The 144179-nt window shown below is 44.1% G+C and overlaps 1 protein-coding gene and 20 non-coding genes across 21 annotated transcripts; 16 read left to right on the top strand and 5 right to left on the bottom strand.

Annotated features, from left to right (window-relative positions):
- The first annotated feature begins 4834 nt into the window (after positions 1–4834).
- trnac-gca (transfer RNA cysteine (anticodon GCA)) lies at positions 4835–4906 on the top strand. The gene has a single exon. It is a non-coding gene; the product is annotated as a tRNA-Cys (tRNA).
- A 3731-nt stretch (positions 4907–8637) lies between these two features.
- trnac-gca (transfer RNA cysteine (anticodon GCA)) lies at positions 8638–8709 on the top strand. The gene has a single exon. It is a non-coding gene; the product is annotated as a tRNA-Cys (tRNA).
- Positions 8710–13322: 4613 nt separating this feature from the next.
- trnac-gca (transfer RNA cysteine (anticodon GCA)) lies at positions 13323–13394 on the top strand. Its single transcript has one exon. It is a non-coding gene; the product is annotated as a tRNA-Cys (tRNA).
- A 2273-nt stretch (positions 13395–15667) lies between these two features.
- Positions 15668–15739, top strand: trnac-gca (transfer RNA cysteine (anticodon GCA)). Its single transcript has one exon. It is a non-coding gene; the product is annotated as a tRNA-Cys (tRNA).
- Positions 15740–18012: 2273 nt separating this feature from the next.
- On the top strand, positions 18013–18084 carry trnay-gua (transfer RNA tyrosine (anticodon GUA)). The gene has a single exon. It is a non-coding gene; the product is annotated as a tRNA-Tyr (tRNA).
- Positions 18085–20370: 2286 nt separating this feature from the next.
- Positions 20371–20442, top strand: trnac-gca (transfer RNA cysteine (anticodon GCA)). The gene has a single exon. It is a non-coding gene; the product is annotated as a tRNA-Cys (tRNA).
- Positions 20443–29697: 9255 nt separating this feature from the next.
- On the top strand, positions 29698–29786 carry trnap-agg (transfer RNA proline (anticodon AGG)). Its single transcript is given in 2 exon segments — positions 29698–29733; positions 29751–29786. It is a non-coding gene; the product is annotated as a tRNA-Pro (tRNA).
- A 6496-nt stretch (positions 29787–36282) lies between these two features.
- trnas-gcu (transfer RNA serine (anticodon GCU)) lies at positions 36283–36364 on the bottom strand. Its single transcript has one exon. It is a non-coding gene; the product is annotated as a tRNA-Ser (tRNA).
- An 8764-nt stretch (positions 36365–45128) lies between these two features.
- On the top strand, positions 45129–45199 carry trnag-gcc (transfer RNA glycine (anticodon GCC)). The gene has a single exon. It is a non-coding gene; the product is annotated as a tRNA-Gly (tRNA).
- Positions 45200–51905: 6706 nt separating this feature from the next.
- On the top strand, positions 51906–51995 carry trnap-ugg (transfer RNA proline (anticodon UGG)). The gene is given in 2 exon segments: positions 51906–51941; positions 51960–51995. It is a non-coding gene; the product is annotated as a tRNA-Pro (tRNA).
- Positions 51996–52521: 526 nt separating this feature from the next.
- Positions 52522–52595, bottom strand: trnai-aau (transfer RNA isoleucine (anticodon AAU)). Its single transcript has one exon. It is a non-coding gene; the product is annotated as a tRNA-Ile (tRNA).
- Positions 52596–56877: 4282 nt separating this feature from the next.
- trnap-cgg (transfer RNA proline (anticodon CGG)) lies at positions 56878–56968 on the top strand. The gene is given in 2 exon segments: positions 56878–56913; positions 56933–56968. It is a non-coding gene; the product is annotated as a tRNA-Pro (tRNA).
- Positions 56969–63126: 6158 nt separating this feature from the next.
- trnaw-cca (transfer RNA tryptophan (anticodon CCA)) lies at positions 63127–63198 on the top strand. Its single transcript has one exon. It is a non-coding gene; the product is annotated as a tRNA-Trp (tRNA).
- Positions 63199–65285: 2087 nt separating this feature from the next.
- trnag-gcc (transfer RNA glycine (anticodon GCC)) lies at positions 65286–65356 on the top strand. The gene has a single exon. It is a non-coding gene; the product is annotated as a tRNA-Gly (tRNA).
- Positions 65357–68165: 2809 nt separating this feature from the next.
- trnak-uuu (transfer RNA lysine (anticodon UUU)) lies at positions 68166–68250 on the bottom strand. The gene is given in 2 exon segments: positions 68166–68201; positions 68214–68250. It is a non-coding gene; the product is annotated as a tRNA-Lys (tRNA).
- A 1013-nt stretch (positions 68251–69263) lies between these two features.
- On the bottom strand, positions 69264–131113 carry LOC137335935 (zinc finger protein 271-like). Its single transcript, XM_068001446.1, has 11 exons — positions 130157–131113; positions 129490–129558; positions 128495–128709; positions 106601–106686; positions 101080–101148; positions 92776–93383; positions 78179–78234; positions 73156–73212; positions 72908–73043; positions 71547–71636; positions 69264–69344 (listed from the first exon to the last, which is right to left on the bottom strand). The coding sequence occupies exons 1-11, from the start codon at positions 131000–131002 to the stop codon at positions 69264–69266; spliced, it is 2313 nt and encodes a 770-aa protein (XP_067857547.1). The 5' UTR covers positions 131003–131113.
- Positions 80420–80493, top strand: trnat-ugu (transfer RNA threonine (anticodon UGU)). Its single transcript has one exon. It is a non-coding gene; the product is annotated as a tRNA-Thr (tRNA).
- On the top strand, positions 83977–84058 carry trnan-guu (transfer RNA asparagine (anticodon GUU)). The gene has a single exon. It is a non-coding gene; the product is annotated as a tRNA-Asn (tRNA).
- Positions 87514–87584, top strand: trnag-gcc (transfer RNA glycine (anticodon GCC)). Its single transcript has one exon. It is a non-coding gene; the product is annotated as a tRNA-Gly (tRNA).
- On the top strand, positions 104350–104435 carry trnak-uuu (transfer RNA lysine (anticodon UUU)). The gene is given in 2 exon segments: positions 104350–104386; positions 104400–104435. It is a non-coding gene; the product is annotated as a tRNA-Lys (tRNA).
- Positions 131114–140065: 8952 nt separating the features above from the next.
- Positions 140066–140150, bottom strand: trnak-uuu (transfer RNA lysine (anticodon UUU)). Its single transcript is given in 2 exon segments — positions 140066–140101; positions 140114–140150. It is a non-coding gene; the product is annotated as a tRNA-Lys (tRNA).
- Positions 140151–144179: the final 4029 nt, after the last annotated feature.

Here is a 144179-nt window from a genome sequence, read left to right as displayed (position 1 = left end):
TCTAGTTTCCCCTTAAATGCATCGAAGTTATTTAACTCAACTATTCCATGTGGAAGCCTTTTTAACATTCTTGCAACCCTTTGGGTAAGAACGTTTCTCCTGAATTCCTTATTGGATTCATTAGTGATTATCTGATATTGATAACCTCCAGTAATGGACTCTCCACAAGTGGAGACATTTTCTCTACCTTTACCCTATCTTATGTACCCCCGAGTGGTCCTAATAATCTGGCAAGTATACTTTTGTTATTGATGTGTCTGTAGAATAATTTACTATTTCCTTTTATATTCCTTAAGAATTAATTTCCTAGTTTCTCATCGCTTTCTGAATTGTTTTTTGACATCCTTCCAAACCTCTTCCTATACCCTTTTACCCCAAACCACTTCCTATTCCCTTTTACCCCAAACCTCTTCCTATTCCCTTTTGCCTGACCAATCCCCCAGAGTCTGACCCCGCCCTCGGCGTCTGACTCCTAACGCAGAGACTGGACTGCTAACCAAGAGTCGGACCCCGCTCCTAGCGTCTGACGCCTGCCCCAGAGTCTAACCCCTCCATAGAGTCTGACTCCACCCACAGAGTCGAACTCCTCCACCAGAGCCTGAAAACTCATCCAGAGCCTGAGTCCTCCTCCAGACACTGACTCTTCCCCCAGAGTCTGACTCCTCCCAATGCCTCAGTTTCTTTGACTTTGATCAGTCACTGTGCAGACGTAGAATTATAGAATCAACGATTGGTTACAGCACAGAAGGAAGCCATTTGGCCCATCGAGCCCGTGCCGGCTCTTTGTAAGGGCAATGCAGTTAGTCCCATTCCCCCGCTCTTTCCCCGTCACCCTGCAATTTTAATCCCTTCAAGTGTTTATCCAATTACCTTTCTGAAAGCTGCAATTGAATCTGCATCCACTGTCCGAATGAGGCAGCGCATTCCAGATCATAAACACTTTCCTTAAAATAAATAATGGCTTTAATATGGCGGACAGGGATGGAAGAAATGTTTCCATCATGTGGGGAAGACCAGAACGAGAGGTCATCGCTATAAGATGGTCACCAGTGTGGTGAGAATGTGGAACTCGCCACCAGGAGGAGAAGTCGGAGCAAACAGGACAGATGGGTGAAAGGGAAGATGGATGAGCACAGGTTGGGGGACAGTGACGGAAGGGGAGTGTGATTGGGTGAGATGAAGTGTGGAGGGAGGATGCTCGTGTGGAGCATCAACAGCGGCATTGACCAAAGGAGATGAGTGGCCTGCTTCCCTGCTGTAGACTCGATAAAAACATCAATTCTGTTGTTGCAGGGAAGGACGGACTGAGTGTCTGATTCCCGAGATAAGAATTTAAAAGGAGGAAAATGGATTTGAACCAGAGACCTCTTTATCTGCAGTTAAATGCTCGGTGATGATTTCATGCACACACAAGGTAACGGAGCTCAGTATCTGGCAGTCACCAATGTTGATATAACCAACCTGAACAGAAGCTTCATAAGTTATTCTGGGAGACAAATAACTATGACAATCAGAATGTTTCCTGAATGGGGTGAGTCACACTATTGTGTATAGGTGCGATGCACAACCCAACATGGAAAACCTTGTGACTAAGCTTCAGTGAACCCATCCTTACCACAGAACGCGGAACAAGAAGCACCAGCCAAACGAAACCTGAATTTCAACCAGAGGTTTCTCCAGCTGCAGTCAAATGCAATCTCACTGTGCTCTGCCCCAGCGGCCAACACAAGAAACAGCAGGTTCAATGTGCAGTTTCACCATATCATGCTCTGTCTGCCATATATGGAAGTGTACTGAATATTGCATCAATGTAATAAATAATCGTCCAGCAGGTATTAGGCAAGTGTGGACAGGATGAGATAGTGTGTGAAGTGACTGTAAGTTGTTTGAAGTCAATACATTCGATTGCAGGTTGCGGAACAGAAGTGGGCCTCAATGAATGGAAAAGTGTGTAACATGCAGAATTCACAACCTGGCCATGAAATAGGAGGCTGTGAGTGTCCAAAGTGTGAATCCTCCAGGAAAAGAAAGTGGAAATTTCTGAAAAGTCTGATTTTTTCCGTCAGATGGAGGCAAAAATTGGTGGCGACAGGCTTGTGGCCGTCTTTCTCAATCATTATTCGAAACTTTGTTATGTTATGATCGCTATTGCCTAGATGTTCCCCGAAACTGACATTTCTTATCTCCTCCGTTTCACTTCCCATTACTAGATGCAGCAGTGATTCCTCTCTTGTCTGCCTGTCTCTGTTTTATCATTTCATCGCTTCAGCCTGCTCTCCCTGCCTCCCTCTCGCAGTCAATCACTCAAACACTCACTCATTCACACACTAACTCATTCATTCTCTCACTCCCACAATCCCTCTACCCGAAGAGATTGAGAAAGTCATTAGTAAGACAAAGTAATAGATTGGAACAAAGCTAATTTTCAGCGGATGAGATTGGAACTACGTTAAATAAACTGTAAAACATTTTGACAGACAAAGAGATAGAACAGCAGAGGCAAATATTGAAAACGGAGATCAATAGAGTTTAGCAGAAATATATTCCTCAAAAAACAAACTAGTCAATATTGAAACACCATTTGCTTGCCCATCCCCATCTGTAGACAATACATAAAATAATAAAATTACACAATATTATAAAAAGGATATCGAGCCATTGGAGAAGGTGCGTAAAATATTTACTGGGATGATACCAGAACTGAGATGAGACATCTATCAGGAAAGATTGAACAGGCTGGGGCTCCTTTCTCTAGAAAAGAGAAGGCTTAGGGGTGACCTGATCGAGGTCTTTAAGATTATAAACATTTTAGACACAGAGAAAATGTTTCCACTTGTTGGGGAGTCCAAAAGCATAGGTCATCAATATAAGATCGTCACTGATAAATCCAATAGGGAATTCAGGAGAAACTTATTTTCCCAGCGAGCGGTGAGAATGTGGAACTCGCTACCACAAGGAATAGTTGAGGGGAATATTGTAGATGCATTTTAGTGGAAGCTGGATTATCATATGGGGGAGAAATGAATCGAAGGTTATGATGATAGGGTCAGATGAAGTAGGGAGGGAGGAGGCTATTGTGGAGCATCAATGTCAGCATAGACCAGTTGGGCCGAGTGGCCTGTTTCTCTGCTGTCGACTCAATTTTGCTCAACATATACAACAAACCTGCAGCTGCAGGGAAGGTAGACCGACGGAATGACTCCCAACAGGATGCAGTTAAAAAAGGGAGAGCGGATATCTGGATTTGCACCAACGACATCACGATTTGTAGTTAAATGCTCTGCCACTGAGCTACACCCCCACATCTGTGATGATTTCTTGCTCACAAAACGTAACGGAGCTCAGTACCTGGCAGTCAGCAATGTTAATATAACCAACCTGAAAAGAAGCTTCATCAGTTTGTAAGTACAAATCATCACAGATGTCAAGGTGTGGCTCAGTGTTAGAGCATATAACTGCAGATTACAAGATTTTCGGTTCAAATCCAAACGCCTCCTTGCACCTTTTACTTCTTACCTTGGGAACCGTGCACTCAGTCTGCCTTCACTGCAGCAGTAAAATTGTTGTTTACATCGAGTCGACAGCAGGGAAACAGGCCGACTCGTTTGGTTTCTGCCATCGTTGATGCTCCACACAAGCATCCTCCCACCCGACTTCATCTCACGCGATCTCCCTCGTCTGCTGCTCCGGCGAAGAAACATAGAAAATAGGAGCATATTCGGCCCTTCGAGCCTGCTCTGCCACTCAATGTGACCATGGCTGATCCTCTATCTCAATATCATATTCCCGCTCTCTCCACATACCCCTTGATGCCTTCAGTGTCTTGAAATCGATCTCTCTCATTCTTCAATATATTCAGTGATTTGGCCTCCACAGCCTGCTGTGGTAGAGAATTCCACAGGTTCACCACAGTCTGAGTGAAGAAATTTCTCCTCATCTCAGTCCTAAATGTCCTACCCCATACCTGTGACCCCTTGTTCTGGACCCCTCGGTCAGCGGAAAAATCGAGTGAATACAGGCCGAGTCAACCCAATCTCTCCTCTTCAGGGTCAGGCCCTGAGGGCGGAGTCAGATACAGGGGCGGGTTCACTTTCTGGGGGAAGAGTCAGATTATCGGGTCGGGGTGGGTGTCTGGCTCTGAGGCAGGATTCAAGCTCTGGGGAAGAGTCAGGCTCTGGGGGAGGAGTCAGTCTCTGGAGGCGGAATCAGGCTCTGGGGGAACAGTCAGACTCGGGGGAGGGGACCGACTCTGAGGGAGGAGTAAGGCTCTGAGGAGGAGTTAGACTCTGAGGGAGGAGGAAGGCTCTGGGGAGGAGTTAGACTCTGATGGAGGAGGAAGGCTCTGAGGGAGGACTCAGACGCTGTGGAGGTGTCCAGCTCTTAGGGCGGAGTCAGTCATTGAGGTTGGAGTCAGTCATTGGGGGAGGAGTCAGTCATTGGGGGAGGAGTCAGGCTCTGGGACAGTGGTCAGACTCGGTGTCGGGTCAGACTCTGGGGGAGGTGTCAGACTCTGGGGCAAGGTTCAGACTCTGGGGGAGGAGTCCGACTCTGGAGGTAGGGTCAGACTCTGGGGGAAGGGTCAGACTCTGGGGCAGAGGTCAAAGGCTGGGGGAGGGGATCCGACACTGAGTGCCGTGTCAGATTCTGAGGGCGGAGGCAGACTCGAAGGGAAGAGTTAGATTCTGAGGGACGGGTCAGGCTCTGGAGGTGGAGTCATATTCTTGCCTATCAGAATAACTCATGAAGGTTCTTTTCAGAATGGTGCGATCAATGTTGATGATGGCCAGGTGCTAGACTCCATTGACTTGTGTGTGCTAACGCTTCATGCAGATGTGGGGGTGTCGCTCAGCGGTAGAGCATTTGACTGCAGATCAAGAGGTCTTTGGTTCAAATCCAAGCGCCCCCTCTATCGTTTAATTGTTCCCTGTCGGAAGTCATGCAGTCAGTCTGTTCCTGCAGCTGCAGGATTGTTATTGACATTGAGTCCACAGTCGGCCATTTTGCCCACTTGTTCGATGCCAGCGTCCATTCTCCACACAGGCCCTCTTCCTCCCTCGTTCATCTCACCCTTCCATTCCCGTCCCCTCTCGACTTTGAGGGAGTGCCAGAGAGAGATTAATCACCTTCTTAAATATTTCCCACTCCTGTTCTATCTCTTTGTCAATTTTTTTCAACTTCCCCAGTTCTATTCTAATCCGTTCAAAATTAGTTTGTTTCAAATCAATTACTTTGTTATTTGTCTTACTTAAGTATTTCTAAATATTTTACTACGGAGGGATTGAGGGAGGGAGTGAGTGTGTGAGTGAGCGTTTGAGTGAATGAATGAGTGAAAGCGAGAGGGTGACGGACAGAGCAGGCAGGAACGATGTAATGATAAAAGGGAGACAGGTGGGCAAGAGAGGAATCACTGCTTGATCCAATAATGGAAAATGAAACGGTGCAGGTAAGAGAAGTAAGTATAGGAGAATAGCCAGGCATAAACGGCAAGATTTAAAATAATGATTGATAAACACGGCCACAAGCCTGTGGCCAGCAATTTCTATTCGAATCCGGAGGGTCAAACAGAGGCTTTTGAGCATTGTCCACTTTGGACATTCACGGTCTCTTATTTCATGGTTAGGATGTGAATTCTGCAATTGAGACACTTTTCCATTTGATAAACCAACTTCTCTTCCGTAACCTGTAACTGAATATTTTGACTTAACACATGTTACAGTCGCTTCACACACTATCTCCTCCTGTCCACACTTGCCTAATACCTGCTGGAAGCTTATTTATTAAACTGATGCGATATTCTGTACACTTTCATATATGGCACTGAGAGCATGATCTTGTGAAACTGCACATTGAACCTGTTGTTTCTTGTGTTGACTGTAACAATCTACAGAGCTAGGGGCAGAGCAGAGTGTGAGAGCACTTGACAGCTGCTGGAGAAAAATCTGGTTGAAATTCAGGTGTCCTTTGTCTGGTGCGTCCAGACCAACGTTCTGTGGTAAGGATGTGTTCACTGAAGTCTGAGGCAGAGAGTGAGTGTGTGAGTGAGTGAGGGAGGGAGGGAGGGAGTGAGGGAAGGAGGTAATGAGAGATGGAAAGAGTGAGTGAATTAGCGTGTTCGTGAGTGTGCGAGTGACTGAATGAGTGAGAGCGAGAGGGAGGCAGGGAGAGCAGGCAGGAGTGATAAAACTACAAAAGAGAGACAGGCAGACAAGAGAGGAATCACTGCTGGATCTAGTAATGGGAAATGAAACGGAGGAGATCGGAGAAGTAAGTGTAGGCGAATATCGAGGCACTAGTGATAAGGTTTAAAATAATAATTGAGAAAGACGGCCACAAGCCTATTGCCAGCACTCTCTGCGAGCATCCGAGGGCCAAGTGGAGGCTTTCAGCATTTTCCACATTTATTTCCTGGCGACGTCACACTTTCGACACTCACAGCTTCTTATTTCATGGCCAGGATGCAATTTACACACTTTCCCTTTCTTTAAGTCCCACTTCTGTTCCGTAACCTGTAAATGAATCTATTGACTTAACAAATATTACAGTCACTTAACACACTATCTCCTCCTGTCCGCTCTTGCCAAATGCCTGCTGGATGTTTATTTATTACATTGATTCGATATTCTGTACACTTACATATATGGCACTGAGAGCATGATCTTGTGAATCTGCACATTGAACCTGTTGTTTCTTGTGTTGACTGTAACGATCTACAGAATTGGGGCAGAGCACAGTGAGAAAGCACTTGACAGCTGCTGGAGAAATATCTGGTTGAAATGCAGGTGTCGTTTTTCTGGTGCTTCCAGTTCCGCCTTCTGTGGTGAGGATGTGTTCACTGAAGTTTAGTGACAAGGCTTTCCATGTTGGGTTGTGCATCGCATCTGTGCACAATATTGTGACTCACTCCGATCATGAATCATTTCTGATTGCTGTAATTATTTGTCTCCCAGAATAACTGATGAAGCTTCTTTTCAGATTGGTTCTCACTTCAGTGATGACTGCCAGGGACTGAACTCCGTTGCATTACTTCATCCGTGGACGATATCAGTGGGTGCATTGCTTAATTGCATTGTTTCATTGTAAATCAAGAGATCGCTCGTTTAAATCCCGATACTCCCTCTTCTTTCTAAATGATTTTGTGATTCATACAGTAAGTCTGAATTCCCTGTAGCAGCAGGATTGTTGTTTACATTGAAGCTTCAGCAGAGAAAGAGGTTAGCTATCTCGATTGGTCAATTCCGGTATTTATGCACCACATGAGTCACCTCCTGCCCTATTTCATCTCGTTCTATCAGCTACACATTCCTTTCTCTTTCATCTCTTCATCGAGCTTCCCTTTTAAAGCATCTATGCCATTTGCCTCAATTATTCCTTTTGGTGGCGAGTTCCACATTCTTACCGCCCTTTGGGTAAAGAAGATTCTCCTGAATTCCCTCACAAATGGAAACGTTTTTTCTGCGTCTACCCTATCGAGCCCTTTCATAATCTTAAAGACCTCTATCAGGTCACCCCTCAGTCTTCCCTTTTCCAGAGAAAAGAGCTCCAACCTGTTTAGTCCTCCTGAGAAGTATATGCTCCGAGTTCTATTATCATCCTTGTGAATCTTTGTTTCAGCTTTGCCAATTCCTCTTTATTCTTCTTAAAATCTGGAGACCAGAATTGTTCACGTTACTCCAAGTGTGGTTTCCTTTTTCACTTCACCTCTGAACTTTCCATTCTCAGCCTGGTTCTCACTTGTATTATCAACCTGACATCTGCCATACGGCCACTTCCTCTGCTTCATTTTATTCTCTATCTCCTTCGTCATCCAGAGAGCTCTGGCTTTAGTTGCCCTACCTTTTCCTCTTGTGGGAATGTACACAGACTGTACCCGAACAATCTCCTCTTCAAAAGCCGCTCTTTGCTCGATTACAGTTTTGATTCCATTTTACCAGGGCCGGATCAGTTCTCAATCCTCTGTAATTGACCCTCTTCCAATTAAGTATTTTTACTCTAGATTAATCCTTCTCCTTTTCCATTGTTATTCTAATCCTTATGATACTCTGTTCGCTGTTCCCGAAATGCTCCCCCAAGGACACTTGCTCCACATTAACTATCTCAATCACTGGAACCAGGTTCAGCATTGCCTCCTAACTAATAGGTTACAGTTGCTTCACACACTAGCTCCTCCTGCCACACTTGCCAAATGCCTGCTGGATGCATCTTTATTATATTCTGTACACTTACATATATGACACTGATAGCATGAACTTGGAAAACCACGCATTGAACCTGGCACTGCATTTGTTGACTGCAAGTATCTAAAGAGCTGGGGGCAGAGCACAGTGACAGAGGATTTAAAGCAGCTGAAGACCTCTGCTTGAAATTCTGATGTTGTTTGGCTGGTGCTTCGAGTTCCGCGTTCTGTGGTGAGGATATATTCAATGAAGCCGAGAGACAAGGCGTTCCAAGTTGGGTTGTGCATCGCATCTGTACACAATAGTGTGACTCACTCCGTTCATGATTAATTTCTGATTGGTGTCATTATTTGTCTCCCAGAATAACTGATGAAGCTTCTTTTCATGTTGGTGATATCAACATTTGTGACTGCCAGCTACTGAGCTCCATTACATTGTGCGTGCAAGAATGGTCAACAGATGTGGGGGTGTAGCTCAGTGGTAGAGCATTTGACTGCAGATCAAGAGGTCTCTGGTACAAATCCAGGCGCCCCCTTTGCACATTCTCAGAGCTTCTTTTGGGGACTCAGAAAATCAGTAATCTGTCGCTGTCGTTGTTCATATTGACCCTCCGGAGGGTCGCTGCCCTCAGCTGGACATGTATGCTCAAGCTGTCAGGAAATGCGTCAATGCCAGATTCATCAGCCGCACTCAGAAGACAGTCCAGAATGTCACCCGAGCACAACGCAACGCCATCAACGCTCTCAAGACCAACCGCAACATCGTCATCAAACCAGCGGACAAAGGAGGAGCCATAGTCATACAGAACAGAACAGACTATTGCAAAGAAGCATACCGACAACTGGACAACCAGGAACACGACAGACGGTTACCCGCAGATCCGACCAAAGAACACACCCACCAGCTCAACAAACTGATCAAGACCTTCGATCCAGACCTTCAAAGCATCCTCCTCACTCTCATCCCACGTGCTCCCCGCGTGGGAGACTTCTACTGCCTCCCAAAGATACACAAAGCCAACACACCCGGACGATCATCGTATCAGGCAACGGAACCCTGTGTGAGAACCTCTCTGGATACATCGAGGGCATCCTGAAACCCATCGTGCAGGGAACCCCCAGCTTCTGTCGCGACACAACAGACTTCCTACAAAAACTCAGTACCCACGGATCAGTTGAACCAGGAACACATCTCACCACGATGGACGTCTCGGCACGATACACCAGTATCCCCCACGATGACGGCATCGCTGCGACAGCATCAATACTCAACACCAACAACAGCCAATCTCCGGAAGCCATCCTACAACTCATCCGCTTCATCCTGGATCACAATGTCTTCACCTTCGATAACCAGTTCTTTACCCAAACACACGGAACAGCCATGGGGACCAAATTCGCACCCCAATACGCCAACATTTTCATGCACAAGATCGAGCAGGACTTCTTCACTGCACAAGACCTCCAACCAACACTATACACCTGATACATCGACGACATTTTCTTTCTATGGACCCACGGCAAGGAATCACTAAAGAGACTACACGATAACATCAACAAGTTCCATCCCACCATCAAGCTCACCATGGACTACTCCTCAGAATCAGTTTCTTTCTTGGACACACGAATCTCCATCAAAGACGGGCACCTCAGCACCTCACTCTACCGCAAGCCCACGGACAACCTCACGATGCTCCACTTTTCCAGCTTCCACCCTAACCACGTCAAAGAGGCCATCCCCTATGGACAGGCCCTGCGAATACACAGGGTCTGCTCAGACGAGGAGGAACGCGATGGACACCTACAGACGCTGAAAGACGCCCTAGTAAGAACGGGATATGACGCTCGACTCATCGATCGACAGTTCCGACGGGCCACAGCAAAAAATCGCATAGACCTCCTCAGGAGACGAACACGGGACGCAACCAACAGAGTACCCTTTGTCGTCCAGTCCTTCCCCGGAGCGGAGAAACTACGCCATGTTCTCCGCAGCCTTCAACATGTCATCAATGAGGACAAACACCTCGCTATGGCCATCCCCACACCTCCACTACTCGCCTTTAAACAGCCACCCAACCTCAAACAGACCATCGTTCGCAGCAAATTACCCAGCTTTCAAGAGAACAGCGTCCACGACGCCACACAACCCTGCCACGGTAACCTCTGCAAGACATGCCAGATCATCGACACAGATACCACCATCACACGAGAGGACACCACCCACCAGGTGCATGGTTCATACTCCTGTGACTCGGCCAACGTTGTCTACCTCATACGTTGCAGGAAAGGATGCCCCAGAGCATGGTACATTGGCGAGACCATGCAGACGCTGCGACAACGGATGAACGGACACCGGGCAACAATCGCCAAACAGGAGGGTTCCCTCCCAGTCGGGGAACACTTCAGCAGTCATGGACATTCATCCACCGACCTTCGGGTAAGCGTTCTCCAAGGCGGCCTTCGAGACACACGACAACGCAAAATCGTCGAGCAGAAATTGATAGCCAAGTTCCGCACCCATGAGGACGGCCTCAACCGGGATCTTGGGTTCATGTCACGCTACACGTTACCCCACCAGCGAACAAATGTTATCTGTTTTTAATATAATGGGTCATTTGCTGGCTTTCTCTGCCTTCCGGATGTTTCTGCCTCTCTCTGTTTTTTTTTCCTGTTTGTTTTTTTGTTGAATGTGTATTCGGGGGTTCTGCAGGTGACACCTCTCTGTCTGAACACGGTGATTGCCTTGGCAACGGGCAGTTGCAGGGGCATTCTGTAAACACCATGTAGTGTTCTATATGTATAAATGCGTAGGCTTCGAGGAGCTCCTGAACATTTACCTGAGGAAGGAGGAAGCCTCCGAAAGCTTGTGAATTTAAAATTAAATTGCTGGACTATAACTTGGTGTTGTAAAATTGTTTACAGTTGTTCATATTGAGTTTGCAGCACAGATTCAGGCCTTTTGACCCAACGGGACTGTGCCAGCCTTTATGCTTCACACAAGACACATCCCTCCCTACTTCATTTGCCCCCATCCGCACACTCTTCCATTCCTTTCGCCCCGTGTGTTTATATAGTTTGCCATTTCATGTATCGATGTTATTTGCCTCAACTGCTCCTTAAGGTAGCGAATTCCACATTCTTGCAACTCTTTGGTAAAGAAGTTTCCCATGAATTCTCTATTGGATTTATCAGTGACTATCTTATATTGATAACCGATAGATTTAGAGTCCCCTACGAGTGGAAACATTTTCTCTCCGTCGACCCAATCAAACCCTTTCATTATCCAAAGACCTCCATCATTTCAGCCATCAGCCTGTTAAATCTATCCTGACAGGTATTATCTTTCAGTTCTGGCATCATCATTATTTTCACCTTCGCCAATTCCTCGATATCCTTTTGATATTAGGGAGACCAGAAGTGTTCACAGTGCTCCAAGTGTGGTTTAACCAAGGATCTCGGACTACAGGTACACAAATCACTAAAAGTAGTGACGACATAAAAAAAACAAGCCAAGCACTGGGGTTCATTTCCAGGGGGATAGAATTGAAAAGCGGAGAAGTTATGTTAAGCATGTATAGTCTCCCTGATAAATACTGAGACAAAGTAACTATTCAATATTCCAGCCATTTCACTGTTATTACCTCTGAGGATATCTTGTGTATCCCTTGTTGGCCCTATCCCTATCCTGATGTTATTGACATTTCAGTGCAATAATTGACTATTTCTTGATAATTTAATTTTGTATTTCCTTTCTTCTTTCCTGATTGCTTGTTGGCATCCTTCCTAACGTCTTCATTTTCCCCTTTATCATCATTTCATTTATTGTCCATTTAGTTAGAATATGCATTTGTTCAATTTCAATTTTACCCTTATCTCTTTATTCATCCACAATGTTTCATTATTGACTATTTGTTGTTTTTTTCTTAGAGGAATGTGTTTCTCTTGAACTCCATTGATCACCGTTTTAAATATTTCCCAAAACCTGTTCTATATCTTTGTCAAGATTTTTTCCAAGTTCACCTTACCAGGTTGCAATCTCATCCCCTCAAAAATAGTTTGTTTCCAATCTATTAATTTGGTCTTTGTCTTACTGATGTCTCTCTCAATCTTTACGGTGGAGGGATTGAGGTAGTGAGTGATGTGTGAGTGAGTGAGGGAGGGAGTGAGGGAAGGAGGAAATGAGGGATGGATAGAGTGAGTGAATTAGCGTGTTCGTGAGTGTGCGAGTGACTGAATGAGTGAGAGCGAGAGGGAGGCAGGGAGAGCAGGCAGGAGCGATAAAATTACAAATGAGAGACAGGCAGACAAGAGAGGAATCACTGCTGGATCTAGTAATGGGGAATGAAACGGAGGAGATCGGAGAAGTAAGTGTAGGCGAATATCGAGGCACGAGTGATAAGGTTTAAAATAATAATTGAGAAAGACGGCCACACGCCTATTGCCAGCACTCTCTGCGAGCATCCGCGGGTCAAATAGAGGCTTTCAGCATTTTCCACTTTTATTTCCTGGCGACGTCACAATTTCGACACTCACAGCTTCTTATTTCATGGCCAGGATGCAATTTACACACTTTCCCTTTCGTTAAGTCCCACTTCAGTTCCGTAACCTGTAAATGAATCTATTGACTTAACAAATATTACAGTCACTTCACACACTATCTCCTCCTGTCCACTCTTGCCAAATGCCTGCTGGATGTTAATTTATTACATTGATTCGATATTCTGTACACTTACATATATGGCACTGAGAGCATGATCTTGTGAAACTGCACATTGAACCTGTTGTTTCTTGTGTTGACTGTAACGATCTACAGAATTGGGGCAGAGCACAGTTAGATAGCACTTGACAGCTGCTGGAGAAACATCTGGTTGAAATTCAGGTGTCGTTTGTCTGGTGCTTCCAGTTCCGTGTTCTGTGGTAAGGATGTGCTCACTGAAGTTTAGTGACAAGGCTTTCCATGTCGGGTTGTGCATCGCATCTGTACAGAATAGTGTGACTCATGCCGTTCATGATTCATTTCTGATTGCTGTATTTATTTGTCTCCCAGAATAACTGATGAAGCTTCTTTTCATGTTGGTAATATCAACATTGGTGACTGCAAGCTACTGAGCTCCATTACATTGTGCGTGCAAGAATGGTCAACAGATGTGGGGGTGTAGCTCAGTGGTAGAGCATTTGACTGCAGATCAAGAGGTCTGTGGTTCGAATCCAGGCGCCCCCTTGCACATTCTAAGTGCTTCTTTTGGGGACTCAGAAAATCAGGAATCTGTCGCTGTCGTTGTTCATATTGAGTTTGCCGCACAGATCCAGGCCTTTTGACCCAACGGGTCTGTGCCAGACTTTATGCTTCACACAAGACACCTCCCTCCCGACTTCATTTGCCCCCATCCGCACACTCTTCCATTCCTTACGCCCCCGTGTGTTTATCTAGTTTGCCATTTCATGTATCGATGTTATTTGCCTCAACTGCTCCTTAAGGTATCGAATTCCACATTGTTGCAACTCTTTGGTGAAGACGTTTCCCATGAATTCTCCATTGGATTTATCAGTGACTATCTTATATTGATAACCGATAGTTTTAGAGTCCCCTACGAGTGGAATCATTTTCTCTACGTCGACCCAATCAAACCCTTTCATTATCCAAAGACCTCCATCATGTCAGCCTGTTAAATCTATCCTGACAGGTATTATCTTTCAGTTCTGGCATCATCATTATTTTCACCTTCGCCAATTCCTCGATATCCTTTTGATATTAGGGAGACCAGAAGTGTTCACAGTGCTCGAGTGTGGTTTAACCAAGGATCTCGGACTACAGGTACACAAATCACTAAAAGTAGTGACGACAAAAAAAAAACAAGCCAAGCACTGGGGTTCATTTCCAGGGGGATAGAATTGAAAAGCGGAGAAGTTATGTTAAGCATGTATAGTCTCCCTGATAAATACTGAGACAAAGTAACTATTCAATATTCCAGCCATTTCACTGTTATTACCACTGAGGATATCTTGTGCATCCCTTGTTGGCCCTATCCCTATCCTGATGTTATTGACATTTCAGTGCAATAATTGACTATTTCTTGATAATTTAATTTTGTATTTCCTTTCTTCTTTCCTGATTGCTTGTTGGCATCCTTCCTAACGTCTTCATTTTCCCCTTTATCATCATTTCATTTATTGTCCATTTAGTTAGAATATGCATTTGTTCAATTTCAATTTTACCCTTATCTCTTTATTCATCCACAATGTTTCATTATTGACTATTTGTTGTTTTTTTCTTAGAGGAATGTGTTTCTCTTGAACTCTATTGATCACCGTTTCAAATATTTCCCAAAACCTGTTCTATATCTTTGTCAAGATTTTTTCCAAGTTCACCTTCCCAGGTTCCAATCTCACCACCTCAAAAATAGTTTGTTTCCAATCTATTAATTTGGTCTTTGTCTTACTGATGTCTCTCTCAATCTTTACGGTGGAGGGATTGAGGTAGGGAGTGATGTGTGAGTGAGGGAGGGAGTGAGGGAAGGAGGGAATGAGGGATGGATAGAGTGAGTGAATTAGCGTGTTCGTGAGTGTGCGAGTGACTGAATGAGTGAGAGCGAGAGGGAGGCAGGGAGAGCAGGCAGGAGCGATAAAATTACAAATGAGAGATAGGCAGACAAGAGAGGAATCACTGCTGGATCTAGTAATGGGGAATGAAACGGAGGAGATAGGAAAAGTGAGTGTTGGCGAATATCGAGGCACCAGTGATAAGGTTTAAAATAATAATTGAGAAAGACGGCCACAAGCCTATTGCCAGCACTCTCTGCGAGCATCCGCGTGTCAAATAGAGGCTTTCAGCATTTTCCAATTTGATTTCCTGGCGACGTCACAATTTCGACACTCACAGCTTCTGATTTCATGGCCAGGATGCAATTTACACACTTTCCCTTTCGTTGAGTCCCACTTCAGTTCCGTAACCTGTAAATGAATCTATTGACTTAACAAATATTAAAGTCACTTCACACACTATCTCCTCCTGTCCGCTCTTGCCAAATGCTTGCTGGATGTTTATTTATTACATTGATTCCATATTCTGTAAACTTACATATATGGCACTGAGAGCATGATCTTGTGAATCTGCACATTGAACCTGTTGTTTCTTGTGTTGACTGTAACGATCTACAGAATTGGGGCAGAGCACAGTTAGAGAGCACTTGACAGCTGCTGGAGAAACATCTGGTTGAAATTCAGGTGTCGTTTGTCTGGTGCTTCCAGTTCCGTGTTCTGTGGTAAGGATGTGCTCACTGAAGTTTAGTGACAAGGCTTTCCATGTCGGGTTGTGCATCGCATCTGTACAGAATAGTGTGACTCATGCCGTTCATGATTCATTTCTGATTGCTGTATTTATTTGTCTCCCAGAATAACTGATGAAGCTTCTTTTCATGTTGGTAATATCAACATTGGTGACTGCCTGCAACTGAGCTCCATTACATTGTGCGTGCAAGAATGGTTAACAGATGTGGGGGTGTAGCTCAGTGGTAGAGCATTTGACTGCAGATCAAGAGGTCTCTGGTTCGAATCCAGGCGCCCCCTTGCACATTCTAAGTGTTTCTTTTGGGGACTCAGAAAATCAGTAATCTGTCGTTGTTTGCATTGAGTTTGCCGCACAGATCCAGGCCTTTTGACCCAACGGGTCTGTGCCAGCCTTTATGCTTCACACAAGACACCTCCCTCCCTACTTCATTTGCCCCCATCCGCACACTCTTCCATTCCTTTCGCCCCCGTGTGTTTATCTAGTTTGCCATTTCATGTATCGATGTTATTTGCCTCAACGACTCCTGACGGTAGCGAATTCCACATTCTTGCAACTCTTTGGTAAAGAAGTTTCCCATGAATTCTCTATTGGATTTATCAGTGACTATCTTATATTGATAACCGATAGTTTTAGAGTCCCCTACGAGTGGAAACATTTTCTCTACGTCGATCCAATCAAACCCTTTCATTATCCAAAGACCTCCATCATGTCAGCCTGTTAAATCTATCCTGACAGGTATTATCTTTCAGTTCTGGCATCATCATTATTTTCACCTTCGCCAATTCCTCGATATCCTTTTGATATTAGGGAGACCAGAAGTGTTCACAGTGCTCCAAGTGTGGTTTAACCAAGGATCTCGGACTGCAAGCACACAAATCACTAAAAGAAGTGACGACATAGAAAAAAACAAGCCAAGCACTGGGGTTCATTTCCAGGGGGATTGAATTGAAAAGCGGAGAAGTTATGTTGAGCATGTATAGTCTCCCTGATAAATACTGAGACAAAGTAACTATTCAATATTCCATGCATTTCACTGTTATTACCTCTGAGGATATCTTGTGTATCCCTTGTTGGCCCTATCCCTATCCTGATGTTATTGACATTTCAGTGCAATAATTGACTATTTCTTGATAATTTAATTTTGTATTTCCTTTCTTCTTTCCTGATTGCTTGTTGGCATCCTTCCGAACGTCTTCATTTTCCCCTTCATCATCATTTCATTTATTGTCCATTTAGTTAGAATATGCATTTGTTCAATTTCAATTTTACCCTTATCTCTTTATTCATCCACAATGTTTCATTATTGACTATGTGTTGTTTTTTTCTTAGAGGAATGTATTTCTCTTGAACTCTATTGATCACCGTTTCAAATATTTCCCAAAACCTGTTCTATATCTTTGTCAAGATTTTTTCCAAGTTCACCTTCCCAGGTTCCAATCTCATCCCCTCAAAAATAGTTTGTTTCCAATCTATTAATTTGGTCTTTGTCTTACTGATGTCTCTCTCAATCTTTACGGTGGAGAGATTGAGGTAGGGAGTGATGTGTGAGTGAGTGAGGGAGGGAGTGAGGGAAGGAGGAAATGAGGGATGGATAGAGTGAGTGAATTAGCGTGTTCGTGAGTGTGCGAGTGACTGAATGAGTGAGAGCGAGAGGGAGGCAGGGAGAGCAGGCAGGAGCGATAAAATTACAAATGAGAGACAGGCAGACAAGAGAGGAATCACTGCTGGATCTAGTAATGGGGAATGAAACGGAGGAGATAGGAGAAGTAAGTGTCGGCGAATATCGAGGCACTAGTGATCAGGTTTAAAATAATAATTGAGAAAGACGGCCACACGCCTATTGCCAGCACTCTCTGCGAGCATCCGCGGGTCAAATAGAGGCTTTCAGCATTTTCCACTTTTATTTCCTGGCGACGTCACACTTTCGACACTCACAGCTGCTTATTTCATGGCCAGGATGCAATTTACACACTTTCCCTTTCGTTAAGTCCCACTTCAGTTCCGTAACCTGTAAATGAATCTATTGACTTCACAAATATTACAGTCACTTCAAACAATATCTCCTCCTGTCCACTCTTGCCAAATGCCTGCTGGATGTTTATTTATTACATTGATTCGATATTCTGTACACTTACATTTCTGGCACTGAGAGCATGATCATGTGAAACTGCACATTGAACCTGTTGTTTCTTGTGTTGACTGTAACGATCTACAGAATTGGGGCAGAGCACAGTTAGAGAGCACTTGACAGCTGCTGGAGAAACATCTGGTTGAAATTCAGGTGTCGTTTGTCTGGTGCTTCCAGTTCCGTGTTCTGTGGTAAGGATGTGCTCACTGAAGTTTAGTGACAAGGCTTTCCATGTCGGGTTGTGCATCGCATCTGTACACAATAGTGTGACTCATTCCGTTGATGATTCATTTCCGATTGCTGTATTTATTTGTCTCCCAGATTAACTGATGAAGCTTCTTTTCATTTTGGTAATATCAACATTGGTGACTGCCAGCTACTGAGCTCCATTACATTGTGCGTGCAAGAGTGGTCAACAGATGTGGGGGTGTAGCTCAGTGGTAGAGCATTTGACTGTAGATCAAGCGGTCTCTGGTTTGAATCCAGGTGCCCCCTTGCACATTCTAAGTGCTTCTTTTGGGGACTCAGAAAATCAGTAATCTGTCGCTGTCGTTGTTCATATTGAGTTTGCCGCACAGATCCAGGCCTTTTGACCCAACGGGTCTGTGCCAGCCTTTATGCTTCACACAAGACACCTCCCTCCCTACTTCATTTGCCCCCATCCGCACACTCTTCCATTCCTTTCGCCCCCGTGTGTTTACCTAGTTTGCCATTTCATGTATCGATGTTATTTGCCTCAAGTACTCCTTAAGGTAGCGAATTCCACATTCTTGCAACTCTTTGGTGAAGACGTTTCCCATGAATTCTCCATTGGATTTATCAGTGACTATCTTAAATTGATAACCGATAGTTTTAGAGTCCCCTACGAGTGGAATCATTTTCTCTACGTCGACCCAATCAAACCCTTTCATTATCCAAAGACCTCCATCATGTCAGCCATCAGCCTGTTAAATCTATCCTGACAGGTATTATCTTTCAGTTCTGGCATCATCATTATTTTCACCTTCGCCAATTCCTCGATATCCTTTTGATATTAGGGAGACCAGAAGTGTTCACAGTGCGCCAAGTGTGGTTTAACCAAGGATCTCGGACTACAGGTACACAAATCACTAAAAGTAGTGACGACATAACAAAAAACAAGCCAAGCACTGGGGTTCATTTCCAGGGGGATAGAATTGAAAAGCGGAGAAGTTATGTTAAGCATGTATAGTCTCCCTGATAAATACTGAGACAAAGTAACTATTCAATATTCCAGCCATTTCACTGTTATTACCTCTGAGGATATCTTGTGCATCCCTTGTTGGCCCTATCCCTATCCTGATGTTATTGACATTTCAGTGCAATAATTGACTATTTCTTGATAATTTAATTTTGTATTTCCTTTCTTCTTTCCTGATTGCTTGTTGGCATCCTTCCTAACGTCTTCATTTTCCCCTTTATCATCATTTCATTTATTGTCCATTTAGTTAGAATATGCATTTGTTCAATTTCAATTTTACCCTTATCTCTTTATTCATCCACAATGTTTCATTATTGACTATTTGTTGTTTTTTTCTTAGAGGAATGTATTTCTCTTGAACTCTATTGATCACCGTTTCAAATATTTCCCAAAACCTGTTCTATATCTTTGTCAAGATTTTTTCCGAGTTCACCTTCCCAGGTTCCAATCTCATCCCCTCAAAAATAGTTTGTTTCCAATCTATTAATTTGGTCTTTGTCTTACTGATGTCTCTCTCAATCTTTACGGTGGAGGGATTGAGGTAGGGAGTGATGTGTGAGTGAGTGAGGGAGGGAGTGAGGGAAGGAGGGAATGAGGGATGGATAGAGTAAGTGTATTAGCGTGTTCGTGAGTGTGCGAGTGACTGAATGAGTGAGAGCGAGAGGGAGGCAGGGAGAGCAGGCAGGAGCGATAAAATTACAAATGAGAGACAGGCAGACAAGAGAGGAATCACTGCTGGATCTAGTAATGGGGAATGAAACGGAGGAGATCGGAGAAGTAAGTGTAGGCGAATATCGAGGCACTAGTGATAAGGATTAAAATAATAATTGAGAAAGACGGTCACACGCCTATTGCCAGCACTCTCTGAGAGCATCCGCGGGTCAAATAGAGGCTTTCAGCATTTTCCACTTTTATTTCCTGGCGACGTCACAATTTCGACACTCACAGCTTCTTATTTCATGGCCAGGATGCAATTTACACACTTTCCCTTTCGTTAAGTCCCACTTCAGTTCCGTAACCTGTAAATGAATCTATTGACTTAACAAATATTACAGTCACTTCACACACTATCTCCTCCTGTCCACTCTTGCCAAATGCCTGCTGGATGTTTATTTATTACATTGATTCGATATTCTGTACACTTACATATATGGCACTGAGAGCATGATCTTGTAAAACTGCACATTGAACCTGTTGTTTCTTGTGTTGACTGTAACGATCTACAGAATTGGGGCAGAGCACAGTTGGAGAGCACTTGTCAGCTGCTGGAGAAACATCTGGTTGAAATTCAGGTGTCGTTTGTCTGGTGCTTCCAGTTCCGTGTTCTGTGGTAAGGATGTGCTCACTGAAGTTTAGTGACAAGGCTTTCCATGTCGGGTTGTGCATCGCATCTGTACACAATAGTGTGACTCATTCCGTTCATGATTCATTTCTGATTGCTGTATTTATTTGTCTCCCAGAATAACTGATGAAGCTTCTTTTCATGTTGGTAACATCAACATTGGTGACTGCCAGCTACTGAGCTCCATTACATTGTGCGTGCAAGAATGGTCAACAGATGTGGGGGTGTAGCTCAGTGGTAGAGCATTTGACTGCAGATCAAGAGGTCGCTGGTTCGAATCCAGGCGCCGCCTTGCACATTCTAAGTGTTTCTTTTGGGGACTCAGAAAATCAGTAATCTGTCGCTGTCGTTGTTTGCATTGAGTTTGCCGCACAGATCCAGGCCTTTTGACCCAACGGGTCTGTGCCAGCCTTTATGCTTCACACAAGACTCCTCCCTCCCTACTTCATTTGCCCCCATCCGCACACTCTTCCATTCCTTTCGCCCCCGTGTATTTATCTAGTTTGCCATTTCATGTATCGATGTTATTTGCCTCAACTACTCCTTAAGGGAGCGAATTCCACATTCTTGCAACTCTTTGGTAAAGAAGTTTCCCATGAATTCTCCATTGGATTTATCAGTGACTATCTTATATTGATAACCGATAGTTTTAGAGTCCCCTACGAGTGGAATCATTTTCTCTCCGTCGACCCAATCAAACCCTTTCATTATCCAAAGACCTCCATCATGTCAGCCATCAGCCTGTTAAATCTATCCGGACAGGTATTATCTTTCAGTTCTGGCATCATCATTATTTTCACCTTCGCCAATTCCTCGATATCCTTTTGATATTAGAGAGACCAGAAGTGTTCACAGTGCTCCAAGTGTGGTTTAACCAAGGATCTCGGACTACAGGTCCACAAATCACTAAAAGTGTTGACGACATTAAAAAATACAAGCCAAGCACTGGGGTTCATTTCCAGGGGGATAGAATTGAAAAGCGGAGAAGTTATGTTAAGCATGTATAGTCTCCCTGATAAATACTGAGACAAAGTAACTATTCAATATTCCAGCCATTTCACTGTTATTACCTCTGAGTATATCTTGTGTATCCCTTCTTGGCCCTATCCCCATCCTGATGTTATTGACATTTCAGTGCAATAATTGACTATTTCTTGATAATTTAATTTTGTATTTCCTTTCTGCATTCCTGATTGCTTGTTGACATCCTTCCTAACGTCTTCATTTTCCCCTTTATCATCCTTTCCTTTATTGTCCATGTAGTTAGAATATGCATTTGTTCAATTTCAATTTTACCCTTATCTCTTTATTCATCCACAATGTTTTATTATTGAATATTTGTTGTTTTTTTTAGAGGAATGTATTTCTCTTGAACTGTATTCATCACCGTTTCAAATATTTCCCAAAACCTGTTCTATATCTTTGTCAAGATTTTTTCCAAGTTCACCTTCCCAGGTTCCAATCTCACCCCCTCAAAAATAGTTTGTTTCCAATCTATTAATTTGGTCTTTGTCTTACTGATGTCTCTCTCAATCTTTTACGGTGGAGGGATTGAGGTTGGGAGTGATGTGTGAGTGAGTGAGGGAGGGAGTGAGGGAAGGAGGGAAGGAGGGCTGAATAGAGTGAGATAATTAGCATGTTCGTGAGTGTGCGAGTGACTGAATAATTGAGAGCGAGTGGGAGGTGTGGAGAGCAGGCAGGAGTGATAAAATTACAAAAGAGAGACAGGCAGACAAGAGAGGAATCACTGCTGGATCTAGTAATGGGGAATGAAACGGAGGAGATAGGAGAAGTAAGTGTAGGTGAATATCGAGGCACTAGTGATAAGGTTTAAAATAATAATTGAGAAAGACGGCCACACGCCTATTGCCAGCACTCTCTGCGAGCATCCGCGGGTCAAATAGAGGCTTTCAGCATTTTCCACTTTTATTTCCTGGCGACGTCACACTTTCGACACTCACAGCTTCTGATTTCATGGCCAGGATGCAATTTACACACTTTCCCTTTCGTTGAGTCCCACTTCAGTTCTGTAACCTGTAAATGAATCTGTTGACTTAACAAATATTACAGTCACTTCACACACTATCTCCTGCTGTCCGCTCTTGCCAAATGCCTGCTGGATGTTTATTTGTTACATTGATTCGATATTCTGTACACTTACATATCTGGCACTGAGAGCATGATCTTGTGAATCTGCACATTGAACCTATTGTTTCTTGTGTTGACTATAACGATCTACAGAATTGGGGCAGAGCACAGTGAGAGAGCACTTGATCGCTGCTGGAGAAACATCTGGTTGAAATTCAGGTGTCGTTTGTCTGGTGCTTCCAGTTGCACGTTCTGTGGTTAGGATGTGTTCACTGAAGTTTAGTGACAAGGCTTTCCATGTTGGGTTGTGCATCGCATCTGTGTACAATAGTGTGACTCAATCCGTTCATGAATCATTTCTGATTGCTGTAATTATTTGTCTCCCAGAATAACTGATGAAGCTTCTTTTCAGATTGGTTCTTTCAACAGTGATGACTGCCAGGTACTGAACTCTGTTGCATTCCCTTGTCTGTGGACGATGTCAGTGGGTGAATTGCTTAATTGCAGTGTTTAATTATCAATCAAGCGATCGCTGGTTTAAATCCCGATACTCCCTCTTCTTTCGAAATGATTTTGTGATTCATACAGTAAGTCTGAATTCCCTGTAGCAGCAGGATTGTTGTTTGCTTTGAAGCTTCAGCAGAGAAACAGGTTTGCTATCTCGATTGGTCACTTCCGGTATTTATGCACCACATGAGTCTCCTCCTGCCATATTTCATCTCGTTCTATCAGCCATACATTCCTTTCTCTTTCATCTCTTCATCGAGCTTCCCCTTGAAAGCATCTATGCAATTTGCCTCAACGATTCCTTTTGGTGGCGAGTTCCACATTCTTACCGCCCTTTGGGTCAAGAAGATTCTCCTGAATTCCCTCACAAATGGAAACGTTTTTTTCTCCGTCACCCAATCGAATCCTTTCAAAATCTTAAAGACCTCTATCAGGTCACTCCTCAGTCTTCCCTTTTCTAGAGAAAAGAGCTTCAACCTGTTTAGTCCTCCTGAGAAGTATATGCTCCGAGTTCTATTATCATCCTTGTGAATCTTTTTTTCAGCTTTGCCAATTCCTCTTTATTCTTCTTATAATCTGTCGACCAGAATTGTTCACGTTACTCCAAGTGTGGTTTCCTTTTTCACTTCACCTCTGAACTTTCCATTCTCAGCCTGGTTCTGACTTGTATTATCAACCTGACATCTGCCATACGGCCACTTCCTCTGCTTCATTTTATACTCTATCTCTTTCGTCATCCAGAGATCTCTGGCTTTAGTTGCTTCTTGTGGGAATGTACACAGACTGTACCCGAACAACCTCCTCTTCAAAAGTGCCCATTGCTCGATTACAGTTTTGATTCCATTTTACCAGGGCCGGATCAGTTCTCAACCCTCTGTAATTGACCCTCTTCCAATTAAGTGTTTTTACTCTAGATTACTCCTTCTCCTTTTCCATTGCTATTCTAAACCTGATGATACTCTGTTCGCTATTCCCTAAATGCTCCCCCAAGGACACTTGCTCCACATTAACTATCTCATTCCCTAGAACCAGATCCACCATTGCCTCCTAACTACAGTTGCTTCACACACTCGCTCCTCCTGCCACACTTGCCTAATGCCTGCTGGATGCATCTTTATTATATTCTGTGCACTTACATATATGGCACAGAGAGCATGATCTTGTGAATCTGCACATTGAACCTGTTGTTTCTTGTGTTAACTTTAACGATCTACAGAACTAGGGGCAGAGCACAGTGAGAGAGCACTTGATAGCTGCTGGAGAAACATCTGGTTGAAATTCAGGTGTCGTTTGTCTGGTGCTTCCAGTTCCACGTTCTGTGGTTAGGATGTGTTCACTGAAGTTTAGTGACAAGGCTTTCCATGTTGGGTTGTGCATCGCATCTGTGTACAATAGTGTGACTCAATCCGTTCATGAATCATTTCTGATTGCTGTAATTATTTGTCTCCCAGAATAACTGATGAAGCTTCTTTTCAGATTGGTTCTTTCAACAGTGATGACTGCCAGGTACTGAACTCTGTTGCATTCCCTTGTCTGTGGACGATGTCAGTGGGTGCATTGCTTAATTGCAGTGTTTAATTATAAATCAAGCGATCGCTGGTTTAAATCCCGATACTCCCTCTTCTTTCTAAATGATTTTGTGATTCATACAGTAAGTCTGAATTCCCTGTAGCAGCAGGATTGTTGTTTACATTGAAGCTTCAGCAGAGAAACAGGTTAGCTATCTCGATTGGTCACTTCCGGTATTTATGCACCACATGAGTCTCCTCCTGCCATATTTCATCTCGTTCGATCAGCCATACATTCCTTTCTCTTTCATCTCTTCATCGAGCTTCCCCTTTAAAGCATCTATGCAATTTGCCTCAACGATTCCTTTTGGTGGCGAGTTCCACATTCTTACCGCCCTTTGGGTCAAGAAGATTCTCCTGAATTCCCTCACAAATGGAAACGTTTTTTTCTCCGTCACCCAATCGAATCCTTTCAAAATCTTAAAGACGTCTATCAGGTCACCCCTCAGTCTTCCCTTTTCTAGAGAAAAGAGCTTCAACCTGTTTAGTCCTCCTGAGAAGTATCTGCTCCGAGTTCCATGCCTGCTGGATGTTTATTTATTACATTGATTCGATATTCTGTACACTTGAATATATGGCACTGAGAGCATGATCTTGTGAAACTGCACATTGAACCTGTTGTTTCTTGTGTTGACTGTAACGATGTAAAGAGCGGGGGGCAGAGCAGAGTGAGAGAGCATTTGACTGCAGCTGGGCAAAAGTCTGGTTGAAATTCAGGTGTCGTTTGTCTGGTGCTTCATGTTCCGTGTTCTGTGGTAAGGATGTGTTCACTGAAGCTTAGTGACATTGCTTTCCATATTGGGTTGTGCATCGCATCTGTACACAATTGTGTCACTCACTCTATTCCTGAAACATTACTGATTGCCCAAGTGATTTGTCTCCCTGAATAACTGATAAAGCTTCTTTTCATGTTGGTTTTTCAACATTGATCACTGCCAAGTACTGAGCTCCGTCACCTTGTGTGTGTAAGAAGCGGGGCTGGTTGTGGGGGTGTCGTTCAGTGGCAGAGCATTTGACTTCAGATTAAGAGGTATTTGGTTCAAATCCAGGTACCCCTTTGCATTGTAATTGCTTATCGTGTGATGCGTAGGGTAAGTGTACCCTCCCTGCAGAAGCAGGATTGTTGCTGATGTTCTGTTACGTTCTGCCGACAGCAGTTGAGAAGTCCACTCATCTCGATTGTTCCATCCTGATGTTTACGCTCCACATGAGTCTCCTCCCTCCCTCCTTCATCTCACCCGATCACCCTGCCCTTTACTTCATCTGCTTATCCTGCTTCCCCTTTAAAGCATCTATGCCATTCGCCTGAACTATTCCTTTTGCTGGGAGTTTCACATTCTTACCAAACTTTCGGTAAAGATGTTTCTCTTCAATTCCGATTGGATTTATTAGTGACTAGCTCATGTTTATGACCTCTCGTTTTGGTCTCCCTCACAAATGGAAACATTCTGACGACGTCTACCCTACCAAACCCTTTAATTATCTTAAAGATCTCTATCAGGTCATCCCCCAGTCTTCTCTTTTCGAGAGAAAAGAGCTCCAACCTGTTGAGCCTTTCCTGATAATATTTCTTGATAAGTCCGAGTTCTATTATCATCCTTGTGAATCTTTTTTGCTGCTTTGCCAATTCCTCTCTAATCTTCTTATAATCTGGAGACCAGAACTTTTCACATTACTTCAAGTGTGGTCCAACCAAGGTTCTATTCCTGCTTATCATCTGGTTTTCAAATGTATCCCTTAGTGGTCTCAGCCCGGATCCCTGTGGAATACCACTTCTCATCTTTTGTCAGTCTGGGTAACTGCCCTTACCCTTACTCTCTGTTTTCTGTTTTGTAGCCAGCTTGCTATCCATTCTGATACTTGTCCACTGACTCCACATCCTCAGACCTTAGATATGAGTTTATAATGCTGAACCTTATCGAAGGCTTTTTGAAAATCCAAATTTATTACGACTGCTACATCAGCCATATCTATTCTTTCTGTTACTTCTTCAAAGAATTCAATAAGATTGCTCAAGCATGACCTTCCTTTCTGAAATCCGTGCTGTCTATTATTTATTATAATTTAGTTTTCTAGATATTTTTTCTGTTGCATCATAGAGTAATCATTCCATTATCTACACTAACACCGATTATAAACTCACTGTTTTTTTGCTCCCTGGGCTTGTTCTATCTCCCTTGTTTTATTTTAGGAATAGGATTGCTGTCCATCAGACCTCTAACAATATTCCTTTTTCTAATGAATGTTTACACATATGAAAGAATATCTCTGCTGTCTCTTCCCTAATGTCTATTAACATGCGCGGCTGCAATCGATCCTGACTGGGGGTCCTTTCCTCTCTTAGTTTGATTAGTTTATCAATTATCTTTTATGTTTTGTAGTGAAATTGCAGTTAAGGAGGAGGAGTGTGAAACATTGGATGGAATAAACATGTTGAGAGAAGAAGTATTAAGGAGATTAGCATCTTTGAATGTAGATAAATCCCCAGGGCCGGATGAAATGTATCCCAGGCTGTTAAAAGAAGCAAGGGAGGAAATAACGGAGACTCTGAACATCATCTTCCAATCCTCCCTGGATAAGGCGTGGTGCTGGAGAATTGGAGGACTGCTAGTGTCTTACCGTTATTTAAAAAGGGAGATAAGGATAGACCGAGTTATTATCGGCCAATCAGTTTTACCTCGGTGGTGGGCAAATTTTTGGAATCAATTCTGAGTGACACGTTAAACCATCACGTAGAAAGGAACGGGTTAATGAAGGACAGTCAAGATGGATTTATAAGGGAAGGTCGTGACTGAATGACTTGATTGAATTTTTTGAGGAGGGAACAAGGATTGTCAATGACGGCAGTGCATTTGATGTCGTCCACAAGGATTCGAGCAATGGTCGACGGGAGTTTTTATGACTGGAAGGCTATTTGCAGTCAGGTTCCGCATGGCTCACTATTAGGTCCCTTGCTTTTCCTGGTATATATTAATGATTTTAACTTAAATGTACGGGCATGATAAAGAAGTTTGCTGAGGATACAAAAATTGACGGTCAACTTTTGTATTCTCTGCAAACTTCTTTATCATGCCCCCTAAATTTAAGTTAAAATCATGAATATATAGTGAGGAGGAAACCTGTAGACTGCAGGAAGATATCAACGGACTGATCAGGTGGGCAGAAAATTGACAAATTTAATTCAATCCGGACAGGTGTGAGGTGATGCATTTGGGGAGGGCAAACAAGGCAATGGAATACAAAATAAAAGGAATGATACTGAGAGGTAGAGGACGTGAGGGACCTTGGAGTGCATTTGCTTTCTTCGCCGAGGCATAGAATATAAGAGCAGGGACGTTATGCTCGAGCGGTATAAAACACTGGTTATATCACAGCTTAAGTACTGCATACAGTTCTGATCACCATATTACAGGAAACAATGTAATTGTACTGGAGAGGATACAAAGGAGAATGGACGAATGAGTGAATGAGTGAGTTAATGAGTGAGTGAGTGATTGAGTGAGTGAGCGAATGAGTGCGTGAGTAAGTGAGTGAGTGAGTGAATGAGTGAGTGAGTGATTGAGTGAGTGAGCGAATGAGTGCGTGAGTAAGTGAGTGAGTGAGTGATTGAGTGAGTGAATGGGTGAGTGAGTGAGTGAATAAGTGAGTGAGTGGATGAATGAGTGATTGCGAGAGGGAAGCAGGGAGAGAAGACAGGCGCGATGAAATGACAAAAGGGAGACAGGCAGACAAGAGAGGAATTACTGCTGGATCTCGTAATGGGAAGTGAAATGGAACAGATAAGAGAAGTAAACGTTGGGGAACATCTAGGCACGAGCGATCACAACATAATAAGGTTTATAAATATCATTGCGAAAGACGGTCACAGTTCTGTCGCCTGCACTTTCTGACTGCATTTGACGGCCAAAAGTAGTTTATGGAGAATTTTCCACTTTTGTTTCCCGGAAATTACACACTTTGGGCACTCACAGCCTCTTATTTCATGGCTCGGATGTAAATTCTGTAATTTACAAAGTTTTCCATTCGTAAAAACCCATTTCTGTTCCGTAACCAGCAATTGGATGTATTGACTTAACATATAGAATCATAGAAAGGTTACAGCACAGAAGGAGACCATTCGGCCCATCGGGCGCGGGCCGGCTCCCTGCAAGTGCAACCCAGTGACACTCCCCCATCCTATCCCCGTAGCCCTGCAATTTTTTCCCTTCAAGTACTTATCCAGTTCCCTTTTGAAGGCCATTATTGAATCTGCCTCCACGACCTCCTCGAGCAATGCATTCCAGATTCTAACAACTCAATGCGTAAAACAGTTTCTCTCTATCTACTCTGCAAGAAACCTCATGGTTTTGAAGACCTCCATCAAATTTCGTCTCAACCTTCTCTGCTCTGAGGAGAACAACCTCAGCTTCTCCAGTCTATGCACGTAACTGAAGTCCCACATCCCTGAAATCATTCCAGTAAATATTTTCTGCACCCTCTCTAAGGCCTTCACATCCTTCCCAAAGCGTGGTGCCCAGAATTTGACACAATACTCCAGTTGAGGCCAAACCACTGTTTTACAAAGGTGAAGCCCTGAGAGGGGGTGCAGAAAAAAATTACTAGCATAATTCCAGGAATGAGGGACTTTAGTTACATGGATCGACTGGAGAATATGGGGTTGCTCTCCTTGGAACAGAGACGGTTTTGTCGAGTTTTGATAGAGGTATTCAAATCATGAAGGATCTCGACATGGAAGAAGGAGAGAAACTGTTCACATTGGCGGAAGGGTTAAGAACCAGAGGACATAGATTTAAGGTGATTGGCAAAATAACCAAAGGTGACATGAGGAAAAACTTTTTCACGCAGTGAGAGGTTCGGATTTGGAATGCACTGCCCGAGGATGTGATGGAGGCAGATTCAATCACGGCCTTGAAAGGGGAGCTGGATAAGTACTTGAAAGGGAAATAAATGCAGGGCTTCGGGGAAAGGCAAGGGAGTGTTTCTAGCTGGATCGCTCTTGCAGAGAGCCAGCACGGACTCGATGGGCCAAATGGCCTCTTTCCGTGCTGTAAACTTTCGATGATTCAACTTTATGTGTTGGAGGCGATTCAAAGGGAACAGAGCGTGCCGTAAATCGACACACCTCTCAGTATCCTCGCAAGCAATGTAGTTTAAGAGCAATTAATCCTGAAACGTCTTACTTGATAACTCAAGTCGTACACTCGAAACCAATTTGGTAAAGGAAGACTAATATTGGGGACTGGAAATAGTTGGTGTACAACTTGATATTGCTGTACACTGGAATAGAAAACGAGATTGGATGGACAGAAGTGGTCTGAAAGGATGGCCGATCGGCTGTGGGACGCAATGAACTTTTACACTGGCTGCACAATTGAGCAAACAGCGGCTCGTTGGTCTAGGGGTATGATTCTTGCTTAGGGCGTTTCATTGAATAATATGCAAGAGGTCCCGGGTTCAAATCCCGGACGAGCCCTCCTGTGTTGCTCATTTTAGTGAAAAGTCACCAATTGGCTTCTGACATCTTTTCAGTGTTGCTGTTGGTGGAACTGAATTCTTTCCAGACCATGTTTGAGCTCCAGTGGACTGAATGCCGAAGATTCATCGGCGCAACACACAGAAAGCAAATAAAATGTCTCAAGATGATGAGGAGATTGAAACTGAATTTGCATTTTTCCCAATTCAGGCGGATATTGGATGGCGGGATAGAAAGCCAAGTTTGCCGATGACGCCAAGATAGGCAGCATTGTTAGCAGTGCAGATGAAAGCATAAAATTACAGAGATGCATTAATACAATGAATGACTGGGTAAAATTGTGTCAAATCGATATCTGTTTAGTCAAGTGTGAGGTCATCCACTTTGGACCTAGAAGGATAAATCAGAGTATTTTCGAAATGGTGAAAAGCTCGAAAAAGTGAAGGTCCAAAAAGACTTCGGGGTCCATGTACATACATCATTAAAATGTCATGGACAGGTAAAAAAAATAATAAAAGGTTAATGGAATGTTGGTCTTTATATCTAGACGACTAGAATACAAGGGGATTGGCATTATGATACAGTTATACAAAGCTCTGGTTAGACCACACCTGAAGTATTGTATTCAGTTCTGGGCAACGCACCTTCGGAAGGATATATTGGCTGTGGAGTGAGTGCAGCGTCGATTTACTAGAATGTTACCTGGACACCAAGGGTTAAATTAGGCGGAAAGTTTACACAAACTGGGGTTTACCTCGAATTTAGTCGATTAAGGGCTGATTTGATCGAACTTTTCAAGATATTAAGGGGAACTGATGGAGTAGATCGAGAAAAACTATTTCCGCCGGCTGGGATGTCTAAGACTGGGGGACATAGCCTAAATATTAGGGTCAGGACTTTCAGGAGTGAAGTTGGGAAACACTTCTACAAAGCAAAGGGAGGTAGAAGTTTGGAACTCTCTTCCGCAAACGGCAGTTGATGCGAGCTGAATTGTTAATTTTAAACCTGAGATTGATCGATTTTTGTTAACTGAAGTTATGAAGCGATACGGGGCTAAGGCGATTATATGGAGTTCGGTCACATATCAGCCATGATCTGTTTGAATTGCGGAACAGGCTCGAGGGGCGAAATGGCATACTTATATTCCTCAGCTCCTCATTGGTGAGAATGAATCTGCATTAGCCGGAAATCGAACCAAAGTCTCTCGCATAAGAGGTGAGAATTCGACCCCTGAACAACCAATGCGCGCGTTCTTAATAGCGGCAAGTGTCCATTTGGAATCCTATCTGAATGAACATGCCGTTTACAGCTGCGGTGGCCGAGTGTTTAAAGCGTTGGACTCAAAATTCAATTGAGGTTTTCCTGCGCAGGTTTGCATTCTGCTCGCAGAGATACTGTTTAAAGATCACTTCTGTGCTGAAGTAGATTAATTGGAGTTAATTGACCGCATTTATCTCTCTCCCAGAATGAGAGATTCTCCAGCGTGGCCGGTGCTTTTAATTACTATCAGATCTTCTCTTGCAAGATTTCAAGACCCGAGAAGGAATCTCTCCCAGTCCAGAATCATCGAATCATAGAAATTTACAACATGGAAATAGCCCTTCGGCCCAACATGTCCATGTCGCCCAGTTTATACCACTTAGCTAGTCCCAATTGCCTGCACTTGGCCCATATCCCTCTATACCCATCTTACCCATGTAACTGTCCAAATGCTTTTTAAAATACAAAATTGTACCCGCCTCTACGACTGCCTCTGGCAGCTCTTTCCAGACACTCACCACCCTTTGAGTGAAAAAATTGCCCCTCTGGACCCTTTTGCATCTCTCCCCTCTCACCTTAAATCTATGCCCCCTCGTTATAGACTCCCCTACCTTTGGGAAAAGATTTTGACTATCTACCTTATCTATGCCCCTCATTATTTTATAGGCTTCTATAAGATCCCCCCGAAACCTCCTACTCTCCAGGGAAAAAAGTCTCAGCCTATCCAACCTCTCCCTAAAAGTCAAACCATCAAGTCCCGGTAGCATCCTGGTAAACCTTTTCTGCACTCTTTCTAGTTTAATAATATCCTTTCTATAATAGGGTGACCAGAACTGTACACAGTATTCCAAGTGTGGCCTAACTAATGTCTTGTACAACTTCAAGAAGACATCCCAACTCCTGTATTCAATCTGTAACTTAAATTCTGTTAGTTTGCAAAACCTGACATTTACACTCTTTATTTTCTTTACCTGCATCTCTCTGTCTTTCACTGTCTCTGTCTCTTTTCTCTCTGTGTTGTCCCCGATGGACTTCTCAGTCTTCCTTGAACGGCGACAGCTGATCTAACCGGCAGCAATAGCAGAGAATGTGAAAGACAAAAAAGACTGAGACAGTAGGAAAAGGAAAGGTGCAACGCAGCTAATAAATTCGTAGCTAATGTATCCACATTTATGGATCTTTGCTATCCGAGTGAATGAAAGCAGCAATTTGAGTAAAGTATACTTATGGTCGAGTGTAAACGACAATGTCGTTTTAGAGCAATTCATTCTGTAAAGTGTTACTTGATAATACAAGTCGTACATTCAAAAGGAACTTGATATTGTTGATATGATATAATTAGTGTGGAACCTGACATTGTTCCACATTGTGTATCGTACAAGAAAGCGGGATTGCATGAACAGAGCGTTCTGAAAGGATGGCGGATCGGCTGCGTTGCAGCAAATTTTTACAGTGGCTGCACGGCTCTGTTGCCAGTTGGTCTTTGGGTCTGATTCCTCGGTCAGGGATTTTCACTGGTTCAAATCACGGGTGAGCCCCGTTGTGTCCCCATTTTTAGTCAAAGATCACCAATTGGCTTCTCATTTCCTTTCAGCGGTGCAGAAGGCAGGTTTGACTTCTCTCCAGCAGATCATGTTTGAGCACTGGAGGACAGAATGCAGAGCGTTTGTGCACGCAACACACGGAGACGAAATGAAGATAATCTTTCAAGAAGTTGGACAGATTGAAGTCATCACATGAATTTATCCAAATTCAGGCGATCTCATGGGCACAGAATACAAAAGGTAAAGGAAGCTGCATTGCCCGGGAAACAAACTCATGGTTTAACGCCGGCAGGCAAGGGTCCCACACTGAACCGCCAATGAACACACGGCTGCAGACTGCACGTGTAACGTTGGATACATGTCCAGAACATGCAGTCTGGTAGAGTTCCCGGATGTCCACCTCGAAGATTTCACGAATTGCCTTTAAGCTGTACCTTAAATTCTGCTCAATCACAGAATTTGGAGATTTATACTATTTTTCTTTGCATGTATCTCTCGATCTCTGTCTGCGTTTCTTCTCTCTCTGTGTTTCCCCCTGATGGACTTATCCGGCTTCTTTGAACGGCCAGGTCTCGAAACCCGGGCGTTCCAGACTGTCGGATCTTCAGTCCAATTGTTGTATTTCGACGGAATGAGCTTTGCGATTTTCGTCTCCGTTTTTGGAAAATATAAACCCAGATGGGTTTTCACCTCCTCGGGTCCCGTCAACTTCGGGTAATGGGAATGAACCCAATCTATCATTCGGTCTTAATATCTGTATTCTCATTGCTTAAGAATAAAATTACGGGGTTACAGTTAGTTTGAGGACACATTTTAGAAATTAACACATAACAGACTTATTCGAAAACTATAAGCACATGGGATTAAAGGACCGATGGTAACGTGAGCACGTAGTTAGCTAAAGGATCGGAGGCAGAGAGTAGTGGTGAACGGATGTTTTTTTCTGACTGGAGAGAAATATGCAGTGGGATCCCCCAGGTGTCGGTATTAGGACTATTGCTTTTCTTGTTCTTTCTACATGACTTGGATGTACGAATAGGGAGTACAGTTTCGAAATTTGCGGATGATATAAAACTTGGCAACGTAGAAAATAGTGAGGAAGATAGTAGCAGACTTCAGGAGAACATAGACAGACTGGTGAAATGGGCAGTCACTTGACAGATTTAACGCCGATCAGTGTGAAGTGATGCACTTTTGGAAGAAGAACAAGAAGAGGCAGTATAATCTAAATGGAACAATTTATGGGGGGTTCCAAGAGCAGAGGGACCTGGGGGAGCATATTCACAAAACAGGGCAAGTTGATAAGTTAGCTAAAAAACGTATGGGATATTTGGCTTTGTAAATGGGGGCATTGAATTTAAATGCAAGGAAGTCACACTAAACCTTTACAAATCACTGGTTAGGCCTCAGCTGGAATGTATTGTACACTTCTGGGCACCATATTATACGAAGGATGAAAAGGGATTGAAGAGGATTCAGAGCAGGTTGGCCTGGATGATACCAGGGATGAGGGACTTCAGTTATTTGGAGAGATTGGAGAAGCTGGGATTATTCTCCTTAACGGGAGATCAAATAGAGGTATTCAAAATAATGAGGGGTTTTGAAATAGCAAGTAGAGAGAAACTGTTTCCTCTGGCAAGTGGGTCGGTAACCAAAGGTCACAGATTTAAATTTTTGGCAAAATAACTAGAGAGGAATCTAAGAGATTTTTTTTCACACAGAGGGTTTGTTAAGACCAGGAACGCACTTCCTGAAAGGGTGGTGGAAGCAGATTCCACTGGACCATTCAAAAGGCATTTGGACATGGACTTGAAGAGGACTAATTTGCAGGGTTATGGGGAAAATCTGGATTTTGGGTCTAATTTGGACAGGTCTTCGAAAAATAGCCGGCACAGGTACGATGGCCGAATGGCCTCCTTCTATGCTGTAAGATTCTCTGATTCTATGATTACCTTCTGAATCGATGGAATTGATAATATTCAGTGTTGTGGAGCCAAGAAAATTATAACCGTGATATTCGGCTTCTCCATTCCCTTGTGAATATCGCAGATTATAATGTCCAGGCGGGGTGGGACTGAATGGGGGATAGAGTGCGGAGATTGGAATGGAATCTCAGCAGAATGAATTTGATCTCAACAGCAGGCGGTGAACCTTCTTCTCCAGAGAGGATCGTCATTTCAGTTCAGAAGGAAAAAGGTATCAAGAAAATCGGGTGAAACAGATACGGAATGATCCGGGACTTACAGCACATCCCTTTTAAACAGAAACAGACACGGAATGATCCGGGACTGACAGCACATCCCTTTTAAACAGACAGAGACACGGAATGATCCGGGACTTACAGCACATCGCTTTTAAACAGACACAGACACGGAATGATCCGGGACTTACAGCACATCCCTTTTAAACAGACACAGACTGATCCGGGACTTACAGCACATCCCTTTTAAACTGACACAGACACGGAATGATCCGGGACTTACAGCACATCCATTTTAAACAGACACAGACACGGAATGATCCGGGACTTACAACATATCCCTTTTAAACAGACACAGACACGGAATGATCCGGGACTTACAACACATCCCTTTCAAACAGACACAGAATAAACCGGGACTTACAGCACATCCCTTTTAAACAGATACAGACACGGAATGATCCGGGACTTACAGCACATCCCTATTAAACAGACACAGAATAAACCGGGACATACAGCACATCCCTTTTAAACGGAAACAGACGCGGAATGATCCGGGACATACAGCACATCCCTTTTAAACAGATACCGACACGGAATGATCCGGGACTTACAGCACATCCCTTTTAAACATACACAGACACGGAATGATCCGGGACTGACAGCACATCCCTTTTAAACAGACACAGACACAGAATGATCCGGAACTTACAGCACATCCCTTTTAAACAGACACAGACACAGAATAAACCGGGACTTACAGCACATCCCTTTTAAACATATACAGACACGGAATGATCCGGGACTAACAGCACATCCCTTTTAAACAGACACAGACACGGAGTGATCCGGGACTTACAGCACATCCCTTTTAAACAGACAGAGGCACGGAATGATCCGGGACTGACAGCACATTGATTTAAACAGACACAGACACGGAATGATCCGGGACATACAGCACATCCCTTTGACACAGACACAGACACGGAATGATCCGCGACTTACAACACATCCCTTTTCAACAGACACAGACGCGGAATGATCCGGGACATACAGCACATCCCTTTTAAACATATGCTGACATGGAATGATCAGGGACTAACAGCACATCCATTTTAAACAGACACAGACACGGAGTGATCCGGGACTTGCAACAGATCCCTTTCAAACAGACACAGACGCGGATTGATACGGGACTTACAGCACATCCATTTTGAACAGATAGAGACATGGAATGATGCGGGTCTTACAGCACATCCCTTTTAAACAGACACTGACACGGAATGATCCGGACATACATCATAAATATGCTACATGAGTTTCTCTTCCGTTGACCAGAAGGTTTACTCGTTTTGCAATCTCAACACTTTTGTGGTTGGAACTGTTGCTGATTTCAGCAAAGAATGCATAAACCTCCGTCTGCAGTTTCGAGAAGGAAGGAACCGAACTTCTGGATGGACTGAATTAAAGAAACAAGACTATAGCACAATATCGACGAGGATGGGATTCGAACCCACGCGTGTAGAGCACAATGGATTAGCAGTCCATCGCCTGAACCACTCGGCCTCCTCATCGCATGCGCAAACTTGTGAAAGCTCTTTTATTCAAAATGAAAATACTGCCTATGTTGCTAAACTGAAATAAAAACAGTAAATGCTGGACATCCTCAGCAGGTCAGGCAGAATCTTTAGATATAGAAACAGAGTTAACATTTCATGTAGATGACCATCACATGAGTATTCTGTTACAATCATGACTTGCGCCTTGTGGATGGTGAGACGGCTTTGGGGAGTCAGGAGGTGAGTTACTCGGCGCAGAATATCCAGCCTCTGACCTGCTCTTGTCGCCACAGTATTTTTGTGGCTGGTCCAGTTCACTTTCTGGTTCATGGTCACCACCTGGATGTTGATGGTGGGGGATTCCTGGAAAGATTCCAGGAATGAGGGGCTTTAGTTCCATGGATACACTGGAGAAGCTGGGGTTGTTCTCCTTGGAATAGAGACAGTTGCGAGGAGATTTAATCGAGGTATTCAAAATCATGAATGATCTGGACAGAGTAGATAGAGAGAAACTGTTCCCATTGGCGGAAGGGTCAAGGACCAGAAGACACAGATTTAAGGTGTTTTGCAAAAGAGCCAAAGGTGACATGAGGAAAAACTTTTTTACACAGCGAGTGTTTCGGATCTGGAATGCACTGCCCGAGGGGGTGGTGGAGGCAGATTCAATCATGGCCTTCAACAGGGAACTGAATAAGTATATGAAATGAAAAAAAATACAGGGCGACAGGGAAAGGGAGGGGTGGGGCGGGGTGGGGTCTTGCTGGATTGCTCTTGCAGAGAGCCGGTACGGACTCGATGTGCCGAATGGCCTCTTTCCATGCTGTAACCTTTCTATGATTCTATTCTGTGTGTCGGGGGCGATGCAAAGCGACCGGAGCATGACGTAAATCGACCTGCTCATGTCCATTCCCTGATAATAAATCCTCGTGTGATGCAAAGAAGAAATATATAATAATGGTAAATATCTTTCATCTTATGCTCACCATAAGAGATACTTCGTTTACCAGGGGACCATTGCGCACTTTGATTGATACTTCACCTGGATCACCCCTTACACTCCCAACACCTCCGTGCAAGAAACATTTTGGGTGGCAATTCAGACTTTGCTGATTTGTGCAAACAGATGTTAAGCCAGCAATGCGGAAACGCACTTCTTTGAAAAGAAGATTTTTAGGTGAGGCAGCCAAAATAAACAGCTCTATCAATTGTAGCAGAGAGGGATTTGAACCCACTTAATCGAAACATCAACTCCAGCATCTTTGACAGCTCAGCTACTCTCCTCCATACCAGTCTGTCCATTCCTGATGAAAAAGTTCCGAGGGCTGAAACCTCTCCTCTGGTTCTTTCGCCACAGGCGCTGCCTGACCTGCTGAGTGTTTCCAGCATTTTCTGTTTTCATTTTTGTGATTTCACAATGGCTGTTTTCCTGAAAACACCCAATTTGACCCAAGGACAAAGCTCGCACTTCACTTTCCCCACGCGCTTTAAAGTCTGTCGTTTCTGAACAAAATCCCCTCCGCGCCGGACATTCAAAGGACCTTTCGCTCACGGCCAACCTCCTGTAATCGACACTTTTTCACCATTGCCGCTCTTCTCATTTCTCCTCATTCCTTTTCAATCGGACATTTCCACAGACCTATTAAGATCAAGCGGAACATTTCCGACTTTCCTGCACCGCCCAGATTGCCAAAAGTGCACCTTTCAGCCGTCATTCGCAGCTATGTCGCACCGCCCGTCTCTCCCGCACATCAACTGCTCGGGGAAAAGCGCCATCGACCATGAAAACAAAACCCAGTTCTTCAGTTAACATCCCCCGTGTCGCAAGATACCCCATGGAAATTTCACGGGAAAGTCTGCCGCTGTCCTTCCGAATGCCAGCCCTGCTTTCTTCGTGCTTGTCTCTGGAACGGTCACGCAGATCGAAATGTATCGATTGGTTTCAAGCCAGAAATGAACATTGGTGCGAACGGGACATGTGCCCCCGAGAAACAGCGGTCGATGTCGAGCAAACTGAAAGGCGTAAGAATGTGAAAGTGAATGTTAGAGTAGGAAAGGCCGCAGGAAAGTCTCAATGAAATGGACAATGATTGTGGAAGGAAGGAAAAGCTGGAAGAAGCGGCGGGTCTGAATTTTGCAGAGACATGAGAGAACAAAAACAGGATCCTGACAACGGTGCTGGGGCAGAAAGAAAAATAACGAAATCAGAGGAATGAAAAGAGAGTGACTTATTTGAGATCGAAGAGACATTAATGTGTAGACATTAGCTGCAGCAGCTGGATTGCACCTTTACTATTCCTACAGTCTCAGTCTTTCTTTAACATTCTCTGCTGGTGTTGCAGGTTCGACCAGCCGTCGCCGTTCAAGGAAGCCTGAGAAGTCCATCAGGGGACAACACAAGAGACAGAGACAGGGAGGAATAGAGAAATGCATGCAAAGAAAATAAAGAGTTTCAATAGAATCATACAATCATAACATGGTTACAGCACAGAAGGAAGCTATTCGGTCCTTCGAACCCGTGCCGGCTCATTGTAAGAGCGATCCAGTTGGTTCCACTCCCGCGCCGCTTCCCGGTAGCCCTGCCTTAATTTCCCTCCAAGCATTTATCCAATTCCTTTTTGAAAGTCACGATTGAATTTGCTTCCACCACCCTTTCAGGCAGCGCATTCCAGATTATAAATACTCGCTGGGTAAAAAAAGTGTTTCCTCATGTCGCCTTTGGTTCTTTTGCCAATCACCTCAAATCTGTGTCCTCTGGTTCTCGACCCTTCCGCCAATGGGAACAGTTTCTCTTTATTTACTTTATCCAAACCCTTCATGATTTTGAACACTTCTATCAAATCTCCTCTTAACGTTCTGTGCTCGAAGGAGAACTACCCGACCACGGGATAAATGCGGTCAATTAGCTTCAATTCATATATTTGTGCATTAAACATGTCTTTAAACGTTACTGTGAAATAATGGTAGCGTGGCCTCGCGGTCTAAGGTGTTACATTTAATTTCTATGGAGGCGTGGGTTTGAATCCCACTGCTGTTAGAATTTCTGCCAATTTTATTTTGACCTGTTCACAGAAAACCCGATTGTAGTGCGATGGAGCAGCGGATGTGAATGAAGCTGAAAATGAAAGTGCAGATATTATTTTCATCACGGGGACAGGATACGTTCCCACAGGAGAGGGCCTCTCTCTTTAATATTCCTTCCAGCAGAGTGGGACAGGTGATCAAAGTGACCGGGCTCTTGCGGCGCGATCAGTCAGTGGGCGGTCCTTATATGACAGTACAGGGTCGGGAAATGCCGAGGTTGTTAGTTGAGTCTCATCGAGATCAACCAATCCTTTTCTTTGTGAACATTTCGAACGGAGTAGAATGTTCAATTGGTGTGTTACAAAATGCATCCAGTTATTTGTTCAGCCATGTGGTTCCTCCGGCCTACGCTGTTGTAAAAACAGATGAGATGTTTAGTTTTATTAGTTTACAGGAAGGAGGCTGCGGAATTGGAGCCACAAACCGTGATTTTGATCCATCAACAAATTATGGGATTTAACTGGAGCTTTAAACCAGCGGGTTAGACCGCTCAGTCACGATACTTTAATTCTTGCGATTTTCAGGAGCTGCAAGAGGGTTGTTTCCCTTCTTTGATGAACATTCGTGATCCTGTTGTGGTTTTGCTGCAAAGTTCTAATTCCCACCACCAAAATTGAGCCCTGAACTTCAACGGTAGTGAAATTGGAATCCACAACTTTAGAACTGCTAATTAGAAGTCCAACTTGCTACCCATTGCGCCACAAATCGGCTATCGATTATGTGATTTCACATTACCGATATGCTGCTTATGATTTTTTGCTGCGGTGGAGCAAGTGGTTCGAAAGCTCAGTGGGGATTCACAGCAGCTCCTGAGAAATCTACACAGCGACGGTTTCTCCAATGCCTAGTGATCTGTCTGTCTGTCTGTCTCTATTCGTCTTGCTCGCTCTCGCTTTCTCTCTTGAACTCTCACTCTCCCCGTTTATTTCAAGAAGGCTGGAATACAAAGGGGCGGAAGTTATGTTACAGCTGAACAGAGCTCTGGTGAGACCCCATCTGGAGGACATCATTCAGTTCTGGGCACCCCACCTCAGGAAGGGTGTGTTAACCTGGAGGCTCGAGGGGCTGAATGGCCTATTCCTGTTCCTATGCTCCAATAAATGAAACAATAATTCAAGTATAGAGACCCTAATGTATAAGGGTATCCGTTCACCACGACTTTCTGCCTCCGATCCCTGAGCCAATTAGGTGCCCACGTTACCACTGGTCCTTTAATTCCACGTGCTTCTAGTTTTCGCATAAGTCTGTTACGTGTTAATTTCTAAAATGCGTCCTGAAAATAGCTGTAACCCCGTAATTTTATTCTTAAGCAATAAGAATACGGATGTTCCGACCGAGTGACAGATCGGGTTTATTCCCATTACCCGAAGGTGGAGGGACCGAGGAGGGGAAATCCCATCTGGGTTTATATTTTCCGAAAACGGAGGCGGAAAATAGCAAAGCTCATCCCGCCGAAATCCAACAATTGGACGGAAGATCCGACAGTCTTTTCCATCCCCGGTTTCCAGACCTGGCCGTTCAAGGAAGCCTGATCAGTCCATCAGGGTTAAACACCGAGAGAGAAGAAACGCAGACAGCGATAGAGAGATGCATGCAAAGAAATAAAATAGTATAAATCTCCAAATTCCATGATTGAGCAGAATTTATGGTACAGCTTTTTTGAAATTCTGTCTCAAGTCTTGAAATCTCATAGGTGAACATTGGGCTGGATTATCCCTTAACCTCTGAGAGAAGTAAACACTGCCTGGTAATTACAGCTCTTATTTATTTGACTGTTTCACAATCGTCGTGTAAGTTGGTTTCGAGCCCCCAGTGAATTTCACGACCATGCTTGATCCATAATTTAACACAAAGGGCACCGCGCAACTGTAGAGTCGATTGCGTAGGGTAATCACAGGAACTCTGCCAGATTGCATGTTCCAGACATGTATCCAAAGCTACATGTGCTGCCTGCAGCCGTGTGTCCATTGGTGGTTCAGTGTTGGAACCCTCGCCTGCCGGCGGGAAACCAGAGGTTTGGTTCCAGGCCAATGCAGCATCCTTTACCTTTTTTGTTCTGTACCCATGAGATTGTCTGAATTGGGATAAATTCATGTGCCGGCTTCAATCTACAACTTCTTGAAAGATTATCTTCATTTCGTCTACTTGTGTTGCGTGGACAAACCCTCTGCATTCTGTCCTCTGGTGCTCAAACATGCTCTGCTGGAGATAAGTCAAAACTGCCTTCTGCACTGCTGAAAAGATGTAAGAAGCCAATTGGTGATTTTTGACTAAAAATGGGGACATAACAGGGCTCATTCGGAATTTTGAACGATTCGAACTTCCTGAGCGACATTCAGACCCAAAGACCAACAAGCAACAGAGCCGTGCAGCCGCTGTAAAATTTCGCTGCCATGCAGCCGTTCCGCCATCCTTTCAGAAGGCTCTGTCCATACAATCCCGCTTTCTTCTACGATGCACGATGTAGAGCAATATCAGGTTCTACACGGATCATTTCATATCAACAATATTTCTCGCTCTTTATCAAAATTGCTTTGAATGTAAGACTTGCATAATCAAGTAACACTATGCAGAATGAATTGCTCTCAAGAACATAATCGTCTGTCTCGACATCGGCATAGTATACATTCTACCATAAGTATAGTTTACTCAAATTGCAGCTTTCAATCACTATGAGAGTAACATAAATGGACATATGCAGTGCGTGTACGTACGAGTATTGGTGGCTCTGGGATGGATTTCTCGCCTCTGACACGGATTCGATTCGTGGACAATGCATGAACGTTTCGTGTTTTGCACCATATGAGGAAGATGAGTAAGCCATTGAGCTACTCGAGCCCGTTCCGCAATTCAGTGAGATCATGGCTGATCTGTGACCTAATTCCATATAACCGCCTTCGCTCCGTATCCCTCAATACCACTGGTTTACGAAAAAAATCTATCAGTCTCAGGATTAAAATTAACAATTAAGCTAACACTGTCGCTTGCAGAAGAGAGTTCCAAACTTCTACCCCCCTTTGCTTGTTGAAGTGTTAACTAATTTCACTCCTGAAATTCCTGACTCTAATTTTTAGGCCAGGTTCCCGAGTCCTGGACATCCGAACGAGCGAGAAGAGTTTCTCTCCATCAACACCAACAGTTCCCCGTAATATCTTGAAAACGTCAATCAAATCAGCCCTTATTCTACTAAATTCCAGGGAATACAACCCTAGTTTGTGTAATCTCCCCTCGTAATTTAACCCTTGGATTCCAGGTATCAATCTAGAAAAATTACACTGCACTACCTCCACGGCCAAAATATCCTTCCTAAGGTGCGGTGCCCAGAATTGAACACAGTACTCCAGGTGTGGTCCAACCAGAGCTTTGTGGAGCTGTAGCATAATGTCTATCACCTTGTATTCTGGTCCTTTAGATATAAAAGCTAGTTTTCCATTAGCCTTTTTGATTATTTTCTGTACCTGTCCATGACATTTTAATGATCTATGTATATGGACCGGAAGACCCTTTGGAACTCCACGGTTTCGAGCATTTCACCAGTTAGAGCGTATTCTGATCAATGCTCTATAGGTCCAAGTTGGATGACCTCACACTTACCTAAATTGAAATCCATTTGCCACAGTTTTGCCCATTCATTTATTATATTAAATACTCTCTGTAATGTTCTGCTTCCATCTACTTTGCTTGCAGTGCTGCCCATCTTGGCGTCATCTGCACATGTCGCTCTCTATCCCGTCATCTTATATCAATGAGACCGACTGCACTGGGGTAAATTCACATTCAGCTTCAATCTCCTCATCATATTGAGACATTTATTTTTTCACCTGTGTTGTGCCTTGGAAATTTCCGCACTCTGTCCTCTGGAGCTCAAACATTCTCTGGATATAATTCAATTCTACCAACAGCAACACTGAAAAGATATCGGAAGCACATGGGTGACTTTTCACGAAAAGCACAGAAACAGGAGGGGTCATGCGGGATTTGAAGCTGAGATCGCGCGCATATCACATAACACAACCCTCGAAGCGAAAATCATACCCCGAGACCAACAAACCACTGATGCTGAAGTCGTGGAGTCAGTTGAAAGGTGCGCTGCCTCCCACAGCCGATCGGCCATCCTTTCAGACCTCTTCTGTCCATCCAATCTCGTTTTCTGTTCCGGTGCACAGCAATATCAAGTTGTACATTAACTACTTCCAGTCACCAATATTAGTCTCCCTTTAACAAATTGGTTTCGACTGTACGACTTGAATTATGAAGTAAGACGTTTCAGAATTAGTTGCTCTGAAACTACATTGCTTGGGAGGAGACTGAGAGATGTAGATGAACAGCAAAACCTTGGAGTGTATGTCCACAGATCCCAGAAGGTAGCAGAACAGCTAGATAAGGTGGTTAAGAAGCCATAAAGAATATTCTCCTTTATTAGCCGAGGCATAGAATATAAGAGCAGGGGAGGTTCTGGTAGAAATTTATAAAACAATAGTTAGGCCACAGCAAGAATACTGCATACAGTTGTGGTCACCACATTACAGGAAAGATGTGATTGCACGAGAAAGGGTACAAAGGAGATTTAAGACAATGTTGCCAGAACTGGAGAATTTTAGCTATGAGATTAGATTGGATAAGCTGGGGTTGTTTGCTTTGGAACTGAGGAGGCTGTTGGGAGATTTAATTGATGTGTATAACATTATGACGGGCCTCGATCGAGTGTATAGTAAGGACCTATTTCCCTTCGTAGGGAGGTCAATAATCAGGATACATCAATCTTAGGTAATCGGTAGAATGATTCGAGGGGAGTGATTTTTTTTTTCCATCCAGAGGGTGGTGGGTGTGGGGGTCGGAAAATCACTGCCAGAAAGGGTAGGAGAGGCGGAAACCCTCATCGCATTGAAAAATAAAAACTTCAATATGCACGTGAAGATCCATAACCGACAAGGTTAGGGACTAAACGCTGGAAAGTGAGATGAGGCTCGGTACCGATTTTTCGGCCGGCACAGGCACGATGTGCAGAATGGCTTCCTTCTTTGGCATAACTTTCTCGGATTCTATGATATTATTGCCGTCACCTCGGCATCGCGATAATATACACTCGACCAGAAGTATACTTTAATCAAATTGATGCTTTGTTTCACTGTGAGAGTGAAGAGACATAAGTGTGTAGATATTAGCTGCAGCAGCTGGGTTGCACCTTTACTTTTCCAACCGTCTCAGTGCCTTTTTTTTTACCTTTCTCTGCTGGTGTTGCAGGTGAGATCAGCCTTCGCCGTTCAAGGAAGCCTGAGAAGCCCGTCGGGCACCACAGAGAGAGAAGAGACAGAGACAGGGAAAGATAGAGAGATGCATGCAAAGAAAATAAAGAGTATAAATGTCAGGTTTTGCAAACGACCAGAATTTAAGTCACAGATTGGGAGAGATTCCTTCTCGGGTCTTGAAATCTTGCAAGAGAAGATTGGACGCTCAATTAAAAGTATCTCTGATGCTGGGAGAGAGGTATATGCGGTCAATTAACTCCAATTAATCTATTTGAGCATTGAAGAGATCTTTCAACATTTGGGGGTTGCGAGCAGAATTCAAACCTCGGCAGGAAAACCCAAATGGGGTTTTGAGACCAACGCTTGAACCACTCGGCCATCGCAGCTGTGAACGGCATGTTCGTTTAGACAGCATTCCATATAGGAGCATGTAACTTCTACAAAAGCAAGCATTGGTGGTTCAGGGGTAGAATTCTCGCCTGCCACGCGGGAGACCCGGGTTCGATTCCCGGCCAATGCAAGATCGTTTTGCATTCTGCACCAATGAGGAACTTCGGAACAGGATTGTGGTATTTGGTCCGTCGAGCCTGTTCCGCAAAACAATACGATCATTGCTGAGTTGTGACCGAAATCCCTGTACCCGCCTTCGTCCCATATCTCTAAATATCTTTGGTTAACAAAAATCGATAAATCACGGGTTTGAAATTAACAATTGAGCTCGTATCAACTGCAGTTTATGGAAGAGAGTTCCAAACTTCTCCAACACTTTGCTTGCAGAAGTGTTTCCTAACTTCACTCCTGAAAGTCTGACTCGAATGTTTAGCCTATGTCCCCAAGTCCGAGACACCCCAACGAGCGGAAATAGTTTCTATCCATCTACCACATCAGTTCCTCTTAATATCTTGAACATTTCGATCACATCAACCCTTAATCTACTAAATTGAAGGGAATACAACGATAGTTTGTGTCATCTCTCCTCGTAATTTATCGCTTAGAGTCCAGTTATCTTTCTAGTAAATCACACTGCACTCCCTCCAAGGCCAATATATCCTTCCTAAGGTGCCCAAAACTGAACACAGTACTCCAAGTGTGGTCCAACCAGAGCTTTGTGTAGCTGTAGCATAATGTCTATTCTCGTCCTCTAAACATATAGGCCACCATTCCATTAGCCTTTTTGATTATATTCTGTTCCTGTCCATGACATGTTATTGATCTATGTACATGGACACCGAAGTTCCTTTGGAACTCCACAGTTTCGAATTTTTCACCTTTTAGAAAGTATTCTGATCTATCCTTTTGAGGTCCAAAGTGGATGACCTCACACTTGCCTAAATTGAAATCCATTTGCCACAGTTTTGCCCATTCATTCATTCTATTAATGTCTCTCTGGAATTTACCAGAATGATACCCGGACTTCAAGGGTTAAGTTACGAAGAGAGATTACGCAAATTGGGGTTGCATTCTCCAGAGTTTCGAAGGTTAAGGGGTGATCTGATCGAAGTTTATAAGATATTAAGGGGAACAGATAGGGTGGATAGAGAGAAACTATTTCCGCTGGTTGGGGGTTTTGGAAGTAGGGGGCACTGTCTAAAAATTAGAGCCAGACCTTTCAGGAGCGAGATTAGAAAACATTTCTGCACACAAAAGGTTGTAGAAGTTTGGAACTCTCTTCCGCAAATGGCAATTGATACTAGCTCAATTTATAAATTTAAATCTGAGATAGATAGCTTTTTGGCAACCAAAGGTATTAAGGGATATGGGCCAAAAGCAGGTATATGGAGTTAGATCACAGATCAGCCATGATCTTATCAAATGGCGGAGCAGGCACGAGGGGCTGAATGGTCTACTCCTGTTCCTGTGTTCCTATTCCTATATAATCTGCACTGCTTATAACGCTGCCCATTTTGGTGTCATCGGCAAACTTCCATATGTCGTTCCCTGTCCCGTCATCCAATATCAATGAGACCACCTGAATAGGGGGAGATTCACATTCAGCATCAATCTCTGCATCATCTTGAGACATTTTATTTACTTCACATGTGTTGCACTTTGGAAACTTCAGCACTCTGTCCTCTGGAGCTCAAACATGCACTTTAATCCGACCAACAGGAACACTGAAAAGATGTCAGAAGACAATTGGTGAATTTTACACTCAACGTAGCTGAACAGCAAGAGCTTATTGGGGATTTTACACCGGGACTCTCAGATATTAATCAACCAAAGCCACCGAAACAAGAATCATACATCAAGACCAACCAGACGCTGTTACTTACGTCATGCAGCTAGTTTAAAGTTTTGCTGTCTCCCATAGCCGATCGGCTACCCTTTCAGACCTCTTCTGTCCATCCAATCTCGTTTTCTATTCCGGTACACAGCAATATCAAGTTGTACACTAACTATTTCCAGTCACCAATATTAGTTTCCCTTTACTAAATTGGTTTCGTCTCTACGACTTATATTGTCAAGCAAGACGTTTCAGAATTAGTTGCTCGGAAACTACATTGCTTTGGAGGATACTGAGAGGTGTCGTTAAAAAGAGAGACCTTGGAGTGCATGTCCACAGATCCCTGAAGGGAAGAGGAGAGGTGGTTAAGGTGGTTAAAAAGGTATAAAGGATACTTTGCTTTATTAGCCGAGGCATAGAATGTAAGAGCAGGGAGGTTATTCTGGAACTGAATAAAACACAAGTTCGGCTGCAGCTGGAGTATTGCGTACAGTTTTGATCACCACATTACAGGAAAGATGGGACTACACTCGAAATGGTACAGAGATTTACGACGATGTTGCGAAGAGTGGAGAATTTTGGCTGTGAGGATAGATTGGATAGGCTGAGGTTGTTTTCTCTGGAACCGACGAGGCTGAGGGGAGATTTAATTGAGGTGTATAAAATTATCACGGGCCTCGATAGAGTGGATAGGAAGGACCTGATTCACGTAGCAGAGAGTTCAATAAAAAGGGTCATAGATTTAAGGTAATTGGTAGAAGGATTAGAGTGGAGCAGAGGGGAATTTTGATCCACCCAGCGGGTGGTGGGGGTCTGGAACTCACTGCCTGAGAGGGTGAGAGAAGCAGAAACCCTCATCGGGTTTAAAAAGGACTTCAATATGCACTTGAAGAGCCGTAACCGACAAGACTACGGACTAAACGCTGGTAAGTCGGGTGATGCTGGATATCTCTTTTCCGGCCGGTACAAACATGATGGGCCGAATGGCCTCCGCTAACGTAAATTTTAATGATTCTATGATATGTTTTGCCGTCTGTCTCGGCATGGTGATAACATACACTCTCCCATAAGTATACTTTAATCAAATTGGTGCTTTGTTTTACTGTGAGAGCGAAGAGATCTTAATGTTTAGACATTGACTGCAGCAGCTGGGTTGCACCTTTACTTTTCCTACCGTCTCAACCTTTCGTTAACCTTCTCTGCTGGTGTTGCAGGATCGATCAGCCGTCGCCGTTCACGGAAGCCTGAGAAGTCCATTAGAGGACAACACAAGAGACAGAGACAGGGAGAGATAGAGAAATGCATGCAAAGAAAATAAAGAGTATAAACAGAATCATAGAATCATAAAATGGTTACAGCAGAGAGGGAGGCCATTCGGCCCATCGAGCTCGTGCCGGCTCGTTGTTAAAGCAGTCAAGATAGTCCCATTCCCCCGCTCCTTCCCGTTAGCCCCGAATTTATTTCCCTTCAAGTATTTATCGAATTGCTTTTTGAAAGCCACCTTTCAATCAGCGCATTCCAGATTATAACTACTCGCTGGGTAAAGAACTGTTTCCTCATATCGCCTTTGGTTCTTTTGCCAATCACCTTAAGTCTGTGTCCTCTGGTTCTCGACCCTTCCGCCAATGGGAACAGTTTCTCTTTATTTATTTATCTCAACCCTTCATGATTTTGAACACTTCGATCAAATCTCCTCTTAACGTTCTCTGCTCGAAGGAGAACAACCCCAGCACCGGCTAAATGCGGTCAATTAGCTTCAATTCATTTATTGGAGCATTAAACAGCTCTTTAAACATTACTGTGACATTATGGTAGCGCGGCCTCGCTGTCGAAGGTGTTAAATTTAATTTCTATAGAGGCGTGGGTTTGAATCCCACTGCTGTTAGAATTTCTGCCAGTGTTTATTTTGACCTGTTCACAGAAAACCCGATTGTAGTGCGATGGAGCAGAGGATGTGAAAGAAGTTGAAAGTGAACGTGCAGATATTATTTTCATCACGGGGACAGGACACGTTGCCACAGGTGAGGGCCGCTCACCTTAATATTCCATCCAGCAGAGTGGGACAGGTGATCAAAGTGACCGGGCTCTAGCAGCGCAATCAGTCAGTGCGCGGTCCTTATATGAACGTACAAGGTCGGGAAATGGCGAGGTTGTTAGTCGAGTCTCACCTAGATCAACGAATCCTTTTCCTTGTGAACATTTCGAACGGAGCTGAACGTATAATTGAGTGTTCCAAAATGCATCAATTATTTGTATCGCCACGTGGTTCCTCTTGTTGCAATATCAGATGAGATATTTCGTGTTATCAGTTTACAGGAGGGAGGCTGCGGTATTGGAGCCGCAAACTATGATTTTGATCCATCTACAAATTATGGAATTTAGCCTGAGCTTTAACCCTGCGCGTTCGACCGCTCAGTCACGATACTTTCCATCTTGCGATCTTCAGGAGCTACTTTCACAGGAATAGAATTACTGCAAGCAAGAATTCTACCCCTCAAGCACCAATGCTCGCAGGCAGCAGGATGCATGTGTCCAGTTGGAAACCTGACTGAAGGAACATGCAGTCTGACAGAGCCGGAGGTCCAGCAGATTGACTTTTGCGGTGAGCAGATGATGTGCCTCCATCTTGAGAGTGTTTCGCCAATCCAGCTCAGAGAGGATTAAGCATTATAAATTCGGGTGGGACTGGAGCCACTTGTATAAGATGAAGTGCAGGAGGTTGTACCCCTTCCTTTACCAACATGAATGATCCTGTTGCTGTTTTGCTGCAAAATTTCACTTCCCAGCGCCGAAATCACCGAACCCTGAACTAAAATTCAACGATGGTGAGATTCGGACACACAACCTTTGCAGTGATTTGAAGAAGTCCCGCGTGCTATCCATGGCACCACAAATCGGCTATCGATTAGGTTATTTCACGTTACCCATATGCTGCTTTGGAACTTTTGCTGCGGTGCAGCAACTGATTGAAAAGCTCAGTGGGGATTCACAGCGCTCCTGAGAAAGCGACACAGGGACGGTTTGTGCAATGCATAGTCCTCTCTCTCGCTCCCATTTGCTCACTCTCGCTTTCTCTCTTGAGCTCTGACTCTCCCCGTTTATCTCAAGAAGGCTGGAAAACAAGGGGTGGATGTTATGTTACAGCTGCACAGAGCTCTGGTGAGACCCCATCTGGAGGATTGCATTCAGTTCCGGGCACCCACCTCAGGAAGGATGCTCGAGGGGCTGAATGGCCTACTCATGTTCCCAAGTTCCAATGAATGGAACAATAATTCAAGTATAGAGACCCTAATGTCTCAGGATGAGTGAGTGAAGAATGTTTTCTGTTTGAAGTACTGATTTCATTCATTGAATACTCCCAGTGTCCTACCTCATTGCAGCCCAGGCCGGACAAACTGCTCGCACAAAGTGGCATTTTCTGATTCGATCACGCTGCGTTTTGACGTTGAGTCAGATGTCTGTCTGTCTATCTGTCTGTCTGTTTATCCGTCTGATTGGGTCTCGGCCTTATTCTCAGGCCAGGCTTTTTGTTTGCTGGCTGCAGGCCTCGCTCCCCGACTGACTGAACAACTGCCGGGCCGTGTGTCAGAATCAATGACTGTGACTGACTGTCTGCCCATTTATGGCCACATTTCTGAGTTCCTGCCTTCGCTCTGTGTCGCAGGCCTGTCTCTGTCCCTTAGGATCACAACACACCCACAAGCTTCACGACTGAACGCAGGTTTGGTCAGTCTGTCCTCGCAGGTCCTTCGGAAGCTAATGATTTTGAACTGAATTATTTTTCCTGAGTGACTTGTGAAGTTTTGTTCAGTGATATGTTTGCGAAAGAGAACGGAGGTAATAGTTAGTGTGCAACTCGACATTTCTCTACATCGGAATAGAAGACGTGATTGGATGGATAGAAGAGGTCTGAAAGGATGGCCGATCGGCTGTGGGTGGCACCGAATTCTGCAGTGGCTGCAGTGGTTTATTACCGGTAATGAAAATGAGGTAATATACTACCACAAGCTGCCGGTGAAAATCATTCAATTTCCCAAACTTGACCCACCGAATCAAATTAAGCTGCTGGGAAAGCTACAAGACAACGCCGGTCTATCGGGCACCGTTTGAAGCAACTGGCAGTTTAAAGTAGCATCTGCAGCCATGTTAGTACTGCCAGGTGCCGCTGCGATCGCCGAGTGGTTGAAGCGTTAAATTCAAGATCAAATGGAGTTTTCCTTCGCAGGTTTGATTTCTGCTCGCTGAATTATTGTTTAAAGATCCGTTCAATGCTCAAATGAATGAACTGGATCTAACTCACTTCATTTATCTCTCTCAGAGCATGAGAGATACTCGAGCGTGACCGGCGCTTTTAATTGGGTGCCCAATGTACTCTTGCAAAATTCAAATACACAAGAAAGAATCTTGCCCAATCTGCAACTAAAATTCTGCTACTTTGCAGAACCACCCATTTATAAGCGACTTTATTTACATGAATCTCTCTATCTCTCCTTGTCTCTTGTCTCTATGTTGTCCCCTGATGGACTTCTCAGGCTTCCTGGAACGGTAAAGGCTGATCTAACCTGCAACACCAGCAGGGAAAGGTAAAGGAAAAAAAGACTGAGACGGTCGGAAAAGTAAAGGTGCAACCCAGCTGATAAATTCGCAGCTAATGTCTCCACATTTTTGTCTCTTCGCCCTCACAGTGAAAGAAAACAGCAATGTGAGTAAAATATACTTATGATAGCTTGTATACTCTGACGATGCCGAGACAGATGCCAATGTTGCTTCAGATTAACTAATTCTGAAAAGTATTATTTGAAAAAAACAAGTCGTACAGTGTAAACGAATTTAGTAAAGAGAGGCTAATATTGGTGACTGGAAATATGTCGTGTACAACTTGATATTGCTGTATTTTGGATTAGAAAACGAGATTGGGTGGACAGAAGCGGTTGGAAAGGATAGCCGATCGGCTGAAGACTATGGTGAAATTTTAGACCGGCTGCAGGGCTTTTTAGCAAGCGGCTCGTTGGTCTAGGGGTATGATTCTCGCTTTGGGCGTTTTTCTAATGGAATCTGCGAGAGGTCCCGGGTTCAAATCCCGGACGAGCCCTGTTATCTCACTGCTTTTTAGTGAAAAGTCACCAATTGGATTCTGACATCTTTGCAGTTGTTCGAATTGAATTATATTTCAGCTCCAGAGGACAAAGTGCAGAAGTTTCCAAGGCGCAACACACACGGAGTAAATAAAATGTCTCAAGATGATGTGGAGATTGAAGCTGAATGTGAATTTACCCCAATTTAGGCGGTCTCATTGATATTAGATGACGGGATCGAGAACCACATATCCAAGTTTGCCGATGACACAAAGATAGACAGAATTATAAGCAGTGTGGATGGAAGAATGAGATTCCAGAGAGATATTACTAGATTAAGTGAATGGGCAAAACTGCGGCAAATGGATTTCAACGTAAGCAGGTTTGAGGCCGTCCACTTTGGACCTCAAAAAGATAGATCAGAAAACATATTAATGGATGTTACTCCAAAAAATTGACCTCATGACATTTTGTGTGGATTCGCTTGTTTCTCAAGTCTGCCAAACTTTTAAAAGTTACCAAAATATTGCAATAGGAACCTTATGGCCCGTACGGGGATCGAACCCGCGACCTTGGCGTTATTAGCACCACGCTCTAACCAACTGAGCTAACCGGCCATGTGGGCATCTTAGCTTTATGGGCTAACCCGCGTGTTGGGTAGTTTGTGTTTATTTTTGCACCAGCTGACTTCTTCTCAGGCTTTTTGTTTGCAAGCTGCAGGCCTCGCTCCCCGACTGACTGAACAACTACCGGGCTGTGTGTCGGAATCAATGACTGTGACTGACTGTCTGCCCATTTATGGCCCTGAATGGCCACATTTCTGAGTTCCTGCCTTCGCCCTTTGTCACAGGCCTGTCTCTCTCCCTTCGGGTGACAAAACACCCACAAGCTTCACGACTGAACGCAGGTTTGGCCAGTCTGTCCTCGCAGGTCCTTCGGACGCTGATGCTGTTGAACTGAATTATTTTTCCTGAGTGACTTGTGAAGTTTAGTTCAGCGATATGTTTGCGAAAGAGAACGGAGGAAATTGTTAGTGTGCAACTCGACATTTCTCTTCATCGGAATAGAAAACGTGATTGGATGGATCGAAGAGATCTTAAAGGATAACCGATCGGCTGCGGCTGGTACTTAATTGTGTAGTGGATGCAGTGGTTTATTACCGGTGGTTTGTTCTCGGTGTCTTGTTTGGCTTGCGGTATGATTCTCGCTTTGGAATATTTGACGGTTGATTCTGAGCGAGGTCCAGTTTTTCAATGTTGTTTGAAGCTCAAATAAATATGAACCAGATTTAACCAACCACATTTCTCTCCTTCAAACAGATATTTCAGCAGACGAGTGTCCAATAGTCTCTTACAAGACATTTGAAGGAATCTCTCCCGAGCTCCATGTTAAATTCTTGCTCGTTCGCAGAACTTGACATTTGTTTCTATACTTTAATCTGTCTCTTGACTCTCTGTGTTTTCACCTCATGGACTTCTCAGGCTTTATTAAACGGCCAAGGATGATCGAAGCTGCAGAGAAGTGTAAAGATAGGAAGGTGGAGACGGTAGGAGAAGCAAAGGTGCAACCCAGCTGATAAATACATAACTAATGTCCACTAATGTCTCTTCGCCCTCACAGTGAAAAAAATCAGCAATTTGAGTGAAGTATACTTTTGGTAGAGCGTATAATCGGCAGATGTTGAGACAGACACCAATCGAACTGTTGTCGTGGCGATGAAAGCGCCCAATGCTAAACACTAGATCACAAGGTAACGCTGAACATTCTTTGCTGCGAACAAGCTGACCAACGCGGCCTTTCCCACTTGTCATTTTCGGGCCAGGCAAGCTGCTCGCACAAAACAGCATTTTCTAATCGAACTACGATCGGGACAAAGGGTGATGTTCAGGCAATGACAGCACCAAGTGCAAGTAGCCATATACACGAAATAGAAAGTGAGGTAATATACTACCACAAGCTGCCGGTGAAAATCATTCAATTTCCCTAAATTGACTCACCGAATCAAATGCAGCTCCTGGGAAAGCTGCAAGACAACGCAGGTCTATCGGGCATCGTTTGAAGCAACTCGCAGTTTAAAGTGGCATCTCCTGCTGCTTCTGTGGGGAGTGTGAGAGAGAGATAGACTGTCGGTATCTGCGTACAGTTTGATTTTGTACAGAACTGCAGAGAGAAACAGCAATTATACCGGGGCTGTGAGATATGGTATCTTATTCATATTTAACTACAAGAATATCCGGAATCAAATGCTGAAAGAAATGGAGAGATCAGAGGCCTGAGAATAAACACAGAGCTGAATGAATCACGAAAGAGTGAAAGAGAAATAAATGCTATCAGTTCCACAGTGTTTGGTGCGGAATGTTGAGAACTCCCCGGTGGGCTGGTGGTTCGAACTCGGTGATTTCACCGCCACGTGGTTCGATTCCCAGTCAGGGAATAAACGTTATACAAGAATTAAGAACCTGTTGAATTAACTGCATGAAGCAAATTAATCGCAGTTCGTCGTTGCATCATTGTTTGAATCAGCATTAATCAACAGATAACTTTTTATTTCAGACTGAAGGAGATACTGACCTGGTCATCCAGAGACAGTCAAAACTTTAATAAGATTTTTGCGCTTCGTATGTGATGAATTTTTATCATTTTACACATTGTAAGTCATAAAGTAATACAAAAAAATCAGAAGCCTTTAAACCGAGTAAGAGTCGAACTTATAACGTTTTAAATCTATTAGAAGATGCGTTATTTACTGCACCACTGGCTCAGATTGCAGAAGGTAAGCAGCAGCTCACACTCCCACAGCGCTGCGAGATGAACAGGTCCCGAGTCAGCCTCGGTCATGAGCACGGGACACCACGAGTCTGAGGGCAGCAAAAGGCGCTCACTAAACAATTACCAAAGAGAGGTGCGTTTTTTTTCCGGCCGACGACAGCTTTGCTGGTCGAACAGAACACTTCAAAGGAGTAGATCTTTATGATCGTTGGTTCAATTCCATCTCACAGGAGCGATCAAGCAGCAATTAGCTCAAGGCCGCTCTTGTAAGTTGACAGCTTAACATTTTGGCGCTGTGGCACAGGACTCCTCTTTTCCTTTCTCAAACCTTTTTTTTTCTACGCTTTCTCAAACCTCAAGGCTTTCTGTGTCTGCTCAAACACGGCTGTTTTGCTGGAGCATTTGCCACTCCTCACCAGCAGGGACTGCCTTCGAGCTGCAACACTTCAAACCGCACTCACTTTCAGGCAAAAAATCTTCTCCCAGTCAGTCAGACAGACAGACTCTCCCTGCTTCCGAAAGCTCGGGGCGGCTGTTTCTTTCCCGTAACCTGATCTGTCTTCCACAGGCTCGGGCTCTTCTCAGCATCATTCATGATTACTGTGGTTTCCCGTTCTGCTGTTGTTCACTTGCTAATGCTCGACACAGCTGATTGAAGCAAAGTAATTAATGTATTCAGGGAGCGGGCCAACCCAAGGCAAGATTTCTCTGCTGGTCGTGGAGCTGCTTGGAGGCGAGTGCGAAGCAGCTGCTGTGAAGGACAATCCGTTCTTATATTTCTTGCTTGTTTACTTAAAAAGAAACCTGCCGTGGACGGATATCGGGTTGATTTTCTGGAAGGATCAAATCAACAGCTCAGAAAAATCAACCAAAGCCAAAGGAACAAAAAATATCTCCGTATTTGTAAAGGATTAAATGCCGGAATTCAGAATCCAACCCATGCCTCCAGGAGAGGTGGAGACCGAAAAGCAACGCCTCAGACCCGCCAGGCTATCCAAACTCCGAAACTGTGATTTACTGACCCTGATTTGCCCAATGAGGCGCCAAGAAAGTTTCACGTCGTCCGATTTTCGGTGGATGCTGTTGGAAGGCAAAAGGATCCCCCATTGGTCAGAAATCAAACCTGTCAGGTGGTGAGCGAGAATTCGACCCCTGAACCTCCAATACTTACATGATCAGTAAATGCATGTGTCCTTTTGGAATCTTACCTGAAAGAATATGCAGTTGGACAGAGCTCCTGTGACAACCCAACTCAGTCTGATCTGCAGCAGTGCAAGTACTGCCATGTGCCGCTGCGATCACCGAGTGGTTGAAGCGTTAAATTCAAGATCAAATGGAGTTTTCCTTCGCAGGTTTGATTTCTGCTCGCTGAATTATTGTTTAAAGATTCGTTCAATGCTGAAATGAATGAACTGGATCGAACTCACTTCATGTATCTCTCTCAGAGCATGAGAGATACTCGAGCGTGGCCGGCGCTTTTAATTGGGTGCCCAATGTACTCTTGCAAAATTCAAATACACAAGAAAGAATCTTGCCCAATCTGCAACTAAAATTCTGCTACTTTGCAGAACCACCCATTTATACTCTACTTTATTTACATGAATCTCTCTATCTCTCCCTGTCTCTTGTCTCTATGTGTTGTCCCCTGATGGACTTCTCAGGCATCCAGGAACGGTAAAGGCTGATCTAACCTGCAACACCAGCAGGGAAAGGTAAAGAAAAAAAAGACCGAGACGGTAGGAAAAGTAATGGTGCAACCCAACTGATAAATTCGGAGCTAATGTCTCCACATTTATGTCTCTTCGCCCGCACAGTGAAAGAAAACCGCGTTATAAGTGAAGTGCACTGATGGTAACTTATATTCTATGACGATGCCGAGACAGATGGCAATGTTGCTTCAGATTAACTAATTCTGAAAAGTCTTATTTGATAAAACAAGTCGTTCATTGGAAACGAATTTGGTAAAGAGAGACTAATATTGGTGACTGGAAATCGTGAGTGTACAACTTGATATTGCTGCACATCGGAATAGAAAACGAGATTGGATGGACAGAAGAGGTCTGAAAGGATGGCCAATCGGCTGAAGACGGTGGTGAAATGTTAGACTGGCTGCACGGTTAGCCGTCAAGTGGCTCGTTGGTCTAGGGGTATGATTCTCGCTTCGGGTATTTCAACTCCGTGACTATGCGAGAGGTCTCGGGTTCAAATCCCGGACGAGCCCTTTTATATCACTGTGTGAGAAGTCACCAATTGGATTTTGACATCTTTGCAGTTGTTCGAATTGAATTATATTTGAGCTCCAGAGGACAAAGTGCTGAAGTTTCCAAGGCGCAACACACACGGAGTAAATAAAATGTCTGAAAACGATGTGGAGATTGAAGCTGAATGTGAATTTACCCTCGTTTGACCGGTCTGATTGATAGTAGATGACGGGATCGAGAATCACATGTCCAAGTTTGCCGATGACAGAATTGTCAGCAGTGTTGGTGGAAGAATGAGATTACAGAGAGATATTACTCGATTAAGTGAATGGGCAAAACTGTGGCAAATGGATTTCAATGTAGGCAAGTGTGAGGCCGTGCACTTTGGACCTAAAAACGTTACATCAGAATACTTTATCAATGGTGAATTGCTCGAAACTCTTGAGGTCCAAAGGGACTTAGGGGTCTATGTACATACATCATTAAACTGTCATGGACAGGTACAGGAAATAATCAAAAAGTCAAATAGAACGTTGGCCTTTATATCTGGAGGGTTAGAATACAAGGGGTTAGAAGTCATGCTTCAGCTATACAAAGTTTCTGGTTGGACCAAACCTGGAGTACTGTGATCAGTTCTGAGCACCGCACCTTAGGAGCGATATATTGGCCTTGGAGGGAGTGAAGCATAGATTTACCAGAATGGTATCTGGATTCCAAGCGCTAAATTATGAGTAGAGATTACACAAACTAAGGTTGTTGTGGGGAAAATGCTGGAGTCTATAATTAAGGATAGGGTGACTGAACACCTCGAGAATTTTCAGTTAATCAGAGAGAGCCAGCATGGATTTATGAAAGGTAGGTCGTGCCTGACAAACCTGATTGAATTTTTTGAAGAGGTGACTAAAGTAGTGGACAAGGGACTGTCAATGGATGTTATTTATATGGACTTCCAGAAGGCATTTGATAAGGTCCCACATAAGAGATTGTTAGCGAAGATAGAAGCCCATGGAATCGAAGGAAAAGTACGGACTTTGTTAGAAAGTTGGCTGAGCGAAAGGCGACAGAGAGTAGGGATGGATAGGTACTCACATTGGCAGGATGTGACCAGTGGAGTCCCGCAGGGATCTGTCTTAGGGCCTCAATTATTTACAATATTCATTAACGACTTAGATGAAGGCATCGAAAGTCTCATATCTAAGTTTGCCGATGACATAAAGATTGGTGACATTGTGAGCAATGTAGATGAAAACATAAAATTACAAAGCGATATTGATAGATTAGGTGAATGGGCAAAACTGTGGCAAATGGAATTCAATGTAGACAAATGTGAGGTCATCCACTTTGGATCAAAAAAGGATTGAACAGGGTACTTTCTAAATGGTAAAAAGTTAAAAACAGTGAATGTCCAAAGGGACTTAAGGGTTCAGGTACATAGATCATTGAAGTGTCATGATCAGGTGCAGAAAATAATCAAGACGTCTAATGGAATGCTGGCCTTTATAACTAGAGGACTGGAGTACAAGGAGGCAGAAGTTATGCCAGAGCCGTACAAAACCCTGGTTAGACCACACCTGGAGTACTGTGTGCAGTTTTGGGCACCGCACCTTCGGAAGGACATATTGGCCTTGGAGGCAGTGCAGCGTTGGTTTACTAGAATGATACCCGGACTTCAAGGGTTAAGTTACGAGGAGAGATTACACAAATTGGGGTTGCATTCTCTAGAGTTTCGAAGGTTAAGGGGTGATCTGATCGAAGTTTATTAGGGGAACAGATAGGGTGGATAGAGAGAAACTATTTCCACTGATTGGGGATTCTAGGAGTAGATGGCACAGTCTAAAAAATAGAGCCAGACCTTTCAGGAGTGAGATTAGAAAACATTTCTACTAACAAAGTGTTGTAGAGGTTTGGAACTCTCTTCCGCAAACGGCAATTAATACTAGCTCAATTGCTAAATTTAAATCTGAGATAGACAGTTTTTTTTGGCAACCAAAGGTATTAAGGGATATGGGCCATCGGCAGGTATATGGAGTTAGATCACAGATCAGCCATGATCTTATCAAATGGCAGAGCAGGAACGAGGGGCTGAATGGCCTATTCCTGTCCCTATGTTGCATTCCCTGGAATTCAGAAGATTAAGGGGTGATTTGATCGAAGTTTCAAGATATTAAGGGGAACTGAAGGGGTAGATAGAGAGAAACTATTTCCGCTGGTTGGGGAGTCTAGGATTAGGGAACATAGCGTAAAAATAAGAGCCAGGACTTTCAGGAATAAAGTTAGGAAACACTTCTACACGCAAAGGTTGGTAGAAGTTTGGAACACGGTTCAGCAAACGGCAGTTGAAGCTACCTCAATTGTTAATTTTAAATCTTAGATTGATAGGTTTTGTTAACCGAAGTTACGAAGAGATATGGGGCTGAGGCGGTTATAGGGAGTTAGGTCTCAGGTCAGACATTTTTTAAATAGTCATGGAATGTGGGCGTCGTTGGCAAGGCCAGCATTTATTGTGCATCCCGAACTGCCCTTGGGAAGGTGGTCGTGAGCCGTCATCTTCAACTGCTGAAGTCCGTGTGGTGAAGGTTCACCCACAGTGCTGTTAGGTTGGGACTTCCAGGATTTTTACCCAGTGACGACGAGGGAACGGCGGTATATTTCCAAGTCGAGACGGGGTGTGAATTGCAGAGGAACGTGCAGGCGGTTTTGTTCCCATGTGCCTGCTGCTCTTTTCCTTCCAGGTGGTAGAGGTCGTGGGTTTGGGAGGTCCTGTCGAAGAAGCCTTGGCGAGTTGCTGCAGTCCACCTTGTGTTATGGTACACACTGCAGCCACTGTGCACCGGTGGTGAAGGGAGTGAATGTTTAGTGTGGTGGATGGGGTGCCAATCAAGCGGGCTGCTTTGTCCTGGATGGTGTCGAGATTCTTGAGTGTTGTTGGAGCTGTACCCATCCAGGCAAGTGGAGATTATTCCATCACCTTCCTGACTTATGCCTTGTCGATGGTGGAAAAGCTTTGGAGAATGAGGAGGTGATTCACTCGCCACAGAATACCCAGCCGCTGACCTGCTCTTGTCGCCAGAGTATTTATGTGGTTGGTCCAGTTAAGTTTCTGATCCGTTGTCACCCCCAGGATGTTGATTTGAGTGATTCTGCGATGGTAATGTCGTTGAAAGTCAAGGCGAGGTGGTTCGAAAGTCTCTTGACTGGCACTTGTCTGGCGCGAATGTTACTTGCCACTTATGAGCCCAAGCCTGGATGTTGTCCAGGTCTTGCTGCATGCGGGCTCGGACGGCTTCATTATCTGAGGGGTTGCGAATGGAAATGAACACTGTGCAATCATCAGCGAACATCCCCATTTCTGACGTTATGATGAAGGGAAGGTCATTGATGAAGCAGCTGAAGATGGTTGGGCTTCGGACACTGCCCTGAGGAACTCCTGCAGCAATGTTCTGGGGCTGAGATGATTGGCCTCCAACAAACTCTACCATCTTCCTTTGTGCTCGGTATGACTGCAGCCACTGGAGAGTTTTCTCCCTGATTCCCATTGACTTCAAATTTACTCGGGCTTCTTGATGTCACACTCGGTCAAATGCTGCCTTGCTGTCAAGGCAGTCACTTTCACCTCACCTCTGGAATTCAGCTCTTTTGTCCATGGTAGGACCAAGGCAGTCATGAGATCTGGAGCCTATTTGTCCTGGTGGAACCCAAACTGAGCATCGGTGAGCAGGTTATTGGTGAGTAAGTGCCGCTTGATAGCACTGTCGACGACACCTTCCATCACTTTGCTGATGATTGAGAGCAGACTGATGGTGCGGCAATTGGTCGGATTCTATTTGTCCTGCTTTTTGTGGACTTAATAGCAGAACAGGCTCGATGGGCGAAATGGCCGACTCCTGTTCCCGTGTTCCTCATTGGTGCAGAATGTAAAACGATCCTGCATTGGCCAGGGAGCAAAACCGGGTCGCATGATAAGCAGGCGAGAATTCAACGCCAATACCACCAATCCTCGTATGGCCATTTGCTGCATGTGTCCATTTGGAATCCTGTTTGAAAGCACATGTAGTCTGACGGAGGCCCTGTGATAACCCCCCGCAGTCTGACCTACAGCTGTGCAAGAACTGCTTTGTGCAGCTGCAATAGCCCAGTGTTTGAAGCGTTAGACTCACACCCCACTCGGGTTTTCTTGCCCCGGTTTGAATTCTACTCGGTGAGTTACTGTTTAACGATCTGTTCAATGTCCAAATGAATAAACTAGAGCTAATTGACCGCTTTTACATTTTTCAAAGCTGGAGAGCCATTCCGCCGTGGCGGGCGACCAATGCTTTCTTTCAAGATTTCAAGACACGAGAAGGAATATCTCCCAATCAGCAATTTAAATTCTTCTAGATTGCAGAACCTGGCATTTATACTCTTTGTTTATTTCCTTGCATTTCTGTATCTGTCACTGATTCTGTCTCTTGTCGATAAGTGTTTAATTTTTTACATAAATTATTCATGTGTATAATTTATTTTATAATAATTCATGTGTTTAATTTATTATCTAAACAATTCAATTGTTTAACTTATATAAATAATTCAATAGTTTAACTTAATATATCAATAATTGAATTGTTTAATGTATTATATAATGACATTGTTTAATTGATTGCATAAAAACTTCGTGTTTAATTTATCATATAACAATTTTTTAAAATGAATTATTTATATCATCAAATGTTTAATTTATTATATAAAGAACACAAGTCTTTCATTTGTTAATAAAAAAATCAATTGTTTAATTTCTTTTATAATAATTTGTGTTTAATTTATTACATAAATAATTCAATAGCTTAATTGGTTATCTAAATAATTCAATTGATTAATTTATTATATGAATAGTTCAATCCTTTAATTTTATATATAAATAATTCAATAGTTTATTTTATCATATCAATAATTCAATTGTTTAATTTATTATATAAAGACAAGTGTTTAATTTATTATATAAATAATTCAATTGTTTAATTTATAGTATAAACAATTTAATTGTTTCATTTATTATATAATTTATTCAAGTGTTTTTTTTATACAAACACTTCAATGTTTAATTATCAAAATAATTAAAATGTTTAATTTATTATAAAAATAACTCAATAGTTTGTTATATAAATAATTCAATAGTTTAATTTATTAAATAAATAATTAATTAGTTTAATTTATTATCGAAATAATTCAATTGATTTATTTATTATATAAATAATTCAAGTGTATAATTTATTATATAAATAATTCACGTGTTTAATTGTTATGAATAAATTAAAAAAATAATTGTATAATAAATTAAAGGGTTCAATTTATTATACAAATAATTCAATCGTTTAATTTATTATCCAAATAATTCAATTGATAGAATTCTCAGGCTTCCTTGAATGGTGAAAACTGATCTAACCAGCAACACCAGCTGGCTGAGACGGTAGGAAAAGTAAAGTTAAAACCCAGCTGATGAGTTCGTAGCCAATGTCTCCACATTTATGTAGCTTCAGAGCAATTCATTCTGCAAACAGATCACTATAAAGCAAGTCGTACATTCAAAACGAATTTGGTGAAGAGAGGATAATATTGTTGACTTGAAATAATAAGTGTTGAATCTGATATCGCTGCACATCATATATTGTAGAAGAAAGCGAGCATGGACGGATACTGTGTTCTGGAAGGATGGCTGATCGGCTGCGTGACAGCGAAATTTTACATTGGCTGCACGGCTCTGTTGCCAGTTGATCTTTGGATCTGATTCCCGCTAAGGCAGTTTCACTGGTTCAAATCCTGGAGCTCTTACTCACTTTCACTGGATTTCCCACTAAAGCCCAAATAAAGTTTCACTCTCTTCGATCCTCCATAAATCCTGTTGTCGCAGCCTCTCTCACTCCGGCAGCTGGAGAACAGCGGAAAACTGATGGGTTTGTTGTCGCATCTGGAATGCGGTTTTGAACTGTTGTTATTCGCCGAGACAGCGCTGCTGGAGCCTTTAATGATCTCGTTCAGTGAAGAGAGACTGGCAGGCGGCTCCCAGACAGGGCTCAGGCCGGGACCGGGCAGCGGCTGGATGAGAAAGCGGAACTGTTGCTGTTGCTGCTTCCGCCTCTGGAAGTCCCTGCGGCGGTCGGTACTGATCTCCCTCTTATGGATACGGCTCCATTTATGGGATGTGGACCTCGTGGCGCAACGGTAGCGCGTTTGACTCCAGATTAGAAGGATGCGTGTTCAAATCACGTCGAGGTCATTGCGTTTTCACAGCGATTAAGTGTCTCTCTGCTTTATAGCGGGACCGTCTTTTTGGGATGGGCTGTTCACTGTTTGTAAAATAATAATTATTGTGGAATCATTGAATGGACACAGTTCAGAAGGAGGCCATTCGACCTATCGAACCCGTGCCGGCATTATGTAAGAGCAATCCAGTCAGGCCCTTTCCCGGTAGCCCTGCATTTTTTCCCCTTCAAGTATTTATCAAATTCCTTTTTAAAAGCCACGATTGAATCTGCTTCCACCACCCTTTCAGGCAGCGCATTCGAGATTATAAGTATTCGCTGCGTAATAAAGTTTTTCCTCATGTCGCCTTTGCTTCTTTTGCCAATCACCTTAAATCTGTGTCCTCTGGTTTACGACTCTTCCGCCAATGGGAACAGCTTCTCTTTATTTACTTTATCTGAACCCTTCATGACTTTGAAAACTTCTATCAAATCTCCTCTGAACCTTCTCTGCTCCAAGGGAACAACCCCAGCACGCGGCAAATGCGGTCAATTTGCTCTAATTCATTTATTTGAGCATTAAACAGACCTTTAACCAGTGGTGCTTTTTTATGGAAGCGTGAGCTGGTGGTCAAAGGTGCGTGGATCCAATGTCTGGGGTGTTTCTGGGTTCAAATTTCACCACTGATAGAATTTTTGGCAATGTTCATTTTGACCTGTTCACAGAAAACCCGATTGTAGTGCGATGGAGCAGAGGATGTGAAAGAAGCTGAAAGTGAAAGTGCAGATATTATTTTCATCACGGGGACAGGACACGTTTCCACAGGTAAGAACATTTTATGTTCAGATTCTTTCCAGCAGAGTGGGACAAGTGATCAGAGTGACCGGGCTCTAGTGGTGCAATCGGTCAGTGCGCGGTCTTTTTATGCCGTAGATTCGAGGGAAATGCCGGGGTTGTTTATTCGAGTCTCAGCGACATCAAACAATCCTTTTGCTTGTGAACATTTCGACCGGAGTTGAAGGTACAATTGGTGTGTTCCAAAATGCATCTACTTATTTGAATTACCATGTGGTTCCTCCGGCCTACGCTGTTACAATAGCAGATGAGATGTTTAGTATTACTTGTTTACAGGAGGGAGGCTGCGGTTTTGGAGACGAAAACTATGATTTTCATCCATTTACAAATCGTGGGATTTAACTGGAGCTTTAAACCAGCGCCTTAGACCGCTCAGCCAGGATACTTTCCATCCTACACTTCAGGAACTAGTTTTACAGGAATAGAATTACTGCAAGCAAGAATTCCACCCCTCAAGCACCAATGCTCGCAAGTAAATTTCTCCGCATCGTGATAACATACACTCTACCATAGGTATACTTTAATCAAATTAGTGTTTTGTTTCACTCTGAGTGCGAAGAGACATTAATGTGTCGACATTGGTTGCATCAGCTGGATTGCCCCTTTACTTTTCCTACCGTCTCATTCTTTTATTTCTTCACCCTTCTCTGCTAGTGTTGCAGGTTAGATCAGCCTTCCCCGTTCAAGGAAGCCTGAGAAGTCCATTGGGGACAGCACAGAGAGAGAAAAGCTAAAGACAGGGAGAGATAGAGCGGGCCCAGGGGCTGAGTGGCTGGGTCCTGCTCCGACTTCTTGTGTTCTTTAGATTTGCAGTTCGGATCAGATCAGCCATGATCTTATTGAATTGCGGAGCAGGCTCGAGGGGCCGATTGGCCTACTCCTGCTCTTATTTCTTATGTTCTTATGTGATGAATGCAAAGAAAATAAAGTTTATAAATGTCAGGTGTAGCAAACTAGCAGAATTTAAGTTACAGATTCCTTCTCGGGTCTTGAAATCTTGCAAGAGAAGTTTTAACATCCAATTGAAAGCACCGGCCACGCTGTTGTATCTCTCCTGCTGAAAGAGAGGTAAATACGGTTAATTAACTGTTTGAGCATTGACGAGATTTTTAAATAGTCGCGCTACCAGCAGAATTCAAACCTCGGCAGGAAAACCCCATTGGAATTTTGAGCCCAACTCTTTCACCACTCAGCCATCGCAGCTGAAAACGGCATGTTCGTTCAGACAGAATTCCAAATGGACACATGCAGGAATGATTGGTACAAGCATTGGTGGTTCAGGGGTAGAATTCTCGCCTGCCACGCGGGAGACCCGGGTTCGATTCCCGGCCAATGCATCGGCATTTTGCACCAAAAAGTACCACCGGAACAGGGTCAATTGGCCACTGTTCAAAGGTCTGTTTAATGCCAAAATTAATGAAGTAGAACTAAGTGACCACATTTTCCCGGTACTGGGGTTGTTCTCCTTGGAGCAGTGAAAGTTCAGAGGAGATTTGAGAGAAGTTTTCAAAGCCATGAAGGGTTCAGATGAAATCAATCAAGAGAAGCTGTTCTAATTTGCGGAAGTGTCGGGAACCAGAGGATGCAGATTTGAGGTGTTTGGCAAAAGAACCAAAGGCGACATGAGGAAAAACTTTTTTTATTCAGCGAAAATTATGATCTGGAATGCGCTGCCTGAAAGGGTGTTGGAAGCAGATTCAATCGTAGCTTTCAAAAAGGAGTTTGACAAATACTTGAAGGGGAAAATGCAGGGCCATGGGGAATGGGACGAACCGGATTGGTCTTACAAAAGGCAGGTACGGGATTAATGGGTCGGATGGTCCAAATGTCCAGATGGTCCATTCTATGATTATATGATAACTATTAATCTTAGAGTAAATGATCCTCTGACGAAGAATGATCATAATATGATAGAATTTCATATTGAGTTGAGAGTGCTGTCGTTAGTTCCGGAACTAGGCTCTTAAATTTAAACAAAGCCAATTAAGTAGTTATCAGTGGCAAGTTCGCTAAGGTAGTTTGGGAAATTAAATTAAAAATATGTTTGGAGATAAGCAATGGCGAACATTTAAAGAAATAATTCATAATTCTCAACGAAAATACATTCCCTTGAGGATTAAAAACTTCACCAGAAAAGTGGTACAACCTTGGTTAACTGGAGAAATTAAGCGTAGTATTACGTTAAAAGAAGAGGCTTTCAATGTTGCCATAAAGAGTAGTAGACTGAGGATTTGAAGAGTTTTAGAAATGAGCAAAGGATGACCAAGAAACTGATAAAAAGGGAGAAAATAGGATGAGGGTAAACCAGAAAGAAATATAAAAATGGATTGTAAGAATTTCTACAAGTGTATATAAAGGTAGAGATTAGCGAAAGTAAACATTGGTCCCTTGGAGGCAGAGACAGGAGAAATTATATTCGGGAATAAGGAAATGGCAGAGACGTTAAACAAATACTTTTATCTTTCTTCACAGTAGAATACACAAAAAACATACCAGAAATAGTGGGGAATCAAGGGGCTGATGAGAATGAGGAACTTAAAGTAATTAAGGTTAGTAAAGAAAAAGTACTGGTGAAATTAATGGGACTAAAAGCCAACAAATCCCCTGGACCTGATGACCTACATCCTAGGGTTTTAAAAGAGGTGCCTGTAGATAGAGTGGATGCATTGGTTTCGATGTTCCAGAATTCCCAAGATTCTAGAACTGTCCCCGTGGATTGGAAGGTCGCAAATATAACCCCAAAGGAGGAAGGGAGAAAACAGGGAACTGCAGGCCATTTAGCCTGACAATAGTAGAAGGTAAAATGCTAGGATGTATTACTAGGGGCGTGGTTACAGGACACTTAGAAAATCATAATATGATTGGTCACATGCAACACGGATTTATGAAAGGCAATTAGTGTTTAACAAATCTATTAGAGCTTTTGAGGCTGTAACTAGCAGGGTAGATAAAGAAGAACCAGTGGATGTAGTATATTTGGATTTTCAAAAGGTATTCGATACGGTTCCACATAAGAGGTAGGTACACAAGATTAGTGCTCATGGGATCATGGGTGATACATTAACATGTATTGAGGATTGGTCGACGGACAGAAAACAGAAAGTCGGAATAAACAGGTCATTTTCGGGTTGGCAGGCTGCAACTCATGTGGTGCCGTGAGCATCAGTGCTTGGGCCTGAGCTATTTACAATCGAAATTAATGACTTAGATGAGGCGACCGAGCGTAATATATCCAAGTTTGCTGACGATACAATGTTGGTGGGTAAGTAAGCTGTGAGGAGGACGCAAAGAGAATGCAAAGTGATATGGAAAGGTTGGGTGTATGGGCGAGAAGGTGGCAAATTAAGTATAAAGTTGGGAAATCTGAGGTTATTTACTTTGCGAGGAATATAAAAGCAGAATAACTTTTAAAAGGTGAGAGACTGAGCAATGTTGGTATTCAGGGTGATTTGGCTGTCCTTGTACACGGACCACAGAAAGTTAATATGCAGGTGCAGCAAGCAATTAGGAAAGCAAATGATATGTTGGCCTTTATTGCAAGGGCTTTGGAGTACAAGGATAAGAAAGTCTTGCTGCAATTATATAGGGTTTTGGTGAGACCACACCTGGAGTACTGTGTACAGTTTTGATCTCCTTACCTGTGGAATGATATACTTGCCTGAGAGTGAGGGCAACAAAGGTTCACTAGATTGATTCCTGGGATGAGATGTTTGCCCTCTGAGGAGAGGTTGAGTAGAATGGCCCTATATTCACTGGAGTTTAGAATAATGAGATGATCTCATTGATATGTATAAAATTCTTAGAGGGTGTGACAGCTTGATGCTGGGAGGCTGCTTCCCCTAGCTGGAGAGTCTACAAGTGACGGTCATAATCTCAAGATGAGGGGCCAGCTATTTAGCACAGAGATGGCAAATAAATTCTTCACTAAGAGGGTTGTGAATCATTGGAATTCTCTACCCCAGAAGACTGTGGATGCTGAATCGTTGAGTATATTCAAAACTGAGATTGACAGATTTTTGGACACTAAAGGAATCAAGGGATATGGGGGTCGGTCGGTAAAGTGGAGGTTCGAGGGACGCTGTCGCCGACTCCTGCTTCGTTTAGTCCGCTGGAAAGGCAGAACTTGCCAGCTGCTTTAAAACTTTTCGCCTGAACAGGGATTTGAACCCTGGACCCTCAGATCACTACCTGTTTTAAAAGTCTGATGCTCTACCGACTGAGCTACCCAGGCTCGTTGTTTGATTTGCTTCCATCATACCGGTTCATGGTAGGACTGTGAATTATCCCTTGTCGCTGTTGAATAAGGGTAAGGGTCCGTTTTCTGAAATTCTCAGCAACGCGTTGAGGAGAATCTTTGTTTCTGTTGAACATGATGTAAGAAACATGGACAGCGAACTCGTGATTTTACAATTCTTCTTGTTTGTATCAAATATCTTGCATTCCTTAGCAGCAATTAAAAAAACACTTTACCCAATGGCTCAAAAGCTAAACTTGTTCCACACGGGAGCTGGAAAAGGCCTCTCGACCTTTCAGCCGATCAACAATTGAAAGCTGAATAATTTCACCCGATACACGGTGACACCAGGCAACAGATTTGCCTCCCGAATTTTCCCTACACGACACTTCAAACCGATGAAAACCTGCCTCACGGAAAGAAGAATTGTGTGTTTGGTTCTTTAGATGTAAAGATCTCGTGCCGGCCCCTTCACCATTTCAGCTGTCGCCAATCGCCCCCTCTCTCTCCCATATACAAGTAAACTGGCACCTGCTATTGCAACACGATAGGCCAGAGGACCCTTAGTGCCCACATGGGGACACGAAGAAATCGATGCGTTATGGAAGATACCGGTTGTACCTTAAACTCCGGTCAAAATGTTCAGAAGCAAAAGACTCAATTACTTCAGGTGAGGCTGAAACTCACAACCTCGGCATTTCTCGAGCGTATAATTATTGTAGAAATCTCGCGCGCTGGCCGATTGCACCATTAGAGCAGCGCACGGTCTGTGTCACCAGTGCTCCCATCAAACAGCTTCGTGATCTTTCCCACACAGAAGCCTCCAAGCAATGACCTTGAAAAGGCGTGGAATCTGAAACAAAACCCCAGAAGGTAAGAACTTTTAATTGTATTATTATTGTTAAATGAAGGACAATTATTTTCATGATACTTTGAGGATTTGTCTAAAGTGGGAGCTGAAACTAAGAAACTCTCTCTGGGCTACCGTTGTTGGAGAGATGGGCGTTATTTCATTTGAAAACCGAGGTTCGGAACTTTCTCATGTGGAAGTGTGACAGAAGATTGTGGTTAGTGACAGTTGCCGTGGACATCTAGAGGAGAGGGAGAAAAGTCAAAGTCACAGCTGTGACAGCTCAAGTGTTCTGCTTATCTGTAATATTTAAAAAAGTATTGTACAGTACAGGGCAAACCGATTTGCTATCGGTTGCGAAAAATACAACAGTCTGAACCCCCAAAAGAATGTGATGTGTCGCTGATAGATATTAATGAGAGGAGGTGGGCAACAGCGCCATAACTTGGCTCCGTGGCTTACTTGGTTAAAACACCTGTTTAATAAATAAACGACCCTGGGTTCAATTTGCATTGGTGCTTTTGTATAATTTATGATGTTTGGTGAATTTGAGTAGAAAAATATGTCGTGCGGTGTTTGTATTTTGTTTAGGAGCCAACACGGAACTGATCAGAATGTCTCTTCAAAAAAGTCCTTTCATTATGCAGACAGACCTCTCATTGAATGTGACCGTGACACGTTAATTTAAGGACACGTTCTTGTTTCTGGGCTCGTTGAGGTCGGGGTATAATTCTCGATTCGAGGTTCATACCCCGGAGAAGCTCTAACTTAGGCCTAGACTTTTGATCTTGAGATGCGGTTCAAATTTTTGCAAAGACCCAACAGAAGTCCCCAAGTCAATCCACCTGAATCTAAGGGGTTTCGGAAGAAGTTCAGTTCCAGCAATCAGGACTTTAAAGGCACCTCAGTGACCGACAATTTCATTGAAGGAGCTTTCTTTGGAATTGCCTTCGACCTTGAAACCGCTCTGGGCCTTCATCTCACTGAAGCAGAGTGTGGCCGCTTTGTATCTGTGAGCAAGTCGGTGACGAGGTTAACTTTTTAAGATCTCGCCAATCACAGGGAAAAGAAACCGAGTATCGAATTGTCCCTGTAAGTGATGAATTGAAGGGATTGGTGCTCGAAGCAGATCTGGAAAATGCGCAGTGCTGTCGCTCAGGAGTTCCAAATCCACACTCCAGCCACTCCAGCCACTCTGGCCCAGTTTCACCACCCTGAAATCGAGCTTTTTTCCAGCACATTTCTCTTAACTTCATAGTTGCTGGTTTAAGAGTGAAGGCCGGTTCGTTGGATTTTCAATCCTGCAAGATTCAACCATTCATTTTGGAAAAGTAAACTGACAGCACATTACTGTAGTCACAAGATTTAGCTCCGTGAGTTACTGGTTTAGCAGGTAATGTATTTACCTGTTTCAACGGTGCTATCGGTTAGCGCGATGTTTCGATCCCTTGTTTGATTATGACCTTTATTTTTATTTTTCCTATGGATTCATCGCCTCAAATTTCCAAGGTTTCATTGTGTGTTTTATCTGCAAGAAAATGTACCGTGATCATTGCCAGCTGAGCAGGACTGATATTCTACCATTTACCCTGCGATCGGAGAGCAGGCACGTGAATCATTTTAAGGAATGGAACATGGGCTTCACGGAAATCACAATTCATCTTGACAGACAAGGTCCCGAAAGGCGAATTCGCTGTGACATGGAGATTTCTGTAGTCAGCGAGACCAGACTGTTTCTATGTTTAGAGAATAAATGTCACACCATTTATTTTGGAAATGCAAAACGGTGGGGATTTTTGTCATCGCCCGATGCCTTTCGTGTTGTATCAGATGTTTCGCGTTGCGTCACTTTCATCTTAATCACATAACCGGTTATGGCCTTTCCTGTGATAAATGGCGACAATTGCCTGTTAATGATAAATTTAACAACGGCTGCACCAGATTCCTGCTGTCAGAAGCTCTGAACTTTTATTCCCACTCTTAAGATACAGTCCGTAAAATGATTAAATTTCATCACCTGAGAAGCACAAAAATCTTATTAAAGTTTTGACTGTCTCTAGGCAATCAGGTCAGTATCACCTTCAGTCTGAAATAGAAAGTTATCGTTTAATTAATGGTGATTAAAAGTGATTCAGGGTTTAATTATCTTCACATAATAAATTTAACAAGGTCATGACTCTTGTTAAAGTCAATTCCTTGACCGGGAATCGAATCACGCGGTGGTGAGAGCGCCGAATCCGACCCAATATTCTGCCGGGAGCTCCCAAAATTCCGCACCAAGCACTGTGGAACTGATAACATTTATTTTTTCTTTCACTGTTTCGTGATTCATTCAGCTCTGTGTTTATTCTCAGGCCTCTTATCTCTCCTTTCTTTTCAGCTTCTGACTGCGGATATTCCTCTGGTCAAATATAAATAATATATAATATCTGCTGGATTGTACCTTTACTTTTCCGACCGTCTCAGTCTTTTTTATCTTTACACTTTTCTGCTGGAGTTGCAGGTTCGAACAGCTTTTGCCGCTCAAGGCTTCCTGAGAAGTTCATGAGGGGAAAATCACAGTCAAGAGACAGAGACAGGGAAGTAGAGATAGAGAGATGAAAGGATAGAAACATTCAATAAATACCAAGTTCTGCGAACGAGCAGAACTTAAGGTGGATCTTGAGAAAGAGTCCTTCACGTGACTTGAAATCTTGCAACAGACCATTGGGCACCCGATTAAAAGCACTTGCTGCGCTGGACTATCTCTCTGCGAGATGGAAATGCGGTCAGTTAGCTCCAGTTCATATTTATTTGAGCTTTAAACAGGAGCGCTGCGAGCAAGATTCAAAACTGCGTAGGAAAACACGGTTCGATTTTAAAAGTAACGCCTTAACCACTCGACCATCGCAGCTGCAAGCGGATGTTTCTGCACGGCTGTAGATCAGAATGCGTAGGGTTATCGCAGGAGATATTGACACTGTATGTTCTTTCAGACTGGTTTGCAACTGGACCCATGCAGCCAGCTACAGTGCGGATATTGCTGGTCCAGTGGTGGAATTCTCGTCTGGCGCTTGAGCTGTCCGGTTTTGGGTCTGGGCCAATGAAGCAGCATTTCCATTCTGTTCCGATGAAATCGCGTGAATTGGGTTAAATTGATATTCAGCTTCAATCTACGCACCGTCTTGAGACATTTTCTTTTCTCTCTGCGCATTGCATCAACAAATCCTCTGCATTCTGTCCTCTGGTGCTCAAACATGCTTCGGAATTAAGTCAATCCTGCTTTCTACACCGCTGAAAAGATGTGAGAAGGCAATTCGTGAAATTTCACTAAAATGGATTAAACAACAGGGCTCTTCGAGGATTTGAACCCGGGACCTCCCACGCAGCAATCAGTGAAACGCCCAAAACAAGAATCAGACCCTTGGACCAGGCATTGCAGCAATGCCGTGCAGGCAGTGTAAAATGTCGCTGCCACCCACAGCCGACCAGCTACCCTGTCAGACCGCTTCTGTCCATCCAATCTCACTTTCTATTCCGATGTACAGCAATGTCAAGTTGTACACTCAATATTTCAAGTCAACAATATCAGCCTCCCTTTACCATATTCGTTTGAATGTACGAATTGTATTTTCAAATAAGACTTTGCAGAAATTGTTGCTCTAAAGCTGCATTGTTTTCTGCCTCGGCATCCGTAGATTATACACTCGACCACAAGTATACTGCACTCAGATGCTGATGTTTTCCCTGTGAGGGCGAAGAGTCAGAAATGCGTAGACATTAGTTACAAATTCATCAGCTGGGCTGCACCGTTGCTTTTCCTACCGTCTCAGCCTTTCTTTCTTTACCCTTCTCTGCCGGTGTTGCAGATTCGATCAACTTTGGCTGTTGAAGGAAGCCTGAGAAGTCCATCGGAGGAAAAGACAGAGTGTCAAGAGACAGGGAGAGCTTCAAAGAGTTTCTAAAATTGAAGAGAGTAGCAAAAGTAAATGTGAGTCCAACAGAGGCTGAGACAGGAGAAATTATAATGGGGAATATGGAAATGACGGATGCGTTAGACAAATATTTTCTACCTGTCTTCACAGTAGAAGACACCAAAAGCATACCAGAAATATTGGGGAACTAAGGGACTAACGAGAATGAGGAACTTAAAGTCATTAATATCAGTCGAGAAAAACTACTTGAGAAAGTAATGGGAGTGAAAGCTGATACACCCCCTGGACCTGATGGCCTACATCCGACGGCTCTAAAATAAGTGGCTGAAGAGATAATGGATGCATTGGTTATGATCTTCCAAAATTCCCTAGATTTGAGATTGGTCCCAGCGGATTGGAAGGGAGTAAATGTAATCCCGATATTCACGAAAGGAGGGAGAATGAAAACAGGGAACTACAGGCCAGTTAGTCTGACATTCAATAGTAGGGAAAATGCTGGAAACCATTATTAAGGAAGCAGTAACAGGGCACTTAGAACATCATAATATGGTTAGGCAGAGCCAATGTAGTGTTATGAAAGGGAAATCGTGTTTGACGAATTTATTCGCGTTTTTTTGAGGATGTAACTAGCAGAGTAGATAAAGAGGAATCAGTGGATGCAGTATATTTGGATTAAAAGGCATTCAATAAGGTGCCACATGATAGGTCGTTATGTAAGATAAGTGCTCATGGGGTTGGGGTTAACATATTAGCATAGATGGAGGATTGGTTAACGGACAGAAAACAGAGAGTAGGGATGAATGTGTCATTTTCAGGTTGGAAGGCTGTAACTCGTGGGGTACTGCAAGGATCGGTGCTTGGGCCTCAGCTATTTACAATCTATATTAATCATTCGATGAAGTGACCAGTGTAATGTATCCAAATTTGATGATGATAAAGATCTAGATGGGAAAGTAAGCTGTGAGGAGGTCACAAAGAGTTTGTAAAGGCATATAGATAGGTTAAGTGATTGGGCAGGAATGTGGCAGGTGAGGTATAATGCGAGGTCATTCACTTTGCTAGCAAGGATAAAAAACATAATATTTTTTAAATGGTGAGATACTATTAAATGTTGGTGTACAGAAAGACTTTGGTGACCTCGTACAAGAAACACAAAAAGTTGCAGGTTCAACAAGCAGTTTGGAAAGCAAATGGTATTGTGGCATTTATTGCAAGGGGATTGGAGTACAAGACTAAGGCAGTCTTACTACAATTGCACAGGTCTTTTGTGAGACCATACCTTGAGTTCTGAGTACAGTTTTGGTCTCCTTATCTAAGGAAGAATTTACATGCCTTAGAGGCGGTGCAACGAAGGTTCACTGGATTAATTCGTGGGATGAGAGGGCTGTGCTATGAGGAGAGGTTGAGTGGAATGGGCCGATTCTTTCTGGAGTTTAGAAGGATGAGTGGTGATCTCATTGAAACGGATAAGATTCTGAGGGGACTTGACATGGTAGATGCTGTGATATTGTTTCCCCTGACTGGAGAGTCTAGAACTAAGGGTCATCGACGCAGGATAAGGGGTCGGCCATTTAAGACTGAGATGAGAAGGAATTTCTTCACTCAGAAAGGTGTAAATCTTTAAAATTCTCTACGCCACAGGGCTGTGGATGCTGAGCCGTTGAGTATATCCAATTGTAAACAATTTTACAACACCAAGTTATAGTCCAGCAATTTTATTTTAAATTCACAAGCTTTCGGAGGCTTCCTCCTTCGTCAAGTGAACGATGTGAAAATGAAAACCTCGAAATGAAATCGCATTTATAATTCACAGAACAATGCTTGGTGAGTACAGACAGTTTTTTCAACTGCCCGTTGCCAAGGCAATCAGTGTGCAGACAGACAGGTGTTACCTGCCAGGTCTCGCAGAATATACAAATCACCAAAAAAAAGAAAAACAACAAACAAAAAAAACAGAGATAGAGAGGTAGAAACATAGAAAAGACAGCAACTGACCCGTTATATTAAAAACAGATAACATTTGTTCGCTGGTGGGGTAACGTGTAGCGTGACATGAACCCAAGAACCCGGTTGAGGCCGTCCTCATGGGTGCGGAACTTGGCTATCAATTTCTGCTCGACGATTTTGCGTTGTCGTGTGTCTCGAAGGCCGCCTTGGAGTACGCTTACCCGAAGGTCGGTGGATGAATGTCCATGACTGCTGAAGTGTTCCCCGACTGGGAGGGAACCCTCCTGTTTGGCGATTGTTGCGCGGTGTCCGTTCATCCGTTGTCGCAGCGTCTGCATGGTCTCGCCAATGTACCATGCTCTGGGGCATCCTTTCCTGCAACGTATGTGGTAGACAACGTTGGCCGAGTCACAGGAGTATGAACCACGCACCTGGTGGGTGGTGTCCTCTCGTGTGATGGTGGTATCTGTGTCGATGATCTGGCATGTCTTGCAGAGGTTACCGTAGCAGGGTTGTGTGGTGTCGTGGACGCTGTTCTCCTGAAAGCTGGGTAATTTGCTGCGAACGATGGTTTGTTTGAGGTTGGGTGGCTGTTTAAAGGCGAGTAGTGGAGGTGTGGGGATGGCCATAGCGAGGTGTTTGTCCTCATTGATGACATGTTGAAGGCTGCGGAGAACATGGCGTAGTTTCTCCGCTCCGGGGAAGTACTGGACGACGAAGGGTACTCTGTTGGTTGCGTCCCGTGTTAGTCTCCTGAGGAGGTCTATGCGATTTTTTGCTGTGGCCCGTCGGAACTGTCGATCGATGAGTCGAGCGTCATATCCCGTTCTTACTGGGGCGTCTTTCAGCGTCTGTAGGTGTCCATCGCGTTCCTCCTCGTCTGAGCAGACCCTGTGTATTCGCAGGGCCTGTCCATAGGGGATGGCTTCTTTGACGTGGTTAGGGTGGAAGCTGGAAAAGTGGAGCATCGTGAGGTTGTCCGTGGGCTTGCGGTAGAGTGAGGTGCTGAGGTGCCCGTCTTTGATGGAGATTCGTGTGTCCAAGAAAGAAACTGATTCTGAGGAGTAGTCCATGGTGAGCTTAATGGTGGGATGGAACTTGTTGATGTTATCGTGTAGTCTCTTTAGTGATTCCTTGCCGTGGGTCCATAGAAAGAAAATGTCGTCGATGTATCTGGTGTATAGTGTTGGTTGGAGGTCTTGTGCAGTGAAGAAGTCCTGCTCGAACTTGTGCATGAAAATGTTGGCGTATTGGGGTGCGAATTTGGTCCCCATGGCTGTTCCGTGTGTTTGGGTAAAAAACTGGTTATCGAAGGTGAAGACATTGTGATCCAGGATGAAGCGGAGCATCTGCTTCGCTCATTCGCTCATACAACTCATCCGCTTCATCCTGGATCACAATGTCTTCACCTTCGATAACCAGTTCTTTACCCAAACACACGGAACAGCCATGGGGACCAAATTCGCACCCCAATACGCCAACATTTTCATGCACAAGTTCGAGCAGGACTTCTTCACTGCACAAGACCTCCAACCAACACTATACACCAGATACATCGACGACATTTTCTTTCTATGGACCCACGGCAAGGAATCACTAAAGAGACTACACGATAACATCAACAAGTTCCATCCCACCATCAAGCACACCATGGACTACTCCTCAGAATCAGTTTCTTTCTTGGACACACGAATCTCCATCAAAGACGGGCACCTCAGCACCTCACTCTACCGCAAGCCCACGGACAACCTCACGATGCTCCACTTTTCCAGCTTCCACCCTAACCACGTCAAAGAGGCCATCCCCTATGGACAGGCCCTGCGAATACACAGGGTCTGCTCAGACGAGGAGGAACGCGATGGACACCTACAGACGCTGAAAGACGCCCTAGTAAGAACGGGATATGACGCTCGACTCATCGATCGACAGTTCCGACGGGCCACAGCAAAAAATCGCATAGACCTCCTCAGGAGACTAACACGGGACGCAACCAACAGAGTACCCTTTGTCGTCCAGTACTTCCCCGGAGCGGAGAAACTACGCCATGTTCTCCGCAGCCTTCAACATGTCATCAATGAGGACAAACACCTCGCTATGGCCATCCCCACACCTCCACTACTCGCCTTTAAACAGCCACCCAACCTCAAACAGACCATCGTTCGCAGCAAACTACCTAGCTTTCAAGAGAACAGCGTCCACGACGCCACACAACCCTGCCACGGTAACCTCTGCAAGACATGCCAGATCATCGACACAGATACCACCATCACACGAGAGGACACCACCCACCAGGTGCATGGTTCATACTCCTGTGACTCGGCCAACGTTGTCTACCTCATACGTTGCAGGAAAGGATGCCCCAGAGCATGGTACATTGGCGAGAACATGCAGACACTGCGACAACGGATGAACGGACACCGCGCAACAATCGCCAAACAGGAGGGTTCTCTCCCAGTCGGGGAACACTTCAGCAGTCATGGACATTCATCCACCGACCTTCGGGTAAGCGTACTCCAAGGCGGCCTTCGAGACACACGACAACGCAAAATCGTCGAGCAGAAATTGATAGCCAAGTTCCGCACCCACGAGGACGGCCTCAACCGGGATCTTGGGTTCATGTCACGCTACACGTTACCCCACCAGCGAACAAATGTTATCTGTTTTTAATATAATGGGTCATTTGCTGGCTCTCTCTGCCTTCCGGAGGTTTCTGCCTCTCTCTGTGTTTTTTTTTCTCTGTTTTTTTTCCCTGTTTGTTTTTTTGTTGAATGTGTATTCGGGGGTTCTGCAGGTGACACCTCTCTGTCTGAACACGGTGATTGCCTTGGCAACGGGCAGTTGCAGGGGCAGTCTGTAAACACCATGTATTGTTCTATATGTATAAATGCGTAGGCTTCAAGGAGCTCTTGAAACATTTGCCTGAGGAAGGAGGAAATCTCCGAAAGCTTGTGAATTTAAAATAAAATTGCTGGACTATAACTTGGTGTTGTAAAATTGTTTACAATCGGTTAATAACTGCAGTTCTAAACAGCACTGCATCCATCAGTTTTTCGATTTTGATGTTCCCCAGCTCCCGGATTGAGTGAAGCCACGACAGCAACAACATTCAGGCCGCCTGTCCGGCCCCGCTCTCTCCAATCACACGTTGCTGGCGGAAAGAAGCGAATGCCGCCGAAGAAAGCGCATTTCTGTCCATCCCTGGGAAACAGGATACCACCGAAGCTTTGACAGCACATCGCAGGCCTCGTCTGTCCCGCAGTTGTTGCTCCGCTGCAAAGACAGAACTTGCCAGCTGTTTCAAAATTTACAGCCTGAACCAGACTTTGAACCTTCAGATCATTATCGGTTTTTAAAGTCCGATGTTCTTCCGATTGAGCTACCCGGACTCGCGATTAGAAAAGTTTCCATTATGCAGATTCCTGTGCTCGGAATTATCCCTCGTTGACGTTGAACCATGATGAGGATCCCTTTTTGAAAATTCTCAGTGACGTGTTGAGGGGATTCCTTGTTTCTGTTGAACATGATGTAAGAAACGTGGAGAGCGAACTCGTGAGTTTACAATTCTGTTTGTTTGTGCCAAATGTCTTGTCAATCGTTAGCACCAATTAAAATAACACTTTACCCAGTGGCTCAAAAGCTAAACTTGTCCCACACGGGAGCTGGAATAAACCTCTCGACCTTTCAGCGTATTAACATCTGTAAACTGAATAGTTTCACCCGTTACACAGTGACACCAGGCAGCAGATTTCCCTTCCAAATTTTCCTCACACGAAACTTCCAATCGACGAATATCCACTCAACGAAAAGAAGATTTGTGTGTTTGGTTCTTTAGATTTAAGGACTTCGTGTCGGCCGCTTTGCCATATCAGCTGTCGCTGATCGGCCCCTCTTCCCTTATAAACAAGTAAACTCGCACCTGCTATTGCAAGACGGTCGGCCAGAGGAACTCAAGTACCCACAAGTGCCTACATAGGAACACTGAGAAGTAGATGCCTTATGGAACATGCCAGTTGCACCTTGAACTCCGGTCAAAATGCTCGGATTGGAAGGTTTGTCTATCCAAGGTGCGACTCGAATTCATAACCTGGGTATTTCTAGAACCCTCTAATTACCGCAGGCTGACCGATTGCACCACAACCTTATACACCCAGAAACGCTGCTCACTGTGATATCTAATTTGATGCTAGCGACAAACGTGGCGATACGGCTTCCTATACCTTCACCTACGTTATTTATACATATAGTCAAAAGCTCATGCCCCAGCACTGATCACATCCTGCCAATTTGAGTACATACCTTATTATTCTGGCTCTCTGTCTCCCACCTTCTAACCAACTCCGAACCCATTTCATTAGGTTGCCTTAAATTCTACGCACTCTCATTGTTGTTCACAGCTTCTTATGTGGTACCTTATCGAATGCATCTGGAAGTGAATATTATATAACACCCAAGGAAACTCCATTATCTACCACGTCAGTTACACCTTCAAAAAGTTCAACTAGTTTTGTTAGACTTGACTTACCCTTTACAAATCCATGCTGGCTCTCGCTGATGACTTCATATTTATCCAAGTGTTCAGTCATTATTTCCCTAATAACAGATACTGGTAACTCCCCCACAACAGACTTCAGACTAATGGGTCTTTAATTTCTAACTTTATCTCTCCTACCCATCCTAAATAATGGAGTGAGAGTGACAATGTTTCAATCAAAGGAACAATTCCTGAATCAAGAGGCTTTTGAACGATCATGACTAAAACATGTACCATTTCCTCGCCTATTCCTCTTAGTCCCCTGGGATGGTAACCATCAGGTCCTGGAGATTTGTCTATCTTTCGTCTCATTATTTTCTCCATTACCATTATTTTACTTATACGAATCCCCTTGATTTATTTTCAGTTTTCCTCGTGTCTCTGGTATGTTAGCCCCATCCATTTCTGTGAAGACCGATGAAAAGTAAATATTTAGCTACTCTGGCATTTCCTGATTTTCAATTACAATATCACCTCCATCTGTCTTTAAGGGGCCCACGTTACTCTTAGTCACCCTTCTTTCTCTTAATATACGTGTAAAAACCTTGATTGTTGTCAATATTTTCCCTCACAAGTTTATCTCTTTTTCCCTTTTTGGACCTCTTACGATTTTTTAGTTTCGGCACCATAATAAACAACACTTCGCTGTAAAGTTTGGGTCAACGGTTGTCCAATGTCAGAGCGAGAATTGTCTGAACCCCTAATTTATTTAATGTAACAAATACAAGCACACATAATCATCCGTGTATCAACGCACTGAGGGATACACAAAGTTGAACAGAGAGAAATGCAAGCGAAATTGGGATGCACAGGTTAACGGACAAGCGAAATAGACAAAGATAAAACGGTCTGAACCCCAAACAGACAGTAACGTGTCACTGATAGATATTAGTGAGAGGAGGTGGGCGATCAATGGTATCAAGTGGCGCTGTGGCTTAGTTGGTTAAAGCATCTGTCTTGTAAATAGGAGATCCTGGGTTCAACTCCCAGCAGTGCCTTTCGTAATTCATTGTTTTCACCTAATTTGTGGAATTAAACGACAAAATAAGAGTGTGGAATTTGCATTTGTTCAAGTTTCAGGAGGAAACGGATATCAGAATGACTGATCAAAAACGCCCTTTCATTGTACAGACAGACCTCTCATAGAATGTGTCTGTAACACGTTAATTTATTTGTTTTTGGGCTCGTTGGAGTTGTGGTATAATTCACGATTTGAGGTTTAAACCCGGAAGTTGTCCTAATTTTGACCGAGACTTGTGATCTTGACCAGCGGTGCAAACTTTTGCAAACAGAAAATAGAAAGGACCCAAATCATTCCGCCTGAATCCCCAGGCCCGGATGAAATATATCCCAGGTTGTTAATAGAAGCAAGAAAGGAAATAACGGATGCTCTGACCATCATTTTCCAATCATCTCTGGTTACAGGTGTGATGCCGGAGGATTGGAGGACTGCTAAAGATGTACCGTTGTTTAAAAAGGGAGAAAGGGATAGATCGAGTAATAACTGGCCAGTCAGAATAACCTCGGTCAGGCTGAAGGTATTCCATTAAATCTACACTGTACTTCCTCCACAGCCAATACTGGGAGGAGGGGACTCTTGACTGACAAGCCTCAGCTACATCAGGAGGGGGAAACTGACCCTCGGTCTCTCTTATTCCTGGGATGTGCTACTTTTGAACAAAAAGGTGAGTGTCTCTATACCTTTAAACTCGCTGTCTCACTTCACATGTATTGAAAGTGTATCGTAGGACGGTGTGTGAGTGTCTCTGTACCTTTAAACTCTTTGTCTCTCTGCACAGGTATTGAAAGTGTATCGTAGGACGGTGTGTGAGTGTCTCTATACCTTGAAACTCGCTGTCTCACGACACATGTATTGAAAGTGTATCGTAGGACGGTGTGTGAGTGTCTCTATACCTTGAAACTCGCTGTCTCACTGCACAGGTATTGAAAGTGTATCGTAGGACGGTGTGTGAATGTCTCTATACCTTGAAACTCGCTGTCTCACTGCACAGGTATTGAAAGTGTATTGTAGGACGGTGTGAGTGTCTTTGTACCTTGAAATTCTCTGTTTCACTGCACAGCATTGACAGTGTATTGTAGGATGTTATGAATGGGACGAGGGTCAGTGGGGCGAAGTGCAGCCGATTGGGAGCAGCGCCCGTTTGCCGGGTGAGTATTGCACGTTTGTCTTTCTCTCTCCCGTCTTTCTTTCTTTCTTTCTTTCTTTCTTTCATCGCCTTCTATCCCATCCTTTCTTTCACTCTCTTTTCATTCCTCTTAATTCGTTCTTTTGCTTTCTGCCTCCAACACCTTTGTCTGTATCCTGTCTTTGTTCTCTCATGTGTCTCTGCTGAAAGATCCAAAATTCAGACCCGCCGCTTCTTCCAGATTTTTTTCCTTCCACAATCATGGTCCATTTCATTTAGACTTTACTGCGGCCTTACCGACTCTAACATTCACTTTCACATTCTTATGTCTTTAAGTTTGCTCCACATCGACCGCTGTTACTCGGGGACACATGTCCCGTTCGCACCAATGTTCATTTTTGCCTTGAAACATTCCCACCTGCGAGACTGCTCCAGAGACAAGAACGAATAAAGCAGGGCTGGCAATCGGAAGGACAGAGGCATACTTCTCGTGAAATTTCCATGGGGTATTTTGTGACACGGGGGATGTTAACTGAAGAACTGGGTTTTGTTTCCATGGTCGTTGGCGCTTTTCCCCGAGCAGTTGATGTGCGGGAGAGACGGGCGGCGCGACATCGCTGCGAATGACGGCTGAAATGTGCACTTTTGGCAATCTGGGCGTTGCAGTCAGGTCGGAAATGTTCCACTTAATTTTAACAGGTCTGTGGAAATGTCCGATTGAAAAGGAATGAGGAGAAATGCAAAGAGCGGCAGTGGTGAAAAAGTGTCGATTACAGGAGGTTGGCAGTGAGCGAAAGATCCTTTGAATGTCCGGCGTGGAAGGGATTTTGTTTGGAAACGACAGACTTTAAAGCGCGTTGGGAAAGTGAAGTGCGAGCTGCGTCCTTGGGTCAAATTGGGTGTTTTCAGGAAAACAGCCATTCTGAAATCATAAAAATGAAACCAGAAAATGCTGAACACACTCAGCAGGTAAGGCAGAACCTGTGGAGAAAGAGCCAGAGGTAACGTTTCAGCTCCATGACATCTTTCAGCCGCAACGAATCGATTGCCATGTGGGACAGTGGCTTCGTTTTCGAAAATGTTAGATTTGATCTCTGAATTACAAGGTTTCGAATTCCACCGCTGTAAGAATTTGCTGGCGCTGTTCAGTTTGTTCTCTTCACCAAAAATCCTTCTTTTCTAAGAAGTGCCTTTCCGCATTGCTGGCGAACATCTGTTTGCTCAAATCAGCAAAGTCAAATTAGCACCAAAACTGTTTCTTGCACGGAGGTGTTGGGACTGTCAGGTGTGATCTAGGTGAATTATCAATCAAAGTGCACAATGGCCCCCTGGTAAATCAAGTATCTCTTATGGTCAGCATAAGATAAAAAATATGGACAATAATTATGTATTTCTTCTTTCCCTCACTCGAGGATTCATTATCAGGGAATGGACATGAGCAGGTCGATTGACGTCACGCTCCGGTCGTTTAGCATCGCCTCCTACAAATAGAATAGAATCATAGAAATGTTACAGCACGGAAAGAGGCCATTCGGCACATTGAGTCCTTGCCGGCTCTCTGCAAGAGCAATTCAGCAAGACCCACTCCCCCACCCTTTCCCTGTAGTCCTGTATTTTTTTCCTTTCAAATACTTATCCAGTTCCCTTTTGAAGGCCATGATTGAATCTGCCTCCAAGACCCCCTCGGGCGGTGCATTCCACATCATAACCACTCGCTGTGTAAAAAAAGTTTTTCCTTCAACTTTGGTTCTTTTGCCAAAGACCTGAGATCTATGTGCTCTGGTCCTTGACCCTTCCGCCAACGGGATCAGTTTCTCTCTATCTACACTCTTCATGATTTTGTATACTTCTATCAAATCTCCTCGCAACCTTCTCTGTTCGAAGGAGAACAACCTCAGCTTCTCCAATCTATCCATGTAACGAAAGACCCTCATCCCTGGAATCTTTCCAGTAAATTTCTTCTGTGGGAGATTACCATTACCATCGCCGAATCCCCCCGAGTAACATCCTGAGGATCACCATTGACCAGAAACTTAACTGGGCCAGCCACATCGACACTGTGGCTGGAAGAGCAGGTCAGAGGCTGGATGTTCTGCGGTGAGTGACTCACCTCGTGACTCTCCAAAGCTGTTCTACGATCTGCAAGGCGCAAGTCAGGAGTGTGATGTAATACTCATGTGATGGTCATCGACCTGAAACGTCAACTCTGTTTCTATATCTAAAGATTCTGCCTGACCAGCTGAGGATATCCACATTTACTGTTTTTATTTCAGATTGGCAACATAACCAGTATTTTCATTTTGAATAAAAGGGATTTCGCAGGTTTCCTCATGTGACAAGGTGGCCGAGAGGTTAAGGCGATGGACTGTTAATCCACTGTGCTCTGCACGCGTGGGTACGAATCCCACCCTCGTCGTTATTGTGTTTAAGTCTTATTTCCCTCATTCAGCAGGTCTGGTTCAAGTCCCATCCTTCTCGAAATGACGGGCAGAGGTTTTTGCGTTGTTTGCTGAAATCAGCAAAAGTTCCTTCCACGAACGTGTTGAAATGAGAATGGTCGCGAAGTATCAAAGAGAAAAGCGGAGTCATTGTAAAAGCAGCAAATCTTATGGTCAACGTAAGAAAAACTTATGTTCCATAATGATGATTTATGTCCGGATCATTCCGTGCCTGTGTCTGTTTAAAAGGGATGTGCTGTAAGTCCCGGATCATTCCGTGTCTGTGTCAGTTTAAATGGGAATTGCTGTCAGTCTCGGATCATTCCGTGTCTGTGTCACCCGATTTTCTTGATACCTTTTTCCTTCTGAACTGAAATGACGATCCTCTCTCGAGAAGAAGGTTCACCGCCTGCTTCGGGCAACTGGTAGGAAAAATAACAAAAACTGATGAGACCAAGTTCATTCTGATGAGCTTCCATTCCAATCTCCGCACTCTATCCCCCATTCAGTCCCACCCCGCCTGGACATTATAATCTGCGATATTCACAAGGGAATAGAAAAGCCGAATTTCACGGTTAAAATTCTCCTCAACTCCCCTCTAGTTCTTTTGCCAATTATTTTAAATCTATGACCTCTGGTTACTGACCCACTTGCCAGAGGAAGCAATTCCTACCTACTTGATCTTTCAAAACCCCTCATTACTTTGAATACATCCATTAGATTCACTCCTTAACCTTCTCTGCTGTAAGTGGAATAATTCCAGCTTCTCCAATCTCTCCACATAACTGAAGTTCCTCAACCCTGGTATTATCCAGGTCAACCTGCTCTGAATCCTCTTCAATGCCTTTTCATTCTAAAGTGTGGTGCCCAGAACCGTACAATATATTCCAGCTGAGCCTAACCAATGATTTGTAATGGTTTAGTATGACTTCCTTGTTTCTATATTCAATGTCCTATTTACAAAGCGAAGTACCCCATTCGCTTGCTTAACCGCCTTATCAACTTGCCCTGTTTTGTGAATATGCACCCCAGGTCCCTCTGCTCTTGCAATCAGCCAAAAATTGTTCTTCTTCCAAAAGTGCATCACTTCAAACTGATCTGCGTTAAATCTGTCACGTGACTTCCCGTTTCACTCGTCTGTCCATGTCCTCCTGAAATCTGCTACTATCTTCCTCACTATTTGCTACGTTGCCAAGTTTTGTATCATCCGCAAACTTCGAAATCGTACTCCCTATTCCCACATCCAAGTCATTTATAAAAACAAGAAAAGCAATAGTCCTAATACCGACCCCTGGGGGATCACACTGCATATTTCTCTCCAGTCAGAAAAACATCCGTTCACCACTACTCTCTGCCTCCTTCCCTTTAGCCAATTATGTGCCCACGTTATCACCTGCCCTTTAATCCCACGTTTCCGAATAAGTCTGTTATGTGTTAATTTCTAAAATGTGTCCTGAGAATAGCTGTAGCCCCGTAATTTTTTTCTTAAGCAATGAGAATACAGATATTAAGACCGAGTGATAGATCGGGTTCATTTCCTTTACCGGGAGGTGACGGGACCCGAGGAGGGGAATTTCCATCTGGGTTTATATTTTCCGAAAGCGGAGACGAAAAATAGCAAAGCTCATCCCGTCGAAATAAAGCAACTGGACTGAAGATCCGACAGCCTTGTCCCATCCCGGGTTTCCAGACCTGGCCGTTCAAGGAAGCCTGATAAGTCCATCAGGGGAAATAGAGAGAAAGAAGAAACACAGACAGAGATAGAGAGATGCATGCAAAGAAAAATAGGATAAATCTCCAAATTCTGTGATTGAGCAGAATTTAAAGTACAGGTTAAAATAAATTCAGTCTCATGTCGTGAAATCTTTTAGGTGAACAATGGGCTGGATTATCCTTTATGCTCTGAGGGAGTAAACACTGCCTGGTAACTACAGCTCTTATTTATTTGAGCATTTCACAGTGGCGATGTGAGGTGGTTTCAAGCCCCCATTGAATTACACGGCTATGTTTGACCCACTCCTTACGTAACCCACTGGAACTGCACGGCAGTGGAGCAGACTGCGTAGGGTTATCACGGGAACTCTGCCAGACTGCATGTTCTGGACATGTACCCAACGCTACACGTGCAGCCTGCAGTTGTGTGTGCATTAGTATTTCAGTGTTAGTATCTTCGCCTGCCGGTGGGAAATCAGGGATTTGGTTCCAGTCCAATTCAGCATCCTTTACCTTTTGTATTCTGTACCCGTGAGATCGCCTGAGTTGGGATAAATTAATTTGCCGGCTTCAGTCAGTACAACTTCTAGAAAACTTGTCTTCATTTCGTCTCAGTGTGTTGCGTGGACAAACCCTTTGCATTCTGTCCTCTGGCGCTCAAACATTCTCTGCTGGAGATAAGTCAAAACCGCTGAAAAGCTGTGAGAAGCCAATTGGTGATTTTTGACCAAAAATGGGGACACAACGGGGCTGATCCGGCACTTGAACCAGTGAAACTCCCTGAGCGAGAATCAGACCCAAAGACCAACTGGCAACAGAGCCGTGCAGCCACTGTAAAATTTCGCTGCCTTGAAGCCGATCCACCATCCTTTCAGAACGCTCTGTCCCTCCAATCTCGCTTTCTTGTACGATGTACGATGTAGAGCAACATCAGGTTGTACACGAATTATTTCACATCGACAATATTAGCCTCTCTTTATCAAATTTGTTTTGAATGAACGAGTTGTATTTTCAAGTAACAATTTACAGAACGAAATGCTCCGAAACGACATTGTCGTCTGTCTCGGCATCGTCATAGTTTACACTCTACCATAAGTATACTTCACTCAAATTGCTGCTTCCATTCACTATGAGGGCGAAGAGACATAAATGTGGGTACATTAGCTCCGAATTTATCAGCTGGGTTCCACCTTTACTTGTCCAACCGCCTCAATCTTTTTATTCTTTACCCTTCTCTGCTGGTTTTGCAGTTCAGATCGGCCTTCGCTGTTCAAGGAAGCCTCAGAATTACATCGGGGACAACACAGAGAGACAAGAGTCAGAGACAGGGGGAGATAGAGAGATGCACGAAAAGAAAATAAAGAGTGTGCATGTCAGGTCTTGTAAACTAGCAGAATTTAAGTTACAGATTGGGAGAGATTCCTTCTCGGGTCTTGAAATCTTTCAAGAGAAGTTTGGGCACCCAATCAAAAGCACCGGCCACGCTGAAATATCTGTCATGCTGAGCGAGAAATAAATGCGGTCAACTAACTCCAATTTTTCTATTTCAGCATTGAAGAGATCTTTAAACAGTGACGCTGCGAGCAGAATTCAAATCGAGGGAGAAAAACACCATTGGAATTTTGAGACCAACGCTTCAATCACTCGGCCATCCCAACAGCAAACGGCATGTTCGTTCAGAGATCATTTCAAATGGAAACAAGCAAGGCATCCTTTATGAGCATTGGTGGTTCAGGTGTAGAATTCTCGCCTGCCACGCGGGAGACTCGGGTTCGATTCCCGGCCAATGCAGCAAGTTTTTGCATTCTGGACCATGCGGAACTTGGGAACAGGAGTGGGTCATTTGGGCACCTCGAGCCTGTTCCACAATTCATGGCTGATCTGTGACGTAACTCCATATATGGGCCTTAGCCCCGTATCTCTTAATACCTTTGGTGAACAAAATAATTTCAATCCCAGCTTTAAAATCAACAATTGAGCTCGCATCAACTGCCGTTTGCGAAAAAGATTTTCAAACTTCCACCTCCTTTTGCTGATGGAAGTATTTCCTAACTTCAATCCTGAAAGTCCTGACTCTAATGTTCAGGCCGTGTCCCCACATCGTGGACTCCCCAACCAGCGGAAATGGTTTCTCTCCATCAACCCCATCAGTTCTCATTAATATCTTGAAAACTTCGATCAAATCAGCCCTTAATCTACTAAATTTCGGGGAATATAGCCCTAGTTTGTGTAATCTCTCCTCGTAATTTAACCCTTGGAGTCCAGGTATCATTCTCGTAAATCGACGCTGTACTCCATTCACGGCCAATATATCCTTCCTAAGATGCGGTGCTAGAACTGAACACAGTACTCCAGGTGTGGTCTAACAAGAGGTTTGTATCGCTGTAGCATAATGTCTATCCCCTTGTCGTCTAGTCCTCGAGATATAAAGCCCAGCATTCCATTAGCCTTTTCGATTATTTTCTGTACCTGTCCATGATATTTAATGATCTATGTACATGGACCCTATGTCCTTTTGGAACTCCACAGTTTCGAGTTTTTCTCCATTTTGAACGTATTCTGATCTACCCTTTTTAGGTCCAAAGTGGATGACCTCACACTTGCGTCAATTCAAATCCATTTGCCACAGTTTTGCCCATTCATTTATTATATTACTGTCTCTCTGTAATTTTATGCCTCAATCTACACTGTGTACAATGCTGCCCATCTTGGTGTCATCAGCAAACTTGGATATGTGGCTCTCTATCCCATCATCCAATATCAATGAGACCGTCTGAATTGAGATAAATTCACAGTCAGCTTCAATCTCCTCATCATCTTGAGACATTTTATTTACTTCACGTGTGTTGTGACATGGAAACTTCCGAACTCTGTCCTCTGGAGCTCAAACATGCTCTGGATGTAATTCAATTCTACCAACAGCAACACTGGAAAGATGTCAGAATCCAATTGGAGACTTTTCACTAAAAGCAGCGAGACAGCAGGGCTCGTCCACGATTTGAACCCAGGATCTCTCGCATATCAATCAATTAAACCCCCGAAGCGAGAATCATATCCCGAGACCAACGCACCGCTCTCACTGTGCAGCCAGTGTAAACGTTCACTGCCTCCGACAACCGCTCGGCCATCCTGTCAGACCTCTTCTGTCCATCCAATCTCGTTTTCTATTCCGGTGTGCAGCAATATCAAGTTGTACACTAACTATTTCCAGTCACCAATATTAGTCTCCCTTCACCAAATTGGTTTCGACTTACGACTTGTATTATCAAGTGAGACGTTCCAGAATTAGTTGCTCTGAAACCACATTGCTTGGGAGGATACTGAGAGGTGGAGATGAACAGCGGAAACTTGGAGTGCATGTCCACAGATCACTGAAGGTAGCAGGACAGGTAGATAAGGTGGTTAAGAAGACATTCGGGATACTTTCCTTTATTAGCCTAGGCATAGGATATAATAGCAGGGAGGTTATCTGACAACTACATAAAACACGAGTAAGGCCACAGCTCGAGTACTGCGTACAGTTCTGGTCACCACATTAGGGGAAAGATGTGATTGCTCTAGAGAGGGCCATGATGTGGAGATGCCGGTGATGGACTGGGGTGGACAAATGTAAGGAATCTTACAACACCAGGTTATAGTCCAACAATTTTATTTTAAAATCACAAGCTTTCGGAGATTATCCCCTTCGTCAGGTGAATGAGTGAAAGGTTCTCAAATTGCATATCTTATATTCGGCTGGGACAGCATCACACCAATCAAAAGGTGTCGTTGTTCAAACAGGCCAGTCACGGAGAACAGTACGTCCCAGTACACTGAATAAACATTGTGTCAATTACACAGACAGAGAGAAAGAGACCCAAATGGCAGAGAGAGAGAGAGAGAATATTAAAGGGTACAGAGGAGATTTACGGCGACGTTGCCAGGAGTTGAGAATTTTAGCTATGATGAAAGATTGGATAGGCTGGGATTGTTTTCTTTGGAACCAAGGACATTTAGACTCTTATTGTCCAAGTAGCATGCGGCCTCCTTGTTCTTTCTACCAAAATGCTCCACTTCACCCGCATCTGCATTTAGATTCATTTGCTAATTATACACCCATTTTGCCAGTTTATTAATGTTTTCTTGTATTTGGTCGCAATCTTCATCAATATTATCTATACCCCACCCCACCCACCCACAGCCTCCCGCCCCGCTAATCTGGTGTCATCCGTAAATTTTGAAATTGTACTTCCGATTCCCGAGTCCAAATCGTTTATGTAAATTGTGAACAGTGTCCCAGAACCGACCCTTGTGGAACACCTCATTCCACCTTATGCAGTCTGAGTAGCGACCCTTAACCCCTGCTATCTGTTATAGAGCAGTGATCAAGAGCAACTTCTTTACGTAGGGAGTTGTGAGACTGCGAAATTCACTTCCACGGTTAGTGTTTGGGTCACACAGTTCTGTAATGACAAGTGGTCCTCATGTTTTTATCCAAGACAGGCCTCAGCCCAGTCATTTACTCCAAATGTTGATGCAATGGTTCAAGCTAAGAGGTGCCAGGTATCGGGAGCCGCAGTAGCAGTAAATGAAACCCAAATGCAAGTAAGCACCAATATAGTCCATCTTCATCTATTTCTAGTTTACAACTTTTGTTGAATGTGGCCCAGGCCAAGTGCCAGGATATCGGATCAGGCCCACCATAGAAAATGAGTTTCGCACCCCTGAGATAGACAATGTGAACCGGATTACCCTCATCCACTAATCCGGTAACTTCTTCAAAAAACTCAAGCAAGTTTGTGAGACACGACCTTCTTTCCCGGAAGCCGTGTTGAGTATCTCTAATGGCTCCTTCTTTTTCCCCGTGATCATAAACAGCATCTCTTAGGATCCCTTCAAGCATCTTCCCTCTGATCGAGGTCACACTGATGGGCCTGTCATTCCCTGGCTATGATTTGTCCCCGTTAATGAAAATGGGAACAACGTGAGCTACCTTCCAATCTCAGGGAACAATCCCTGACTCTATTGAGCAGTTGAAGATACAGGCAAGGGGCTCACAGAGCACCCGTCCCATCTCTTTAAACACCCGGGGGTGGATATCATCTGGACCTGGAGCACAAAGTATTTTGAGATTTCATATTTTATCCAAGATCACATCCCTTTCTATTTTAATATTTATGATGCTATTGTCGACAGCACATCCCACAGCTGGAATCTGAGCATCATCCACAGGAGTGTAGGCTGATGAGAAATAGTCATTTAACAGCTCTGCCATAGTCCGGGAATCTGTCCTGAACTGTCTTTCAGTGGCCCGAAACCATCTTTAATAGTCTTCTGATTCCTGAAGCAGCTGGAAAAGCTTTTACTGTTATTAAAATTGTGCACCATCTTCTTTTCCAAAGATCTCTGAGCTTCGCTAATGGCTGCTTTTGTCTCCCTTGATTGTGGGTGATATTTGTCCCAATTCTCCTGTGAACTGAATTCATCCTGGCCTGACCTGAGTTAAATGTAAGACAGTTCGGGGAGTCAGGAATCATTCACCACAAGACCTCCACTGACAGGTAAAACCCCAGACGGTTCCTTAGTAAGGATTCCTCTGGTTCCTCGGCATATATTTGTCAGGATACTGAAACCCAGCTTTCTTACAGTCCACTCCTGGAGGCCCCACTCCCTGAGCCTGCAACCTTCAGCAGGGTCAGTGGTAGAGTTCCGCAGCAGGAGTGATCCCAGAGTAACTGTCGGGATCGCCCCCACCCTGTGGATGGTCCGGGTCGAGTATCTTTCGTTATCCTGGTGTCTAACACAAAGACATCAATAAAACAGGGAATTCTGGAAACACACTGCAGGTCCTTCTTTACCGACAGATCAAATGACTGTTGTATAATTGTATCAGCAGTTAACAGGCTCATGTGAATTACCTCTTCTGCTATTTCATTGCACGCTTCAACCCACTGATTTTAAATGGGTTTATTTTCGCCTGCCTTAAATGGTGGACTCAGGACTGTCACACAAACAATTTAAATCTTCATAGAATAATTACCAGTTATTTTTAGACTGGAGACTTAAACCTGCCGTTTCACTTCCAGTCAGGAATCGATCACAGTTTTACACCAATCTCTGATTTGACAGCACTTTTCCAGCATTCACCATTGTCCTTCTTGACTCCATTGGAAAGGACCCTTCTGTTCCGTGCCGAGGAGATCTGAACCATGAAAGAGAGCGGCTGGGACACATTTCTTACACACAAGATAAACCCGCACGGCGACTTTACTGTCAGTGAAGAGAGATGAGAAAGACCAAAGTGCCGTTTGCCCCTCTCAGTGTGGCCCTGAAGGACTGTGTCCAGGCTGAAGTTCTGTTCCCACCGGACGATCCTCCCCCCAGATTGTCCTTTCTGAGCTCCAGTCAGGTGATGCTAAACACTCAGGTGGGAAAGACCAAAATCTACAACAAGGGTTTAAAATAAAGCTGATTTATTTTACAGATATTCAGAATATTAAACTCCAGCCCAGTTATAGCGGTTATTAACATCAGCAGAAACAAACCCCAACTGTCAGAATGAACATGGTTCAGTCCTGGATGGGATTAACCGCAGAATCCAACCCCTGCAGTCATATGTGAACTCGCTGGTGTCTCAGCACGTGTGATGACTGAGTGAATCCCTTCCCACACACGAAGCAGGTGAACAGTCTCTCCCCAATAGGTGTGAGTTGATGTGTCAGCAGTTCATTTCTGCTTTTGAAGCTCTTCTCACAGTCACTGAGTTTAAAGGTCACTCAATAGTGTGAACAAGTTGATGTTTCAGAAGGTGTGATGAATTAGTGAATCTCTTCCCACACACGGAGCAGGTGAACAGTCTCTCCCCAGTGTGAGTGTGTTGGTGTTTCAGGAGATCATTTGTGCTTTTAAAGCCCTTCTCACAGTCAGAACATTTAAAAAGTCTCTCCCCAGTGTGAATACGTTGGTGTGTCAGCAGATTCCTTTTGCTTTTATATCTCTTCCCACAGTCAGAACATTTAAAAGGTCTCTCATCAGTGTGAACTCGCTGGTGTCTCAGCAGGTTGGATGACTCAGTGAATCTCTTCCTACATACAGAGCAGGAGAATGGCCTCTCCCCAGTGTGAACTCGCTGGTGTATCAGCAGGGTGGATGACTGAGTGAATCTCTTCTTACACACGGAGCAGGAGAATGGCCTCTCCCCAGTGTGAACTCGCTGGTGTTTCAGCAGGTTGGATGACTGAGTGAATCTCTTCTTACACACGGAACAGGAGAATGGCCTCTCCCCAGTGTGAATTCGCTGGTGTCTCAGCAGGGTGGACGAACGAGTAAATCTCTTCTTACACACAGAGCAGATGAACGGCCTCTCCCCAGTGTCACCGTGCTGATGTCTCAGAAGTTTGTTTCTGCTTTTAAAGCTCTTCCCACAGTCAGAGCATGTAAAAGATCTCTCATCAGAGTGAACTCGTTGGTGTGTCAGCAGGTGGGATGACTCAGTGAATCCCTTCTTACACACGGAGCAGATGAACGGCCTATCCCCGGTGTGTCTGCGTCGATGAATTTCCAGCTTTGACGGGTAATTGAATCCCTTCCCACAGTCCCCACATTTCCACGGTTTCTCCGTGGTCCGGGTGTCCTTGTGTCTCTCCAGGTTGGACGATCAGTTGAAGCCTCGTCCACACACAGAACACGTGTACGGTTTCTCCCCGCTGTGAATGGTGGGATGTTTTTTCAGGCTGTGTAACTGGTTCAAGCTCTTTCCACAGTCAGTGCACTGGAACACTCTCACTCGGGTGTGTGTGTCTCGGTGCTTTTCCACTCACACTGATGTTTCAAATCTTTTCCGAAAGACAGAACAGACAAACATTTCTCCTTCCACATTCAAAGGCCGATGATATTCAGGTCCTGATGAATCGAGTGACTCTGTCAGATCTTGACGTGGTCTTTGGTTTGAGTTTCCTGTCTGCAAATCCACCCCTTCAAATACCCTGTAAAAGGAGTTTATAAAAGTTATCACTGTAAGTACAGGATAAAAATTTAGAACAGACAATTCTAGTTTCTATGGAACATTCTTTACTCTCTTGTTCCTCAAAGCTATAAATCCCCATCCCACACACTCTCCCTCCTCCCTGAGCTGAAATCCAAACCCATCGCATCATCTTTCAGTGGTGCTAAACCATGAGTGAAAGGGTGAGAGAGGAATGTGAGAGAGTGTGAAAGAGTGAATGTGAGAGTGAGCGTGAGAGACTGTGACAGAGTGAATGTGAGAGAGTGAATGTGAGTACAGCAGTGGGCTCGGTGTGGAGAATGAAGTGGGGCAGGTGGACCATGTTTCAGTGGGGCAACAGTGATCATAATCTCATTAGGTTTGGAACAGTTATGGAAAAGGACAAGGGACAGTCAAATGTGAAAATTCCTAACTGGAGGAGGGCTAATTCCAGTGAGTTAAAAAGGGATCTTGTCCAGGTGGATTGGAATCAAAAATTGGCAACAAAACAGTAATTGAACAATGGGAGGCCTTGAATGAGGAGTTGGTTCAGGTACAGAGCAGACATATCCCCACGAGGAGGAAAGGAACGGCCTCCAAAGCTGGAGATCCCTGGATGACAAAAGGTGTAGAGATCGTTATTTCTCCTTCATTTTTAGACGCTCCCTGACCGATCACTATTTCTCCTTCATTTACAGACGCTCCCTGACCCACCATTATTTCTCCTTCATTTATAGACACTCCCTGACGGATCAGCATTTCTACTTCATTTACAGACGCTCCCTGACCGATCACCATTCCTCCTTCATTTACAGACGCTCCCTGACCGATCACCATTTCTCCTTCATTTACAGACGCTCCCTGAGAATTCCCAGTTTACACCGCGCAGGCGCGGGGCCGCGGCCTTTTGTTGAGAGTTGGTCCGGAGCGAAACGGGAGAAACCGGAAACCGGCGGGTAGTGAGGGGGGATAATGTTCACTGTTTTATATTCGGGTCTGGGGCCGCACTCGGGGTTTGTGAAGCCTGAGCCTGGGCCTGAGCCCGGACCCGGGCCCCGGGGTTTATTGATCCTCTTGCTCCGATCCTCTCACCTGCACCGAACGCGCTCCTCCCGCAGCCTCGACTGACCGCGCATGCTCAGAACACACTGCCTTATCATGAGTCACTAATGCGCCTGCGCACTGTGCTCCTCTGATTCAGATAGGGCACAATCTCTACCGCGCTGCATGCTGGGTGCTACAGCCGCCATTGCTTATCGTAATGTCTGTACGAAAAGCAAAAACATTTGAAGCAGGGAGAGCGCGTTTGGATCAAGGATAATGAAATAAACTGAAAGCCCAGCCCTTCGTGCCATTTAAACCGGCACAAATACACGGCATAGAAGCCCCCCCACACACACACACTTTGGTGAACTCCAGAAAATATTTTATTCGGTAACTTGTATTAATTTCGTTTTATTAATTGTTGCAACTGACGGGTTCAATTAATGTTTATTTTCCAACTGCACCTCAGAACCGTCAGTTTCTCCATTAATCCCGCCATGGTGATTAACGAGATATCCGGACCAAAAGGAGCAGCAGGAATTTATTGCAATTTCCTGTAACGAGTGGGGTGCCACAGCGATCAGTGCTGGGGCCTCAACTTTTTACAGTATATAATAATGGCTGGGATGAAGGATAAGAGTGTCTTGTGGCAAAATTTGTTGATGATACAAAGATATGTGGAAAAGCAAGTTGCGATAAGGACACAAAGTGACTGTAAAGAGATATTGACAGGTTAAGCGGATGGGCAAAAATTTGGTAGATGGAATATAATGTGGGAAAATATGAAGTCATGCACTTTGGGAGGAAAAATAAAAAAGCAAAATATTATTTGAATGGAGAAATACTACAAAATGCTGCGGTACAGAGGAATCTGGGTGTCCTCGTACATGAAACATAAAAAGTCAACATGCAAGTGCAGCAGGTAATCCGGAAGGCAAATGGAATATTGTCCTTTATTTCGAGGGGGTTGGAGTGTTAAAGCAGGGAAGACATGCTACAACTGTACAGGGTGCTGGTGAGACCACATCTGGAGTACTGCGTACAGTTCTGGTGACCTTATTTAAGGAAGGGCATACTTGCATTGGAGGCAGTTCAGAGAAGGTTCACTCGGTTGATTCCGGGTATGGAAGGGCTGTCTTATGAGGAAAGATTGCTCAGGTTGGGTCTATAATCATTGGAGTTGAGAAGAATGAGAGGAGATCTTATTGAAACAGACAAGATTCTGAGGGGACTCGACAGGGTAGATACTGAGAGGTTGTTACCCCTCATGGGGGAATCTAAAACCAGGGGGCATAGTCTCAGAATAAGTGGTCGCCCGTTTAAGACGGAAATGAGGAGGAATTTCTTCTCCCAGAGGGTTGTGAATCTTTGGAATTCATTGCCCCAAAAAGCTGTGGAGGCTGAGTCATTGAATACATTCAAGGCTGAGTTCAACAAATTTTTGATTCGCAAGGGAGTCAAAGGATTTGGGGAAAGGGCGGGTAAGTGGAGTTGAGATAAACATCAGATCAGCCATGATCTCATTAAATGGCGGAGCAGGCTCGAGGGGCCGAATGGCCTACTCCTGCTCCTATCTCTTATGATCTTATGCTCTTATGGTAAATTGACTTGAGGGATGAAAGAACAGTTGGTCCTCCAACCAATCGGAGTGTGTGAGGGGCGTGAGTTGCGGCACCGAATGGGCGGGTCTGAGCCCAGATGACCCCATTGTCTGAAGCATCATTTAAAAAAAATAATTTATCTTAAGCTCCAGGAGCAAACTCGACCTTTCTGTTGTGGCTTGAAACAGATGAAACCAGATGAGGTGGAGCAAACATTTCAACATTTGTTGGATAAACACATTCATTAAGAATAGCCAACATGGATTATTTGAGATAACTCGAGTCTACCGTTAAAGGGAATGTAGTGGATGTTGTGCAGATGGATTGTGAAAAGGGATTTGATAAGATGCCGGACAGGAGGCTTGTTGATAAAATTAATACTCACGGTATTAAAATGAATGGGGCAGTGTGGATAGGAAGTTGTGTAAAGGGCAGAAAACAGAGAGTAGTGTTTAATGGATGTTCTTCAGACTGGAGGGATGTAAACAGTGGTGTCCCCCAGGGTCAGTGTTGTGACCATTGCTCTTCTCAATGTAGAGAATGATCTGAGCTTGGGTATGTGGGACACAAGGTGAAAATCTCTAGATGACGCCAAAATTGGCAGCGTGGGGAACTGTGAAGAGGAGCCAGTGACGTCATTGTGACGTCCACAGGTTCGGAAACAGGCAGGTGAAGTTTAATGGAGAGAAATGTGACGTCATACATTTTGAGAGGAAGAAAAATGAGATGAAATATAAACTAAATGGTCAAAGTTTTAAAGTAGAGGAGCAGAGAGACTTCGGGAAGGAAGGTTCTAACCAATACGTTGTCTTATTAATTAACAAGTCTGAGAGTCAGCAACTTTAACACGTTATTAAGAAATATATGAGTAAATTCTCTTTCCTCTACCGCACCAGAGTAAACATGCAAGTCTCCCGTGTACACGAGATGATCCCGCTGGATAGAGCCTCAGGCACCCTGAGCTTGATCTCCGGTGTCTCCACTCCCGACTGCCCCTTACATCAGTATCCTTTCACTGTTATACCCTGTAGTGATCCATCTCTGGCACTGGAGCTGTAAATTCCCTAATCTGTGGTTTACAAGGACACATTGCTTGGTTCCCATCAGTTACTTTTCTTCAGTAGCATTTTTATGAGCCCTAAACTACCCTGCTTACTGTTAATTAGAATCATAGAATCAAATAAATTTACGGCACAGAAAGAGGCCATTCAGCCCGTCGTGTCTGTTCCTGCCGAAAAAGAGCTATCCAGCTTAATCCCACTTTCCAGCTCTTGGTCTGTAACCTTGTATGTTATGGCACTTTGAGTATATACCCACGTAGTCTTTAAATGCGATGAGGGTGTCCGCCTCCACCACCCTTTCAGGCAGTGTGTTCCAGACCCCACAACCCTTGGGTGAAAGAATTTCTCCTCAGCTCCCCACTTCTACCAATCACTTTAAATCTATACCCCTGATTATTAACCTCTCTGTTAAGGGAAATAGGTCCTTCCAATCCACACTATCAATTCCCCTCATATTTTTGTACACGTTAATTAAATCTGCCTTTGGCCTCCTTAGTTCCAAATCTTTCCTCTTAGCTAAAATTCTACAGCCCAGGCAACATCCTTGTAAATCTTTCTTGCCTTGTATAAAATGACCGCTATTTGAAAGTTGTGATATTGATCAAAGTCTGCGTTAAGTTTTCTTGCCATTTCTGTCAAGATTTGGAAAAGATCTGCTACCTGACACTTTAAATGTTGCTGACCTTGAACTGTAGCTCACAGTGTCTGAACAGTCACTGTTATCATTGGCCTTTTATCTATCTTCTTGTGCTCCATCTCCTTAACAACATTAGCTGATCACAGCATCGTTTCCTTCAAATTGAATCCCAGTGTGAAAAAATGCACAATTTCAAAGCTGAGCAACACGTGCAAGATTGGAAGGAGAGTGCGACTGGGGATAATTCGCTTGGATCAGCGATCTCTTCAGCATTAAGACATTCATTATCTGAAAAAAGCACGGAGATGAGATTTTTGTCTATATTTATCAGTACAGAAAAGAAGCAGGGAGTTGAGATCCGTTTCACCTACACGGCACATTCTGTTGGGGGTTCAGACTGTTTTACCTTTGTCAATTTCGCTTGCCCGTTTACCTGTGAATCCAGATACTGACTGCGTTTCTGGCTGTGTTTATCTTTGTGTGTCCATCAGTGCATTGATGCACGGATGAATATTTGTGCTTGTGTTTGTTTGTTACATTAAATAAACGAGAGGATCAGACAAATCTCGCTGTGACACTGAAGGACGAATTAAGCAAATTTCACAGCGAAGTGTTGTTTATTGTGATGCTGAAACTAAAAAAATCATAAGAGGTGATAAAAGGGTAAACGAGAAAAACTTGTGAGGGAAATTAAGGACAAGTCTCAAGGTTTTTACACGTGTATTAAGAGAAAGAAGGGTGACTAAGAGTAATGTGGGCCCCTTAAAGACAAATGGCGGTGATATTGTAATTGAAAATCAGGAAATGGCAGACCAGCTAAATACTCGCAGAAAAGGATGAGGATAATATATCATAGACACGAGGAAAACTGAAAATAAATCAAGGCGATTCAGTGTAAGTAAAATAATGGTAATGGAGAAAATAATGAGACTAAAGATAGTCAAATCTCCAGGATCTGATGGTTACCACCCCAGGGGATTAAAAGGAGTAAGTGAGGAAATTTTACAAGCTTTGGTCATGATCTTTAATACTCTCATGATTCAGGAATTGTTCCATGGATTGAAAAAATGCCAATGTCATTCCATTATTTAGGAAGGGGAGGAGAGATAAAGTAGGAAATTATAAACCTATTAGTCTGATGCCTGTTGTGGGGAAGTTACCCGTATCTGTTATTAGGGAAAGAATGACTGAGCACTTGGATAAATATGAATTGATCAGACAGAGCCAGCATGGATTTGTAAAGGGTAAGTCAAGTCTAACGAAACAAGCTGAACATTTTGAAGATGTAAATAATGTGGTAGATAATGCAGTGTCTCTGGGTGTTATATGTACATTGACTTCAAGAGGCATTCGATAAGGTACCACATAAGAGAGTGTTAAAAACAATGAGAGCGCATGGAATTTAAAGCAACCTATTGACATGGGTAGGGAGTTGGTTAGGAGGTAGGAGACAGAGAGTAGGGATAATGGATCTGCGCTCAAATTGACAGGATGTGATTTGTGGTGTTCCCCAGGGATCTGTACCGGGGCATCAGCTTTTTACCATATGTATAAATGAGGCTATTGAAGAAATAGAGAGCCATATATCCAAGTTTGTCGACGACACCGAGTTTGGTGCCACAGTGAGTAATGTCGATGGCAGCATAAAGTTGCAAAAGGAAAATGATAGATGAAGTGAGTTGGTAAAACTGTGGCAGATGGAGCTTACATAGAATTACATAGAATGTACATCACAGAAACAGGCAATTCGGCCCAACTAGACTATGCTGGTGTTTATGCTGCAGACGAACCTCCTCCAACCCCTCTTCATCTAACCCAATGAGCAAACCCGAGTATTCCCTTCTCCTCCATGTATTTATTTCATTTCCCCATAAATGCATCCATGCTATTCGTGGTAGCGAGTTGCACATTCTAATGACTCTCTGCGTAAATATGGTTCTCTTGAATGTTATTTTGGATTTATTGATCACTATCTTATATTATTGGCCCCAGGTTTTGGAGTCCCTACCCCCAAAGTACAAACACCTCATCTACATCTGACCTATCAAACCCTTGCATAATCTTAAAGTACTATATCAGGTCACCCTCAGCCTTCTCGTTTCTACAGATAAGACCCCCAGCGCGTTCAAACTTTCAAGATGGGAAAGTGTGAGGTCATTCACTTTGGACCTAAGCAAGATCATTAAGAGCATTTTCTAAATGGAGAGAAGCAAGCAACTGTGGGGAAGCAGAGATATTTAGGGGTCCAAGTACAACAATCACTAAATATCGGTGGACAGGTACAAAAGTAATTAAAAAGGCTAATAGAATGTGGGCCTTTATCTCAAGGGAGCTGGAATACAAAGGGTGGAAGTTATATGCATGCTGAACAGCAGAAGCAACATGATATAGACAGAGCTAAACGATTCCACAAACAATGGAACAGATCCAAGCTGTGCAGTCCTGCCACATCCAGTCGTGAATGGTGGTGGACAATTAAACAACTAACGGGAGGAGGAGGCTCTGTAAACAATCCCATCCTCACTGATGGTGGAGTCCAGCACGGGAGTGCAAAAGACAAGGCTGAAGCGTTTGCAACCATCTTCAGCCAGAAGTGCCGAGTGGATGATCCATCTCGGCCTCCTCCCGATATCCCCACCATCACAGAAGCCAGTTTTCAGCCAATTCGATTCACTCCACGTGATATTAAGAAACGGCTGAGTGCACTGGATACAGCAAAGGCTGTGGGCCCCGACAACATCCCGGCTGTAGTGCTGAAGACTTGTGCTCCAGAACTAGCCGTGCCTCTATCCCAACTGTTCCAGTACAGCAACAACACTGGCATCTACCCGACAAATTGGAAAATTGCCCAGGTATGTCCTGTCCACAAAAAGCAGGACAAATCCAATCCGGCCAATTACCGCCCCATCAGTCTACTCTCAATCATCAGCAAAGTGATGGAAGATGTCGTCGACAGCGCTATCAAGTGGCACTTACTCACCAATAACCTGCTCAGCGATGCTCAGTTTGGGTTCCGCCAGGACCACTCGGCTCCAGACCACATTACAACCTTGGAGCAAACATGGACAAAAGAGCTGAATTCCAGAGGTGGGGTGAGATGACTGGCTTTGACATCAAGCTAGCATTTGACCGAGTGTGGCATCAAGGAGCCCAAGTAAAATTGAAATCAATGGGAATTAGGGGGAAAACTCTCCAGTGGCTGGAGTCATACCGAGCACAAAGGAAGATGGTGGCGGTTGTTGGAGGCCAATCATCTCAGCCCCAGGACATTGCTGCAGGAGTTCCTCAGGGCAGTGTCCTGGGCCCAACCATCTTCAGCTGCTTCATCAATCACCTTCCCTCAATCATAAGGTCAGAAATGGGGATGTTCGCTGATCGTTGCACAGTGTTCAGTTCCATTCGCAACCCCTCAGATAATGAAGCAGTCCGTGCCTGCATGCAGCAAGACCTGGACAACATCCAAGCTTGGGCTGATAATGGCAAGTAACATTCGCGCCAGACAAGTGCCAGGCAATGACCATCTCCAACAAGAGAGAGTCTAACGACCTCCCCTTGACATTCGACGGCATTACCATTGCCGAATCCAACACAATCAACATTCTGGGGGTCACCATTGACCAGAAACGTAACTGGACCAGCCACATAAATACTGTGGCTACGAGAGCAGGTCAGAGGCTGGGTATTCTGCGGCGAGTGAATGACCTCCTCACTCACCAAAGCCATCTACAAGGCACAAGTCAGGAGTGTGAGGAAATACTCTCCACTTGCCTGGATGAGTGCAGCTCCAATGACACTCAAGAAGCTCGACACCATCCAGGACAATGCAGCCCGCTTGATTGGCACCCCATCCACCACCCTAAACATTCACTCCCTTCACCAACGGCGCACAGTGGCTGCAGTGTGCACCATCCACAGGATGCACTGCAGCAACTCGCCAAGGCTTCTTCGACAGCACCTCCCAAACCCGCGACCTCTACCACCTAAAAGGACAAGGGCAGCAGGCACATGGGGGCAACACCACCTGCATGTCCCACTCCAAGTCACACTTCATCGCGACTTGGAAATATATCGCCGTTCCTTCATCGTCTCCAGGTCAAAATCCTTGAACTCCCTGCCTAACAGTACTGTGGGAGAACCTTCACCACACGGACTGCAGCGGTTCATGAAGGCGGCTCACCACCACCTTCTCAAGGGCAATTCGGGATGGGCAATAAATGCCGGCCTTGCCAGCGACGACCACATCCCATGAATGAATAAAAAAAATGTTACAGTTGCATAAACTCTGCTGAGACCACATTTAGAGTACTGCATTCAGTTCTGGACACCACGCCTGAGGGAGGATATATTGGCTTTGGCGGGGGTGCAGTGCAGATTCACCAGAATTGACCGGAATTATACCTGGGCTAAAATATTTAAATTATGCGGACAGGTTGCGTGGACAAGGTTTGTATTTCCTTGTGTACAGAAGATTAAGTGATGATGTAATCGATTGTAGAAGTTAACTAAATGAGCCAATGGTGTGTGTGTGAGCTGTGAGACAGCTTGAAATCCCAATCCTCTCCACCACTGGGGACTGAGACTTCCAACATACAGGGATTTTCACTCGTGCAAGTTTCATCCACATTTTCTGCTCTTCATTTCTCCGACCTGCTTGTTGCGCCTTTCCCTTCAATTCAGGACTTACAGGGAAAACTTGATTCTGCGGTCAATCTTCGGGTCACATGGTGAGATTTCAAATAATTGAAATCGACCCTTATCAAACCCAATATCGTCACCTACACGTTTGACGAATGCAAAGCGGCTTCAATCGCGGTTTTACTGCACAACTCGTTCAAAGATACTGTCGGTAATTGGAGGGTCTTTCAAGTCATGACACGAACATAACAGTTCGCGCTGCCGTTTTCCCCAAGACGCTTCAGATTCATGTGGAATGATTTCGGTCTGGCGGTTAAATCCGTTCCCTCTTCACAAATCCGCCTTTGACCCCGTGTCTTTTAGTATTTTTGATAACCGACACTAAATCGGTTTGCCCTGTACTGTACATTACTTTTTAAATATTACAGATAAGCAGAGCACTTGAGCTGTCACAGCTGTGACTTTGACTTTTCTCCCTCTCCTCTCGATCTCACCGGCAACTGCCACTAACCACAATCTTCTGACACACTTCTCCATCAGAAAGTTCCGAGCCTCGGTTTTCAAATGAAATAACGCACATCTCTTCAATCAACGACAGCCCAGAGAGAGTTTCTTAGTTTCAGCTCCCAATTTCCCCAAATCCTCCTTAAATACCATGAAAAAACTGTCCTTAAATCATTACTAATATAATTAAAAGTCTTATCTTTTGGGGTTTTGTTTCAGATTCCACGGCTTTTAAAGTTCACTGCTGATGTTTAACGAAGCTCCTCTTGGTTCGAGGCTTCTTTGTGGGAAAGATCACGAAGCGATAATTGAGAGACCGAGGATGAAGCTGTTTGATGGGAGCACTGGTGACACAGACCGTGCGCGGCTCCAGTGGCGCAATCGCCCAGTGCGCGTTATTTCTACAATAATTATACACTCGAGAAATGCCGAGGTTGTGAGTTTCAGCCTCACCTGAAGTAGTTGAACCTTCTCAACATGTTGACTGGAGTTCAAGGGACAACCGGTATGATCCAGAACGTATCGACTTCTTCCCATGTGGGCACTGATGCTCCTCTGGCCTCCCGTGTTGCAATAGCAGCTGCGAGTTTACTTGTTTATGTAGGAGAGAGGGCGATTGGCGACAGCTGAAATGGTAAAGCGGACGGCACGAGATCTTTAAATCTAAAGAACCAAACACATAATTCTTCTTTCCGTGAAGCAGGGATTCATCGGTTTGAAGTGTCGAGTAGGGAAAATCAGGAGGCAAATCTGCTGCCTGGTGTCACTGTGTAACGGGTGAAATTATTCAGCTTTCAATTGTTGATCGGCTGAAAGGTCGAGAGGCATTTTCCAGCTCCCGTGTGGAACAAGTTTAGCTTTTGAGCCATTGGGTGAAGTGTTTTTTTAATTGCTGCTGAGGAATGAAAAGACATTTTGTACAAACAAGAAGAGTTGCAAAATCACGAGTTCGCTGTCAATGTTTCTTCCATCATGTTCAAAAGAAACAAGGATTCTCCTCAACACGTTGCTGAAAATTGTATAAAAGGGATACTCCCCCTAATTCGACATCGACAGGGATAATTCGGAGTCCGACCATGAACCTGTATGATGGAAACAAATCAAACAGCGAGCCTGGATAGCTCAGTCGATAAAGCATCAGATTTTTAAAAACAGGTAGTGATCTGAGGGTCTAGGGTTCAAGTCCCTGTTCAGGCTAAAAGTTTTAAAACAGCTGGCAAGTTCTGCTTTTCCAGCGGAACAACATCAGCGAAAGGAGCAAGAGTTGGCCATCCAGTCCCTCGAGCCTGCTTCGCCATTTGATAACGTCATCGCTGATCTTCGACCTCAACTCCACTTTCCCGTCCTATCACCATATCCCTTGAGTTCCTTCGTGTCCAAAATTCTATCTATCTGAGTTTTGAATCTATTCAATGGCTCAGCATCCACAGCCCTCTGGGATAGAGAATTCCAATGGTTCACAACCCCCTCAGTGAAGAAATTATTCCTCATCTCTGTACTGAATGACTAAATTACAGCAAGACTTCCTTATCTTTGTAATCCAACCACCTCGCAATAAAGGCCAACATACCATTTGCTTTCCTAATTGTTTGCTGCACCTGCATGTTAAATTTCTGTGATCCGTGTACAAGGACACACAAATACCTATGAATACCAACATTTCGTAGTCTCTCACCTTTTAAAAGATATTCTGTTTTTCTATTCTTCCTACCAAAGTGAATAACCTCACATTTCCCCACTTTATACTTCATTTGCCAAATTGTAGCCCACTCACTTAACCTGTCTGTATCACTTTGCATCCTCTTTGCGTCCTCCTCACAGCTTACTTTCCCACCTAGTTTTGTATCGTCAGCAAACTTGGATACATTGCACTCGGTCCCTTCATCTAAGTCGTTGATATAGATTGTAAATAGCTGAGGCCCAAGCACTGATCTTCACGACACCCCACTAGTTACAACCTGCCAACCCGAAAATGACCTCTTTATTCCGACTTTCTGTTTTCTGTACGTCAAACAATCCCCAATCCATCCTAATATATTACCCACAATCCCATGAGCTCTAATCTTGTTTAACAAACTTTTGTGTGGCATCTAGTCGAATGCCTTTTGAAAATCCAAATATTCTATATTCACTGGTTCTCCCTTATCTACCCTGCTATCTACACCCTCAAAACCTCGAATTGAGTTGTCAAACATGAATTCCCTTTCATAAAACCGTGTTCCATGTGCCTAACCATATTATGATTTTCTAAGTGCCCTGTTACCACGTCCCTAGTAATAGATTCTCGCAATTTCCCTACTACTATTGTCAGGCTAAATTCCCTGTAGTTCCCTGTTTTCTCTCTCCCTCCTTTCTTGAATAGCGGGGTTACATTTGGTACCTCCCAATCCATGGGGACCTTTCCAGAATCATGGGAACTCTGGAAGATAAAACCAATACATCCACTGTCTCGGCAGCCACTTCTTTTAAAACCATAGGATGTCGGCCATCAGGGCCAATGAATTTGTCAGCTTTTAGTCCCATTAATTTCTCCAGTACTTTTTCTTTACTAATCTTAATTGCTTTAGGTTCCTTACTCTCATTAGACAATTGGTACCCCATTATTTCCGATATGTTCTTGTGTCTTCTACTGTGAAGACAGATACAAAATATTTGTTTAACGTCTCTACCATTTCCTTATTCGCCATTATAAATTCTCCTGTCTCTGTCTCCAAGGGACCCATGTTTACTTACGCTAATCTCTTCCTTTATACATACTTGTAGAAGCTCTAAAAATCCATTTTTATATTTCTTGCTGGTTTACCCTCATTCTATTTTCTCCCATTTTAGCAATTTCTTGGTCATCCTTTGCTGATTTCTAAAAACCCTCCGAATCCTCAGGCTTACTATTCTTTTTGGCAACATTGTAAGCCTCTTTGAACCTAATTCTATCATTAATTTCTCCAGTTAACCAAGGTTGCACCACTTTTCCGGTGGAGTTTTTAATCCTCAAGGGAATGTAATTTTGTTGAGGAATAATGAATTATTTATTTAAATGTTCGCCATTGCTTATCTACCATCATATTGTTAATCTAATTTCCCAAACTACCTTAGCCAACTCACCCCTCATAACTACTCTATTGGGTTTTTAAAAAAATTATGACCCGAGCTTCGGACTTAACGACATCACTCTCAAACTCAATATGCAATTCTATAATATTATGATCATTCTTCCCCAGAGGATCATTTACTATAAGATTACTAATTAACCCTGTCTCATTACACAATACTCGATCTAAAATAGCCTGTTCCCTTGTTGGTTCCTCGACATATTGTTCCAGAAAACTGTCTCGAATGCATTCCATCAACATAAAACAGGTTACCTTGAGTTGCTAACATGATGTCAGCACGATGGGATGACTGATGACTTGAAGACAAGGCCAGATCTGCCAGGTGAATTAGATGTTTGCTGCAAACAAGGAGAATTAATGAAACCAAGACTTCCCTGCAGAGCAAGGAGTTGGAAAGAAAGATGCTGGGCATTGAGAGGCGAAGGATTTTGTAACTAGCAGGATGAATAGACAAAAGGATCTCAACTCCCTGCTTCTTTTCTATACTGATAAATATCGACAAAAATCTCATCTCCGTGCTTCTTTCAGATAATGAATGTCTGAATGCTCAAGAGATCACTGATCCAAGCCAATTATCTCCACTCGCACTCTCCTTCCAATCTTGCACACGTTGCTTAGCTTTGAAATTGTGCACTTTTTCACATTGGGATTCAATTTGAAGAAAACGATGCTGTGATCAGCTAGTACTGTTCATGAAATGGATTACAAGAAGATACATAAAAGGCTAATGATAACAGTGACTGTTCAGACACTGTCAGCGACAGTTAAAGATTGGCAACATTTAAAGTGTCAGGCAGCAGATCTTTTCCAAATCATGACAGAAATGGCAAGAAAACTACATGCAGACTTTGAGGAGCGGCACGATTTTCGAACAGGAGGCATTTTACAGAAGGCAAGAAAGTGCATTGTGTATCGCTCTTATGGGTTGTAAAATTGAAGAATGAGGGGCTGCTGGCTATTCAGGCAGTTTTCATTCAAGCAAGCAGACCAACGCTGCCTTTCCGACTTGTCACTTTGAAACTCACGTCACTTTCGCCCCAGACAAGTTGCTCGCACAAAATGGAATTTACTGTTAGAACATGAAAGATTTGTTCAGACAACGACAGCACCAAGTGCGGGTAGGCAGTTACACTACTTTATCTCCAGCTTCCTCTGATCCTCCAGATGCCAGTGAAATAGATGTTCAAAGCAAATACTGCGACTTAACGAAAAAAAACCTTAACTGGAAAGCAGGAGAGGGGAAGAATGATGCTGGGCATTGAGAGACGATGGATTTTGCAGATACCTGGATAAATAGGCACAACGACCTCATCTCCCTGCTTCTTCGGATACTGAATATCTTAATGCTAAAGAGATGTTATCACTGCCCCAGGCCCATTATCTCCAGTCGCATCTCCCACCAATCTTGCCTATGTTGCTTCGCTGTGAAATTGCGCAATTTTTCACACTGGGATTCCATTTGATGAAAACATTGCTGTGATCAGCAAGTGTTGTTAAGGAGATGGAGCACAAGGAGATACATAAAAACCTAATGATATCACTGCCTCTTCGGACAGCGTGAGCTACAGTTAAAGCTGGGCAATATTTAAAGTGTCAGGCAGCAGGTCTTTTCCAAATCTTGACACAAATGGCAAGAAATCTTCACGCAGACATTGATCAGCGTCATGACTTTAAAAAAGCCGGCATTTTATACCGGCATTCCACACTCTGGACCTTGACCCTTCCCCTGGGATTCTCACTATGAACAGGTGGGTTTTGTTTTGAGAAAGGATGTCCCAGCTCTCCACCTTTAAAGGGACAAGGACAGGACCAGATGGGCTGAATGGCACTGCTTTATGACATCACTGCAGTGCCGAATAATCCTGCTCAGTATGGTCGGTGAGTGTTTGATTGGACAGCGTAGAGGGTGTGGAGGGAGCTTTACTCTGTGCTGTCCCTGCCATTAGAGTGTTTGATGGGACAAGGCGAGGGAGCTTTACTCTGTATCTAACCCGTGCTGTCCCTGCCTTGAGAGGGTTTGATGCGACAGTGTAGAGGGAGCATGACTCTGTGTCTAACCTGTGCTGTAGTTATCCTGGGTGTGTTTGATAGGGCAGTGCTGAGGGAGCTTTACTCTGTATCTAACCCGTGCTGTACCTGCCCCAGGAGTGTTTGATGGGACAATGTAGAGGTAACTTTATTTTGTATCTAACCCGAGCTGTACCTGCCCCTGGGAGGGTTTGATGGTACAGTGTGGAGGGAGCTTTACTCTGTATGTAACCCGTGCTGTACCTGCCCTGGGAGTGTTTGATGGTACAGTATAGAGGGTCTTTAGTCTGTATCTAACCCGTGCTGTACCAGACTGGAGAGTGTTGACACTGGGTGCTCGCCTCGATGAGAACAACATTTAACCCGAAGATGATAAGATAAACCCATCTGCTCCTCCCCTGTCCACAGACCTTGGGAGACATTGAGTGTCCCTAACACATTTTGACAATGCCCAAAATCAAATTTTGATCACCTCCCTCAGATCTCCCCTTACCGTTCTTTGTTCTATGAAAAGAGTCCCAGTTTCTCCAGTCTCTCCTCATAACTAAAGTCTCTCGTCACTGGTAGCATTTCAGTGAATCTCTTCTGCACCCTCTCCATGGCCTTGACATCTTCCCTAGTGTAAGGTCCCCAAAACTTGAGAAAATATTCTAACCGCAGCCTAACCAATAACTTGTACAGGTTTACATGGCCTCTCTCCTTTTGTGCTCGATACCCCTATTTGTAAAACCGAGGATCACGTGTATTTTTTCAACCACTTTATCAACTTGACCTCCCACTTTTAAAGGTTTGTGTATCTGAACACTTCGCAGGTTTTCGAGATATTAACATAACATGGCTAAAATACATTGACATTAAATGTCTGATATAATGTGTATTATGGGAAAGAGAAGTTTAATCTGAGTTAGAAACTCAAACAGGCGCTTGACTGCAGGCAGGTCGCCATGGAAACACTAATCAGCCATTCCATTCCACAGAATCGGCTAGTTGGAATCTCTAATCCGATAAGGGGAAGGAACAGGAATTCGTCTGTTATTAGCCATAATGTAAACCTAAACCAGAGTGAGCAATATAGTAGATTAGATTGTAATGTGTAATGCTTATTTAATGAATATGAAATTTTATCTCCTGATGTCAAGTAGCATACAGGATAAGATAAGGCAGAAAAGGAAAGCTCATGTCAGACACCGAGAGCTCAATAATACAGAAAGCCAAGAGGAGTATAAAAAGTGCAAGGGTGAAATTAAAAAGGAAATTAGGAAACCAAAGAGAGAGCATCAAAAAATATTGACAAATAAAATCAAGGAAAATCCAAAGATATTTTATAAATACATTAAGAGCAAGAGGAAAACGAAGGAAAGAGTAGGGCCTTTTAGAGACCAAAAAAGGTACCTATATGTGGAGGCGGATGATGTAGGTCTGGTTCTTAATGAATACTTTGCTTCCATCTTCACAAAAGAGAGGGATGGTGCAGACGTTGTAGTTAAGGAGAAGGAGTGTGAAATATTGGATGTGATAAACTTAGTGAGAGAAGCAGCCTGAAGGGGTTCAGCATCTTTGAAAGTAGATAAATCACCAGGGCCGGATGAAATGTATCACAGGGTGTTAAAAGAAGCAATGGAGGAAATAGCGGAGGCTCCGACCATCATTTTCCAATTCTCAGTGGATACAGGTGTGGTGCTGGAGGATTGGAGGACTGCTAATGTTGTACTATTGTTTAAAATGGGAGCGAGGGATAGACCGAGTAATTACAGGCCAGTTAGTCTAACTTCGGTGGTGGGCAAGTTTGGGAATCAATTCTGAGGGACATGATAAACCATCACTTAGAAAGGCACGGAGTAATCAAGGACAGTCAGCGTGGATTTGTTATGGGAAGGTCGTGTCTGACTAACTTGATTGAATTTTTTGAGGAGGTAACAAGGAGAGTCGATGAGGGTAATGCATTTGAAGTAGTCTACATGGATTTTAGCAAGAGTTTTGACAAGAATGCACATGGCAGAGTGGTCAAAAAAGTACAATCTCATGGGATCTTAGGGAGAGTTGCAATTTGGATCCAAAATTGGCTCAGTGGCAGGAAGAAAAGGGTAATGATGGAGGGGTGTTTTTTTGACTGGAAGGCTGTTTCCAGTGGGGTTCTGCAGAGCTCAGTACTGGGCCCCGTGCTTTTTGTGATGTATATTAATGATTTGGACTTAAATGTAGGGGGCTTGATCAAGAAGTTTGCAGATGATACAAAATTGGCCGTATGGTTGATAATGAGGAGGAAGCTGTAGAGTGCAGGAAGATATCAATGGACTGGTCAGGTGGGCATAAAAGTGGTAAATGGAATTCAATCCGGAGAAGTGTGAGGTAATGCATTTGGGTCCGGCAAATAAGGCAAGGGAATACACAATAAATGGGAGGATACTGAACGGTGTAGAAGAAGTGAGGGACCTTGGAATGTAAGTCCACAGATCCCTGAAGGTGGAAGGACAGGTTGATAAGGTGGTTAACACGGCATATTGTATACTTTCCTTTATTAGCCACGGCATAGAATATAAGACCAGGGAGGTTATGCTGGAACTGTATAAAACAATGTTTTTTTCTAAAACGTGAGTACTGTGTACAGTTCTGGTCACCACAATACAGGAAGGGTGTAATTGCACGAGAGAGGATACAGAGGAGATTTACGAGGATGTTGCCAGGACTGGATAATTTTAGCTATGAAGAAAGATTGATAGGCTGGGATTGTTCTCTTTGAAACAGAGGATGCTGAGGAGTGATTTAATTGAGGTGTACACATTTATATATGACCTAGATAGAGTTGATAGGAAGGACCGATTTCCCTTAGCAGAGAGTTCAATAAACAAGGGGCAGGGCATAGACTTAAAGTGATTGGTAGAAGGATTATTGAGGAGCTGAGGAAAACATTTTTCACCCAGAGGGTCGTAGGTGTCTGGAACTCACTGCCTGAAAGGGTGGTAGAGGCAGAAACCCTCAACTCATTTAAAAGGTACCCGGATATGCACCTGAAGTGCCGTGACCTACAAGGCTGTGGACCAAGTGCTGGAAAGTGGAATTAGGCTGGGTGGCTCATTTTCGGCTGGCGCGGACACGATGGACTGAATGGCCTCCTTCTGTGCTGTAAATTTTCTATGATTCTATGATTCCAATTAACACTAAGCAGGGTAGTTTAGGGGTCATGAGAACACTACTGAAGAAAAGTAACTGCTGGGAACCAAGCAATGTGTCCTTGTAAACCACAGATTAGGGAAGTTCCAGCTTCAGTAACAGATGGATCACAACAGTGTATAAAAGTGAGGGGATACTGATGTAAGGGGCAGTTGGGACTAGAGACACCGGAGATCAAGCTCAGGGAGTCCGTGGTTCCATCCAGAGGGCTGATCTCGTCTACACGGGGGATTTGCATGTTTACTCTGGAACGGTAGAGGCAAGAGAATTTGCTCATATATTTCTTAATGAGGTATTAAAGTTGCTGACTCTCAGACTTGTTCATTAATAAGACAATGCATTAGTTAGAACCTTCCATCCCTAAGTCTCTCTGCTCCTCTACTTTTAAACTTTGACCATTTAGTTTACATTTCATCTCATTTTTCTTCCTCTCAAAATGCATAACGTCACATTTCTCTCCATTAAATTTCACCTGGCCCATTTACTAACCCGTGGACGTCACAATGAAGTCACTGACTCCTCTTCACAGTTGCCCTGGTGCCAATTTTGGCGTCAACTAGAGATTTTCACCTTGTGTCCCACATACCCAAGCTGAGATCATTCTCTATATTGAGAAGAGCAATGGTCCCAACACTAACCCTGGGGGACAGCACTGTTTACATCCCTCCAGTCTGGAGAACATCCATTAACCACTACTCTCTGTATTCTGCCCTTTACACAACTTCCTGTACACACTGCCTCATTCCTTTTAATACGGTAAGTATTAATTTTATCAACAAGCCTCCTGTCCGGCATCTTACCAAACACCCTTTCACAATCACTGTTCACAACATCCACAACATTCCCTTTATCAGTGGACTTGAGTTATCTCAAATGATCCATGTTGGCTGTTCTTAATTAAAATGTTTTTCCAACAAATGTTGAAATGTTTGCTCCACCTCATCTGGATTGATCTGTTTCAAGACGCAACAGAAAGGTCGAGTTGTCTCCTGGAGTTTAAGATAAATTAGGTTTTAAATATTATGTTTCAGACGATGACGGACATCTGGGTTTAGACCCTCCCATTCGGTGCCACAAGTCCCACCCCTCACACACTCCGATTGGCTGGAGGACCAACTCACCCTCTCACCCCTCCAGTCAATTTCCGCTCCTCCTATTGGTCCGGAACTCTCCTTAATCACCAGGGCCGGGATTAGTGGTGAGACTGACATCCTGAGGTGCAGTTCGAAAATAAACAGTAATTGAACCCGTCAGTTGCAACATTTAATAAAACGAAATTAATAAAAGTTACCGTAAAAAATATTTTCTGGAGTTCACCAAAGTGGTGGAGTGTCTGCGCTGTGTGTTTGTGCCGGTTTCAATGGCACGAAGAGCTGGGGTTTCAGTTTATTTTATTTCCCTTAGTCCAAACGCGCTCTCCCTGCTTCCAATGTCTTTGCTTCACGGCCAGATATTAAGATCATCAATGGCGGCTGTATCACCCAGCATGCAGCGCGGTACAGATTGTGCCCTATCTGAATCAGTGGAGCACAGCTCGCAGCCGCAGTCTGACTCATTATCGGGCAGTGAGTCCTGAGCATGCGCAGTCAGTGGAGGCTGCGGGAGGAGCGCGTTCGGTGCAGGTGAGAGGATCGGAGCAAGAGGATCAATAAACCCCGGGGCCCGGGTCCGGGCTCAGGCCCAGGCTCAGGCTTCACAAACCCCGAGTGCGGCCCCAGACCCGAATATAAAACAGTGAACATTATCCCCCCTCACTACCCGCCGGTTTCCGGTTTCTCCCGTTTCGCTCCGGACCAACTCTCAACAAAAGGCCGCGGCCCCGCGCATGCGCGGTGTAAACTGGGAATTCTCAGGGAGCGTCTATAAATGAAGGAGAAATGGTGATCAGTCAGGGAGCGTCTGTAAATGAAGGAGAAATGGTGATCGGTCAGGGAGAGTCAGTAAATGAAGGAGAAATGGTGATCGGTCAGGGAGCGTGTGTAAATGAAGGGGAAATGGTGATCGGTCAGGGAGCGTCTGTAAATGAAGGAGAAATGGTGATCGGTCAGGGAGCGTGTGTAAATGAAGGGGAAATGGTGATCGGTCAGGGAGCGTCTGTAAATGAAGGAGAAATGGTGATCGGTCAGGGAGCGTGTGTAAATGAAGGGGAAATGGTGATCTCTATATCTTTTGTCATCCAGGGAGCTCCAGCTTTGGAGGCCATTCGATTCCTCCTCGTGGGAATCGGTCCACTCTCAACCCAAAGCAACTCCTCCTTGAAGGCCTCCCATTGTTCAATTACTGTTTTGTTGCCAATTTTTGATTCCAATTCACCTGGACAAGATCCCTTTTTAACTCATGAAATTCGCCCTCCTCCAGTTAAGAATTTTCACATTTGACTGTCCCTTGTCCTTTTCCATTACTATTCTAAACCTAATGAGATTATGATCGCTGCTGCCCCACTGAAACATGCTCCACCTGCCCCACTTCATTCTCCACACCGAGCCCACTGCTGTACTCACACTCACTCTCTCACACTCACTCTCTCACACTCACTCTCTCACACTCACTCTCTCACACTCACTCTCACATTCCTCTCTCACCCTTTCATTCATGGTTTAGGGCTACTGAAAGATGATGCGATGGGTTTGGATTTCAGCACAGCGAGGAGGGAGAGTTTGTGGGCTGGGGATTTACAGCTTTGAGGAATGAGAGAGGAAATAATGTTCCATAGAAAGTAGAGTTATCTGATCTGAATTTCTATCCTGTACTTACATTGATAACTTTTATAAACTCCTTTTACAGGGTATTAGAAGGGGAGGATTTGCAGAGGGAAATTCAAACCAAAGATCACGTCAAGACCTGATAGAGTCACTCAATTCATCAGGACCTGAATATCATCGGCCCTTGAATGTGGAAGGAGAAATGTTTGTCTGTTCTATCCGTGGGAGAAGATTTCAAACAGCAGTGTGAGTGGAAAATCATCGAGACACACACACCCGAGTGAGAGTGTTCCAGTGCACTGACTGTGGAAAGAGCTTTAACCAGTTACACAGACAGAAAAAATATCACACCATTCACAGCGGGGAGAAACCGTACACGTGTTCTGTGTGTGGACGAGGCTTCAACTGATCGTCCAACCTGGAGAGACACAAGGACACCCGGACCACGGAGAAACCGTGGAAATGTGGGGACTGTGGGAAGGGATTCAATTACCCGTCACAGCTGGAAATGCATGGACACAATCACACTGGGGAGAGGCCGTTCACCTGCTCCGTGTGTGGGAAGGGATTCACTCGGTCATCCACCCTGCTGAGACACCAGCGAACTCACTCTGATGAGAGACCTTTTAAATGTTCTGACTGTGAGAAGAGCTTTAAAAGCAAAAGTATTCTGCTGACACACCAACGCACTCACACTGGGGAGAGGCCGTTCAACTGCTCCTTGTGTGAGAAGAGATTTACTCGGTCATCACATCTGCTGACACACCAGCGAGTTCACTCTGATGAGAGACCTTTTAAATGTTCTGACTGTGAGAAGAGGTTTAAAAGCAAAATTGATCTGATGAGACACCAACATAGCCACACTGGGGAGAGGCCGTTCACCTGCTCCGTGTGTGGGAAAGGATTCACTCAGTCATCCACCCTGCTGAAACACCAGCGAGTTCACACTGGGGAGAGACCGTTCTCCTGCTCAGTGTGTAAGAAGAGATTCACTCGATCATCACACCTTCTGTCACACCAGCGAGTTCAGTCTGATGAGAGACCTTTTAAATGTTCCAACTGTGAGAAGAGGTTTAAAAGCAAAATTGATCTGATGAAACACCAACGTACCCATACTGGGGAGAGGCCGTTCACCTGCTCCGTGTGTGGGAAGGGATTCACTCAGTCATCCCACCTGCTGAAACACCAGCGAGTTCACACTGGGGAGAGGCCATTCACCTGCTCCGTGTGTAAGAAGAGATTCACTCGGTCATCCCTCCTTCTGTCACACCAGCGAGTTCACACTGGGGAGAAACCGTTAAATGTTCTGACTGTGAGAAAAGATTTAAAATCAGAAATGATCTCCTGAAACACCAACACACTCACACTGGGGAGAGACTGTTCACCTGCTCCGTGTGCGGGAAGGGATTCACTCATTCATCCCACCTTCTGAGACATCAACTTGTTCACACTATTGAGTGACCTTTTAACTCAGTGACTGTGAGAAGAGCTTTAAAAGCAGAAATGAACTGCTGACACATCAACACATGCCCATTGAGGAGAGACTGTTCACCTGCTCCTTGTGTGGGAAGGGATTCACTCAGTCATCACACGTGCTGAGACACCAGCGAGTTCACATATGACTGCAGGGGTTTGATTCTGCTGTTAATCACATCCAGGACTGAACCATGTTCATTCTGACAGTTGGGGTTTGTTTCTTCTGATGTTAATAACCCCTATAACTGAGCTGGAGTTTAATATCCTGGATATCTGTTAAATAAATCAGCTTTGTTGTAAACACCTTGTTGTAAATTTTGGTCTTTCCCACCTGAGTGTTTAGCATCACCTGACTGGAGCTCAGAAAGGACAATCTGGGGGGAGGATCGTCCGGTGGGAACAGAACTTCAGCCTGGACACAGTCCTTCAGGGCCACACTGAGAGGGGCAAACGGCACTTTGGTCTTTCTCGTCTCCCTTCTCTGACAGCAAAGTCACTGTATGACATCCAGTCTGAAAATGACTGTGGTAATTATTCTATGAAGATTTCACCTGTTTGAGTGACAGTCCTGAGTCTACCATTTAAGGCAAGCGTTAACTCATTTAAAATAAACCCGTTAAAAATAAATGAGTTGAAGTCTGAATTGAAGTAGCAGAGGGAGGAGTTCACAGGAGCCTGTTAACTGCTGGTACAATTATTCAACAGTCATTCGATCTCCAGATAAAGAAGGACCTGCAGTGTGTTTCCAGAATTCATGGTTTTATTGATGTGTGCGTGTTAGACACCAGGATCACTAAAAATACACAACCCTGACCATCCACAGGGTGGGGGCGATCCCGACAGTTACTCTGGGATCACTCCCACTGCGGAACTCCACCACTGACCCTGCTGAACGTTGCAGGCTCAGGGAGTGGGGCCTCCAGGAGTGGACTGCAAGATAGCTGACAAATATATGCTGAGGTACCAGAGGAATCCTTACTAAGGAACCGTCTGGGATTTTACCTGTCAGTGTGGGTCTAGCGGTGAATGATTCCTGAGTCCCCAAACTGTCTTACATTTAACCCAGATCAGATCAGGATGAATTCAGTTTACCGGAGAATTGGGTCAAATATCACCCACAATCGAGGGAGACACATGCAGCCATTAGAGAAGCTCAGAGATCTTTGGAAAAGAAAATGGTGCACAATTCTGAGAATAATAGCAAATGTTTTTTCAGCTACGTCAGGAGTCAGAAGACCATTAAAGATACTTTAGGGCCACTGAAAGACAGTTCAGGACAGATTCCCGGGCAATGGCAGAGCTGTTAAATGACTATTTCACATCAGCCTGCACACCTGTGGATGAGGCTCAGATTCCAGCTGTGGGATGTGCTGTCAACAATAACATCATAAATATTAAAATAGAATGGGATGTCACTTTGGATAAAATATGAACTCTCAAAATGCATTGTGCTCCAGGTCCAGATGATATTCACCCACGGGTGTTTAAAGAGATGGGACGGGTGCTCTGTGAGCCCCTTGCCTGTATCTTCAACAGCTCAATAGAGTCAAGGATTGTTCCCTGAGATTGGAAGGTAGCTCACGTAGTTCCCATTTTCATTAAAGGGGACAAATCAGAGCCGGGGTATGACAGGCCCATCAGTGTGACCTCGATCTGAGGGAAGATGCTTGAAGGGATCCTAAGAGATGCTGTTTATGATCACGGGGAAAGAGAAGGAGCCATTAGAGATACTCAACACGGCTTCTGGGAAAGAAAATGCTGTCTTACAAACTTGCTTGAGTTTTTTGAAGAAGTTGCTGGGTCAGTGGATGAGGGTAATCCGGTTCACATTGTCTATCTCAGGGGTGTCAAACTCATTTCCTATGGTGAACCTGACCCGATATCCTGGCACTTGGCCTGGACCACATTCAGCAAAAGTTATTAAACTGGAAACAGATGAAGATGAACTATATTGTTACTTACGTACATTTCGATGTTGTTTACTGCTACTGCTGCTCCTGATAGCTGATCTTCTTTCCCGGAAGCCGTGTTGAGTATCTCTAATGGTCCCTTCTGTTTCCTCGTGATCATAAACAGAATCTCTTAGGATCCCTTCAAGCCTCTTAGCTTGAACTATTGCACCAACATTTGGAGTAAATGACTGGGCTGAGGCCTGTCTTGGATAAAAACATGAGGACCACTTGTCATTACAGAACTGTGTGCCCCAAACACTAACCGTGGAAGTGAATTCCACAGACTGCCTACTCCCTATGTAAAGAAGTTTCTCTTGACTACTGCTCTAAAACAGATAGCAGAGGTTAATTGTAGCGACTCACACTGTATAAGGTGGAAAGTGATGCTCCACAAGGATTGGTTCTGGGACCACTGTTCACAATTCACATAAACAATTTGGTCTCGGGAATCGGAAGTACAATTTCAAAATTAACAGATGACACTAGATTGGCGGATGGGGTGGAGTTTACATAATATTGATGAAGTTTGCGACCAAATACAAAATACATCAATAAACTTGTAAAATGGGTGTATAATTGGCCAATGAATTTTAATGCCGATGACAGTGAAATGGAGCATCCTGGTAGCAAGAATTTGGAAATTGTGCCCTGTATACCCAAGTCCAAGTCATTAATGTATATCAAGAAAAGCAGTGGTCCCAGCACCGACCCCTGGGGAACACCACAGTATACCTCCCTCCTTTCTGAAAAACAACCATTCATCACTACACTCTGTTTGCTGTTATTTAGCCAATTCTGTATCAATGCTGCTACTGCCACCCCTTTATTCCATGGGCTTCAATCTTAATGACAAGCCCATTACGTGGCACTTTATCTAACGCCTTTTGGAAGTCCATACACACCACATCAACTGCATTTCCCTCATCGACCCTCTCTGTTACCTTATCAAAAAACTGTATCAAGTTAGTTAAACACAATTTGCCTTTAACAAATCCGTGCTGGCTTTCCCTAATCCTTGTCCAAGTGGCTGCGAATTCTATCCCGGATTATCGTTGCTAGAACTTTCCCCACTACCGAGGTTAAACTGACTGGTCAGTAGCTGCTGGGTTTTATCTTTCACCCTTTCTTGAACAAGGGTGTAACATTTGCAATTCTCCAGTCCTCTGGCATCACCCCCATATCTAAGGATGTTTGGAAGATTATGGCCAGTACCTCTGCAATTTCCACCGTTACTTCCCTCAGAAACCTAGGATGCATCCCATCCGGACCAGGTTACGTATCTACTTTAAGTACAGCCAGCCTTTCAAGTACCTCCTCTTTATGAATTTTTAGCCAATCCAGTATCTCAACTACATCTTCCTTTACTGACACTCTGGCAGCATCTTCTTGGTAAAGACAGATGCAAAGTATTTATTTAGTACCTCCGTCATGCCCACTGCCTCCTGCTGCTGTTTCCTCAGTATAACACGGGCCAGTGACGCAATGGATAACACATCTGACTACGGATGAGAAGACTGTAGGTTTGACTCCTACCTGGCTCTGAATTTTTTTCAACTTGTGCATTATTTTATGGCCTTCAATACCTTGCAAGCTGTCCTACTTGGTGGTGCTGCCTGGCTCCATACCTGGTAAGTGCCATCTCAGTGCAGCAAGCAGTGCATCAGTGTCATAATCTGAGGGTCCTGAATTCAAACTTCAGAGAAGGCATCAGGGATTACGAAGCTTTTTTTCCATCTCTCACCTCATCTTTCCATCTTTGCTGCAGAGCAAAATCAAGAACTTTTGCTGACTGCAGCACATCAAAAGATGTGCTGCCCCTTGACCTCTCTGTACAAAAACACACAGTGAGGTTTAGGAAGTTCATGGGCTATGGACTCACTGACAACGCTCTTGTTTCTGTATAATTGCAGCAAGACAATCGGTGAGTGGAGAATATAATCAACGATCCCACTACTTCTCACATGCTAAGTGAGCGCTCTACCAGTTGAGCTAATTCCTCGTTTGCTGTTTGTAAATCGCCCTTCACAGTTCCCGCCTCACACTCGCCTCCAAGCTGCTCCACGACCAGCAGAGAAATCTTGCCTTGGGTTGCCGCTCCTTGAATATATTAAAAATTTGCTAAAATCGGTGTTATCGAGCATCAGCAAGTGAGGAACAGCAGAACGGGAAGCCACAGTAATCATGAATGATGCTGAGAAGAGTCCGAGCCTGCGGAAGGAAGACGAGGTCACCGGAAAGCAACAGCCGCCCGAGCTTGAGGGAGCAGCGTGAGCCCTGACTGACTGACTGATCGAAGACCTTTTTACATGAAATTGAGGGTGATTTGAAATGTTGCTGCTCAAAGGCACTCCCTGCTGGTGAGCAGAGGGAAATGCTCGAGTGAAACAGCGATGCTCGGGCAGACACAGAAAGCTTTAAGGTTTGAGAAAGCAAAAGAGGCGTCCTGTGCGTTCATGGCAACATGTTAATCTGTAAGTTGCCTGTAAAGTTAAGAGAGCGACCTTGAACTAATTGCTGCTTATTGCAAAAGTACGCGTACTCTTTTGAGCCGGAATTGAACAAATGATGGAAGGATGACTGTCTTATTTTCCACAACAGTCTTGTTGCTCGACCAGCTGAGTTATCAAAGGAAAGAGGCAAAAATGGATTCCAGTGCTCATGACTGAGGCTGACTCGGTACCTGCTCATACCGCAGTGCTGTGGGAGTGGGAGCTGCTCCGTGTTCTCCACAGCCTGGGCCAGTGACACAATGAATAATGCGACTGATTATTGATCTGGACATTGTGGGTTCAAGTTTACGGAGGGTGTAAAGTGGAAGGCCGGGCCTGGAGAGCATTGGAATAGTCGAGTCTGGAGGTAAACAAAGGCACGGATGAGGGTTTCAGCAGCAGAACTTCATTCTGGCAGTTGGGATTTGTTTCTGATGATGTTAATAACCGCTGTAACTGCCCCTGGGGGACACCACTGTTTACATCCCCACAGTCTGAAAAACATCCATTAACCACCACTCTGCCCTTTCTCCAACTTCCCATCCACACTGACCCACTCCCTTTAATACCGTGAGCTTGAATCTGATCAACAAGCCTCCTGTCCGGCATCTTCTCAAACACTTTTTAACAATCCATCTTCACAACCTCCATTGCATTTTATCCCCACACTGTGTTATTCCCTCCAATAATCCCTGCTGTCTGTCCTGAATTAATCCATTTCATTCCCAATGTTGAAATCTTTGCTCCACCCACTCGGTTCCATCGGTTTTTCGCCACAACACAAAGGGCCAGTTTTCCCCAAGAGTTTCACACCAATCAGCTTTCAAAATGAGGCAGACTTTCAGCCAATGAGGGAGATCCGGGCTCAGCCCCGCCCACTCGGTGCCGCAAGTCCCGCCCCTCACACACTCCCATTGGTTGGAGGACCAACCGCCCGCTCGGTCCTCCAGTCCCTGTCCGCTCTTCCTATTGGTCCGGAGTTCCCGTCAATCACCCGGGCAGTGTGAGCTGAGCATGCGCGGCGGGCGGGGAGTGAGGCCGAGATCGTGTCCGCAACAGGTGAGAGATGGGCGGGGGGAGCGGGTTAATAAACCCCGGGGGAGGGGGCGGGGGCTTCACAAACCCCGAGTGCGGCCCCGGGCCCGAATATCAAACAGTGAACATTCTCCTCTCTCTCTCTACACTCCGGGGGCTCCGGTTTAGATCAGACCCGAAACTCGACAAACTGCCCGCGGCCTCCGAGCATGCGCAGAGTCAGCGTCAAACCTCGTGACTCATCGAATCAGGGAGCGTCTGTAAATGAAGGAGAAATGGTGATTGGTCAGGGAGCATCTGAAAATGAAGGAGAAACAGTGATCGGTCAGAGAGCGTCTGTAAATAAAGGACAATAGTGATCGGTCAGGGAGCAACTCCAACCCCCTTGCAATAAATTCTAACTTTCCATTTGCCTTCCTGGTTGCTTGCTGTACCAGCAAGTTAACTTTGTGTTTTTTGTACGAGGGCACCTTAATTTCTCTGAACACGAACATTTAATATTTTCTCACCATTTAAAAAGTATTCTGTTTTTCTATTCTTCCTACCAAAGTGAATAACCTCACATTTCCCCACATAATTCTCTAGCTACAACCTACTTGCCCACTCACTTAACCTGTCTATATCCCTTTCCAGACTCTTTGTGTTCTCCTCACAGCTTACTTTCCCACCTAGCTTGATATCATCAGCAAACTTGGATACATTACACTCAGTTCCATCATCTAAGTCATTGATATATATTGTAAATAGCTGAGGCCCAAGCACTGATCCTTGCGGCACCCCACTGGTTACATGTCTAGTTAATTAATATATCTCAAAAAGACTCATGGTCCAAATACCAACGCCTGTGGAACATCACTGTATACTTCCTTCCAGTCTGTGAAACAATGATTCACCACTGTTCTCCACATTGTCTGGCAGCAAATTTTGTATCCATGCTCCCATGGGCTTCAATTTTACTAACAGTTCCATTTGGTGGTACTTTACCAAACGCCTTTTAAATGTCCGTGTACACAACATCGAGTGCACTACCCTCATCAACCCTCTCCGTTATTTCTTTGAAGAACTCAATCAAATTAGACAGACATGATTTAACTTTTAACAAATCTATATTGACTGTCATTGATTAACCCACGTTCTTCCAAGTGAGAATTAATTTTGTCCAGGATTCTGGCCTCTAGAAGTTTCCCACCACCGACGTTCGGCTGACTGGCCTGTAATTGCCGGGTTTATCCCTCTCCCACATTTATGAACAGGGGTGTGACACTTGCAATCCTCCAGTCCTCAGACACCACTCCCATATCCAAGGAGGATTGGAAGATTGTGGTCAGAGCCTCCGCTATCTACACCCTTACTTCCCTCAGTAATCTCGGAGGCGAGCCATCTGGACCGAAAGACTTTTTTACTTTGAGCACTGCCAATCTTTTAAGTACCTCCTCTTTATCTATTTTTATTGTCTCCAATATCACTACTACCTCCTCCTTTACTGTACAATGGCAGAATCCTCTTCTCTGGTGAAGACGGATGTAAAGTACTCATTTAGTGCCTCAGCCATGCCCTCTGCCTCCACAAGAAGATCTCCTTTTTTGTCCCAAATCGACCCCACCCTTCCTCTGACTCCCCCTTTACTATTTATATGTTTATAAAAGACTTTTGGATTCCCTTTTATGTTAACCACCAATCTATTCTCATAATCTCTCTTTGCACCTCTTATTCCCTTTTTTAGATCTCCTCTGTACTTTGTTCAGCTTGGTTCTCTACTGTATTATGAACCTTAAATTTGTCATAAGCCTCCTCTTTCTGTTTCATTTTAATCTCTATCTCTTTGGTCATCCAGGGAGCTCTAGCTTTGGATGCCCTTCCTTTCTCTCCCGTGGGGATCTGTCTGCTCTGTACCTGAACCAACTCCTCCTTCAAGGCCTCCCATTGTTCAATTACTGTTTTGTTGCCAATTTTTGATTCCAATCCACCTGGACAAGATCCCTTTTTAACTCACTGGAATTAGCCCTCCTCCAGTTAAGTATTTTCACATTTGTTTGTTCCTTTTCCTTTTCCGTAACTATTCTAAACCTAATGAGATTATGATCACTGCTGCCCCATTGAAACATGCTCCACCTGCCCCACTTCATTCTCCACACCGAGCCCACTGCTGTACTCACATTCACTCTCTCACATTCACTCTCTCACATTCACTCTCTCACGCTCTCTCACCCTTTCACTCATGGTTTAGGACCACTGAAAGATGATGCAATGGGTTTGGATTTCAGCACAGGGAGGATGGAGAGTGTGTGGGACGGGTATTTATAGCTTTGGGGGAACAAGAGAGGAAAGAATATTCCATAGCAACTGGATTAGCCTGTTCTGAATTTGCATCCTGTACTTTCAGTGATGACTTTTGTAAATTCATTTTACAGGGTATTGGAAGGGGAGGATGTGCAGACGGGAAACTCAAACCAAAGACCACGTCAAGATCTGACAGAGTCACTCGATTCATTAGGACCTGAATATCATCGGCCTTTGAATGTGGAAGGAGAAATGTTCGTCTGTTCTATCTCTGGGAGAAGATTTCAAACATCACTGTGAAAGGAAAAGCACCGAGACACACACACCCGAGTGAGAGTGTTCCAGTGCACTGACTGTGGAAAGAGCTTTAACCAGTTACACAGCCTGAAAAAACACCGCACCATTCAGAGCGGGGAGAAACCGTACACGTGTTCTGTGTGTGGACGAGGCTTCAACTGATCGTCCAACCTGGAGAGACACAAGGACACCCGGACCACGGAGAAACCGTGGAAATGTGGGGACTGTGGGAAGGGATTCAATTACCCGTCAGAGCTGGAAACTCATTGACGCAGTCACACTGGGGAGAGGCGGTTCTCCTGCTCCGTGTGTGAGAAGAGATTCACTCGGTCATCCAACCTGCTGATACAGCGAGTTCATTCCGATAATAGACCTTTCAAATGTTCTGTCTTTGAGAAGAGGTTTAAAAGCAAATGTAATCTGCTGACACACCAACGCACTCACACTGGGGAGAGGCCGTTCATCTGCTCCATGTGTGGGAAGGGATTCATTATTTCAACTGAACTGCTAATGCACCAGCTGGTTCACTCTGGGGAGAGACCTTTTAAATGTTCTGACAGTGAGAAGGGCTTTAAAAGCACAAATGATCTGCTGAAACAGCAACGCACTCACACTGGGGAGAGACTGTTCACCTGCTCCGTGTGTGGGAAGGGATTCACTAATTCATCCCACCTTGTCAGACATCAACTTGTTCACACTGGGGAGAGACCTTTTAACTCAGTGACTGTGAGAAGAGCTTTAAAAGCAGAAACGAACTATGGAGACACCAGCGCACTCACACTGGGGAGAGACCGTTCACCTGCTCCGTGTGGAAGAAGAGATTCACTCGGTCATCCCACCTTCTGTCACACCAACGATTTCACTCTGATGAGAGACCCATTAAATGTTCTGACTGTGAGAAGAGCTTTAAAAGTGGAAACGAATTGCTGAGAGACCAACGCACTCACACTTCGGAGAGCACGTTCACCTGCTCCATGTGTAAGAAGAGATTTACTCAGTCATCCCACCTTCTGTCACACCAGCGAGTTCACACTGGGGAGAGACCTTTAAATGTTCTGACTGTGAGAAGGGCTTTAAAAGCACAAATGATCTGCTGAAACACCAACACACTCACACTGGGGAGAGACTGTTCACCTGCTCCCTGTGTGTGAAGGGATTCACTTTTTCATCCCACCTTCTGAGACGGGTTGCACCCAAGCAGAACCGGGACCAATATCCTCGCGGGGGCTTTTGCTAGTTCTGTTGGTGACGGTTCAAGCTATATCGCAGAGGAATGGGTAGCAAAGGGCAGGTAAAGATAGGACAAATTCAGACCAGGAAACGGGAAGTAGAAAAGCAGTTAGTTACGTAGTTAGCGACTCAGAAAGGCAAAAGAAGCAAAGGTTAAATAGTGTTCAGCACAGGAATTTGACGGGGTTAAAGGGCATATACTTCAATGGAAGGAGTATTACAAACAAAGCAGATGGGGTGATATAAATAGTGTACAAAATTATGAGGGGCCGAGATAAAGTAGACAGGAAGTACCTGTTTCCCCTAGCAGAGAGTTCAAGAACTGGAGGACATAGATTTAAACTGATTGGCGGAAGGATTAGAGGGGACATGAGGAAAAACTTTTTTACCCAGAGGGTGGTGGGTGTATGGAATTCACTGCCCGAATTGATGGTAGAGGCAGGGACCCTCAACTCATTTAAAAAGTACCTGGACCTGCACCTAAAGTGCTGTAAGCTGCAGGTCTACGGACTGGGTGCTGGAAGGTGGGATTAGAATGGGCACCTCGTTGTTCTTCGAGCCGGCGCGGACACGATGGGCCGAATGGCCCTCTTCTGTGCTGTATTTATTCTATGTTTCTATGGTTCTATGAGCTGAGAGCACAGATAGACACATGGCGGCATGATATCATTGCTGTAATGGAAACCTGAGTTAAAGAGGGGGATAATTGGCAGCTCAATATTGGATTGTTTCGCAGGCTATTGAGTTTTCAGGCAGGATAGAGTGGGTGCTAAAATGGATGGTGGTAGCATTATTGGTTAAAGAGTCAATTACAGTTGTGAGGAGGGGTGATATGCTAAATGGATCATCAATCGAGGCCATATGGGTTGATTTAAGAAATAAAAAAGGGGCTGTCACACTACTAGGAGTGTACTATCGACCCCCGAATAGCAAAAGAGAGATAGAACAACAAATATGTCGGCAAATTTCTGAGTGCAAAAACAAGAGGGCAATAATAGTCGGGGACTTCAACTACCCTAACATCAACTGGGATTCAAACAGCGTGAGGGGCACAGAGGGCGCAAAATTCTTGATCGGTGTCCAGGAGAACTTTTTTAGCCAGTACGTGACAAGCCCAACAAGAGGGGATGCAATTCTAGATTTAGTCTAGATGGGAAATGAAGATGGACAAGTGGGTGAAGTGACAGTGGGTGACTATATTGGGGATAGTGACCATAATTCAGGTAGTTTTAGCATTATTATGGAAAAGGACAAAGTTAAATCAGGAGTAAACGTTTTAAATTTGGGGAAGGCAAATTTTACAGCTCTGAGAGGTGATTTGGCAGAAGTGGACTGGACACAACTACTTGAGGAGAAATCAGTGGCAAGCCAGTGGGAGGCACTAAAAAGTGAAATTCTATGGGTGCAATGCAGACACGTCCCCTCAATGAAAAGGGTGACACTGCCAAATTTAGAGCCCCCTGGTTGTCTCGAAGTATACAGGGCAAGATAAAGCAGAAAAAGAAAGCATATGACTGTCACAGAAAACGAAATACTGCAGAAAGCCGAGGGGAGTATGGAAAGTACAGGGATGACGTAAAAAAGGAAATAAGGAAAGCAAAGGGAGGGCATGAAAAAATATGAGCTGGTAAGATTAAAGAAAACCCAAAGATGTTTTATCAGTACATTAAGAACAAGAGGATAGTGAAGGAAAAGGTGGGACCTATCAGGGATGATAAGGGTAACTTGTGTGTAGAAGCAGAGGATGTGGGTAGGGTTTTAAATGAATATTTTGTCTCCGTATTCACAAAGCAAAGGGATGATCTGGACGTAGTAGTTAAAGAGGAGAGTTGTGAAATATTGGATAAGGTAAACATAACGAGAGAGGAAGTACCAGATGGACTGGAATACTTGAAAGTTGATAAGTCACCAGGGCCGGATGGATTGTTTCCTAGGCTATTGAAGGAAGCCAGGGAGGAAATAGCGGATGCTCTGAGGATCATTTTCCAATCCTCACTAGATACAGGGGAGGTACCGGAGGACTGGAAGACTGCAAACGTAGTACCATGGTTTAAAAAGGATACGAGGGAAAGGCTGAACAATTATTGGCCGGTCAGTCTTACCTCGGTGGTGGGCAAACTATTCGAATCAATACTGAGAGATGGGATAAACTGTCACTTGGAAAGGCATGGTTTAATCAGGGATAGTCAGCATGGATTTGTTCAGGGAAGGTTATGCCTTCCAAATCTGATTGAATTCTTTGAGAAAGTGACAATGAGGATTGATGATGGTCGTGCTGTTGGATGTTGTCTACATGGATTGTAGTAAGGCATTTGACAAGGTCCCACGTGGCAGACTGGTCAGAAAGGTAAAAGCCCATTGGATACAGGGAAATGTGGTGAATTAGATCCAAAATTGGCTCAGTAACAGGAAACAAAGCTTATAATTCGATGGATGTCTTTGCGAATGGAAGTCCATTTCCAGTGGTGTGCCGCAGGGCACAGTGTTGGGTCCCTTGCTGTTTGTGGTATACATTAATGATTTGGACTTGAATGTAGGGGGCATGATTAGCAAATTGCAGACGACACACAAATTGACCGTGTAGCTGATAGTGAAGAGGATAGCTGCAGACTCCAAGAAGATATGAATGGGTTAGTGGAATGGGCGGAAAAGTGGCAAATGCAGTTCAACCCGGAGAAGTGTGAGATAATGCACTTAGGGAGGGCAAACAGTAAAAGGGAATACGCAGTAAACGGGAATATATTGAGAGGGGGAGAGGAAGTGAGATACCATGGAGTGCATGTGCACAGGTCCCTGAATGCGGCAGTACAGGTAGATAAGGTTGTGAAGAAGGCATATGGAATGCTCTCCGTTATCAGCCAAGGTATAGAATACATAAGCAGGGATGTAATGATGGAATTGTATAAAATGCTGGTAAGGCCACAGCTGGAATATTGTGAGAAGTTCTGGTCACCACATTACAGGAAGGATGTAATTGCTCTGGAGAGAGTGCAGGGAAGATTTAGAAGAATGTTGCCAGGGTTTGTAAATTGCAGCTATGAGGAGAGATTGGATAGGCTGGGGTTGTTTTTCTTGGAGCAAAGGAGGCTGAGGGGAGACTTGATTGAGTTTTACAAAATGATGAGGGGACTGGATTGAGTCGACAGGAAGTATCTGTTTCCCCTAGTGGAGAGGTCAAGAACTAGAGGACATAGATTTAAGATGATTGGCAGAAGGATTAGAGGGGACATGAGGAAAAACTTTTTTACCCAGAGGGTGGTGGGTGTTTGGAATTCCCTGCCTGAATTGGTGGTAGAGGCAGGGACCCTCAACTCTTTTAAAAAGTACCTGTACCTGCACCGAAAGTGCTGTAAGCTGCAGGGCTATGGACCAGGTGCTGGAAGGTGGGATTAGAATGGGCAACTGGTTGTTCTTCGAGCCGACGCGGACACGATGGGCCGAATGGCCCCCTTCTGTGCTGTATCTTTTCCATGGTTCTCTGGTTACCCTATATCCAGTAATACCAGGTTTTGGCTGTTGTCAGGAATAGTCCCTTCGTGGTCGTCAATTGTAGGATTTAAACCACTATTTTCAGGATTATAATCTAATCCAATCTTAGGACTGGTTCCTGACAACAGCAAGATCACCACTGGTACTGGTATTGTGGTTGAAGGCAAAACAGATTTATTAAGCACATCACAATTAGTACAAAAAAGGTGATACTTAAAAAAGAGAAAAAGTCACAGTCTGTTCCTTGAAACCTCGGAAGTATCCCTCCAAGTGACTACGGTGCGGTCTCTCTCTCTCTCTCTCTCGCTGTGATCTGTTGACTGAAGAGTTCTCTTCTTCCTTGCCAGAATCTTGTGCGCCTTCCTCAGATTTTGAGGTCTCTTCTTATCCCCATTTTCAGTCAATGTGGCAGTTCACTATCACATCCACATCTCTCAGCCTCACCATTATTCATGTCTCTCAACCTTCAGAAGTTACATTCCAAGCATAACTCCCGGTACCATCCGTGTCTTGTTGTTACAGACTTAACAGTACCTTATCTTAGAGTTTACATTGCCAGCCTTCACAGAACCGTTTGTATAAACAGACTTCTATTCACTAGCTTGTGGAGGCTCGAGATAGAGAGGCCTAAGCCTGCGTGACACCTTGATTTAATTAACCTTCAGTCCCTTTATCTACATGTCTTTTAGACATTATGCTATTCCAGCACATCCTCCCTTAGTGTCTGTGATTTCCCCACAGTCTGTTCATTCCCACTTTAATGTTGTCAGCATCCTATTAGTTTTAACTGCAAACTTGACTATAATAACCATCATGCATCATTCTCGGCCCACCAGCACTTTCTTATTGAATACACGTTACATGGTTCATACTATATTAATACACAGTACAGTTTACATTTATAGATTCATAGATTCATAGTACATTTCATTCTACTTCTCCTATTGATTATAATTATACTAAATTATATCTGTTAATGGGTTAATCCTTACACATTGTTCTTGCTCTTCCTGACTCGAAACACCATTGTACAGGAGCCTTCTGTTCCGTTCCGAGGAGCCCTGAACCATAAAAGGGAGCGGCTGGGACACATTTCTTACACGCCTCAAGATTAACCCGCACGGCGACTTTGCTGTCAGTGAAGAGAGATGAGAAAGACCAAAGTGCCGTTTGCCCCTCTCAGTGTGGCCCTGAAGGACTGTGTCCAGGCTGACGTTCTGTTCCCACCGGACGATCCATCCCACAGATTGTCCTTTCTGAGCTCCAGTCAGGTGATGCTAAACACTCAGGTGGGAAAGACCAAAATCTACAAGGTATTTGAAACTAAGCTGATTTATTTAACATGTATCCAGAAAATTAAACTCCAGCCCAGTTATAGGGGTTATTAACATCAGCAGAAACAAACCCCAACTGTCAGAATGAACATGGTTCAGTCCTGGATGTGATTAACAGCAGAATCCAACCCCTGCAGTCATATGTGAACTCGTTGGTGTCTCAGCACGTGTGATGACTGAGTGAATCCCTTCCCACACATGGAGCAGGTGAACAGTCTCTCCCCAATGGGCATGTGTTGATGTGTCAGCAGTTCATTTCTGCTTTTAAAGCTCTTCTCACAGTCAGTGAATTAAAAGGTCACTCAATAGTGTGAACAAGTTGATGTCTCAGAAGATGAGATGAATTAGTGAATCCCTTCCCACACACGGAGCAGGTGAACAGTCTCTCCCCAGTGTGAGTGTGTTGGTGTTTCAGCAGATCATTTGTGCTTTTAAAGCCCTTCTCACAGTCAGAACATTTAAAAAGTCTCTCCCCAGGGTGAGTACGTTGGTGTGTCAGCAGATTCTTTTTGCTTTGAAACCTCATCTCACAGTCAGAACATTTAAAAGGTCTCTTATCAGTGTGAACTCGCTGGTGTCTCAGCAGGGTGTATGAACGATTAAATCTCTTCTTACACACAGAGCAAGAGAATGGCCTCTCCCCAGTGTGAGTGCGTTGGTGTGTCAGCAGATTAATTTTGCTTTTAAACCTCTTCTCACAGACGGAACATTTAAAAGGTGTCTCATCTGAGTGAAGTCGCTGGTGTATCAGCAGGTTGGATGATTGAGTGAATCTCTTCCCACACACGGAGCAGGAGAACGGCCTCTCCCCAGTGTGAACTCGCTGGTGTCTCAACAGGTGGGATGACCGAGTAAATCTCTTCTTACACACGGAGCAGGAGAACGGCCTCTCCCCAGTGTGAGTGCGTTTGTGCGTCAGCAGATTAATTTTGCTTTTAAACCTCTTCTCACAGTCAGGACATTTAAAAGGTCTCTCATCGGAGTGAAGTCGCTGGTGTATCAGCAGGTTGGATGACTGAGTGAATCTCTTCCCACACACAGAGCAAGAGAATGGCCTCTCCCCAGTGTGAACTCGTTGGTGTATCAGCAGGGTGGAGGACTGAGTGAATCTCTTCCCACACACAGAGCAGGAGAACGGCCTCTCCTCAGTGTGAACTCGCTGGTGTGCCATCAGGTGGGATGACCGAGTAAATCTCTTCTTACACAAGGAACAGGAGAACGGCCTCTCCCCAGTGTGAGCGCTTTGATGTCTCAGCAGATTAATTTTGCTTTTAAAACTCCTCTCACAGTCAGAACATTTAAAAGGTCTCTCATCAGTGTGAACTCGCTGGTGTCTCAGCAGGTTGGATGACTGAGTGAATCTCTTCTTACACACGGAGCAGGTGAATGGCCTCTCCCCAGTGTGACTGTGTCGATGAGTTTCCAGCTCTGACGGGTAATTGAATCCCTTCCCACAGTCCCCACATTTCCACGGTTTCTCCGTGGTCCGGGTGTCCTTGTGTCTCTCCAGGTTGGACGATCAGTCGAAGCCTCGTCCACACACAGAACACGTGTACGGTTTCTCCCAGCTTTGAATGGTGTGATGTCTTTTCAGGCTTTGGAACTGGTTAAAGCTCTTTCCACAGTCAGTGCACTGGAACACTCTCACTCGGTGCTTTTCCACTCACACTGATGCTTGAAATCTTCTCCCACAGAAAGAACAGAGGCCGTTGATATTCAGGTCCTGATGAATCGAGTGACTGTCAGATTTGACGTGATCTTTGGTTTGAGTTTCCCTCTGCAAATCCTCCCCTTCTCATACCCTGTAAAAGGTTATAAAAGTTATCACGGTAAGTAGAGGATACAAATTCAGAACAGACAATTCTAGTTTCTATGGAACATTCTTTCCTCTCTTTTTCCCACAAAGATGTAAATCCCCGTCCCACACACTGTGGTGAAATTCAAACCCATCGCATCACCTTTCAGTGTCCCAAAACCATGAGCAAAAGGGTGAGAGAGCGTGAGAGAGTGAATGTGACAGTGGGTGAATGTGGGAATGTGAGAGTGAGCGTGAGAGAGTGAGCGTGAGAGAGTGAGCGTGAGAGAGTGAGCGTGAGAGAGTGAGCGTGAGAGAGTGAGCGTGAGAGGGTGAATGTGAGAGGGTGAATGTGAGAGGGTGAATGTGAGAGAGTGAATGTGAGAGGGTGAATGTGAGAGGGTGAATGTGAGAGGGTGAATGTGAGAGAGTGAATGTGAGAGAGTGAATGTGAGAGAGCGAATGTGAGTACAGCAGTGGGCTCGGTGTGGAGAATGAAGTGGGGCAGGTGGAGCATGTTTCAGTGGGGCAGCAGTGATCATAATCTCATTAGGGTTAGAATAGTTACGGAAAAGGACAAGGGACAAACAAATGTGAAAATACTTAATTGGAGGAAGGATAATTCCAGTGAGTTAAAAAGGGATCTTGTCCAGGTGGATTGGAATCAAAAATTGGCAACAAAACAGTAATTGAACAATGGGAGGCCTTGAAGGAGGAGTTGGTTCAGGTACAGAGCAGACAGATCCCCACGGGGGAGAAAGGAAGGGCATCCAAAGCAAGAGCTCCCTGGATGCAGAGATCACCATTTCTCCTTCATTTACAGACGCTCCCTGAGAATTCTCAGTTTACACCGCGCATGCGCGGGGCCGCGGCCTTTAGTTCAGAGTTGGTCCGGAGCGAAACGGGAGAAACCGGAAACCGGCGGGTAGTGAGGGGGGATAATGTTCACTGTTTTATATTCGGGTCTGGGGCCGCACTCGGGGTTTGTGAAGCCTGAGCCTGGGCCTGAGCCCGGACCCGGGCCCCGGGGTTTATTGATCCTCTTGCTCCGATCCTCTCACCTGCAACGAACGTGCTCCTCCCGCAGCCTCGACTGACCGCGCATGCTCAGGACTCACTGCCCGATAATGAGTCATACTGCGCCTGCGCACTGTGCTCCACTGATTCAGATAGGGCACAATCTGTACCGCGCAGCATGCTGGGTGATGCAGCCGCCATTGATGGTCTTAATATCTGGCCGAAAAGGAAATCGATTGGAAGCAGGGAGAGCGCGTTTGGACCAAGGATTAGAAAATAAACTGAAACCCCAGCCCTTCGTGCCATTTTAACCGGCACAAACACACAGCGTTGACGCGCCCACCCTCACCCCTCTTTGGTGAACTCCAGAAAATATTTTTTTCGGTAACTTTTATCAAATTTGTTTTATTAAATATTGCAACTGACGGGTTCAATTAAGGTTTATTTTCCAACTGCACCTCAGGACCGCCAGTCTCACCATTAACCCCGTCCTGGTGGTAAATTTATAGGAATTTCCAATAACTAGTGGGGTGCCGCAGGGATCAGTGCTGGGGCCTCAACTATTTCCAATATGTATCAATGACTTGGATGAAGGAACAAAGTGTCTTGTGGCCAAATTTGCTGATGATACAAAGATAGGTGGAAAAGCAAGTTGCGATGAGGACACAAAGTGTCTGCGAAGGGCTGCTGACAGGTTAAGCGAATGGGCAAAAATTTTGCAGATGGAATATAATGTGGGAAAATGTGAATTCATCCACTTTGGGAGGAAAAAATAAAAAAGCAAAATATTATTTGAATGGAGAAATACTCCAAAATGTTGCGGTACAGAGGGATCTGGTGGTCCTCTTGCATGAAACACAAAAAGTCAACATATAGGTGCAACAGGTAATCCGGAAGGCAAACAGAATATTGGCGTTTATTTCGAGGGGGTTGGAGTATAAAAGCAGGGAAGTCATGCTACAACTGTACAGGGTGCTGCTGAGACCACATCTGGAGTACTGCGTACAGTTCTGGTGACCTTATTTAAGGAAGGGTATACTTGCATTGGAGGCAGTTCAGAGAAGGTTCACTCGGTTGATTCCGGGTATGGAAGGGTTGTCTTATGAGGAAAGATTGAACAGGCTGGGTCTATACTCAGTGGAGTTTTGAAGAAGGAGAGGAGATCTTATTGAAACATACAAGATTCTGATGGGACTCGATAGGGTAGATGCTGAGAGGATGTTACCCCTCATGAGGGAATCTAAAACTAGGGCACATAGTCTCAGAATAAGGTGTCGCCCGTTTAAGACAGAAATTTCTTCTCCCAGAGGGCCGTGAATCTTTGGAATTCTTTACCCAATGAACTGTGGAGGCTGAGTCATTGAATACATTCAAGGCTAAGTAAGACAAATTTTTGATCAGCAAGGGAGTTAAAGGATATGGGGAACGGGCGGGAAAGTGAAGTTGAGGTAAAAATCAGATCAGCCATGATCTCATTGAAAGGCTGAGCAGGCTCGAGGGGCCGAATGACCTATTCCTGCTTCTATCTCTAAGGTCTTATGGTAAATTGACTGGAGGGATGAGCGGACAGTTGGTCCTCCAACCAATCGGAGTGTGTGAGGGGCGTGAGTTGCGGCACCGAATGGGCGGGTCTAAGCCCAGATATCCGTCATTGTCTGAAGCATCATTTTTAAAAATTAATTTATCTTAAGCTCCAGGAGAAAACTTGACCTTTCTGTTGTGGCTTGAAACAGATGAAACCAGATGAGGTGGAGCAAACATTTCAACATTTGTTAGAAAAACACATTAATTAAGAACAGCCATCATGGATTATTTTCCATAACTCAAGTCCATTGATAAAGGGAATGTTGTGTAGATGGATTGTGAAAAGGTGTTTGATAAGATGCCGGACAAGAGGCTTGTTGATAAAAATAAGACTCACGGTATTAAAATGAATGAGGAAGTGTGGGTAGGAAGTTGTGTGAAGGGCAGAAAACAGAGAGTAGTTGTTAATGGATGTTCTTCAGACAGGACAGATATAAACAGTGGTGTCCCCCAGGGTCAGTGTTGGGACCATTGCTCTTCTCAATACAGAGAATGATCTGAGCTTGGGTATGTGGGACACAAGGTGAAAATCTCCAGATGACGCCAAAATTGGCAGTGTGGGGAACTGTGAAGAGGAGTCAGTGACTTCATTGTGACGTCCACAGGTTCGGAAACAGGCAGGTGAAGTTTAATGGAGAGAAATGTGACGTCATACATTTTGAGAGGAAGAAAAATGAGATGAAATGTAAACTAAATGGTCACAGTTTTAAAGTAGAGGAGCAGAGAGAATTAGGGATGGAAGGTTCTAACTAATGCATTGTCTTATTAATTAACAAGTCTGAGAGTCAGCAACTTTAATACCTTATTAAGAAATATATGAGCAAATTCTCTTCCATCTACCGTACCAGAGTAAACATGTAAGTCCCCCTGTACACGAGATGATCCCGCTGGATGGAACCTCAGGCACCCTGAGCTTGATCTCCAGTGTCTCCAGTCCCGACTGCCCCTTACATCAGTATCCCGTCACTTTTATACACTGTAGTGACCCATCCCTGTCACTGGAGCTGGAACTTCCATAGTCTGCAGTTTACAAGAACACATTGCTTCGTTCCCAGCAGTTATTTTTCTTCAGAAGCGTCCCCATGACCCCTGAACTGCCCTGCTTACTGTTAATTAGAATCATGGAATCAAAGGAATTTACGGCACAGAAAGAGGCCATCGTGTCTGTGCCAGCCGAAAAAGAGCTATCCAGCTGAATCCCACTTTCCAGCTCTTGGTCTGTCGCCTTATAGTTTACAGCGCTTCAAGTGCATACCCACGTACTCTTTAAATGCGATGAGGGTGTCCGCCTCTACCATCCTTTCAGGCAGTGAGTTGCAAACCCCACAACACTTGGGCGAAGGAATTTCTCCTCAGCTCCCCACTAATCCTCCGACCAATCACTTTAAATCTATGCCCCTGGTTACTATCCTCTCTGTGAAGGGAAATGGGTCCTTCCAATCCACACTCGGCCCCTCATAATTATGTACAACTCAATTAAATCTACATTCAGTCTCTTCTGTTCCAAAGAAAACATCCCCAGCCTATCCATTCTTTCCGCTTGGCTAAAATTCTACAGTCCAGGCAACATCCTTGCAAATCTTTCTTGCCTTGTATAAAATGTCTGCTATTTGAAAGTCGTGACATTGATCAAAGTCCGCGTTCCTTTTTCTTGCCATTTCTGTCAAGATTTGGAAAAGATCTGCTACCTGACACTTTAAATGTTGCCGACTTTAACTGTAGCTCACAGTGTCTGAACAGTTACTGTTATCATTGGACTTTTATGTATCTTCTTGTGCTCCGTCTCCTTAACAACACGAGCTGATCACAGCAATGTTTTCATCAAATGGAATCCCAGTGTGAAAAAATGCACAATTTCAGAGCGAAGCAACATATGCAAGATTGGTGGGAGATGCGACTGGAGATAATGGGCCTGGGGCAGTGAGAACATCTCTTGAGCATTAAGATATTCAGTATCCGAAGAAGCAGGGAGATGAGGCCGTTGTGTCTATTTATCCAGGTATCTGCAAAATCCATCGTCTCTCAATGCCCAGCATCATTCTCCCCCTCTCCTGCTTTCCAGTTAAGGTTTTTTTTCTCGTTAAGTCGCAGTATTTGCTTTGAACATCTAATTCACCGGCATCTGGAGGAGCAGAGGAAGTTGGAGATAAAGTAATGACAGAAACAGAAGGAGATGGCTCGTGATGGCAGAATCTTGTGTGTGTCAATTGCTTCAAGTGAGACATGACAGCCCTGCGTTGCCTTGCACCTTTCCCATGAGCTGCACTGATTCGGTGCGTGCGTTTTGGAAATGGAAACAGTTACACCAGCAGCTTGTGGTAATATTTCCCCTCACTGTCCATTTCATGTACCTGCCGACCCGCACTTGGCGCTGTCGTTGTCTGAACAAGTCTTTCATGTTCTAACAGCAAATTCCATTTTATGCGAGCAACTTGTCTGGGACGAAAGGTACAATTCGGAAAGGCAGCGTTGGTCTGCTTGCTTGAATGAAAATTGCAGCGGATTCGCTGGTGGTCCAGTGCTGAGGATTCGGCGCTCTCGCCGCCGCGGCACCATGTTTGATTCTCGATCAGGGAACTTGACTTTCCTGGTGTTGTTCAAAATAGCACCAACCAAATTCCCCCGACTGAGCACAAAGCTCGCTCCTGATCAACATGAGTAATTTCACTGCTCCTGCCTGAACAGCCAGCAGCCCATCATTCTTCAATTTTACAACCCATAAGAGCGATACACAATGCACTTTCTTGCCTTCTGTAAAATGCCTCCTGTTCGAAAGTCGTGCCGCTCATCAAAGTGTGCATGAAGTTTTCTTGCCATTTCTGTCATGATTTGGAAAAGATCTGCTGCCTGACACTTTAAAGGTTGCCAATCTTTAACTGTAGCTCACAGTGTTCGAACGGTCACTGTTATCATTAGCCTTTTATGTATCTTCTTGCCCTCCGTTTCCTGAACAACACCAGCTGATCACAGCTTCGTTTTCTTCAAGTTGAATCCCAGTGTGAAAAAATGCACAATTTCAAAGCTGAGCAACGTGTGCAAGATTGGAAGGAGAGTGCGAGTGGAGATAATTGGCTTGGATCAGTGATCCCTTCAGCATTGAGACATTCATTATCTGAAAGAAGCAAGGAGATGATATTTTTGTCACTGTAGAAAAGAAGCAGGGAGTTGAGATCCGTTTGTCCATTCATCCTGCAACAGACAAAATCCTTCGCCTCTCAATACCCAGCATCTTTCTTTCTAATTCCTTGCTCTGCAGGGAAGTCTTGGTTTCATTAATTCTCCGAGTTTGCAGCAAACATCTAATTCACCTGGCAGATCTGGCCGTGTCTTCTAGTCATAAGTCATCCCATCGTGTTGACATCATGCTAGCAACTCAAGATAAGCTGTTTTATGTTGATGGAATGCATTCGAGCCAGTTTTCCAGATCAATATGTCGAGGAACCAACAAGGGAACAGGCTATTTTAGCTCGAGTATTGTATCATGAGACAGGATTAATTAGTAATCTTATAATAAATGATCCTCTGGGGAAGAATGATCATAATATGATAGAATTTCATATTGAGTTTGGGAGTGATGTAGTTGAGTCCGAAACTTGGGTCTTAAATTTAAACAAAACCAATAACTTAGTTATGAGGGGTGAGTTGGCTAAGGTGGTTTGCAAAATTAGATTAGAAATATGATGGTAGATAATCAATGGCGAACATTTAAAGAGAGAATTCATAATTTCTCAACAAAATTACATTCGCTTGAGGATTAAAAACACCACCGGAAAAGTGGCTCAACCTTGGCTAACTGGAGAAATTAATGATAGTATTATGAAAAAAGAGGCTTATATTGTTATCAAAAAGAGTAGTTAGCCTGAGGATTAGGAGGGTTTTGGAAATCAGCAAAGGGTGACCAAGAAATTGCTAAAATGGGTGAAAATAGAATGAGGGTGAACCAGCAAGAAATATAAACATGGATTGTAGGAGCTTCTCCAAGTATGTATAAAGGAAGAGATTAGCGAAAGTAAACATGGGTCCCTTGGAGACAGAGGCAGGAGAATTTATATTGGAGAATAAGGAAATGGCAGAGACGTTAAACAAGTATTTTGTATCTGTCGTCATAGTAGAAGACACAAAAATCATACCAGAACTATTGGGGAACCAAGGTTCTAATGAGAGTGAGGAACGTAAAGCAATTAAGATTAGTAATGAAAAAGTACTGGGGGAATTAATGGGACTAAAAGCTAACAAATTCATTGGCCCTGGTGGCCAACATCCAGGGTTTTAAAAGAGGTGGCTGCAGAGATAATGGATGCATTGATTTTATCTTCCAGAGTTCCCATGATTCTCGAAAGGTCCCCATGGATTGGAAGGTACCAAAAATAACCCCGCTATTCAGGAAAGGAGGGAGAGAGGAAACAGGGAACGACAAGCCATTTAGCCTGAGAATAGTAGGAGGGAAAATGTTAGAATCTATTGCTGGGGACTTGATAACAGGACACTTAGAAAATCATAACATGATTAGGCACATGCAACACGGTTTTGTGAAAGGGAAATCGTGATTAACAACTCTATTAGATGTTTTGAGGGTGTAGATATCAGGGTAGATCAGGGAGAACCAGTGGATATAGAATATTTGGATTTTCAAAAGGCAATCGATAAGGTGCCACACAAAAGTTTGTTCGACAAGATTAGGGCTCATGGGATAGTGGGTAATATATCAACATGGATTGAGGATTTGTTGATGTACATAAAAGAGAAAGTCGGAATAAACAGGTCATTTTCGGGTTGGCAGGTTTTAACTAGTGGGGTGCCGTGAATATCAGTGCTTGGGCCTCAGATATTTACAATCGATATTGTTGACTTAGATGAGGGGACCGAGTGTAATGTATCCAAGTTTGCTGACGAGACAAAACTCGGTGGGAAAGTAGGCTGTGAGGAGGACGCAAAGAGGATGCAAAGTGACACAGAAAGGTTAAGTGAGTGGGCGAGAAGTTGGCAGATGAATTATAACGTGGGGAAATGTGAGGTTATTCATTTTGTTCGGAAGAGTAGAAAAGCAGAATATCTTTTCAAAGGTGAGAGGCTGCGAAATGTTGGTATTCAGAGGGATTTGTGTGTCCTTGCACACGGATCACAGAAAGTTAACATGCAGGTGCAGCAAGCAATTCGGAAAGCAAATGGTATGTTGCCCTTTATTGCGAGGTGATTGGATTACAAAGATAAGGAAGCCTTGCTGTAATTATATAGGGTTTGGTGAGACCGCATCTGGAGTACTGTGTACAGTTTTGATCCCTGACCTGCGGAACGATACACTTGCCTTAGAGTGGGTGCAACAAAACTTCACTGGATTGATTCCTGGGATGAGAGGGTTGTCTTGTGAGGAGAGTTTGAGTAGAATGAGCTATATTCTCTGCAGTTTTCAATAATAAGGTGATCTCATTGAAACATATAAAATTCTTAGAGGGCTTGACAGGTTAAATGCTGGGACGCTGTTTCCCCTAGCTGGAGAGTCTAAAACTAAGGGTCATAATCTCAAGATAAGGGGCCGGCCATTTAGTACAGAGATGAGGAATATTTTCTTCACTGAGAAGGTTGTGAACCATTGGAATTCTCTACCCCAGAGGGCTGTGGATGCTGAGCCATTGAATCGATTCAAAACTGAGATGGATAGAATGTTGGACACGAAGGAACTCAAGGGATATGGGGATCGGTCGGGAAAGTGGAGTTGAGGTCAAAGATCAGCGATTACCTTATCAAATTGGCGAAGCAGGCTCGAGGGACTGGATGGCCAACTCTTGCTCCTTTCGGTCCGCTGGAAAAGCAGAACTTGCCAGCTGTTTTAAAACTTTTAGCCTGAACAGGGACTTGAACCCTGGACCCTCAGATCACTACCTGCTTTAAAAGTCTGATGTTCTGCCGACTGAGGTATCCAGGCTTGTTGCTGAATTAGTTTCCATCATACAGATTCATGGTAGGACTCAGAATTATCCCTGTCGCTGTCCAATTCGAGTGAGGATCCCTTTTCTCCAATTTTCAGCAACCTGTTGAGGAGAATCCTTGTTTCTGTTGATCATGATGTCAGAAACATGGACAGTGAACTCGTGATTTTGCAATTCTTCTTGTTTGTACAAAATGTCTTGTCATTCGTTAGCAGCAATTAAAAAAAAAACCACCTTACCCAATGGCTCAAAAGCTAAACTTGTTCCACACGGGAGCTGGAAAATGCCTCTCGACCTTTCAGCCGATCAACAATTGAAAGCTGAATAATTTCACCCGTTGCACCGTGACAACCGGGCAGCAGATTTGCCTCCCGAATTTTCCCTACACGACACTTCAAACCGATGAATACCTGCTTCACCGAAAGAAGAATTGTGTTTTTGGTTCTTTAGATTTAAAGATGTTGTGCCGGCCGCTTTACCATTTCAGCTGTCGCCAATTGCCCCCACTCCCTCCCATAAACAAATAAACTCTCGCCTGCTATTGCAAGACGGGAGGCCAGAGGTGCCTCAGTGCCCACACGGGGACATGAAGAAGTCGATGCGTTATGGAACCGGTTGGAACTTGAACTCTGGTCAAAATGTTTGGAAAGTTCAACTATTGACATGGCGCTGGAACTCACAATCTCGGCATTTCTCGAGGGTATAATTATTGTAGAAATAACGCGCGCTGACCGATTGCGCCACTGGAGCCGCGCACGGTCTGTGTCACCAGTGCTCCCATCAAACAGCTTCATCCTCGGTCTCTCAATTATCGCTTCGTGATCTTTCCCACACAGAAGCCTCCAACCAAGAGGCGATTCGTTTAACATCCGCAGCGACATTTAAAAGCCGTGGCATCTGAAACAAAACCCCAGACGATAAGAACTTTTAATTATTTTCATGCTACTTTGAGGATTTGGGGAAATTGGGAGCTGAAACTGAGAAACTCTCTCTGGGCTGTCGTTGATTGAACAGATGGGAGTTATTTCATTTGGAAACCGAGGCTCGGAACTTTCTGATGGAGAAGTGTGACAGAAGATTGTGGTTAGTGGCAGTTGCCGGGGAGATCTCGAGGAGAGGGAGAAAAGTCAAAGTCACAGCTGTGACATCTCAAGTGCTCTGCTTATCTGTAATATTTAGAAAGTAATGTACAATACAGGACAAACCAGTTTGGTATCGGTTATCAAAAATACTAAAAGTCCGGGGTTCAAAGGTGGATTTGTGAAGAGGGAACGGATTAAACCGCCAAACTGAAATCATTCCCCATGAATCTGAAGCGTCTTGCGGAAAACGGCAGTGCGAACTGTTATGTTCGTGTCATGACTTGAAAGACCCTCCAATTACCGACAGTATCTTTGAACGAGTTGTGCAGCCAAACCGCGATTGAAGCCGCTTTGCATTCGTCAAACGTATACGTGACGATATTGAGTGTGATAAGGGATGTTTTCAATTATTTGAAATCTCACCATGTGACCCGAAGATTGACAGCAGAATCGAGTTTTTCCTTTAAGTCCTGAATTGAAGGGAAAGGCGCTACAAACAAGTCGGAGAAATGAAGAGCGGAAAATGTGGATGAAACTTGCACGAGTGAAAATCCCTGTATGTTGGAAGACTCAGTCCCCAGTGATGGAGAGGATTGGTATTTCAAGCTGTTTCACAGCTCACACACACACCATTGGCTCATTTAATCACCTTCAACAACTCGATGACATCATCACTTAATCTTCTATACACAAGGAAATACAAACCTTGTCTGTGCAACCTGTCCCGCATAACTTAACTATTTTAGCCCCGGTATCATTCTGGTGAATCTGCGCTTCACCCCCTCCAAGGCCAATATATCCTCCCTGAGGTGTGGTGCTCAGAACTGAATGCAGTACCTTAAACGTGGTCTCAGCAGAGTTTATATAACTGGAACATAACTTACACCCCTTTGAATTCCAACTCCCTTAAGATAAAGGCCAACATTCCATTCGCCTTTTGGGTTATTTTTTGCTCCTGTCCACTGACTTTTAGTGATTTCTGCACTTGGACCCTTAAACATCTTTCCTCCTCCACAGTTCCTAGATTCGAACCAGTTGGAAAATATTCCAACCTATCTTGCTTCGGTCCAAAGTTCATACTTCCCCATATTGAAAGATTGAACAGACTGGGGCTCTTTTCCATCGGAAAGAGAAGGCTGAGGGGTGACCTGATATGGGACTGCAAGATTATGCAAGGGTTTGATAGGTCAGATGCAGAACAGGTGTTTGAACTTTTGGTGGTGATGATTCAAATACTTGGGGCCATAAATAAAAGATAGTCACTAAATAATCCAATATGGCATTCAAGAGAACCAGATATACCCAGAGACTCGTTAGAATGTGCAACTCGCTACATCAAGAAGTAGTTAAGACGAATAGCATGGATGCGTTTACGGGGAAGCTAGATAAACACATGGAGGAGAAAGGAATAAAGGAATAAAAGGGTTTGCTCATAAGGTTAGATGAAGAGGGGTTGGAGGAGGTTCGTCTGCAGCATAAACACCGGCAGAGTCTAGTTGGGCCGAATTGTCTGTTTCTGAGATGTACATTCTATGTAATTCTATGTAAGCTCCATCTGCCACAGTTTCACCAACTCACTTAATCTATCAATTTCCCTTATAACTTTGTGCTCCGACCTGCACCACTCACTGTGCCTCCGAACTTGGTGCCGTCGACAAACTTGGATATACGGCTCTCATTCATTCATCTACGTCATTTATCCATATAGTAAAAAGCTGATGCCCCGGTTCAGATCCCTGGGGGACACCACTAATCATATCCTGTCAATTTGAGCGCAAATCCATTATCTCTACTCTCTGTCTCCTACCTCCCAACCAACTCCCTACCCATGTCAATGGGTTGTTTTAATTTCCATGTGCTCCCATTTGTGTTAACAGTCTCTTATGTGGCACCTTATCGAATGCCTCTGGAAGTCAATATACATAAACACCCATAGACTCTCCATTATCTATCACGTTATTATATCTTCAAAAAGTTCAACTAGTTTCGTTGGACTTGACTTCGTCTTTACAAATCCATGCTGGCTCTCTCTGATCAAATCCTGTGTATCCAAGTGCTCAGTCATTCTTTCCCTCGTAACACAGACTGGTAACTTCCCCACAACAGACGCCAGAATAATAGGTCTGTAATTTTCTATTTTATCTCTCCTCCCCTTCCTAAATAATGGACTGACATTGCTAATTTTTCAATCCATGGAACAATTCCTGATTCAAGAGAGTTTTGAACGATCATGACTGAAGCATGTACAATTTCCTCACCTACTCCTTTTAATTCCTTGGGATGGGAACCATCAGGCCCTGGAGATTTGTTTATTTTTAGTCCAATTACTTTCTCCATTACCATTATTTTACTTGCACTGAATCTCCTTGATTTAATTTCAGTTTTCCTCGTGTCTCTGGGATATTATCCTCATCCTTTTCTGTGAGTATTTTGCAAGTCTGCCATTTCCTGAATTTCAATTACAATATCGCCCCCATCCGTATTTCAAGGGCCCACATGACTCCAAGTCAACCTTCTTTCTCTTTTTACACTGTAAATGCCGTGAGAGTTGTCCGTATTTTCCTTCACAAGTTTTTCTCGTTTTCCCTTTTTGCACCTCTTAAGATTTTTTTTAAAATTTCAGCACCACGATAAACAACACTTCGCTGTGAAATTTGCTTCATTCGTTCTTCAGTGTCAGAGCGAGAATTGTCTGATCCTCTAAATTATTTAATGTAACAAACAAACACAAGCAAACATATCCATCCGTGCATCAACGCACTGATGGACACACAAAGATAAACACAGCCTGAAACGCAGTCAGTTTCGGGATTCACAGGGAAACGGGCAAGCGAAATCGACAAAGATGGAACAGTCTGAACCCCCAACAGAATGTGACGTGTGGCTGATAGATATTAATGAGAGGAGGTGAACACCACAGCCAGGAATTTGCTCCGTGGCTTA

This window comes from Heptranchias perlo, chromosome 20 (genome assembly GCF_035084215.1).
Source record: "Heptranchias perlo isolate sHepPer1 chromosome 20, sHepPer1.hap1, whole genome shotgun sequence".
Taxonomy (NCBI): Eukaryota; Metazoa; Chordata; class Chondrichthyes; order Hexanchiformes; family Hexanchidae; genus Heptranchias; species Heptranchias perlo.
This window is presented reverse-complemented; position numbering and strand designations above follow the sequence as displayed.

Excerpts from the sequence above, each read along its gene's own strand:
- LOC137335935 (XM_068001446.1), bottom strand. The coding sequence starts at position 131,002 with ATGGCACACCAGCGAGTTCACACTGAGGAGAGGCCGTTCTCCTGCTCT. Across the intron at positions 128,710-129,489 it reads AGGAAGAGCAAGAACAATGT|TATCACCTTTTTTGTACTAA; the intron begins GTAAGGATTAAC and ends CTCTTTTTTAAG. Across the intron at positions 101,149-106,600 it reads CATCATGTTAGCAACTCAAG|GTTGTAATGTGGTCTGGAGC; the intron begins GTAACCTGTTTT and ends GTTTGCTCCAAG.